Raw genomic sequence first — 144,179 nt, 5'->3', positions numbered from 1 at the left:
TGAGGAACGCGGTGACCAGCCTCCACGACTATCGCTTACATCGACATCCATGGAGATGATGTGTTATGAGGGGTTGGTGTTGAAACATATCAACGACTTGGATCCGCTCCATTTTGCCTCCCGTCGCAACAGGCCCTCAGCAGATCCCATCCCCTTGGCTCTTCGCTCACCCCTGGGACATCTGGACACAAAGATACATACTCCAGGGTGCTCCTTATCGATTACAACTCAACACTCAGTACCGTCATCCCCCCAATGAGCTCCAAGACCTGGGCCTCAACACCCCCTTGTGCAATTGGACCCTGGATTCCCTCACTTGCAAACCCCGCTCAGTTCCGATCGGCAACAACACCTCCACCATCTCCACCAGCACAGGGCTGTGCGCTTCGCCCACTGCTCCCCCCGCTCTACACCTGTGTCTGTGCGGTTAAGCACAGCTCCGATGTCCTGCTCAGGTTGGCTGACGACACCACCGTCACAGGAGGGAGACTGGAAATCTGTCCCAGCGGTGCCACAACAACAACCACCTCTCTCAACGTCAGCACGACCAGGGAGCTGATGAATGACTTCGGGAGGGAACCGGAGGCCCGCATTAGAGGATCAGAGGTGGAGAGGGTCGGGAACTTTAAATTCAGGTAGAAGGTACAGGAGCCTCAGGACCCACTCCACCAGGTTCAGGAACAGTTACTACCCCTCAGCCATTAGGTAGAAGGTACAGGAGCCTCAGGACCCACACCACCAGGTTCAGGGACAGTTATTACCCTTCAACCATCAGGTCCCACACCACCAGGTTCAGGGACAGTTATTACCCCTCAGCCATCAGGTCCCACACCACCAGGTTCAGGGACAGTTACTACCCCTCAGCCATTAGGTAGAAGGTACAGGAGCCTCAGGACTCACACCACCAGGTTCAGGGACAGTTATTACCCTTCAACCATCAGGTCCCACACCACCAGGTTCAGGGACAGTTACCACCCCTCAACCATCCGGTAGAAGGTACAGGAGCCTCAGGACTCACACCACCAGGTTCAGGGACAGTTATTACCCTTCAACCATCAGGTCCCACACCACCAGGTTCAGGGACAGTTATTACCCCTCAGCCATCAGGTCCCACACCACCAGGTTCAGGGACAGTTATCACCCCTCAACCATCAGGTCCCACACCACCAGGTTCAGGGACAGTTATTACCCATCAACCATCAGGTCCCACACCACCAGGTTCAAGGACAGTTATCACCCCTCAGCCATCAGGTCCCACACCACCAGGTTCAGGAACAGTTATCACCCCTCAGCCATCAGGTCCCACACCACCAGGTACAGGAACAGTTACTACCCCTCAACCATCAGGTAGAAGGTACAGGAGCCTCAGGTCCCACACCACCAGGTTCAGGAACAGTTATCACCCCTCAACCATCAGGTAGAAGGTACAGGAGCCTCAGGTCCCACACCACCAGGTTCAGGGACAGTTATCACCCCTCAACCATCAGGTCCCACACCACCAGGTTCAGGGACAGTTATCACCCCTCAACCATCAGGACCCACACCACCAGGTTCAGGGACAGTTATCACCCCTCAGCCATCAGGTCCCACACCACCAGGTTCAGGGACAGTTATTACCCTTCAACCATCAGGTCCCACACCACCAGGTTCAGGAATAGTTATTACCCCTCAACCATCAGGTCCCACACCACCAGGTTCAGGGACAGTTATCACCCCTCAGCCATCAGGTCCCACACCACCAGGTTCAGGAACAGTTATCACCCCTCAGCCATCAGGTCCCACACCACCAGGTTCAGGGACAGTTATCACCCTTCAGCCATCAGGTCCCACACCACCAGGTTCAGGGACAGTTAGCACCCCTCAACCATCAGGTAGAAGGTACAGGAGCCTTAGGTCCCACACCACCAGGTTCAGGGACAGTTAGCACCCCTCAACCATCAGGTAGAAGGTACAGGAGCCTCAGGTCCCACACCACCAGGTTCAGGGACAGTTATCACCCCTCAACCATCAGGTCCCACACCACCAGGTTCAGGGACAGTTATCACCCCTCAACCATCAGGTCCCACACCACCAGGTTCAGGGACAGTTATTACCCCTCAGCCATCAGGTCCCACACCACTAGGTTCAGGAACAGTTATTAACCCTCAACCATCAGGTCCCACACCACCAGGTTCAGGGACAGTTAGCACCCCTCAGCCATCAGGTAGAAGGTACAGGAGCCTCAGGTCCCACACCACCAGGTTCAGGGACAGTTATTACCCCTCAGCCATCAGGTCCCACACCACCAGGTTCAGGGACAGTTATCACCCCTCAGCCATCAGGTCCCACACCACCAGGTTCAGGGACAGTTATTACCCCTCAGCCATCAGGTCCCACACCACCAGGTTCAGGGACAGTTACTACCCCTCAACCATCGGGACCCACACCACCAGGTTCAGGAACTAATCACCCCTCAACCATCAGGTCCCACACCACCAGGTTCAGGGACAGTTATTAACCCTCAACCATCAGGTCCTACACCACCAGGTTCAGGAACAGTTATTACCCCTCAACCATCGGGACCCACACCACCAGGTTCAGGAACTAATCACCCCTCAACCATCAGGTCCCACACCACCAGGTTCAGGGACAGTTAGCACCCCTCAGCCATCAGGTAGAAGGTACAGGAGCCTCAGGTCCCACACCACCAGGTTCAGGGAAAGTTATCACCCCTCAACCATCAGGTAGAAGGTACAGGAGCCTCAGGTCCCACACCACCAGGTTCAGGGACAGTTATCACCCCTCAACCATCAGGTAGAAGGTACAGGAGCCTCAGGTCCCACACCACCAGGTTCAGGGACAGTTATCACCCCTCAACCATCAGGTAGAAGGTACAGGAGCCTCAGGTCCCACACCACCAGGTTCAGGGACAGTTATCACCCCTCAACCATCAGGTCCCACACCACCAGGTTCAGGGACAGTTATCACCCCTCAACCATCAGGTCCCACACCACCAGGTTCAGGGACAGTTATCACCCCTCAGCCATCAGGTCCCACACCACCAGGTTCAGGGACAGTTATTACCCTTCAACCATCAGGTCCCACACCACCAGGTTCAGGAATAGTTATTACCCCTCAACCATCAGGTCCCACACCACCAGGTTCAGGGACAGTTATCACCCCTCAGCCATCAGGTCCCACACCACCAGGTTCAGGAACAGTTATCACCCCTCAGCCATCAGGTCCCACACCACCAGGTTCAGGGACAGTTATCACCCTTCAGCCATCAGGTCCCACACCACCAGGTTCAGGGACAGTTAGCACCCCTCAACCATCAGGTAGAAGGTACAGGAGCCTTAGGTCCCACACCACCAGGTTCAGGGACAGTTAGCACCCCTCAGCCATCAGGTAGAAGGTACAGGAGCCTCAGGTCCCACACCACCAGGTTCAGGGACAGTTATCACCCCTCAACCATCAGGTCCCACACCACCAGGTTCAGGGACAGTTATCACCCCTCAACCATCAGGTCCCACACCACCAGGTTCAGGGACAGTTATCACCCCTCAACCATCAGGTCCCACACCACCAGGTTCAGGGACAGTTATTACCCCTCAGCCATCAGGTCCCACACCACTAGGTTCAGGAACAGTTATTAACCCTCAACCATCAGGTCCCACACCACCAGGTTCAGGGACAGTTAGCACCCCTCAGCCATCAGGTAGAAGGTACAGGAGCCTCAGGTCCCACACCACCAGGTTCAGGGACAGTTATTACCCCTCAGCCATCAGGTCCCACACCACCAGGTTCAGGGACAGTTATCACCCCTCAGCCATCAGGTCCCACACCACCAGGTTCAGGGACAGTTATTACCCTTCAACCATCAGGTCCCACACCACCAGGTTCAGGGACAGTTATCACCCCTCAACCATCAGGTCCCACACCACCAGGTTCAGGGACAGTTATTACCCCTCAGCCATCAGGTCCCACACCACCAGGTTCAGGGACAGTTACTACCCCTCAACCATTGGGACCCACACCACCAGGTTCAGGAACTAATCACCCCTCAACCATCAGGTCCCACACCACCAGGTTCAGGAACAGTTATTAACCCTCAACCATCAGGTCCCACACCACCAGGTTCAGGAACAGTTATTACCCCTCAACCATCGGGACCCACACCACCAGGTTCAGGAACTAATCACCCCTCAACCATCAGGTCCCACACCACCAGGTTCAGGAACAGTTATTAACCCTCAACCATCAGGTCCCACACCACCAGGTTCAGGAACAGTTATTACCCCTCAACCATCAGGTTCCACACCACCAGGTTCAGGGACAGTTATTACCCTTCAACCATCAGGTCCCACACCACCAGGTTCAGGGACAGTTATCACCCCTCAACCATCAGGACCCACACCACCAGGTTCAGGGACAGTTATCACCCCTCAACCATCAGGTAGAAGGTACAGGAGCCTCAGGTCCCACACCACCAGGTTCAGGGACAGTTATCACCCCTCAACCATCAGGTAGAAGGTACAGGAGCCTCAGGTCCCACACCACCAGGTTCAGGGACAGTTATTAACCCTCAACCATCAGGTCCCACACCACCAGGTTCAGGGACAGTTAGCACCCCTCAGCCATCAGGTAGAAGGTACAGGAGCCTCAGGTCCCACACCACCAGGTTCAGGGACAGTTATTACCCCTCAGCCATCAGGTCCCACACCACCAGGTTCAGGGACAGTTATCACCCCTCAGCCATCAGGTCCCACACCACCAGGTTCAGGGACAGTTATTACCCTTCAACCATCAGGTCCCACACCACCAGGTTCAGGGACAGTTATTACCCCTCAACCATCAGGTCCCACACCACCAGGTTCAGGGACAGTTATCACCCCTCAACCATCAGGTCCCACACCACCAGGTTCAGGGACAGTTAGCACCCCTCAACCATCAGGTAGAAGGTACAGGAGCCTCAGGTCCCACACCACCAGGTTCAGGGACAGTTATCACCCCTCAACCATCAGGTCCCACACCACCAGGTTCAGGGACAGTTATCACCCCTCAACCATCAGGTCCCACACCACCAGGTTCAGGGACAGTTATCTCCCCTCAACCATCAGGTCCCACACCACCAGGTTCAGGGACAGTTATTACCCCTCAGCCATCAGGTCCCACACCACCAGGTTCTGGAACAGTTTTTACCCCTCAGCCATCAGGTCCCACACCACCAGGTTCAGGGACAGTTACTACCCCTCAACCATCGGGACCCACACCACCAGGTTCAGAAACTAATCACCCCTCAACCATCAGGTCCCACACCACCAGGTTCAGGAACAGTTATTAACCCTCAACCATCAGGTCCTACACCACCAGGTTCAGGAACAGTTATTACCCCTCAACCATCGGGACCCACACCACCAGGTTCAGGAACTAATCACCCCTCAACCATCAGGTCCCACACCACCAGGTTCAGGGACAGTTAGCACCCCTCAGCCATCAGGTAGAAGGTACAGGAGCCTCAGGTCCCACACCACCAGGTTCAGGGACAGTTATCACCCCTCAACCATCAGGTAGAAGGTACAGGAGCCTCAGGTCCCACACCACCAGGTTCAGGGACAGTTATCACCCCTCATTCATCAGGTAGAAGGTACAGGAGCCTCAGGTCCCACACCACCAGGTTCAGGGACAGTTATCACCCCTCAACCATCAGGTCCCACATCACCAGGTTCAGGGACAGTTATCACCCCCTCAACCATCAGGTCCCACACCACCAGGTTCAGGGACAGTTATTACCCCTCAACCATCAGGTCCCACACCACCATGTTCAGGAACAGTTATTACCCCTCAGCCATCAGGTCCCACACCACCAGGTTCAGGGACAGTTACTACCCCTCAACCATCGGGACCCACACCACCAGGTTCAGGAACTAATCACCCCTCAACCATCAGGTCCCACACCACCAGGTTCAGGAACAGTTATTAACCCTCAACCATCAGGTCCCACACCACCAGGTTCAGGAACAGTTATTACCCCTCAACCATCGGGACCCACACCACCAGGTTCAGGAACTAATCACCCCTCAACCATCAGGTCCCACACCACCAGGTTCAGGAACAGTTATTAACCCTCAACCATCAGGTCCCACACCACCAGGTTCAGGAACAGTTATTACCCCTCAACCATCAGGTCCCACACCACCAGGTTCAGGAACTAATCACCCCTCAACCATCAGGTCCCACACCACCAGGTTCAGGGACAGTTATCACCCCTCAACCATCAGGTCCCACACCACCAGGTTCAGGAACAGTTATTACCCCTCAACCATCAGGTCCCACACCACCAGGTTCAGGAACAGTTATCACCCCTCAACCATCAGGTCCCACACCACCAGGTTCAGGGACAGTTATCACCCCTCAACCATCAGGTCCCACACCACCAGGTTCAGGAACAGTTATTACCCTTCAACAATCAGGTCCTACACCACCAGGTTCAGGAACAGTTATTACCCCTCAACCATCAGGTCCCACACCACCAGGTTCAGGAACAGTTATCACCCCTCAACCATCAGGTCCCACACCACCAGGTTCAGGGACAGTTATCACCCCTCAACCATCAGGTCCCACACCACCAGGTTCAGGAACAGTTATTACCCTTCAACAATCAGGTCCCACACCACCAGGTTCAGGGACAGTTATTACCCCTCAACCATCAGGCTCCTAGGCCAGCGGGACTCAGCAAGCAAAATCTCGCCGGGCCCGAAGGTCTGCTGCCCCTCTGCATTCGGCGGGAGAGAGGCGGCTCTCTTTCCGACGGGCGGAGACAGTGCGGCCTGGGAACAGATTAGCGGGGGTCACTAAGTATCCGGGGCAGGGGAGTTGGTTGGCATGGGAACCGGGCTCGGGCTGAATCCGCAAACAATGCCAGCACTGTGTGGACAGATTACCGGGGGCCGTGAGACATCCGCAGCGTTTAAAAGGCACTTGGACGGGTATATGGACAGAAGAGGATTAAAGGGGTGTGCTCCACACTGCCGGACAAGATCGGCCTCAGTCTGCGTGCGGTTTAGCAACTTGCCAGCACAGTTGGTTCCTTAAGGTTTTTATGGCCAGGGGAGGTAGTGGGGACAAGCTCGCACTACCTATTCAATTCTTCCGATGGCGTGCGCTTCAAATGGCCCTCGACTACCAAATCCAGCTCCTGGCCTTCGCGTGTGGCTCAGGTACTAACCCCTGGTGGAACCGTTTCCGCTGACAGGAGGGGCAAAGGTTACCAGCACCTTAAAACCAGCCGCTTCGGGCAGATGTATGACACCCATCGTCAGCCTCGACCAACGGAGGGCCTCTATCTGGTAGGGCAGCCCCTCGACTGGGGCCGAGGGAGCGGTGTGGCGCCCCATCTGCTCCGCACCTCCAGCCAGTGGATAACTTCACCCGCCCGGAGCTGATTTCATGGCCATGGACTCACTCAGCAGCTCGTTCTCTGAACTATCTGCCCTCTTTTGCACGTTGGGTATTTGCTGGTCCCTTTTCATGATGGTCTGTTACGTTTCTTATTTCCTCTGGGTGCCCATAAGGAAATCATATGACAAACACACTTTGATAATTGAAAGTGTCACGGTAGTGTAGCGGTTAGCAGAAGGCTCGACAGTGCAGGCGAACCGGGTTCAATTCCCGCCCCCGCCTGTAAGGAGCTCGGATCCTCTCTCTGTGAGAGAGTGCTTGGGATTTCTCCGGGTGTTCCGGACCACAACCCCCCCTCCTCCTCTGGACATGCCTGGACACATCCTCCCTCCCCTCACTCACCATGGAGTGTTAGCCTGGACACAGACCCCCTTCCCGGGGGGGGGGGGGGGGAGTCACACACTAAACACATCCAGTTGTTGGCAGAATCTCACATGATGATCCGAGGTGTGGCAGATCTGCTGGTCACAGCAACAACCCTGCACAAGCCCAAAGAATTGATTGTAAGAGGAGGGAACACACACAAGACCTGATTGAGGGACTTTCTAGTTCCTGGGTGTCAGTATCTCTGAGGATCCAACCTGGACCCTGCAAAGAAGGCATGACAGTGGCTATATTTCATTACCCCCGTCACCCAGGACATGCCCTCTTCTCATTGCTACCACCAGGGAGGAGGTACAGTAGCCTGCAGACACACACTCAGCGATTCAGGAACAGCTTCTTCCCCTCTGCCATCAGGGAGGAGGTACAGGAGCCTGAAGACACACACTCAATGATTCAGGAACAGCTTCTTCCCCTCTGCCATCAGGGAGGAGGTACAGGAGCCTGAAGACACACACTCAACGATTCAGGAACAGCTTCTTCCCCTCTGCCATCAGGGAGGAGGTACAGGAGCCTGAAGACACACACTCAACGATTCAGGAACAGCTTCTTCCCCTCTGCCATCAGGGAGGAGGTACAGGAGCCTGAAGACACACACTCAACGATTCAGGAACAGCTTCTTCCCCTCTGCCATCAGGGAGGGGGTACAGGAGCCTGAAGACACACACTCAGTGATTCAGGAACAGCTTCTTCCCCTCTGCCATCGGATTCCTGAACGGACATTGAATCAGTTAACACCTCATTGCTTTTTTGTTTTTATTTTTGCACTAATTATTTGAATTAACCATTTAATGTGTATATTTACTGTAATTCACATTAATTTTCTCTATTATCCTGCATTGTGTTATACCGCAGAGACAACAAATCTGGCGGCATACGCCGATGATTTTAAACCGATTCTGATCACAAACCTTCCGGGGGTTCAGGTAGCCGTCGGGCAGCTGGGGTAACTCTTCACAGCGCCGGCGAAGAATGATCACAGTGCCATATAAATGTTTGTCGGGACCTCTGGTGCCCCAGGTTAGATGCTGATGGTGATGGGGCAGGGATTTCTTCCAACAAGCCTGGTCCAAGTCCCAGACTTTGATTTGAAAATGCTTTGCAAACTCCAAACAGGGAGTTAGCGGGCGGTTTATTAAAAACCGGTTCGTTCCGGGAGGCCAGACAAAGCTGACCTGCCCGAGGGTGGATCCGGTCCAGGTGCTGCATTCTCAGTTGACGAGATTGCCAGAACAACTACATTTTGATAAGAGATTGGTGGCAACAGGAAGACTTCATTCAGTGACAGACTGGGTCCTGATTACAGAGTTAAATGCTTCCCCGCGGGTTGAGCAGTAAATGCAATTTTCTACAACAATGGCTGCACTCTGTAACTTGATTAGTGAAGTTCCTGAAACTTCGGTGTTGTCATGGCTACGGTCCATATCTCCACCTCTAGGCTTTGTCTGCGGTTCCCCGTTACCACAATCCACGTCCCTAGTTACGAGTCGTTAACCCTCTCTGTCCTTTCCCTGCAGCAGAGGGTGGGGTTAATGCGAGGGGGAGGGTTGTACAAGGGTGGGCTAGGTGAGGGGAGGGTTATGTGAGGGTAAGGGCTGTGCAAAGCCCCTCTCCCCTGCTCGGACCACCGATGGCTGGGGCGGTCCTGAGGGTGTGCCACACTGCCCCCAGGGCCCCGGCCGAGGGGCTGAGCTGACAAGATCCACAATCTCCCGCAGATTGAAGCCGATATTGTCCGGCCGTGACTGATTCCCGGTGGGTGCATTCCCTCTCGTCTCTGCTCAATGTGCCAGAGTTAATTATTCCTGGGAAATTGGCACAAACAGAGCTGCGACCTTTAACCCAGATGCTCAATCCTGCAGTTCTGGTGAGAAAGGCGGGTGAACGTTCCAAAGTCCAACTTCTCGATAAATTCAGTCGGAACGTGGCTCAGCAAAATCAGATCTTGTTCATTATCCCGGACATTCTCTGAGAGGCCACTTTATTAGGCACACCAGCTCGTTAATGCAAATATCTAATCAGCCAATCACATGGCAGCAACTAGCCTGCAAAATAGCCAAAATGAGAATTAACCAGAGCTCTCTGCAAAGTACCCAGGACACCTTCAGGGAGTATCCATTATTAAGGACCCCCAGCACCCAGGACATGTCCTTTTCTCACTGTTACCATCAGGGAGGAGGTACAGGAGCATGAAGACACACACTCAACGATTCAGGAACAGCTTCTTCCCCTCTGCCATCAGGGAGGAGGTACAGGAGCCTGAAGACACACACTCAACGATTCAGGAACAGCTTCTTCCCCTCCGCCATCAGGGAGGAGGTACAGGAGCCTGAAGACACACACTCAGCTATTCAGGAACAGCTTCTTCCCCTCTGCCATCGGGGAGGAGGTACAGGAGCCTGAAGACACACACTCAACGATTCAGGAGCAGCTTCTTCCCCTCTGCCATCGGGGAGGGGGTACAGGAGCCTGAAGACACACACTCAGTGATTCAGGAACAGCTTCTTCCCCTCTGCCATCAGGGACGGGGTACAGGAGCCTGAAGACACACACTCAGCGATTCAGGAACAGCTTCTCCCCCTCTGCCATCAGGGAGGAGGTACAGGAGCCTGAAGACACACACTCAATGATTCAGGAACAGCTTCTTCCCCTCTGCCATCAGGGAGGAGGTACAGGAGCCTGAAGACACACACACAATGATTCAGGAACAGCTTCTTCCCCTCTGCCATCAGGGAGGAGGTACAGGAGCCTGAAGACACACACTCAGTGATTCAGGAACAGCTTCTTCCCCTCTGCCATCGGGGAGGGGGTACAGGAGCCTGAAGACACACACTCAACGATTCAGGAACAGCTTCTTCCCCTCTGCCATCAGGGAGGAGGTACAGGAGCCTGAAGACACACACTCAGTGATTCAGGAACAGCTTCTTCCCCTCTGCCATCGGGGAGGGGGTACAGGAGCCTGAAGACATACACTCAACGATTCAGGAACTGCTTCTTCCCCTCTGCCATCAGGGAGGAGGTACAGGAGCCTGAAGACACACACTCAGCGATTCAGGAACAGCTTCTTCCCCTCTGCCATCGGGGAGGGGGTACAGGAGCCTGAAGACACACACTCAGCGATTCAGGAACAGCTTCTTCCCCTCTGCCATCGGGGAGGGGGTACAGGAGCCTGAAGACACACACTCAGCTATTCAGGAACAGCTTCTTCCCCTCTGCCATCGGGGAGGAGGTACAGGAGCCTGAAGACACACACTCAGTGATTCAGGAACAGCTTCTTCCCCTCTGCCATCAGGGAGGAGGTACAGGAGCCTGAAGACACACACTCAGTGATTCAGGAACAGCTTCTTCCCCTCTGCCATCCGATTTCTGAACGGACATTGAACCCACGAACACCACCTCACTTTTTTAATCTATTATTTCTGTTTTTGCACGATTTTTAATCTGTTCATAGAACATAGAATAGTACAGCACATTACAGGCCCTTCGGCCCACAATGTTGTGCTGACCCTCAAACCCTGCCTCCCATATAACCCCCCACCTAAAATTCCTCCATATACCCGTCTCATTTCAATATACACACACTGTAATTGATTTACTTTTTATTTTCTTCTCTTTCTATATTATGTTTTGCATTGAACTGCTGCTGCTAAGTTAACAAATTTCATATCACATGCCGGTGATCATGAACCGGGATCTGATTTCTGATCTTTAGGAGACTCTTGGACAGGCCCAAGGACGATAGACGATACGTGGGAGGGAAGGGTTAGATTGATCTTGGAGCAGGTTAAGAGGTCAGCACCGCATTGTGGGCCGAATGGCCTGCAGTGTACTGTACTGTTCTCTTTTCTGAAGTGCTGTCAGAACCAGGCAAAGCCCCTCTCCCCAGCTCGGACCACCGATGGCTGGGGCGGTTCTGAGGGTGCGCCACACTGCCCCCAGGACCCCAGCCAAGATGCCCCAGACTCCCGCAGATTGAAGCCAATCTTGTCCGGCCGTGGCTGTCACCCGGTGGGCGCACTCCGCAGAATCTCGTCTCTACTCGACAACCAAGAGTTAATAATTTCCGGACGATTGGCACAAAACAGTGAACTTCAACCTGGAGGCTGAATCTGGAGTTCTGCGGAGGAATGCTGATTATAGCGATGAAAGTTCGAGAGTCCAACTGAGGGAATTGAAGTCCTCAATAAATTCAAACCCTTCCAGTCAGAATGAACATAGGTCAGCGGAGTCAGAATCTGGTTCAACATCCTTGTTCTGAAACTCGTTTTACAGCCCAGACTAATCACTGAATCCACCAAGCTCTGCTTTAAATCTACCCAGGAGCTGGTAGGTTCTCCCTGTGCCCACGCGGGCTTCCTCCCAAAGACCCATCCCTTGGCAGGTTAACTGGTCTTTGTAAATTGCTCCATAATTAGGTTCTGATTAGATTGGGGGAAATTGCTGAGCACTGTGATTCCGTTTTCACAGGGCCCGCTCTCCGCCGCACCTCAGCAAGTAAATACGTTTTATCGGATTTCTTCATCTTCCTCTAAATGCCCCCAAGAAGATGAAGCGCAAAGCCGTGCACACATGGTAACATGTACGTTTTTGTGACTCTGCTTTTCTGCGAGTGGGATTATGTGTGACTTGTGCTGTGAGTGACTGTTGGGGTTGTGTTTTGCACTTTGACCCCAGAGAAACGCTGCTTCATTTGGCTGAATAATCTTGAACTTGATTAAACTCCAATATATACGTACCTTTTCGCAACACACTTGCTTTGATTTGAACCTCCAAGGAACCCTGCACTTGTCTCTTTGCACCTCTGGATTCTGGATTTTCCTTCCGTTCAGAAGATAGTCTTATCCCTTCGACCAGAGTGTCGGGCCGTCGGCCAGGAGAAGCCGGACTGGTCCTGGAAGAGCTGACCTGGGTGCAGGCTGTGCTGCCGCCCGCTACTCAGACACCAGTGACCGCCTCGGCCGTTTCCTTTGCGGTCGCAGCAGCCCGCCGGACGCTGAGTGCGCAGGCCCGCTTCCCGTCTTTGGAGGCGGGGCAGCGGCGTTGCTTCAGTTGCGGCGGAGAGCAGGCCTCAAGCCGTGGGCTCGCATCGCGGTGTGGCACCCGGGCTCGGTCGGGGGTCGCCTCTCCCGTCGGTGTTGGATTGGCGGACTCACGGGCTGGACTGCCCATAACCATTCATTAGCGGGACTCGTCTCTCAGGGGCTTGGACTAAGAATGTGTTTTCTACGTTCTTCGCCCCACCCCCCTTTTTCATTATGTTGAATGCGCGTGTACGTTTTTGTACCTTGGCCCCAGAGGGACTCTGTCTCGCTCACCTGTATCCACGTCTGGTTTCTCGTTCGCCTGTATCCGCGTCTGATTTCTCGTTCGCCTGTACCCATGTCTGGGTTCTCGTTCGCCTGTACCCACGTCTGGGCTCTCGTTTGGCCTGTACCCACATCTGGGCTCTCGTTTGGCCTGTACCCACGTCTGGGCTCTCGTTGGCCTGTACCCACAGCTGGGTTCTCGGTCATCTGTACCCATGCCTGGTTCCTCGTTCGACTGTATCCACGGCTGGTTTGAGTGATAATTAAACTCGGTTTGATTTGATGCACTTCCCTATGCTACATTCCATCTGCTCCTGCCCTGAAGGAATCATTCTGCTGAGTGAATATTCTCAGACTGGGTCCAAAACCATAAGATCCATAAGATATAGGAGCAGAAGTAGGCCATTTGGCCCATCAAATCTGCTCCGCCATTCAATCACGGGCTGATCCAATTCTCCCAGTCATCCCCACTCTCCTGCCTTCTCCCCAGACCCTTTGATGCCCCGGCTAATCAAGAACCTATCTATCTCTGCCTTAAATACACCCAATGACTTGGTCACCACAGCCGTTCGTGGGAACAAATTCCACAGATTCACCACCCTCTGACTGAAGTGATTTCACTGCATCTCCGTTCTAAATGGACGTCCTTCAATCCTGAAGTCATGTCCGTTTGTCTTAGACTCTCTTACTATGGGAAATAACTTTGCCATATCTAATCTATTCATATCCAATCTGTTCAGGCCTTTTAACATTCGGAATGTTTCTATGAGACCCCCCCTCATTCTCCTGAACTCCGGGGAATACAGCCCGAGAGATGCCAGTCATTCCCCATACGGTAACCCTTTCATTCCTGGAATCATTCTCGTGAATCTTGTCTGAACCCTCTCCAGTCTCAGTATATCCTTTCTAAAATAAGGAGCCCAAAACTGCACACAACACTCCAAGTGTGATCTCACGAGTGTCTTATAGAACCTCAACATCACATCCCTGCTCTTGTATTCTATACCTCTAGAAGTGAATGCCAACATTGCATTTGCCTTCTTCACAACTGACTCAACCTGGAGGTTAAACTTTGGGGTATCTTGCGCAAGGGCTCCCAAGTATCCTTTGTATCTCTGCATTTTGAATTCTCTCCCCATCTAAATAATAGTCTGCCCGTTTATTTCTTCCACCAAAGTGCATGACCATACACTTTCCAACATTGTATTTCATTTGCCACTTCTTTGCCCATTCCCCTAAACTATCCAAGTCTCTTTGCAGGCTCTCTGTTTCCTCCACACTACCCACTCCTCCATCTTTGTATCATTGGAAAATTTAGCCACAAATCCATTAATTCCATAGTCCAAATCATTGACATACATCGTAAAAAGCAGTGGTCCCAACACTGGCCCCTGTGGAACTCCACTGGTAACCGGCAGCCAGCCAGAATAGGATCCCTTTATTCCCACTCTCTGTTTCTGATGACCAGCCAATGCTTCACCCATGCTGGTAACTCGCCTGTAATTCCATGGGCTCCTATCTTGTTCAGCAGCCTCATGTGTGTCAGCTTGTCAAAGGCCTTCTGAAAATCCAAGTGCACCACGTCCACTGCATCTCCTTTGTCTACCCTGCTTGTAATTTCCTCAAATAATTTCAGATTAGTCAGGCAGGATTTTCCTTTCAGGAAACCATGCTGGCTTTGGCCTATCTTGTCATGTGCCTCCAGGTATTCCAGGTAATCTCATCCCTAACAATGGATTCCAACAACTTCCCAACCACTGATGTCAGGCTGACAGGTCTACAGTTTCCTTTCCGCTGCCAACCTGAGCTGTTGTACTTGGGTTGGCTTTAGGGAGCTTTTTGCACCAGACACAGAGAAAAATCCCATTTCTTCAGTACTGGGGGTGTGTAAATGTGTATTTATTGCTTGCATACTGTATTTAATTCTGTTTATTTTGTAATACGATTGTAACTACATTGTGGGGTGCATCATATTCTGATCCACGTGTAGTCTGAAGTCAACGTTATTGGTAAACAAAGGCGGTGAGTCCCGGTGTTTTTTGTAAATATTGGCAATCTGTGAGTTTAATTCTTGACACACCAAATAAACCCCCTTGCACAAGTGCTAAGCGACTCCAGTTATCTTTTGCTTCAGTTTTAACCCATCAATTGGCCAAGCCAATTTTGGACCCGATCTGTGTCCCTGCATGTTTATCTTCTAGAACCGAGACCAGCCTTCTCAGATGCTTTACTGAAGTCCGTGTAGACGTCCGCTGGGCTATGTCCATCAGTCATCTTAACCACGCAGATTTGGAAGATGCGCCCCTCCCCAGACCACCTATTCCCAATGAGCCTCAATTATTCCTAATAGGTTCCCGTGATGCCGAGCAGCTGGCGTCCCGGACCACATTCCGTTTCCTGGGATGGTTCTGCAGCTGGAGTTTGGACTCACACCTAAGCAGTATTGCCTTCTGCACCACAGCACAGAGACAGGCCCTGCGGCCCACCTCGTCCATCCCGAAACCATCTAAGCTGCCTTCTCCCATTGACCCGCGCGGGGACCACAGCCCTCCACAACCCTTCCATCCATGTACCGATCCAAACTTCTCTCAAACATTGAAATCGAGCTCGCGTTCACCACTTACGCTGGCAGCTCGCTCCACTCTCTCACCACCCTCTGAGTGAGGAAGTTTCCCCTCGTGTTCCCCCTAAACTTTTCACCTTTCACCCTTAACCCATGTCTTCTCATTGTAGTCCTGCCCAACCCCAGTGGAGAAAGTCTGCTTGTATTTATCCTATCTGTACCCCTCAGAATTCTGTACACCTCTATCAAACCTCCTCTTAATCTTCTACATTCCAAGGAATTAAGTCTTAACCAATTCAATCTTTCCTTATAACTCAGCCCTCTAGTCCCGGCAACATCCTTGTAAGTTCTCTCTGTACTCTTTCAACCTTGTTTACATCTTTCCTGCAGGTCGGTGACCCAGACTGCACACAATACTCCACTTGAGGATTCACCAACATCTTATACGCCTTCACCATAACACCCCAACTCCTGGACTCCGTACTTTCATTTCTCAAGCTGGTGGTGCCAAAAGCTCTCTTCAGATGTTAAGGACGCAAGGCGACTCACTAACTAGGGGACAATTACTTCACTAACTTCCAAATATCATCGGTAGTTAGCTTGTAGCCTCCATTGACTTGAATGCTGACTGATCTGCTCTGTTAACATCAGCATTTATGGTTTGTTACCTTCTGCACTCTGGTTGAGCTCCCTAGTTGGGCGATCTTTCATTGATTCCATGATAGATTCTATTCTCACGGTTCAAAGTAATTATCAAAGTATAAATAAATTATACCACCTTGAAAATCGTCTCCTTACAAACAGCCACAAAACAAAGAACCCATAAAAAACAAAACCAACACCCAATGTGCAGAGAGAGAACACACTCACACACACCGTCACACTCTTACACACTCACTCACACACACCATCACACTCTTACACACTCACTCACACACACCATCACACTCTTACACACTCACTCACACACACCGTCACACTCTTACACACTCACTCACACACACCGTCACACTCTTACACACTCACTCACACACACCGTCACACTCTTACACACTCACACACACCGTCACACTCTTACACACTCACTCACACACACCGTCACACTCTTACACACTCACTCACACACACCATCACACTCTTACACACTCACTCACACACACCATCACACTCTTACACACTCACTCACACACACCATCACACTCTTACACACTCACTCACACACACCATCACACTCTTACACACCATCACACTCTTACACACTCACTCACACACACCATCACACTCTTACACACCATCACACTCTTACACACTCACTCACACACACCATCACACTCTTACACACCATCACACTCTTACACACTCACTCACACACACCATCACACTCTTACACACTCACACACACCATCACACTCTTACACACTCACACACACCATCACACTCTTACACACTCACTCACACCATCACACTCTTACACACTCACTCACACCATCACACTCTTACACACTCACTCACACCATCACACTCTTACACACTCACTCACACCATCACACTCTTACACACTCACTCACACACACCATCACACTCTTACACACTCACTCACTCTCAGACACACACTCACTCACTCACACCATCACACTCTTACACACTCACTCACTCTCAGACACACACTCACTCACTCACTCACACCATCACACTCTTACACACTCACTCACTCTCAGACACACACTCACTCACACCATCACACTCTTACACACTCACTCACTCTCACACACACACTCACTCACACCATCACACTCTTACACACTCACTCACTCTCAGACACACACTCACTCACTCACACCATCACACTCTTACACACTCACTCACTCTCACACACACACTCACTCACACTCTCACTCACGCACACTCTCTCACACACACAGTCACACACTCACTCTCTCACACACACACTGTCACACACACACACACTCTCATTCACGCACTCACTCTCTCAAACACACACACACACTCACTCACACACGCACTCTCTCACACACACACTCACTCACTCTCTCACACACTCACGCACTCTCTCACACACACACTCTCACTCACTCTCTCACACACTCACGCACTCTCTCACACACACGCACTCTCACACACACACACGCACTCTCACACACTCACTCACACACGCACTCTCTCACACACACACTCTCACTCACTCTCTCACACACACACTCTCACTCACTCTCACACACACACGCACTCTCTCACACACACACGCACTCTCTCACACAGACACGCACTCTCACACACACACTCACACACACACTCTCACACTCACTCACGCACTCTCTCACACACACACCAGAACAAAATCGAGTCCGCCGCCTCAGTGGAGCAGACAGTCAGCGAGCTCAAAGCCTCACAGCCGCAGAGAGGGGAGGGGAACATGCGTCACAGAGCAGTGATCAAAACCGGACCAACCCTTGCCTCTGGTCCCGACGGTCCACCTGGCCCAGCGCTTAAATTGTCCAAGCACCAATTCATTCCCCGCACGAGGACCCAGGCCCTGCGACCTCAATCTCCCCGAGCAGCCCGGCGGCCAGATGGGCAGACCCCACTCTCGGTTTCGGTGGACGGGCTCCCGAAGCTCATCGACTCCGGCTCGCACGCCCCAACTACTTCTCCTTCAGCTTCCTCTGATGCAAGCCTCGACCCTCGGGTCAGCCTCGCCTCTTTGTTGCTTGTGACGATCATTGTTCGCAGGAAAGAGGAAAGAGGAATGAGGAATTTAGCTCCAATTCTTGCTTTATGAAACACTGGCGTGTTGTCAGCCGACTGCATCAGTGTCAGCTTAAATCTACAGATTTACTGAGTATGCCCACAAGGAAATGAATGTCAGGGTGCAGATGGTGACCTGTGTACTTTGATAATAAAATTTACTTTGAACTTCAATCCTGCAGGTTAGGAATTTGAAAATACATCATTTACCAACGGTCAATATTCATAACTGAGAGTCAATCCTGTATGAAAATGGTATTTCTCATCAACAGTTTGCTGACGGGGGCCTCGTGCACAATTCAATAAAGCGCGGTTGAGGACGGAGTGTGGGGATTTCAGAGTCCGGGAACCGGCGACAGCTCCACCATCAGTCTGACCTTCCATTTGTTTCACATCCACGTACCGAAGAGAGTCTTTTAGATGTCTCTGATCTTAAAGACCATAAGATATAGGAGCAGATTTAGGCCATTCGGCCCATCGAACTGCTCCGCCATTTCATCTTGGCTGATTCATTTCATCTCTCAGCCCCAATCTCCTGCCGTCTCCCTGTATCCCTTCACGCCCTGATCAAAAGAGAATCTATCAAGCTCTTCAATGTACCCAGTCGCTCGGCCTCTACAGCCTCCTGTGGCAATGAATTCCACAACTTAGAGATTCCCCCTTCTCTCCCTTCTAAATGGACATCCCCTCTACTCCAAGGCTATTCCCTCTGGTCCTAGACTCCCCCACCTCCCCCACCACAGGAAATATCCTCTCCACATCCACTCTATCTGTGTCCTCTGGTCCTAGACTCCCCCACCACAGGAAATATCCTCTCCACATCCACTCCATCTGTGTCCTCTGGTCCTAGACTCCCCCAATATAGGAAACATCCTCTCCACATCCACTCTATCTGTGTCCTCTGGTCCTAGACTCCCCCACTACAGGAAACATCCTCCCCACATCCACTCTATCTGTGTCCTCTGGTCCTAGACTCCCCCACTATAGGGAACATCCTCTCCACATCCACTCTATCTGTGTCCTCTGGTCCTAGACTCCCCCACTATAGGAAACATCCTCTCCACATCCACTCTATCTGTCCCCTCTGGTCCTAGACTCCCCCATAGGAAACATCCGCTCCACATCCACTCTATCTGTGTCCTCTGGTCCTAGACTCCCCCACTATAGGAAACATCCTCTCCACATCCACTCTATCTGTGTCCTCTGGTCCTAGACTCCCCCACTATAGGAAACATCCTCTCCACATCCACTCTATCTGTGTCCTCTGGTCCTAGACTCCCCCACTGTAGGAAACATCCTCTCCACATCCACTCTATCTGTGTCCTCTGGGCCTAGACTCCCCCACTACAGGAAACATCCTCTCCACATCCACTCTATCTGTGTCCTCTGGTCCTAGACTCCCCCACTATAGGAAACATCCTCTCCACATCCACTCTATCTGTGTCCTCTGGTCCTAGACTCCCCCACTATAGGAAACATCCTCTCCACATCCACTCTATCTGTGTCCTCTGGTCCTGGACTCCCCCTATACAGGAAACATCCTCTCTACATCCACTCTATCTGTGTCCTCTGGTCCCAGACTCCCCCCACTATAGGAAACATCCTCCCCACATCCACTCTATGTGTGTCCTCTGGTCCTAGACTCCCCCACTATAGGAAACATCCTCTCCACATCCACTCTATCTGTGTCCTCTGGGCCTAGACTCCCCCACTATAGGAAACATCCTCTCCACATCCACTCTATCTGTGTCCTCTGGTCCTAGACTCCCCGACTATAGGAAACATCCTCTCCACATCCACTCTATCTGTGCCCTCTGGTCCTAGACCCCCACTACAGGAAACATCCTCTCCACATCCACTCTATCTGTGCCCTCTGGTCCTAGACTCCCCCACTATAGGAAACATCCTTTCCACATCCAGTCTATCTGTGTCCTCTGGTCCTAGACTCCCCAACTATAGGGAACATCCTCTCCACATCCACTCTATCTGTGTCCTCTGGTCCTAGACTCCCCCACTGTAGGAAACATCCTCTCCACATCCACTCTATCTGTGTCCTCTGGTCCTAGACTCCCCCACTGTAGGAAACATCCTCTCCACATCCACTCTATCTGTGTCCTCTGGTCCTAGACTCCCCCACTATAGGGAACATCCTCTCCACATCCACTCTATCTGTGTCCTCTGGTCCTAGACTCCCCCACTATAGGAAACATCCTCTCCACATCCACTCTATCTGTGTCCTCTGGTCCTAGACTCCCCCACTATAGGAAACATCCACTCCACATCCACTCTATCTGTGTCCTCTGGTCCTAGACTCCCCCACTATAGGAAACGTCCTCTCCACATCCAGTCTATCTGTGTCCTCTGGTCCTAGACTCCCCCACTATAGGAAACGTCCTCTCCACATCCAGTCTATCTGTGTCCTCTGGTCCTAAACTCCCCCACTGTAGGAAACGTCCTCTCCACATCCAGTCTATCTGTGTCCTCTGGTCCTAGACTCCCCCAGTATAGGAAACATCCACTCCACATCCACTCTATATGTGTCCTCTGGTCCTAGACTCCCCCACTATAGGAAACGTCCTCTCCACATCCAGTCTATCTGTGTCCTCTGGTCCTAGACTCCCCCAGTATAGGAAACATCCTCTCCACATCCACTCTATCTGTGTCCTCTGGTCCTGGACTCCCCCAGTATAGGAAACATCCTCTCCAGATCCACTCTATCTGTGTCCTCTGGTCCTGGACTCCCCCACTATAGGAAACATCCTCTCCACATCCACTCTATCTGTGTCCTCTGGTTCTAGACTCCACCAGTATAGGAAACATCCTCTCCAGATCCACTCTATCTGTGTCCTCTGGTCCTGGACTCCCCCACTATAGGAAACATCCTCTCCACATCCACTCTATCTGTGTCCTCTGGTCCTGGACTCCCCCACTATAGGAAACATCCTCTCCATCTTGGCCTTTCAATATTCAAGAGGTTTCACTGAGATTCTCTCCCCCCCCCCCCAACCTTCTCAACTCTCTGAATTCTAGTGAGTACAGACCCAGAGCCATCAAACGCTCTCCATATCGGCCTCCAACAGCGTACCCCAATCAGGAAATGATAAATTGGTTGCCCTCAGAGTCGGAAATTAAAAGCAGAAAGAGAGGAAATTACAGAGCAGAGTTGCTGGAGACTCACTCTGTTGAGCAACCTCCGATTGGCCCCACAGCGCCACCCGCTGGCCGCGACCCTCACTGCACCCTTGCCTTCACATCGTAGACCAGTATAGGCCCTTCGGCCCACTATGTTGTGCTGACTTTTTAAACCTACTCCATGATCAATCTAACCCTCCCCTCCCACGTAGCCCTCCATTTTTTTTTAATCATCCACGTGCCTAAGTGCCTCGTAAAACGTTCCTAATGATTCTGATTCTACCCCCCCCCACCCCACTCCGGGCATGGCGTACCGCACACACCCACCACTCTCTGTGTAAAAACCCCACCTCTGACATCTGCCCCCCCATACTCTCCTCCAATCACCTTAAAATTATATCCTCTCCTGAACCATTACCTCCCTGGTTCAAAGTCTCCGACTGTCCACTCGGTCTGTGCCTCTCATCTTGTACCCCTCTATCAAGTCACCTGTCATCCTCCTTCACTCCCGAGAGAAAAGCCCCAGCTCGCTCAACCTATCCTCACCAGACACGCTCTCCATTCCATCCCGGTCAATCTCCTCTGCACTCTCTCTAAAGCTTCCTCATCCTTCCGATAATGAGGTGACCAGAACCAAACACAGTATTCCAAGTGTGGTCTGACCAGGGTTTTATTAAGCTGTAACATTACCTCACGGCTCTCGAACTCAGTCCCTCAATCCCCTGAAGGCCAGCACAACGCAGACTTTTTGAAGTGCCACAGCATATCAACCTGTGCAGCAACTTTCGAGGGTTCTGTAGACATGGAGCCCAAGACCCCTCTGTTACTCCAAACTGCCAGGAACCCCCCCCCATTTACCCCGTACTTTGCCTTTAACCGAGTACAGCAAGCACCCAGAGGCGCAGCACTCTGTCCACGCTCCACACGGGTCAGAACGCTGGCGCAAGACAGGGAACGACCCTGCCAAGCTGTCGTCATCCCACACCACGAGCCTCCGGAAGAACCTCCGTATCTGGCCAACGGAGCTCTCCAACTACGTCGTACTCCTTCAGGTAGGCCACGATCGCCATGAGGAAACGCTGGAGGTGAGGACCGTCATCAACACAGCTCTTCACTGGAGCTTCAGATGGTGCAGCAAATACGGGAGACCAGACGCAACTTGGCACCATACCGCAGAGGCAGAAATGAGGACCCTGAACGACACCGGGGGGCACAACAGAGAAGATGGCCAAAGGTGGAGATGGAGGTCCTTCATTGCTGGTCTAAGCGGCAAAACAGGAAGTAACTATATAAGCATACAATTACAGCACGGAAACAGGCCCCTCGGCCCTTCTAGACCATGCCGAACACTTATTCTCACCTAGTCCCACTGGCCCATATAACCATATAACGATTACAGCACGGAAACAGGCCATCTCGGCCCTTCTAGTCCATGCCCAATGCTTACTCTCACCTAGTCCCACTGACCCATATAACCATATCACGATTACAGCACGGAAGCAGGCCATCTCGGCCCTTCTAGTCAGTGCCGAACGCTTACTCTCACCTAGTCCCACTGGCCCATATAACCACATAACAATTACAGCATGGAAACAGGCCATCTCGGCCCCTCTAGTCGGTGCCGAACGCTTACTCTCACCTAGTCCCACTGGCCCATATAACAATTACAGCACGGAAACAGGCCATCTCAGACCTTCTAGTCCTTGCTGAACGCTTACTCTCACCTAGTCCCACTGGCCCATATAACCATATAACGATTACACACGGAAACAGGCCAACTCGGCCCTTCTAGTCTGTGCCGAACGCTTACTCTCACCTAATCCCACTGGCCCATATAACCACATAACAATTACAGCACGGAAACAGGCCATCTCGGCCCTTCTAGACCGTGCCGAACGCTTACTCTCACCTCGTCCCACTGGCCCATATAACCACATAACAATTACAGCACGGAAACAGGCCCCTCGGCCCTTCTAGTCCGTGCCGAACGCTTACTCTCACCTAGTCCCACTGGCCCATATAACCATATCACAATTACACACGGAAACAGGCCCCTCGGCCCTTCTAGTCCGTGCCGAACGCTTACTCTCACCTAGTCCCACTGACCCATATAACAATTACAGCATGGAAACAGGCCCCTCGGCCCTTCTAGTCCGTGCCGAACGCTTACTCTCACCTAGTCCCACTGACCCATATAACAATTACAGCACGGAAACAGGCCATCTCGGCCCTTCTAGTCCGTGCCGAACGCTTACTCTCACCTAATCCCACTGGCCCATATAACCACATAACAATTACAGCACGGAAACAGGCCCCTCGGCCCTTCTAGTCCATGCCCAACGCTTACTCTCACCTAGTCCCACTGACCCATATAACAATTACAGCACGGAAACAGGCCCCTCGGCCCTTCTAGTCCATGCCCAACGCTTACTCTCACCTAGTCCCACTGACCGATATAACAATTACAGCACGGAAACAAGCCATCTCGGACCTTCTAGTCCGTGCCGAACGCTTACTCTCACCTCGTCAAACTAACTACTCTGACTTCAAGTCTGATGATCGAAAAGTGTAAAATGAAGTCAACAGGTTAATTGCCCGCTGTGATTCGACCCTCTCAGAAGCCTGGGGAGGGGGGGGGGGAGACTGCTGAACTGAGTGGACCAATTAGCCTCTTGCTCATCCAAAAGAAAAAGACAAAAACTGTACGAAATTGGAGTTGGAAATATTTTAATTATAATTTCAGGTTTTAAAAGTCGTGGAGTCCCTTATTCTCTCCCCCACTGTTTACATAGTTACAACAGAAGGCTTTAAAAGGAAGTAGACGGCGGGGTAGAACTCTCGGGGGGGTTACCTGGAACGAGGACGAGCACTAGGACCCAGGAGAAGCCCACAGAGAAAGCTCCCAGCCCCCACGGGAGGGGTGAGGAAGTGGGGGGTGGGGTAAAAGGGGTGGGGGAAGGGCTTTCAGGCCACTGGGCAAAGCAAGCAAAAAGTGCAGAGCGACAGAGAACATTATTGGAGTTAAGTACACGACGCCTCCAGCTGAGGTGGCGAAGTGGACAAACAGTGATCGAACTCTGTCCCGTTGAACCACTCCTGTGACATTACTCACTCCACACCCCCCACCCCAAACACCAAGCGATCCCCCCCTCTATAAAACAGTGGCATTATTAAAAACACCATGACAAATATCTGTACATCTTTCAGGAAGAACACAGCTGGGCCCAGGCAAGGTGCTCTAACCTCCCCGGCCCAGGGGAGCCAGCGGGGAGGGGAGAGGTAGGGGATGGGAGCTGCTACCTAGGCCAAGCACTAACGCCCCCCTCCCCAAAACCACCCCAAGTGCCCCTCAGCCCTGGGGCATTGGGGTTTTCATAGAGCAGATCCCACATTAACGCATGCCCACTCGCTCGCTTTCTCAGTCCTGTGCGGGAGCAGACTTACTCGCGCGCCCCGGTAGACGCGTGCACGCCTTCACGCACGCACACTTGCGCGAGCAGGGCCGCAGATGTGCACGAACGCCCTGAAGGAAATCTGTTCCCCACACACAAACACACACACACACGCACTCGTCTGCCCGCACATGCCACAGGGCACCACCCCAGCCCTCCAGAAACGGCGCTGGACGAGCAGAGATCATCTCCTCCCCTACAGAAAACTCACACACCCTCCCCACGGCTCAGACACACGCCTCCCCATCACTCGAGAGAAAGGGGGACACCACGAGCCTGTCCAATGGTGGGGAGTTCTTCAACCCCCCCCCATTTCTCCTCCCCATGGAGAGCAGGGAGCGAAACGCCGCAGAGAGCACATGCCCACCCACTGTCATTAGCCGCCCGCCCAGCATCCCGCCCTTCCCTGCCCAGCTCTATCGACCGCCATCCCGGCATACGCACAAGCAGTGACGCGCCCCTCCCAGCGCCAGCCCAGAACCCCCTCCCCCACCCCGGCACACCGTCAGGGTGTTAACACTGTGCAAGAGTTAGCACACTACGGGTCAGGGCAGAAGTTTTTTTAAAAAAAAACTAGGTAAACGATTATCAAGCGAAAAGCTCTTCGCACAGCCCCGGAGGGTCCAACGTTAGCGGAATTCTGTCGGGATGGGAAGGTGGGGAGCAGGGGGGTGGGGGGGGGTGACTGAGTAACGAGCAGAGGCGAACAGCGATGATGCGAAAGGGGCTATCACTGGGAGACCGGCGAAAGGGAGACAGTCCATAAATATGGCGCGGGATTCTCTTCTACACACGCACGCACACACACACACGCGTCTCCTCGAATTCCGGGCTGAGACCGTCCGGTGCTCCCACGCCGACCCACCGGCACCGCCTGTTACAATGTGCCGCCCGCGTCTTCCAGCTCCTGCGAGAAAAACGGAGACCGGTTACGGCGCAGGACGCGGCCCCCCCCTCCCACGGCAGTGGAAACGTCAGCTGTAACGGTTCAGGGCAACCAAGTTCAGAGTTCAATCCCCACCGCTGCCCGTAAGGAGTTTGTAAGCTCTCCCCGTGACCGCGTGGGTTTCCTCCCACAGTCCGAAGACGCACCGGTCAGCAGATGAATCGGTCATTGTCAATCGTTCTGTGCGAGGCCAGGGCTAGACTGGCTGGATCAGCTCCCTAACTCAGGGCTGTCCACGGACCTCTCGGCTAACGGTCGGGGTCCATGTCATGAAAAAAAGGTTGGGGGCCCACCACGCACCGAGGGTTTGTCACAGAACTACAAAAACGAGCCTCAGCCTCTGAGGCAGTGTGCTCTAAATTCCAGCTAGGGTGTTGGGGGAATCCTCCCCCTCAGACCCTCCCAATTTCAACCTATCCTCGTGTCAGGAGGCAGGCTGGGGCAGTCTCCCCCTCTCTGTCCGTGATGCTGAAGTGGGGACGGCAAAATGTCAGCGTAGCCTCCAACCTGACGGCGTGAACTTTGATTTTGCCAACTTCTCTTCTCTCCACATCTTGTTCCCCTCTCCATTCTTACCCCCTCTCCACCCTTTCCCTTCTCCTCACATACCCATCACCCCTTCTTCCCTTTCTCCCATGGTCCACTCTACCCTCCTATTCGATGCCTTCTTCTTCAGCCCTTTACCTCTTTCACCAATCACATCCCAGCTTCTTACTTCACCTGGTCTCACCCATCACCTCCCAGTGTCTCATTTCATCTCCCCTCTCCCCCACCCACCCACCTTCCCCCACACCTGGTCTCACCTATCACCTCCCAGTGTCTCACTTCATCCCCCCTCTCCCCCACCCACCCACCTTCCCCCTCACCTGGTCTCACCCATCACCTCCCAGTGTCTCACTTCATACCCCATCTCCCCCACCCACCCACCTTCCCCCTCACCCGGTCTCACCTATCACCTCCCAGTGTCTCACTTCATCCCCCTCTCCCCCACCCACCCACCTTCCCCCTCACCTGGTCTCACCCATCACCTCCCAGTGTCTCACTTCATCCCCCCTCTCCCCCACCCACCCACCTTCCCCCTCACCTGGTCTCACCCATCACCTCCCAGTGTCTCACTTCATCCCCCCTCTCTCCCACCCACACACCTTCCCCCTCACCCGGTCTCACCCATCACCTCCCAGTGTCTCACTTCATCCCCCCTCTCCCCCACCCATCCACCTTCCCCCTCACCTGGTCTCACCTATCACCTCCCAGTGTCTCACTTCATCCCCCCTCTCCCCCACCCACCCACCTTCCCCCTCACCTGGTCTCACCCATCACCTCCCAGTGTCTCACTTCATCCCCCCCTCTCCCCCTCCCACCCACCTTCCCCCTCACCTGGTCTCACCCATCACCTCCCAGTGTCTCACTTCATCCCCCCTCTCCCCCACCCACCCACCTTCCCCCTCACCTGGTCTCACCCATCACCTCCCAGTGTCTCACTTCATCCCCCCTCTCCCCCACCCACCCACCTTCCCCTTCACCTGGTCTCACCTGTCACCTCCCAGTGTCTCACTTCATCCCCCTCTCCCCCACCCACCCACCTTCCCCTTCACCTGGTCTCACCTATCACCTCCCAGTGTCTCACTTCATCCCCCCTCTCCCCCACCCACCCACCTTCCCCCTCAACTGGTCTCACCCATCACCTCCCAGTGTCTCACTTTATCCCCCCTCTCCCCCACCCACCCACCTTCACCCTCACCTGGTCTCACCCATCACCTCCCAGTGTCTCACTTCATCCCCCCTCTCCCCCAACAACCCACCGTCCCCCTCACCTGGTCTCACCCATCACCTCCCAGTGTCTCACATCATCACCCCCTCCCCCATTCACCCACCTTCCCCCTCACCTGGTCTCACCCATCACCTCCCAGTGTCTCACTTCATCCCCCCTCTCCCCCACCCACCCACCTTCCCCCTCACCCGGTCTCACCCATCAACTCCCAGTGTCTCACTTCATCCCCCCTCTCCCCCACCCACCCACCTTCCCCCTCACCTGGTCTCACCTATCACCTCCCAGTGTCTCACTTCATCCCACTCTCCCCCACCCACCTTCCCCCTCACCTGGTCTCACCCATCACCTCCCAGTGTCTCACTTCATCCCCACTCTCCCCCACCCACCCACCTTCCCCCTCACCTGGTCTCACCTATCACCTCCCAGTGTCTCACTTCATCCCCCCTCTCCCCCACCCACCCACCTTCCCTCTCACCCGGTCTCACCTATCACCTCCCAGTGTGTCACTTCATCCCCCTCTCTCCCATCCACCCACCTTCCCCCTCACCTGATCTCACCCATCACCTCCCAGTGTCTCACTTCTTCCCCCCTCTCCCCCAACAACCCACCGTCCCCCTCACCTGGTCTCACCTATCACCTCCCAGTGTCTCACTTCATCCCCCCCCTCCCCCACCCACCCACTTTCCCCCTCACCTGGTCTCACCTATCACCTCCCAGTGTCTCACTTCATCCCCCCTCTCCCCCATCCACCTTCCCCCTCACCTGGTCTCACCTATCACCTCCCAGTGTCTCACTTCATCCCCCCTCTCCCCCACCCACCCACCTTCCCTCTCACCCGGTCTCACCCATCACCTCCCAGTGTCTCACTTCATCCCCCCTCTCCCCCACCCACCTTCCCCCTCACCTGGTCTCACCCATCACCTCCCAGTGTCTCACTTCATCCCCGCTCTCCCCCACCCACCCACCTTCCCCCTCACCTGGTCTCACCCATCACCTCCCAGTGTCTCACTTCATCCCTCCCTCTCCCCCACCCACCCACCTTCCCCCACACCTGGTCTCACCTATCACCTGCCAGTGTCTCACTTCATCCCCCCCTCTCCCCCACCCACCCACCTTCCCCCTCACCTGGTCTCACCGATCACCTCCCAGTGTCTCACTTCATCCCCCCTCTCCCCCACCCACCCACCTTCCCACTCACCTGGTCTCACCCATCACCTCCCAGTGTCTCACTTCATCCCCCTCCCCCACACCCACCCACCTTCCCACTCACCTGGTCTCACCCATCACCTCCCAGTGTCTCACTTCATCCCCCCCTCTCCCCCACCCACCCACCTTCCCCCTCACCTGGTCTCACCCATCACCTCCCAGTGTCTCACTTCATCCCCCCTCTCCCCCACCCACCCACCTTCCCCCTCACCTGGTCTCACCCATCACCTCCCAGTGTCTCACTTCATCCCCCTCTCCCCCACCCACCCACCTTCCCCCTCACCTGGTCTCATCCATCACCTCCCAGTGTCTCACTTCATCCCACTCTCCCCCACCCACCCACCTTCCCCTCACCTGGTCTCACCCATCACCTCCCAGTGTCTCACTTCATCCCCCCTCTCCCCCACCCACCCACCTTCCCCCTCACCTGGTCTCACCCATCACCTCCCAGTGTCTCACTTCATCCCCCCTCTCCCCCACCCACCCACCTTCCCCTCACCTGGTCTCACCCATCACCTCCCAGTGTCTCACTTCATCCCCCCTCTCCCCCACCCACCCACCTTCCCCCTCACCTGGTCTCACCTATCACCTCCCAGTGTCTCACTTCATCCCCCCTCCCCCACCCTCACACCCACCTTCCCCCTCACCTGGTCTCACCTATTACCTCCCAGTGTCTCACTTCATCCCCCTCCCCCACCCACCCACCTTCCCCCTCACCTGGTCTCACCTATCACCTCCCAGTGTCTCACTTCATCCCCCTCCCCCACCCACCCACCTTCCCCCTCACCTGGTCTCACCTATCACCTCCCAGTGTCTCCATCCCCCCTCTCCTCCAGCCACCCACCTTCCCCCTCACCTGGTCTCACTTATCACCTGCCAGTGTCTCACTTCATCCCCCCCTCTCCCCCACCCACCCACCTTCCCCTCACCTGGTCTCACCGATCACCTCCCAGTGTCTCACTTCATCCCCCCTCTCCCCCACCCACCCACCTTCCCACTCACCTGGTCTCACCCATCACCTCCCAGTGTCTCACTTCATCCCCCCTCTCCCCCACCCACCCGCCTTCCCCCTCACCTGGTCTCACCTATCACCTCCCAGTGTCTCACTTCATCCCCCCTCTCCCCCACCCACCCACCTTCCCCCTCACCTGGTCTCACCCATCACCTCCCAGTGTCTCACTTCATCCCCCCTCTCCCCCACCCACCCACCTTCCCCCTCACCTGGTCTCACCCATCAACTCCCAGTGTCTCACTTCATCCCCCTCTCCCCCACCCACCCACCTTCCCCCTCACCTGGTCTCACCTATCACCTCCCAGTGTCTCACTTCATCCCCCCTCTCCCCCACCCACCCACCTTCCCCCTCACCTGGTCTCACCCATCACCTCCCAGTGTCTCACTTCATCCCCCCCTCTCCCCCACCCACCCACCTTCCCCCTCACTTGGTCTCACCTATCACCTCCTAGTGTCTCACTTCATCCCTCCTCTCCCCCACCCACCTTCCCCTTCACCCGGTCTCACCTATTACCTCCCAGTGTCTCAGTTCATCCTCCCTCTCCCCCACCCACCCACCTGGTCTCACCCATCACCTCCCAGTGTCTCACTTCATCCCCCTCTCCCCCACCCACCCACCTTCCCCCTCACCTGGTCTCAGCTGTCACCTCCCAGTGTCTCACTTCATCCCCCCTCTCCCCCACCCACCCACCTTCCCCCTCACCCGGTCTCACCTATCACCTCCCAGTGTCTCACTTCATCCCCCTCACCCACACCCACCCACCTTCCCCCTCACCTGCCAGTTTGTACTCCTCCCACTTTCCCCCTCCCCCTTCTTCCCCCTTTCTCTACACTCCCGATGAAGGGTCACAGCCTGAAACTTTGGCTGTTCTGTCTCCTCCACAGATACTGCCTGACCTGCCGAGTTTTTCCAGCATTCTGTGTGTGTTGCTGGACATGTAATCATTAAGTTAATACAGCAAGCTGGGGAGAGGGAGAGAGTCTCCCTCTGCTGCAGACACAAAGGGATATGGGATTACCGGCACATAATTCACTGAAAGTGGTGTCAGAGCTGGATGGGGTCGTAAAGAAAGCTATCTGAATTGATTCACTCTGAACTTGCCTCCGCACATGAGGAGGCTGAGCGGAACGGTACGCGACAACGGTAATAGGCTGTTGTCAGTTTTTTGTTTTACCTGATCGGCCTGCTCCGGGACCAGCTGGTTGTACACAGACTCGATGATGCTTCGCCTGGAAGAGCAGGAAGCGAAGGGTTAAATCCAGAAGGGGACAGCGCAAGATTTAACAGGGCTGAGCACTGCCTGCCATCCCCCCCCCCCCCCCCCACCCAACCTTCAAATGTCTTCGGGCACTTAAACACTCCAGCCTCCCCTCCAGAACACTGCTTCAGTAAAGGAGCCGGTGTAATCAAAGGCCCCCCACCCACCACCCCCGTCAGGCAGAAGACGCAAAAGCCCGAAAGCTCGTCCCACCGGGCTCGAGGACAGCTTCTACCCAGACGCGATCGGACTCCCGTCCCCACAATCCACCTCGTCGCGGCCCCTGCGCCCTATCGTCTCCCTGAAGCCCACTTCCTCTGTAACTGTAACGCCCCAGTCTGACCGCTCGACCCTGTTCTACCTCAGCGCACTGTGTACCGATCCGATCCGTATGGGCTGCGGACGGACAAGCCCCTCACGGTGTCTGTGACAGGGTAAAGCAACACCCTTGAAGGTGTGCCGACTGGTTCCATCACATCACGTTGGGACGTCCTTTCCAACGTGCGGGGAGGGGGCGAGAAGCCTCAGGCCAGTATGTCCCTCTCCATCCTCCCCAGGAGGGGCAGCCTCGAGAAGTCGACATCCACCACAGATCCCTGCCACGCAGGCCATGCCATCGTCTCACAGTCCCATCGGGCAGCGGGTACAGGGGCCTCAAGTCCCACACCACCAGGTTCACTTCCCTTCAACCGCTTGGCTTTGCACAAGCCCCCGCCCCCCCGCAGATCAGCCTCCTGCACGACCGGGGACGTGTCTTACCCTCTGAGGGACACTAACCCGGGAGGAACTGCTGCCCGCGGGGTGACCGGCCTTTCTCTGCACCTCTGCCCAGGACTCGGGGGCAACGCAACGTCGTGGGGGGCCCAACAGCAGCAGAGGTAGGGAGATTGGGAGTGAGGGGCCAAGGGGAATGAGGGTGAGGGAGGGGGACAGGGCTGGGAGGAGTGCGAGAGGGGCAGACGAGGGTCGGGGAGGGGTAAAGAGGGTGGGGGGGTCAAGGCACTTGCTTACTTGCTGGTGAGCCCCCCTCCCGGGGGCAGGTTGGAAATATTCTCCATGAGCATGGTGTGCATCACGTCCAGCATTCCCGGCGGCCCCTCCGGCCCAGCGTTGGTCACCAGCTCTGCGGGGAGGGGAAGAGAGAACAGGAGAGAGTACTCGGGAGGCACGTCACGCCACAGGGAATCCCGCGCACCCCTCATCGATCCCCCCCCCCCACCCCTGTCAGACCACGGGAGCCACAATCTGACCTCCCGGGATTGTCACAGTCCACACGTAGACCGGTGAGACGCCACGGCGATGCCAGACTATAAAGGCAGGCCCGCGGGAATTCAGAATAATCCCTCCGCGAGGGCGGTGGGGCTGGGGAGAGCCACCTGGCCCATCGTTCTGGGACAGGGGTGGGGCCTCTTGGCCAGCACGGCTCGATGGGCCGAACGTCCAGCTTCCCTGCTCCGAGACGGTGACGGCCCCTCCCAGGCTTCACCGCAGCCCCCAGCTGGGGGGGTCCACACGAACAGGCCCACCAACGCCCTTTCTCACCACCTCAGATTCCATTCCTCACCCTCAACCCAGCGGCGATGTAATAACCCAGCGAAATGCACACGGTGTCGGGCTGTGGGAAGCAACCGGGGAAGGGGCGATGGGTGGGGGGAGGGGGGATCAGAGAGAGAGAGAGGAGCAAGGGGGGAGGGGGCAGGAGGGGGAAGGGGGATCAGAGAGAGTGAGAGGAGCAGAGGGGGAGGGGGCAGAGGTGAGAGGAGGGGGAAGGGGGGGATCAGAGAGAGTGAGAGGAGCAGAGAGGGGAGGGGGCAGAGGTGAGAGGAGGGGGAAGGGGGGATCAGAGAGAGTGAGAGGAGAGAGGGGAGGGGGCAGAGGTGAGAGGAGGGGGAAGAGGGGGGATCAGAGAGAGTGAGAGGAGCAGAGGGGGAGGGGGGGCAGAGGTGAGAGGAGGGGGAAGGGGGATCAGAGAGAGTGAGAGGAGCAGAGGGGGAGGGGGCAGAGGTGAGAGGAGGGGGAAAGGGGGGGATCAGAGAGAGTGAGAGGAGCAGAGGGGGGAGGGGGCAGAGTGAGAGGAGGGGGAGGGGGCAGAGGCAAGAGGAGGGGGAAGGGGATCAGAGAGAGTGAGAGGAGCAGAGGGGGAGGGGGCAGAGGCGAGAGGAGGGGGGAGGGGGCAGAGGCGAGAGGAGGGGGGAGGGGCAGAGGCGAGAGGAGGGGGAAGGGGGGATCAGAGAGAGTGAGAGGGCAGAGGGGAGGGGCAGAGGTGAGAGGAGGGAAGGGGGATCAGAGAGAGTGAGAGGAGCAGAGGGGAGGGGGCAGAGGCGAGAGGAGGGGGAGGGGCAGAGGCGAGAGGAGGGGGGAGGGGGCAGAGGCGAGAGGAGGGGGAGGGGCAGAGGCGAGGAGGGGGAGGGGGCAGAGGCGAGAGGAGGGGGAAGGGGCAGAGCGGAGAGGAGGGGGAGGGGCAGAGGCGAGAGGAGGGGGAGGGGCAGAGCGGAGAGGAGGGGGAGGGGCAGAGCGGAGAGGAGGGGAGGGCAGAGCGAGAGGAGGGGAGGGCAGAGCGGAGAGGAGGGGAGGGCAGAGCGGAGAGGAGGGGAGGGCAGAGCGAGAGGAGGGGAGGGGCAGAGCGGAGAGAGGAGGAGGGGGAGGGGCAGAGCGGAGAGGAGGGGGAGGGGCAGAGCGGAGAGGAGGGGGGCAGAGCGGAGGGGGGGCAAAGTGAAGGGGATAGCAGAAGGGGGCAGAGCAGAGCGGGGGAGGGGATAGCGGAAGGGGAGCAGAGCGGGGGGCAGGGGAAACGGGGAATTGCATCGGATGATCAACCCCAGGTTTCTGGTTTCTGAGAGACAGCAGCTTGAAAATCTACACCATCCTCTCGCTGGTCCGGGGTCCCGAGGCCAACGGGCACATCTAAACCCACCATTGTCGAGTACCGGGGGGTGAACAGGACAGGACGTCGGGGGAGGGAGGGGGTGTAGAGGGGCCCAGGGGCCTGAGTTCCTGACCTTTGACCCGGGCCTCCAGGGTAGGCGTCCAGCTCGGCTTCCCTCCGCTTGGCCTCCTCCGAGGGTCTGGGTGCATTTTCGAAGCAGACCAGCTCGATGCTCATGTTATCTCGGCTGCCCTGAGGAAAACGAAGCCAAGGCCTGATCAGTCCCCTCTCTCCACAAACCCCCACCACAATGCCCCCTAGCGCCAGGGACGGACAGCGACGGGCTGCCTCAGCTACCGGCGGGGGTTTCCCCAGCATCGCTCAGGATCTATCCTGGGCCAATTAGGATTTGAGGGGATCCGGACTGCCACGAAATCCTGCACGGAGCGTTCTGGGGCAGAGGGGCCACGGCACCCGAAGAAGCTGCAGCCAGCTCCATCAAGGGCACGGGTCTCCCCAGAACCAAGGGCACCCCCGAAAGGAGGCAGTGCCCACACCACCCCAGGACTTGCCCCCTTCTCATTAAGGGATTCCCACAAGAAGTCGCGGAGACGACCCGGTCCGTCACAGGTAAAGCCCACCCAACTTCTGAGCACAGATACATTAAACGTTGTCATGGGAAAGCAGCGTCCATCATCAGGACTCCCCCAGCACCCAGGCCGTGCTCTCTTCTCTCTGCTGCCATCAGGAAGGAGGTACAGGAGCCTCAGGACTCGCACCACCAGGTTCAGGAACAGTTATTACCCCTCAACCATCAGGTCCCACACCACCAGGTTCAGGAACAGTTATTACCCCTCAACCATCAGGCCCACACCACCAGGTTCAGGAACAGTTACTACCCCTCAACCGTCAAGTAGAAGGTACAGGAGCCTCAGGACTCACACAACCAGGTTCAGGAACAGTTATTACCCCTCAACCATCAGGTAGAAGGGACAGGAGCCTCAGGACTCGCACCATCAGGTTCAGGAACAGTTATTACCCCTCAACCATCAGGTAGAAGGTACAGGAGCCTCAGGACTCACACCACCAGGTTCAGGAACAGTTACTACCCCTCAACCATCAGGTAGAAGGGACAGGAGCCTCAGGACTCACACCACCAGGTTCAGGAACAGTTATTACCCCTCAACCATCAGGTAGAAGGGACAGGAGCCTCAGGACTCGCACCACCAGGTTCAGGAACAGTTATTACCCCTCAACCATCAGGTAGAAGGTACAGGAGCCTCAGGACTCACACCACCAGGTTCAGGAACAGTTACTACCCCTCAACCATCAGGTAGAAGGTACAGGAGCCTCAGGACCCGCACCACCAAGTTCAGGAACAGTTATCACCCCTCAACCATCAGGCCCACACTACCAGGTTCAGGAACAGTTATTACCCCTCAACCATCAGGTCCCACACCACCAGGTTCAGGAACAGTTATTACCCCTCAACCATCAGACTCCTGAACCAGAGAGGGTAACTCCACTCACCCCAACACTGAACTGTTCCCACAACCTATGAACTCACTGACAAGGACTCTTCGTCTCATGTCCTCGATATTTATTGCCTATTTATTCATGGTTATTATTTGTATCTGCAGTTTGTTCTCTTTGCCACCCAAGCTGGGCTGTCTTTCATCAATCCTGTTACTGTTCTATAGATTTGTTGAGTATGCCCGCAGGAAGATGAATCTACACGCACTCTGATAACTTCGAGCTTGAACCACCATTAGGGAGGAGGTACTGGAGTCTGGAGACACACACTCAGCGATTCAGGAACAGCTTCTTCCCCTCTGCCATCAGGGAGGGGGTACAGGAGCCTGAAGACACACACTCAGTGATTCAGGAACAGCTTCTTCCCCTCTGCCATCAGGGAGGGGATACAGGAGCCTGAAGACACACACTCAGTGATTCAGGAACAGCTTCTTCCCCTCTGCCATCAGGGAGGAGGTACAGGAGTCTGAAGACACACACTCAGTGATTCAGGAACAGCTTCTTCTCCTCTGCCATCAGGGAGGGGGTACAGGAGCCTGAAGACACACACTCAGTGATTCAGGAACAGCTTCTTCCCCTCTGCCATCAGGGAGGAGGTACAGGAGTCTGAAGACACACACTCAACGATTCAGGAACAGCTTCTTCCCCTCTGCCATCAGGGAGGAGGTACAGGAGCCTGAAGACACACACTCAGTGATTCAGGAACAGCTTCTTCCCCTCTGCCATCAGGGAGGAGGTACAGGAGTCTGAAGACACACACTCAGTGATTCAGGAACAGCTTCTTCCCCTCTGCCATCAGGGAGGGGGTACAGGAGCCTGAAGACACACACTCAGTGATTCAGGAACAGCTTCTTCCCCTCTGCCATCAGGGAGGAGGTACAGGAGTCTGAAGACACACACTCAGTGATTCAGGAACAGCTTCTTCCCCTCTGCCATCAGGGAGGGGGTACAGGAGTCTGAAGACACACACTCAACGATTCAGGAACAGCTTCTTCCCCTCTGCCATCAGGGAGGAGGTACAGGAGCCTGAAGACACACACTCAACGATTCAGGAACAGCTTCTTCCCCTCTGCCATCAGGGAGGGGGTACAGGTGTCTGAAGACACACACTCAGCGATTCAGGAACAGCTTCTTCCCCTCTGCCATCAGGGAGGGGGTACTGGTGTCTGAAGACACACACTCAGCGATTCAGGAACAGCTTCTTCCCCTCTGCCATCAGGGAGGGGGTACAGGAGCCTGAAGACACACACTCAGCGATTCAGGAACAGCTTCTTCCCCTCTGCCATCAGGGAGGAGGTACAGGAGCCTGAAGACACACACACTCAGCGATTCAGGAACAGCTTCTTCCCCTCTGCCATCAGGGAGGAGGTACAGGAGCCTGAAGACACACACTCAACGATTCAGGAACAGCTTCTTCCCCTCTGCCATCAGGGAGGAGGTACAGGAGCCTGAAGACACACACACTCAGCGATTCAGGAACAGCTTCTTCCCCTCTGCCATCAGGGAGGAGGTACAGGAGTCTGAAGACACACACTCAACGATTCAGGAACAGCTTCTTCCCCTCTGCCATCAGGGAGGAGGTACAGGAGCCTGAAGACACACACTCAACGATTCAGGAACAGCTTCTTCCCCTCTGCCATCAGGGAGGGGGTACAGGAGTCTGAAGACACACACTCAACGATTCAGGAACAGCTTCTTCCCCTCTGCCATCAGGGAGGGGGTACAGGTGTCTGAAGACACACACTCAGCGATTCAGGAACAGCTTCTTCCCCTCTGCCATCAGGGAGGGGGTACAGGTGTCTGAAGACACACACTCAGCGATTCAGGAACAGCTTCTTCCCCTCTGCCATCAGGGAGGGGGTACAGGAGCCTGAAGACACACACTCAGCGATTCAGGAACAGCTTCTTCCCCTCTGCCATCAGGGAGGAGGTACAGGAGCCTGAAGACACACACACTCAGCGATTCAGGAACAGCTTCTTCCCCTCTGCCATCAGGGAGGAGGTACAGGTGTCTGAAGACACACACTCAACGATTCAGGAACAGCTTCTTCCCCTCTGCCATCAGGGAGGAGGTACAGGAGCCTGAAGACACACACACTCAGCGATTCAGGCACAGCTTCTTCCCCTCTGCCATCAGGGAGGAGGTACAGGAGTCTGAAGACACACACTCAACGATTCAGGAACAGCTTCTTCCCCTCTGCCATCAGGGAGGAGGTACAGGAGCCTGAAGACACACACTCAGTGATTCAGGAACAGCTTCTTCCCCTCTGCCATCAGGGAGGGGGTGCAGGAGCCTGAAGACACACACTCAACGATTCAGGAACAGCTTCTTCCCCTCTGCCATCAGGGAGGAGGTACAGGAGCCTGAAGACCCACACTCAACGATTCAGGAACAGCTTCTTCCCCTCTGCCATCAGGGAGGAGGTACAGGAGCCTGAAGACACACACTCAACGATTCAGGAACAGCTTCTTCCCCTCTGCCATCAGGGAGGAGGTACAGGAGCCTGAAGACCCACACTCAACGATTCAGGAACAGCTTCTTCCCCTCTGCCATCAGGGAGGAGGTACAGGTGTCTGAAGACACACACTCAATGTTTCCAAAACGGCTCCTACCGCCGGATTTCTGTACGGGCACTGAACCCATGCCACTATCTCACTGTTTGGGCTCTGCGGCAATAACTTAGGGCACATTGCACCGTAGTGCTGTTGCAAAGCAACGAGTCTCACAAGCTGGCGTACCGTGCACGAGTCTGCGGCACCAACTTGTGTCCAGGGAGCCCGAGACAAAGGGCTGCCACAGTAAAAACGCAAATTTCACGACACTTGTGAGTGATGATAAACCTGATTCTGATCTGGGTCTCTACTGCGGACTGAGAGTGGGAAGGGGGCAGGGAGAGGGGAATCATGGTCGGGGAGCGGGGAGGGAGCAGGAAGCACCAGAGAGACATTCTGTAATGATCAATAAACCGATTGTTCAGAATCAAATGACCTTGCCCGGTGTCTCATGGCTGGGTGTGTCTGCACCCGCCCCTGGCACTCCTTCTCTCCCCACAGCGCTCCACCCCCACCACTCCCAATATCCTTTGTTCCCGCCAGATTTACATCCTCGCTCTCTGCTCCACGTCGACAAATTCAGGGCTGTGCAAAAGTCTTCGGCACCCCAGCTATACGGACGTGCCTGACGTCAGTGATGATTAACCTAATTCTGGTCAACGCACACAGAAAACTGGAGGACCTCAGCCAGTCGGGGGGCACCCACAGAGAGGAATAAACAGCCGGAGGCCGGGACCCTGCTCCAGGACCTCCGATACCGATCTGTTTGTTCACTGCGGCAATGCCGCGCAAAGGCAAAACTTTCACTACAGAATAGTGAAGTATGAAAGCAGAATCATGAGGCTTCCTTTGGAGTATTGTGTGCAGTCTGGGTCGCCAACCTGCAGGAAAGATGTCAACAAGTTTGAAAGAGTACAGAGATATGGTCTGCCTCAGGAATTGCTGCTGCAGTTCTACACTGCAGTCATTGAGTCTGTCCTGTGCACCTCCATCACTGTGTGGTTTGGAGCCGCCACCAAGCAGGATAGAACCAGACTACAGCGCACAGTGAGGACTGCCGAGCGCATCATTGGAGCCTCCCTGCCCTCTATTGTGGACCTGTACTCTTCCAGGTTGAAGAAGAGGGCGGGGAACATCATAAAGGGCTCCTTCCATCCTGCGCACGGACTGTTTGAACTCCTTCTGTCTGGTAGGCGCTTCAGATCCCTCCAGACTAAGACTAATAGGTACTGGAGAAGTTTTTTCCCTACTGCGGTCACTTTGCTGAACAGTTAACTGCCGGTTAACTGTCGGCTAACTATTACTTGGATTGCACTACCTGTATGTGTAATCTATATTTTCATTTATATTTATCATTATTATTGTTATGAGCAGAGAGACAACATCTGCCGGAAGTAAATTCCTTGTATGTGCACAGGTACTTCGAGATTAAAGTCTGATTCTGATTCTGAGAGAATTTACAAGGAAGCTGCCGGGTCTGGAGGACCCGAGTTACAGGGAAAGATCGAATAGGTGCGGACTTTATTCCCTGGAATGTAAAAGACAGAGGAGATTTGATAGAGGAAGACAAAATTATGAGGGGCATAGATGGGGTAAATGCAAGCAGGCCATTTCCACTGAGGTTGGGTGGGATGACAACTAGAGGTCACGGGTTAAGGGTGAAAGGTGAGAAGTTTAAGGGGGATTAAGAGGGGAAACTTCTTCACTCAGAGGATGGGGAGAGTGTGGAACTCAAGGGCTGCATGTGAGCTTCGATTTCAATGTTTGGATGGGTCCAGGGACGGCAGGGCTGCGGTCCTGGTGCTGGTCGATGGGAGTAGGCAGGTGAAATGGTTCAGCACAGATTAGATGGGCTGAAGGGCAGGCAGGGCCTGTTTCTGTGCTGTACTTTTCTCTGACCATTCAGAACTCTGAAGGGAGTTGCCAGAGCATGACACAAAATGCTGGAGGAACTCAGCAGGCCAGGAAGAACCTTTGGAAATGAATGAACAGTCAACGTTTCGGGCCAAGACCCTTCGTCAGGGCTGGAAAGGAAGGGGGGAAAGATGCTGGAATACGGAGGCAGGGGGGGAGGAAAGCTGGAAGGTGATAGGTGGAGTCAGGTGGGTTTGGGAGAGGATGAAGCAAGAAGCTGGGAGGTGATAGGTGGAGTCAGGTGGGTTTGGGAGGGGATGAAGCAAGAAGCTGGGAGGTGATAGGTGGAGTCAGGTGGGTTTGGGAGAGGATGAAGCAAGAAGCTGGGAGGTGATAGGTGGAGTCAGGTGGGTTTGGGAGGGGATGAAGCAAGAAGCTGGGAGGTGATAGGTGGAGTCAGGTGGGTTTGGGAGAGGGGATGAAGCAAGAAGCTGGGAGGTGATAGGTGGAGTCAGGTGGGTTTGGGAGGGGATGAAGCAAGAAGTTGGGAGGTGATAGGTGGAGTCAGGTGGGTTCAGGAGAGGATGAAGCAAGAAGCTGGGAGGTGATAGGTGGAGTCAGGTGGGTTTGGGAGAGGGGATGAAGCAAGAAGCTGGGAGGTGATAGGTGGAGTCAGGTGGGTTTGGGAGGGGATGAAGCAAGAAGCTGGGAGGTGATAGGTGGAGTCAGGTGGGTTTGGGAGGGGATGAAACAAGAAGTTGGGAGGTGATAGGTGGAGTCAGGTGGGTTCAGGAGAGGATGAAGCAAGAAGTTGGGAGGTGATAGGTGGAGTCAGGTGGGTCTGGGAGGGGATGAAGCAAGAAGTTGGGAGGTGATAGGTGGAGTCAGGTGGGTTTGGGAGGGGATGAAGCAAGAAGGTGGGAGGTGATAGGTGGAGTCAGGTGTGTTTGGGAGAGGATGAAGCAAGAAGCTGGGAGGTGATAGGTGGAGTCAGGTGGGTTTGGGAGGGGATGAAGCAAGAAGCTGGGAGGTGACAGGTGGAGTCAGGTGGGTTTGGGAGGGGATGAAGCAAGAAGCTGGGAGGTGATAGGTGGAGTCAGGTGGGTTTGGGAGGGGATGAAGCAAGAAGCTGGGAGGTGATAGGTGGAGTCAGGTGGGTTTGGGAGAGGGGATGAAGCAAGAAGCTGGGAGGTGATAGGTGGAGTCAGGTGGGTTTGGGAGGGGATGAAGCAAGAAGCTGGGAGGTGATAGGTGGAGTCAGGTGGGTTTGGGAGAGGATGAAGCAAGAAGCTGGGAGGTGATAGGTGGAGTCAGGTGGGTTTGGGAGGGGGGGATGAAGCAAGAAGCTGGGAGGTGATAGGTGGAGTCAGGTGGGTTTGGGAGAGGATGAAGCAAGAAGCTGGGAGGTGATAGGTGGAGTCAGGTGGGTTTGGGAGGGGGGATGAAGCAAGAAGCTGGGAGGTGATAGGTGGAGTCAGATGGGTTTGGGAGAGGATGAAGCAAGAAGCTGGGAGATAGGTGGAAGAGGTAAAGAGCTGAAGAAGGAAGGATCTGATAGGAGGGGAGAGTGGACTGTGGGAGAAAGGGAAGGAGGAGGGGCACCAGAGGAAGTTGATTGGCCGGTGAGGGGAAGAGGTGGGAAAACAGAGCGCACAGAGATTCTGGACAAACCCCTCGACCCGACTCGAATTAGTGAGCAAGTCTCATGAGTGTAGGAAATGAGTAAACAGTTGATGCTTCGGGCCGCAGGTAGCCAATTATTTCAACATTTTGTGGGTGTTGCTCAACCTGCAGAACTTGTGGTGTTCAGAACGTCACGTTCAAGCAGGACGCGCTGCGGAGGTTTTCGTCAGACCACACTCGAGACTCTGAGACCTTTTATCTGAGAACCGATGGGTAGGCCTTGGAGACTGTCCAGAGAATGAGCCCGGGAATGAAACAGTTAACACGCTTCGGTGGATCTCGGCCTTCACTCACTGGAGATTAGAGAATTCTCACTGAAACCTATCAAGTAGTGAAGTAGTCCAGGACCAGAGAACACAGATAGAGTGGATGTGGAGAGGATGTTTCCTATAGTGGGGGAGTCTAGGACCAGAGGGCACAGATAGAGTGGATGTGGAGAGGATGTTTCCTATAGTGGGGGAGTCTAGGGCCAGAGGACACAGATAGAGTGGATGTGGAGAGGATGTTTCCTATAGTGGGGGAGTCCAGGACCAGAGAACACAGATAGAGTGGATGTGGAGAGGATGTATCCTATAGTGGGGGAGTCTAGGACCAGAGGACACAGATAGAGTGGATGTGGAGAGGATGTTTCCTATAGTGGGGGAGTCTAGGACCAGAGGACACAGATAGAGTGGATGTGGGGAGGATGTTTCCTATAGTCGGGGAGTCTAGGACCAGAGGACACAGATAGAGTGGATGTGGAGAGGATGTTTCCTATAGTCAGGGAGTCTAGGACCAGAGGACACAGATAGAGTGGATGTGGGGAGGATGTTTCCTATAGTCGGGGAGTCTAGGACCAGAGGACACAGATAGAGTGGATGTGGAGAGGATGTTTCCTATAGTGGGGGAGTCTAGGACCAGAGGACACAGATAGAGTGGATGTGGAGAGGATGTTTCCTATAGTGGGGGAGTCTAGGACCAGAGGACACAGATAGAGTGGATGTGGAGAGGATGTTTCCTATAGTGGGGGAGTCTAGGACCAGAGGACACAGATAGAGTGGGTGTGGAGAGGATGTTTCCTATAGTGGGGGAGTCTAGGACAAGAGTGTAGGACCACAGATAGGATGTAGGAGATGAGGGGTGAACTAATAGAGGTGTATAGAACCATGAGGGACACAGATTGGGTGTAGGAGACCCAGGGGTGACCTTACAGAGGTGTGTAGATTCATGAGGGACACGGATAGGGTGTAGGAGACCCAGGGGTGACCTTACAGAGGTGTGTAGATTCATGAGGGACACGGATAGGGTGTAGGAGGTGAGGGGTGATGTTATAGAGGTGTGTAGAACTATGAGGGACACAGATTGTGTGTAGGACACTCGGGTGAACGTACAGAGGTGTATACAACCATGAGGGACACAGATAGGGTGTAGGAGACTGAGGGGTGACCTTATAGAGGTGTATAGAACCATGAGGGACACAGATAGGGTGTATGAGATGAGGGGTGACCTTATAGAGGTGTGTCAAACCATGTGGGACACAGATAGGGTGTAGGAGACTGAGGGGTGAGCTTACAGAGTGTGTAGAACTATGAGGGACACAGCTAGGTTGTAGGAGATGAGGGGTGACCTTATAGAGGTGTGTAGTACCAAGAGGGACACAGAGAGGGTGTAGGAGATTGAGGGCTGAGCTTATAGAGGTGTGTACAACCATGAGGGTCACAGATAGGGTGTAGGAGACTGAGGGCTGAGCTTATAGAGGTGTGTAGAACCATGAGGGACACGGATAGGGTGTAGGAGACTGAGGGGTGACATTATGGAGGTGTGTAGAACCATGAGGGACACAGATAGGGTGTAGGAGACAGAGTGGTGAGCTTATAGAGGTGTGTAGAACCATGAGGGTTACAGATAGGGTGTAGGAGATGATGGGTGATCTTACAGAGGTGTGTAGAACGATGAGGAACACAGATAGTGTGTAGTAGACTGAGGGATGACCTTATAGAGGTTTGCAGAACCATGAGGGACAGAAATAGGGTGCAGGAGTCTGAGGTGTGAGCTTATAGAGGTGTGTAAAACCATGAGGGACACAGATAGTGTGTAGTAGACTGAGGTGTGAGCTTATAGATGTGTGTAGAACCATGAGGGACACAGATAGTGTGTAGGACGGGGGTCGGCAACCTGCGGCTCCCGAGCCATTTGTGGCTCTTTCACCTCTGTGCTGCGGCTCCCTGTGGCTTTGGGAAATAATTGGTCAGTATTTAATTAAAATGTATTTTATGTTAGTTTGTTAGCTTTTGAAATGTAATTCTAAATTTGAAGATTATGGTGATCTTGTACAATCTAAGTGTGGCGACACATTTCCTGGCACATCCGAAACGGCTCACAATTAGCCAGCATTCCGGCTAAGGGAGATAGCCTACGGGGGTTTGTGAGTACGCGTCTTTTGCAGCATCTGCGTCCATGGGGGCTGGGTTGAGGGAGGCTTAAAAGCAAGGCTGTTTAGTTCGAATAAAGTTATTCGACTGCAGTTTACTGACTGCGTGAGCACACCGCTACAACGTGTTTTTATCGCTATTAATATACGTCACCACTGCCAATACCTGACACCCGTCAGTGCGCGATTTCTTTAATTTTTCGATCCAAGGTAAGCCAACTATGGAGAATTCTAAAAAAAAGAAAAGTGACTGAAGAAAACAGAACGTTTAATGATACGTGGACAGATTCATTTGCTTTCACTGTTGACGAGACTGGTTTACCGGTATGCTTAATATGCAATGAGAAACTAGCAAACAACAAAAAGTCAAATGTCGCAAGGCATTTCCAGAATAAACACGCAGCCTTTGCTCAAAAATATCCGGATGGAGATGAGAGAAAAAAAGCCGTTTCGGAACTGATGCGGAAGGTTGATCTGAGCAAAAATCATTTCAAGCAATGGATGAAGTCTGGAAAATCAACGACATACGCTAGTTATATTGCCGCTCAGGAAATAGTCAGGCACGGGAAGCAGTTTACAGATGGTGAATATATAAAAGAATCTTTCATTAAGATTTCAGAACATCTATTCACGGACTTTAAAAACAAGAGTGAAATTGTGCAGAAAATCAGGGATTTGCCCCTCTCTGCAAAGACTGTCAAAGACAGAACCATAAAAATGGCAGAAGACATCACAAGACAGCAAATTAAAGACATCAATTCAGCTGTGGCCTACTCGATTGCCTGTGACGAGTCTAAAGACAAAGGTGATATTGAACAAATAGCGTTGTTCTGCCGGTATGTAAACTCTGCCGGGCCACAGGAAGAACTGATTGAGTTGATACCTCTAAAAGACCAAACACGGGGGGAGGACATCTGTGAGGCTGTCTTGAATTGTTTAAGAGCCAAAGGAATAAAGACCACCCATCTGGTGTCAGTAGCTACTGATGGGGCACCGAATATGACGGGAACGCACAAGGGATTTGTGGCTTTACTGCAGAAGTCGCTGGACAGAAAGCTGCTGACTTTTCACTGCATCTTGCATCAAGAGGCACTGTGCGCTCAAACATTTCCTCCGGAATGCACAGAAGTAATGGATGTTGTCATTCAGATTGTCAATAAAATAATGGCAAAAAGTTTAAATCACCGTCAATTCCGTTTGTTACTGGACGAGCTGGAAAGCGCATATTCTGATCTCCTGCTGCACAACAAAGTCCGGTGGCTGTCCAAAGGGGAGGTGCTGAAACGCTTTGTCGCGTGTCTGGAAGAAGTGAAAACTTTCCTGGGCAGCAAAGGGCTCAACTTTCCTGAGCTGGAACAGCCAGAGTGGCTGGAAAAGCTACACTTCATGGTAGACATGACAGCGCACCTGAACACGCTGAACACAGATCTTCAACGGGGTAAGGACGTACAGCCCTGCACATGTTGGAGGATGTTTTGGCATTCGAGCGCAAGTTGACGTTGCTTGCCAGAGATTTACAGAAAGGCACATTGTCTCACTTCCCCAATTTGAGAGAGTTCAAACAAGGTCACGACATGATAAATTCGGAGTATTTACATTCTGCAATCATCGCAATGCAAACATCGTTTGGGAAACTCTTCTGTGAGTTCAGAGAGGAAAAAAACACATTATCCTTCCCGGTCACTCCCCTAAGCATCGATCCATCCCTACTAAATACGACTGCATTGTCAGGTGTGAGTCAACCTGAACAAGTATGATAAATATTTTAATTGCCTATTATTTTACGTATATTCATATGTTTTCATTGTTCAGTGAAATAGTCCTTTTATTTTTCAGGTTGACAGCTGGCTGACGTTATTTTTGGTTTGCTGCTGGCGGCAAATTTAAGTTTGGCGTTTTTCATAAATACAAGAAGGACTCAAATAGACGTTGAGTATTTTACTTAAAAGTAACCTTCAACCCAACGTCTTTTTTTTCATTTTTTCAAAATGTTTTTGTTGCATGCAGAAATGTAATTTCATTTTCTCTGCAGGAGTTCATCAATTTCATAAATGCAGCACATTATAGTTTGTTTATACATAGCATAAAGGCAAAACAAAACGTTGTATGCAGTGTTATTTCATTTTAAATGTCAAGCGGGTTTTGCGGCCCCCAGTGTTTTCTTTTCTGTGGGAAACGGGTCCAAGTGGCTCTTTCAGTGGTAAAGGTTGCTGACCCCTGGTGTAGGAGATCAGGGATGACCTTATAGAGGTGTGTAGAGCCATGAGGGACACAGATAGTGTGTAGGAGATGAGGGGTGACCTTATAGAGGTGTGTAGTACCATGAGGGACACAGATAGTGTGTAGGAGATGAGGGGTGACCTTATAGAGGTGTGTAGTACCATGAGGGACAAGACAGGGTGTAGGTGACCGAGGGGTGACCTCAGAGAGGTGTCCAGAACCATGAGGGAAACAGATAGGGTGTAGGAGACTGAGGGGTGTCCTTATAGAGGTGGGTAGAACTATGAGGGACACAGATTGTGTGTAGGAGACTGAGGGGTGACCTTATAGAGGTGTGTGGAACCATGAGGGACAAGACAGGGTGTAGGTGACCGAGGGGTGACCTCAGAGAGGTGTTCAGAACCATGAGAGACACAGATAGGGTGTAGGATACTGAGGAGTGACCTTATAGAGGAGTGTGGAACGATGAGGGACACAAATAGTGTGTAGGGGATGAGGGGTGAACTTATAGAGGTGTGTAGATCCATGAGGGACACATTGTGTGTAGGAGACTGAGGGGTGAGCTTACAGAGTGTGTAGAACAATGAGGGACACAGCTAGGGTGTAGGAGATGAGGGGTGACCTTATAGAGGTGTGTAGAACCATGAGGGACACAGATAGGGTGCAGGAGACTGAGGGGTGACCTTATAGAGGTGTGTAGAACCAAGAGGGACACAGATAGGGTGTAGGAGACTGAGGGCTGAGCTTATAGAGGTGTGTAGAACCAAGAGGGACACAGAGAGGGTGTAGGAGATCAGGGGTGACCTTATAGAGGTATGTAGAATGATGAGGGACACAGAATTGGTGTAGGGCGCTGAAGGGTGACCTTATAGAGGTGTGTAGAACCATGAGGGACACAGATAGGGTGTAGAAGATGAGGGGTGACCTTATAGAGGTGTGTCAAACCATGTGGGACACAGATAGGGTGTAGGAGACTGAAGTGTGAGCTTATAATGTGTCTAGAACGATGAGGGTTACAGATAGGGTGTAGGAGACTGAGGGGTGACCTCTTGGAGGTGTGTAGAACTATGAGGGACACAGGTAGGGTGTAGGAGACCCAGGGGTGAACTTACAGAGGTGTGTAGAACTATGAGGTACACAGATAGGGTGTAGGAGACTGAGGGGTGTCCGTATAGAGGTGTATAGAACCATGAGGGACACAGATAGGGTGTAGGAGACTGAGGGGTTAACTTACAGAGGTGTGTAGAACCATGAGAGACACAGATAGGGATGTAGGTGATGAGAGGTGACCTTATAGAGGTGTATAGAACCATGAGGGACACAGATAGGTGTAGGAGATGAGGGGTGAGCTTACAGAGTGTGTAGAACAATGAGGGACACAGCTAGGGTGTAGGAGATGAGGGGTGACCTTATAGAGGTGTGTAGTACCAAGAGGGACACAGATAGGGTGTAGTAGACTGAGGGATGACCTTATAGGGGTTTGCAGAACCATGAGGGACAGAAATAGGGTGCAGGAGACTGAGGTGTGAGCTTATAGAGGTGTGTAAAACCATGAGGGACACAGATAGTGTGTAGTAGACTGAGGTGTGAGCTTATAGAGGTGTGTGGAACCATGAGGGACACAGATAGTGTGTAGGAGATCAGGGATGACCTTATAGAGGTGTGTACAACCATGAGGGACACAGACAGGGTGTAGGAGACTGAGGGGTGACCTTATAGAGGTGTGTAGACCCATGAGGGACACAGACAGGATCTAGGTGACTGAGCGGTGAACTTATAGAGGTGTGTAGAGCCATGAGGGACAAGACAGGGTGTAGGTGACCGAGGGGTGACCTCAGAGAGGTGTTCAGAACCATGAGGGAAACAGATAGGGTGTAGGTGACCGAGGGGTGACCTTATAGAGGTGTGTAGAACTATGAGGGACACAGATTGTGTGTAGGAGACTGAGGGGTGACCTTATAGAGGTGTGTACAACCATGAGGGACACAGATAGGGTGTAGGAGATTGAGGGGTGTCCTTATAGCGGTGTGTACAACCATGAGGGACACAGATAGGGTGTAGGAGACTGAGGGGTGACCTTATAGAGGTGTGTAGAACAATGAGGGACACAGCTAGGGTGTCGGAGATGAGGGGTGACCTTATAGAGGTGTGTAGAACTATGAGGGACACAGATAGGGTGTAGGAGACTGAGGGGTGACCTTATAGCGGTGTGTAGAACCATGAGGGACACAGATAGGGTGTAGGAGACTGAGGTGTGAGGTTATAGATGTGTGTAGAACCATGAGGGACACAGATAGTGTGTAGGACACTCGGGTGAACTTACAGAGGTGTATACAACCATGAGGGACACAGATAGGGTGTAGGAGATGAGGGGTGACCTTATAGAGGTGTGTAGAACCATGAGGGACACAGATAGGGTGTAGGAGACTGAGGTGTGAGCTTATAGAGATGTGTAGAACTATGAGGGACACAGATTGTGTGTTGGACACGGGTGAACTTACAGAGGTGTGTAAAACCATGAGGGACACAGATAGGGTGTAGGAGACTGAGGGGAGACCATATAGAGGTGTTTAGAACCATCAGGGACAGAGATTGGGTGTAGGATACTGAGGGGTGACCGTATAGAGGTGTGTAGACCCATGAGGGACACAGATAGTGTGTAGGAGATGAGGTGTGAGCTTACAGATGTGTGTAGAACCATGAGGGACACAGAGAGGGTGTAGGAGACTGAGGAGTGACATTATATTGGTTTTTAGAACCATGAGGTACACAGATACGGTGTAGTAGACTGAGGGATGACCTTATAGTGGTTTGTAGAACCATGAGACACAGAAATAGGGTGCAGGAGTCTGAGGTGTGAGCTTACAGAGGTGTGTAAAACCATGAGGGACACAGATAGTGTGTAGTAGACTGAGGGGTGACCTTATAGAGGTGTGTATAACCATGTGGGACACAGATAGTGTGTAGGAGACTGAGGGGTGACCTTATAGAGGTGTGTAGAACTATGAGGGACACAGATAGGGTGCAGGGGACTGAGGGCTGAGCTCATAGAGGTTTGTAGAACCATGAGGGACACAGATAGGGTGTAGGAGACTGAGGGGTGACGTTATAGAGGTGTGTAGAACCATGAGGGACACAGATAGTGTGCAGAAGATGAGGGGTGACCTTATAGAGTGTAGAACCAGGAGGGAGACAGATAGGGTGCAGGAGACTGAGGGGTGACCTTATAGAGGTGGGTAGAACAATAAGGGACACAGACAAGTTGTAGGAGACTGAGGGGTGACATAGAGGTGTGTGCAACCATGAGGGAAACATCTAGGGTGTAGGATACTGAGGTGTGAGCTTATAGGGGTGTGTAGAACCATGAGGGACACAGATTGTGTATAGGAGACTGAGGGGTGAACTTACAGAGGTGTGTCAAAACATGTGGGACACAGATAGGGTGTAGGACACTGAGGTGTGAGCTTATAGAGGTGTGTAGAAACAGGAGGGAGACAGATAGGGTGCAGGAGACTGAGGGGTGACCTTATAGAGGTGTGTAGAGCCATGAGGGACAAGACAGGTTGTAGGAGTCCGAGGGGTGACCTCAGAGAGGTGTTCAGAACCATGAGGGACACAGATAGGGTGTAGGATACTGAGGAGTGACCTTATAGAGGTGGGTAGAACAATAAGGGACACAGACAAGTTGTAGGAGACTGAGGGGTGACATTGAGGTGTGTGCAACCATGAGGGAAACATCTAGGGTGTAGGACACTGAGGTGTGAGCTTATAGAGGTGTGTAGAACCATGAGGGACACAGATAGGGTGTAGGAGACTGAGGGGTGACCTTATATTGGTTTGTAGAACCATGAGGTACACAGATAGGGTGCAGGGTACTGAGGGCTGAGCTTATAGAGGTGTATGCAACCATGTGGGACACAGACAGGGTGTAGGAGATGCGGGGTGACATTATGGAGGTGTGTAGAACTATGAGGGACACAGATTGTGTGTAGGAGACTGAGGGGTGAACTTACAGAGGTGTATACAACCATGAGGGACACAGATAGGGTGTAGGAGACTGAGGGGAGACCATATAGAGGTGTTTAGAACCATCAGGGACACAGATTGGGTGTAGGAGACTGAGGGGTGACCGTATAGAGGTTTGTAGAACCATGAGGGACACAGATAGTGTGTAGGGGATGAGGGGTGAACTTATAGAGGTGTGTGGATCCATGAGGGACACATTGTGTGTAGGAGACTGAGGGGTCAGCTTACAGAGTGTGTAGAACAATGAGGGACAAAGCTAGGGTGTAGGAGATGAGGGGTGACCTTATAGAGGTGTGTACAACCATGAGGGACACAGATAGGGTGTAGGAGACTGAGTGGTGACCTTATAGAGGTGTGTAGAACGATGAGGAACACAGATAGTGTGTAGTAGACTGAGGGATGACCTTATAGTGGTTTGTAGAACCATGAGACACAGAAATAGGGTGCAGGAGACTGAGGTGTGAGTTTATATTGGTTTGTAGAACAATGAGGTACACAGATAGGGTGCAGGGTATTGAGGGCTGAGCTTATAGAGGTGTATGCAACCATGTGGGACACAGGCAGGGTGTAGGAGACAGAGGTGTGAGTTTATAGAGGTGTGTAGAACCATGAGGGACACAGATAGGGTGTAGGAGACTGAGGGGTGACCTTATAGAGGTGTGTAGAACCATGAGGGACACAGATAGGGTGTAGAAGATGAGGGGTGACCTTATAGAGGTGTGTCAAACCATGTGGGACACAGATAGGGTGTAGGAGACTGAAGTGTGAGCTTATAATGTGTCTAGAACGATGAGGGTTACAGATAGGGTGTAGGAGACTGAGGGGTGACCTCTTGGAGGTGTGTAGAACCATGAGGGACACAGGTAGGGTGTAGGAGACCCAGGGGTGAACTTACAGAGGTGTGTAGAACAATGAGGTACACAGATAGGGTGTAGGAGACTGAGGGGTGTCCGTATAGAGGTGTATAGAACCATGAGGGACACAGATAGTGTGTAGGAGATGAGGGGTGACCTTATAGAGGTGTGTAGTACCATGAGGGACACAGATAGTGTGTAGGAGATGAGGGGTGACCTTATAGAGGTGTGTAGTACCAAGAGGGACACAGATAGGGTGTAGGAGACTGAGGGGTGACATTATATTGGTTTGTAGAACCATGAGGTACACAGATACGGTGTAGTAGACTGAGGGATGACCTTATAGGGGTTTGCAGAACCATGAGGGACAGAAATAGGGTGCAGGAGACTGAGGTGTGAGCTTATAGAGGTGTGTAAAACCATGAGGGACACAGATAGTGTGTAGTAGACTGAGGTGTGAGCTTATAGATGTGTGTAGAACCATGAGGGACACAGATAGTGTGTAGGAGATCAGGGGTGACCTTATAGAGGTGTGTAAAACCATGAGGGACACAGATAGTGTGTAGTAGACTGAGGTGTGAGCTTATAGAGGTGTGTAGAACCATGAGGGACACAGACAGGGTGTAGGAGACTGAGGGGTGACCTTATAGAGGTGTGTAGACCCATGAGGGACACAGACAGGGTCTAGGTGACTGAGCGGTGAACTTATAGAGGTGTGTACAACCATGAGGGACACAGATAGGGTGTAGGAGACTGAGGGGTGACCTTATAGAGGTGTGTAGAGCCATGAGGGACAAGACAGGGTGTAGGTGACCGAGAGGTGACCTCAGAGAGGTGTTCAGAACCATGAGGGAAACAGATAGGGTGTAGGTGACCGAGGGGTGACCTTATAGAGGTGTGTAGAACTATGAGGGACACAGATTGTGTGTAGGAGACTGAGGGGTGACCTTATAGAGGTGTGTGGAACCATGAGGGACAAGACAGGGTGTAGGTGACCGAGGGGTGACCTCAGAGAGGTGTTCAGAACCATGAGGGACACAGATAGGGTGTAGGAGACTGAGGGCTCACCTTATAGAATTGTGTAGAACTATGAGGGACACAGATAGGGTGTAGGAGACTGAGGGGTGACCTCTTGGAGGTGTGTAGAACCATGAGGGACACAGGTAGGGTGTAGGAGACCCAGGGGTGAACTTACAGAGGTGTGTAGAACTATGAGGTACACAGATAGGGTGTAGGAGACTGAGGGGTGTCCGTATAGAGGTGTATAGAACCATGAGGGACACAGATAGTGTGTAGGAGATGAGGGGTGACCTTATAGAGGTGTGTAGTACCATGAGGGACACAGATAGTGTGTAGGAGATGAGGGGTGACCTTATAGAGGTGTGTAGTACCATGAGGGACACAGATAGTGTGTAGGAGATGAGGGGTGACCTTATAGAGGTGTGTAGTACCAAGAGGGACACAGATAGGGTGTAGGAGACTGAGGGGTGACATTATATTGGTTTGTAGAACCATGAGGTACACAGATACGGTGTAGTAGACTGAGGGATGACCTTATAGGGGTTTGCAGAACCATGAGGGACAGAAATAGGGTGCAGGAGACTGAGGTGTGAGCTTATAGATGTGTGTAGAACCATGAGGGATACAGATTGTGTGTAGGAGATCAGGGATGACCTTATAGAGGTGTGTACAACCATGAGGGACACAGACAGGGTGTAGGAGACTGAGGGGTGACCTTATAGAGGTGTGTAGACCCATGAGGGACACAGACAGGATCTAGGTGACTGAGCGGTGAACTTATAGAGGTGTGTAGACCCATGAGGGACAAGACAGGGTGTAGTTGACCGAGGGGTGACCTCAGAGAGGTGTTCAGAACCATGAGGGAAACAGATAGGGTGTAGGTGACCGAGGGGTGACCTTATAGAGGTGTGTAGAACTATGAGGGACACAGATTGTGTGTAGGAGACTGAGGGGTGACCTTATAGAGGTGTGTGGAACCATGAGGGACAAGACAGGGTGTAGGTGACCGAGGGGTGACCTCAGAGAGGTGTTCAGAACCATGAGGGACACAGATAGGGTGTAGGAGACTGAGGGCTCACCTTATAGAATTGTGTAGAACTATGAGGGACACAGATAGGGTGTAGGAGACTGAGGGGTGACTTTATAGAGGTGTGTAGATCCATGAGGGACACATTGTGTGTAGGAGACTGAGGGGTGAGCTTACAGAGTGTGGAGAACTATGAGGGACACAGCTAGGGTGTAGGAGATGAGGGGTGACCTTATAGAGGTGTGTAGTACCAAGAGGGACACAGAGAGGGTGTAGGAGATTGAGGGGTGTCCTTATAGCGGTGTGTACAACCATGAGGGACACAGATAGGGTGTAGGAGACTGAGGGGTGACCTTATAGAGGTGTGTAGAACAATGAGGGACACAGCTAGGGTGTAGGAGATGAGGGGTGACCTTATAGAGGTGTTCAGAACCATGAGGGACACAGATAGGGTGTAGGAGACTGAGGGGTGACCTTATAGAGGTGTGTAGAACCATGAGGGACACAGATAGGGTGTAGGAGACTGAGGTGTGAGGTTATAGAGGTGTGTAGAACTATGAGGGACACAGATTGTGTGTAGGACACGGGTGAACTTACAGAGGTGTGTAAAACCATGAGGGACACAGATAGGGTGTAGGAGACTGAGGGGAGACCTTATAGAGGTGTTTAGAACCATCAGGGACAGAGATTGGGTGTAGGATACTGAGGGGTGACCGTATAGAGGTGTGTAGACCCATGAGGGACACAGATAGTGTGTAGGAGATGAGGTGTGAGCTTACAGATGTGTGTAGAACCATGAGGGACACAGAGAGGGTGTAGGAGACTGAGGAGTGACATTATATTGGTTTTTAGAACCATGAGGTACACAGATACGGTGTAGTAGACTGAGGGATGACCTTATAGTGGTTTGTAGAACCATGAGACACAGAAATAGGGTGCAGGAGTCTGAGGTGTGAGCTTACAGAGGTGTGTAAAACCATGAGGGACACAGATAGTGTGTAGTAGACTGAGGGGTGACCTTATAGAGGTGTGTATAACCATGTGGGACACAGATAGTGTGTAGGAGACTGAGGGGTGACCTTATAGAGGTGTGTAGAACTATGAGGGACACAGATAGGGTGCAGGGGACTGAGGGCTGAGCTCATAGAGGTTTGTAGAACCATGAGGGACACAGATAGGGTGTAGGAGACTGAGGGGTGACGTTATAGAGGTGTGTAGAACCATGAGGGACACAGATAGTGTGCAGAAGATGAGGGGTGACCTTATAGAGTGTAGAACCAGGAGGGAGACAGATAGGGTGCAGGAGACTGAGGGGTGACCTTATAGAGGTGGGTAGAACAATAAGGGACACAGACAAGTTGTAGGAGACTGAGGGGTGACATAGAGGTGTGTGCAACCATGAGGGAAACATCTAGGGTGTAGGATACTGAGGTGTGAGCTTATAGGGGTGTGTAGAACCATGAGGGACACAGATTGTGTATAGGAGACTGAGGGGTGAACTTACAGAGGTGTGTCAAAACATGTGGGACACAGATAGGGTGTAGGACACTGAGGTGTGAGCTTATAGAGGTGTGTAGAAACAGGAGGGAGACAGATAGGGTGCAGGAGACTGAGGGGTGACCTTATAGAGGTGTGTAGAGCCATGAGGGACAAGACAGGTTGTAGGAGTCCGAGGGGTGACCTCAGAGAGGTGTTCAGAACCATGAGGGACACAGATAGGGTGTAGGATACTGAGGAGTGACCTTATAGAGGTGGGTAGAACAATAAGGGACACAGACAAGTTGTAGGAGACTGAGGGGTGACATTGAGGTGTGTGCAACCATGAGGGAAACATCTAGGGTGTAGGACACTGAGGTGTGAGCTTATAGAGGTGTGTAGAACCATGAGGGACACAGATAGGGTGTAGGAGACTGAGGGGTGACCTTATATTGGTTTGTAGAACCATGAGGTACACAGATAGGGTGCAGGGTACTGAGGGCTGAGCTTATAGAGGTGTATGCAACCATGTGGGACACAGACAGGGTGTAGGAGATGCGGGGTGACATTATGGAGGTGTGTAGAACTATGAGGGACACAGATTGTGTGTAGGAGACTGAGGGGTGAACTTACAGAGGTGTATACAACCATGAGGGACACAGATAGGGTGTAGGAGACTGAGGGGAGACCATATAGAGGTGTTTAGAACCATCAGGGACACAGATTGGGTGTAGGAGACTGAGGGGTGACCGTATAGAGGTTTGTAGAACCATGAGGGACACAGATAGGGTGTAGGAGACAGAGTGGTGAGCTTATAGAGGTGTGTAGAACCATGAGGGACACAGATAGTGTGTAGGGGATGAGGGGTGAACTTATAGAGGTGTGTGGATCCATGAGGGACACATTGTGTGTAGGAGACTGAGGGGTCAGCTTACAGAGTGTGTAGAACAATGAGGGACAAAGCTAGGGTGTAGGAGATGAGGGGTGACCTTATAGAGGTGTGTACAACCATGAGGGACACAGATAGGGTGTAGGAGACTGAGTGGTGACCTTATAGAGGTGTGTAGAACGATGAGGAACACAGATAGTGTGTAGTAGACTGAGGGATGACCTTATAGTGGTTTGTAGAACCATGAGACACAGAAATAGGGTGCAGGAGACTGAGGTGTGAGCTTATAGAGGTGTGTAGAACCATGAGGGACACAGATAGTGTGTAGGAGATAGAGTGGTGAGCTTATAGAGATCTGTAGAACTATGAGGGACACAGATAGGGTGCAGGAGTCTGAGGTGTGAGCTTACAGAGGTGTGTGGAACCATGAGGGACACAGATAGGGTGTAGGACACTGAGGTGTGAGCTTATATTGGTTTGTAGAACAATGAGGTACACAGATAGGGTGCAGGGTATTGAGGGCTGAGCTTATAGAGGTGTATGCAACCATGTGGGACACAGGCAGGGTGTAGGAGACAGAGGTGTGAGTTTATAGAGGTGTGTAGAACCATGAGGGACACAGATAGGGTGTAGGAGACTGAGGGGTGACCTTATAGAGGTGTGTAGAACCATGAGGGACACAGATAGGGTGTAGAAGATGAGGGGTGACCTTATAGAGGTGTGTCAAACCATGTGGGACACAGATAGGGTGTAGGAGACTGAAGTGTGAGCTTATAATGTGTCTAGAACGATGAGGGTTACAGATAGGGTGTAGGAGACTGAGGGGTGACCTCTTGGAGGTGTGTAGAACCATGAGGGACACAGGTAGGGTGTAGGAGACCCAGGGGTGAACTTACAGAGGTGTGTAGAACAATGAGGTACACAGATAGGGTGTAGGAGACTGAGGGGTGTCCGTATAGAGGTGTATAGAACCATGAGGGACACAGATAGTGTGTAGGAGATGAGGGGTGACCTTATAGAGGTGTGTAGTACCAAGAGGGACACAGATAGGGTGTAGGAGACTGAGGGGTGACATTATATTGGTTTGTAGAACCATGAGGTACACAGATACGGTGTAGTAGACTGAGGGATGACCTTATAGGGGTTTGCAGAACCATGAGGGACAGAAATAGGGTGCAGGAGACTGAGGTGTGAGCTTATAGAGGTGTGTAAAACCATGAGGGACACAGATAGTGTGTAGTAGACTGAGGTGTGAGCTTATAGATGTGTGTAGAACCATGAGGGACACAGATAGTGTGTAGGAGATCAGGGGTGACCTTATAGAGGTGTGTAAAACCATGAGGGACACAGATAGTGTGTAGTAGACTGAGGTGTGAGCTTATAGATGTGTGTAGAACCATGAGGGACACAGACAGGGTGTAGGAGACTGAGGGGTGACCTTATAGAGGTGTGTAGAACTATGAGGGACACAGAGAGGGTGTAGGAGACTGAGCGGTGACCTTATAGAGGTGTGTAGAGCCATGAGGGACAAGACAGGGTGTAGGTGACCGAGGGGTGACCTCAGAGAGGTGTTCAGAACCATGAGGGAAACAGATAGGGTGTAGGTGACCGAGGGGTGACCTTATAGAGGTGTGTAGAACTATGAGGGACACAGATTGTGTGTAGGAGACTGAGGGGTGACCTTATAGAGGTGTGTGGAACCATGAGGGACAAGACAGGGTGTAGGTGACCGAGGGGTGACCTCAGAGAGGTGTTCAGAACCATGAGGGACACAGATAGGGTGTAGGAGACTGAGGGCTCACCTTATAGAATTGTGTAGAACTATGAGGGACACAGATAGGGTGTAGGAGACTGAGGGGTGACCTCTTGGAGGTGTGTAGAACCATGAGGGACACAGGTAGGGTGTAGGAGACCCAGGGGTGAACTTACAGAGGTGTGTAGAACTATGAGGTACACAGATAGGGTGTAGGAGACTGAGGGGTGTCCGTATAGAGGTGTATAGAACCATGAGGGACACAGATAGTGTGTAGGAGATGAGGGGTGACCTTATAGAGGTGTGTAGTACCATGAGGGACACAGATAGTGTGTAGGAGATGAGGGGTGACCTTATAGAGGTGTGTAGTACCATGAGGGACACAGATAGTGTGTAGGAGATGAGGGGTGACCTTATAGAGGTGTGTAGTACCAAGAGGGACACAGATAGGGTGTAGGAGACTGAGGGGTGACATTATATTGGTTTGTAGAACCATGAGGTACACAGATACGGTGTAGTAGACTGAGGGATGACCTTATAGGGGTTTGCAGAACCATGAGGGACAGAAATAGGGTGCAGGAGACTGAGGTGTGAGCTTATAGATGTGTGTAGAACCATGAGGGATACAGATTGTGTGTAGGAGATCAGGGATGACCTTATAGAGGTGTGTACAACCATGAGGGACACAGACAGGGTGTAGGAGACTGAGGGGTGACCTTATAGAGGTGTGTAGACCCATGAGGGACACAGACAGGATCTAGGTGACTGAGCGGTGAACTTATAGAGGTGTGTAGACCCATGAGGGACAAGACAGGGTGTAGTTGACCGAGGGGTGACCTCAGAGAGGTGTTCAGAACCATGAGGGAAACAGATAGGGTGTAGGTGACCGAGGGGTGACCTTATAGAGGTGTGTAGAACTATGAGGGACACAGATTGTGTGTAGGAGACTGAGGGGTGACCTTATAGAGGTGTGTGGAACCATGAGGGACAAGACAGGGTGTAGGTGACCGAGGGGTGACCTCAGAGAGGTGTTCAGAACCATGAGGGACACAGATAGGGTGTAGGAGACTGAGGGCTCACCTTATAGAATTGTGTAGAACTATGAGGGACACAGATAGGGTGTAGGAGACTGAGGGGTGACTTTATAGAGGTGTGTAGATCCATGAGGGACACATTGTGTGTAGGAGACTGAGGGGTGAGCTTACAGAGTGTGGAGAACTATGAGGGACACAGCTAGGGTGTAGGAGATGAGGGGTGACCTTATAGAGGTGTGTAGTACCAAGAGGGACACAGAGAGGGTGTAGGAGATTGAGGGGTGTCCTTATAGCGGTGTGTACAACCATGAGGGACACAGATAGGGTGTAGGAGACTGAGGGGTGACCTTATAGAGGTGTGTAGAACAATGAGGGACACAGCTAGGGTGTAGGAGATGAGGGGTGACCTTATAGAGGTGTTCAGAACCATGAGGGACACAGATAGGGTGTAGGAGACTGAGGGGTGACCTTATAGAGGTGTGTAGAACCATGAGGGACACAGATAGGGTGTAGGAGACTGAGGTGTGAGGTTATAGAGGTGTGTAGAACTATGAGGGACACAGATTGTGTGTAGGACACGGGTGAACTTACAGAGGTGTGTAAAACCATGAGGGACACAGATAGGGTGTAGGAGACTGAGGGGAGACCTTATAGAGGTGTTTAGAACCATCAGGGACAGAGATTGGGTGTAGGATACTGAGGGGTGACCGTATAGAGGTGTGTAGACCCATGAGGGACACAGATAGTGTGTAGGAGATGAGGTGTGAGCTTACAGATGTGTGTAGAACCATGAGGGACACAGAGAGGGTGTAGGAGACTGAGGAGTGACATTATATTGGTTTTTAGAACCATGAGGTACACAGATACGGTGTAGTAGACTGAGGGATGACCTTATAGTGGTTTGTAGAACCATGAGACACAGAAATAGGGTGCAGGAGTCTGAGGTGTGAACTTATAGAGGTGTGTAAAACCATGAGGGACACAGATAGTGTATAGGAGACTGAGGGGTGAACTTACAGAGGTGTGTACAACCATGAGGGACACAGATTGTGTGTAGGAGACTGAGGGGTGAACTTACAGAGGTGTATACAACCATGAGGGACACAGATAGGGTGTAGGAGACTGAGGGGAGACCATATAGAGGTGTTTAGAACCATGAGGGACACAGATAGGGTGTAGGACACTGAGGTGTGAGCTTATAGAGGTGTGTAGAACCATGAGGGACACAGATAGGGTGTAGAAGATGAGGGGTGACCTTATAGAGGTGTGTCAAAACATGTGGGACACAGATAGGGTGTAGGAGACTGAAGTGTGAGCTTATAATGTGTCTAGAACGATGAGGGTTACAGATAGGGTGTAGGAGACTGAGGTGTGAGTTTATAGAGGTGTGTAGAACCATGAGGGACACAGATAGTGTGTAGGAGATGAGGGGTGACCTTATAGAGGTGTGTAGTACCAAGAGGGACACAGAGAGGGTGTAGGAGATTGAGGGGTGTCCTTATAGAGGTGTGTAGAACCATGAGGGACACAGATTGTGTGTAGGACACTCGGGTGAACTTACAGAGGTGTGTAGAACCATGAGGGATACAGATGGGGTGTACGAGACTGAGGGGCGACCTTTTATTGGTTTGTAGAACCATGAGGTACAGAGATAGGGTGTAGGAGACTGAGGGGTGACATTATGGAGGTGTATACAACCATGAGGGACACAGATAGGGTGTAGGAGACTGAGAGGAGACCATAGAGAGGTGTTTAGAACCATGAGGGACACAGATAGGGTGTAGGAGACTGAGGGGTGACCGTATAGTGGTGTGTAGAACCATGAGGGATACAGATTGTGTGTAGGAGATCAGGGGTGACCTTATAGAGGTGTGTAGTACCATGAGGGACACAGATAGGATGTAGGAGACTGAGGGGTGACCTTATAGCGGTGTATAGAACCATGAGGGACACAGATAGTGTGCAGAAGATGAGGGGTGATCTTATAGAGATTTGTAGAACCATGAGGGACACAGATAGGGTGTAGGAGATGAGGGGTGACCTTATAGAGGAGTGTAGAAACAGGAGGGAGACAGATAGGGTGCAGGAGACTGAGGGGTGACCTTATAGAGGTGTGTAGAGCCATGAGGGACAAGACAGGTTGTAGGAGTCCGAGGGGTGACCTCAGAGAGGTGTTCAGAACCATGAGGGACACAGATAGGGTGTAGGATACTGAGGAGTGACCTTATAGAGGTGGGTAGAACAATAAGGGACACAGACAAGTTGTAGGAGACTGAGGGGTGACATTGAGGTGTGTGCAACCATGAGGGAAACATCTAGGGTGTAGGACACTGAGGTGTGAGCTTATAGAGGTGTGTAGAACCATGAGGGACACAGATAGGGTGTAGGAGACTGAGGGGTGACCTTATATTGGTTTGTAGAACCATGAGGTACACAGATAGGGTGCAGGGTACTGAGGGCTGAGCTTATAGAGGTGTATGCAACCATGTGGGACACAGACAGGGTGTAGGAGATGCGGGGTGACATTATGGAGGTGTGTAGAACTATGAGGGACACAGATTGTGTGTAGGAGACTGAGGGGTGAACTTACAGAGGTGTATACAACCATGAGGGACACAGATAGGGTGTAGGAGACTGAGGGGAGACCATATAGAGGTGTTTAGAACCATCAGGGACACAGATTGGGTGTAGGAGACTGAGGGGTGACCGTATAGAGGTTTGTAGAACCATGAGGGACACAGATAGGGTGTAGGAGACAGAGTGGTGAGCTTATAGAGGTGTGTAGAACCATGAGGGACACAGATAGTGTGTAGGGGATGAGGGGTGAACTTATAGAGGTGTGTGGATCCATGAGGGACACATTGTGTGTAGGAGACTGAGGGGTGAGCTTACAGAGTGTGTAGAACAATGAGGGACAAAGCTAGGGTGTAGGAGATGAGGGGTGACCTTATAGAGGTGTGTACAACCATGAGGGACACAGATAGGGTGTAGGAGACTGAGGGGTGACCTTATAGAGGTGTGTAGAACGATGAGGAACACAGATAGTGTGTAGTAGACTGAGGGATGACCTTATAGTGGTTTGTAGAACCATGAGACACAGAAATAGGGTGCAGGAGACTGAGGTGTGAGCTTATAGAGGTGTGTAAAACCATGAGGGACACAGATAGTGTGTAGTAGACTGAGGGATGACCTTATAGTGGTTTGTAGAACCATGAGTCACAGAAATAGGGTGCAGGAGACTGAGGTGTGAGCTTATAGAGGTGTGTAGAACCATGAGGGACACAGATAGTGTGTAGGAGATAGAGTGGTGAGCTTATAGAGATCTGTAGAACTATGAGGGACACAGATAGGGTGCAGGAGTCTGAGGTGTGAGCTTACAGAGGTGTGTGGAACCATGAGGGACACAGATAGGGTGTAGGACACTGAGGTGTGAGCTTATATTGGTTTGTAGAACAATGAGGTACACAGATAGGGTGCAGGGTATTGAGGGCTGAGCTTATAGAGGTGTATGCAACCATGTGGGACACAGGCAGGGTGTAGGAGACAGAGGTGTGAGTTTATAGAGGTGTGTAGAACCATGAGGGACACAGATAGGGTGTAGGAGACTGAGGGGTGACCTTATAGAGGTGTGTAGAACCATGAGGGACACAGATAGGGTGTAGAAGATGAGGGGTGACCTTATAGAGGTGTGTCAAACCATGTGGGACACAGATAGGGTGTAGGAGACTGAAGTGTGAGCTTATAATGTGTCTAGAACGATGAGGGTTACAGATAGGGTGTAGGAGACTGAGGGGTGACCTCTTGGAGGTGTGTAGAACCATGAGGGACACAGGTAGGGTGTAGGAGACCCAGGGGTGAACTTACAGAGGTGTGTAGAACTATGAGGTACACAGATAGGGTGTAGGAGACTGAGGGGTGTCCGTATAGAGGTGTATAGAACCATGAGGGACACAGATAGTGTGTAGGAGATGAGGGGTGACCTTATAGAGGTGTGTAGTACCATGAGGGACACAGATAGTGTGTAGGAGATGAGGGGTGACCTTATAGAGGTGTGTAGTACCAAGAGGGACACAGATAGGGTGTAGGAGACTGAGGGGTGACATTATATTGGTTTGTAGAACCATGAGGTACACAGATACGGTGTAGTAGACTGAGGGATGACCTTATAGGGGTTTGCAGAACCAAGAGGGACAGAAATAGGGTGCAGGAGACTGAGGTGTGAGCTTATAGAGGTGTGTAAAACCATGAGGGACACAGATAGTGTGTAGTAGACTGAGGTGTGAGCTTATAGATGTGTGTAGAACCATGAGGGACACAGATAGTGTGTAGGAGATCAGGGATGACCTTATAGAGGTGTGTAGAACCATGAGGGACACAGATAGTGTGTAGGAGATCAGGGATGACCTTATAGAGGTGTGTACAACCATGAGGGACACAGACAGGGTGTAGGAGACTGAGGGGTGACCTTATAGAGGTGTGTAGACCCATGAGGGACACAGACAGGATCTAGGTGACTGAGCGGTGAACTTATAGAGGTGTGTAGAGCCATGAGGGACAAGACAGGGTGTAGGTGACCGAGGGGTGACCTCAGAGAGGTGTTCAGAACCATGAGGGAAACAGATAGGGTGTAGGTGACCGAGGGGTGACCTTATAGAGGTGTGTAGAACTATGAGGGACACAGATTGTGTGTAGGAGACTGAGGGGTGACCTTATAGAATTGTGTAGAACTATGAGGGACACAGATTGTGTGTAGGAGACTGAGGGGTGACCTTATAGAGGTGTGTGGAACCATGAGGGACAAGACAGGGTGTAGGTGACCGAGGGGTGACCTCAGAGAGGTGTTCAGAACCATGAGGGACACAGATAGGGTGTAGGAGACTGAGGGCTCACCTTATAGAATTGTGTAGAACTATGAGGGACACAGATAGGGTGTAGGAGACTGAGGGGTGACCTCTTGGAGGTGTGTAGAACCATGAGGGACACAGGTAGGGTGTAGGAGACCCAGGGGTGAACTTACAGAGGTGTGTAGAACTATGAGGTACACAGATAGGGTGTAGGAGACTGAGGGGTGTCCGTATAGAGGTGTATAGAACCATGAGGGACACAGATAGTGTGTAGGAGATGAGGGGTGACCTTATAGAGGTGTGTAGTACCATGAGGGACACAGATAGTGTGTAGGAGATGAGGGGTGACCTTATAGAGGTGTGTAGTACCAAGAGGGACACAGATAGGGTGTAGGAGACTGAGGGGTGACATTATATTGGTTTGTAGAACCATGAGGTACACAGATACGGTGTAGTAGACTGAGGGATGACCTTATAGGGGTTTGCAGAACCATGAGACACAGAAATAGGGTGCAGGAGACTGAGGTGTGAACTTATAGAGGTGTGTAAAACCATGAGGGACACAGATAGTGTGTAGTAGACTGAGGTGTGAGCTTATAGATGTGTGTAGAACCATGAGGGACACAGATAGTGTGTAGGAGATCAGGGATGACCTTATAGAGGTGTGTACAACCATGAGGGACACAGACAGGGTGTAGGAGACTGAGGGGTGACCTTATAGAGGTGTGTACAACCATGAGGGACACAGACAGGGTGTAGGAGACTGAGGGGTGACCTTATAGAGGTGTGTAGACCCATGAGGGACACAGACAGGATCTAGGTGACTGAGCGGTGAACTTATAGAGGTGTGTAGAGCCATGAGGGACAAGACAGGGTGTAGGTGACCGAGGGGTGACCTCAGAGAGGTGTTCAGAACCATGAGGGAAACAGATAGGGTGTAGGTAACCGAGGGGTGACCTCAGAGAGGTGTTCAGAACCATGAGGGACACAGATAGGGTGTAGGAGACTGAGGGCTCACCTTATAGAATTGTGTAGAACTATGAGGGACACAGATAGGGTGTAGGAGACTGAGGGGTGACTTTATAGAGGTGTGTAGATCCATGAGGGACACATTGTGTGTAGGAGACTGAGGGGTGAGCTTACAGAGTGTGGAGAACTATGAGGGACACAGCTAGGGTGTAGGAGATGAGGGGTGACCTTATAGAGGTGTGTAGTACCAAGAGGGACACAGAGAGGGTGTAGGAGATTGAGGGGTGTCCTTATAGCGGTGTGTACAACCATGAGGGACACAGATAGGGTGTAGGAGACTGAGGGGTGACCTTATAGAGGTGTGTAGAACAATGAGGGACACAGCTAGGGTGTAGGAGATGAGGGGTGACCTTATAGAGGTGTTCAGAACCATGAGGGACACAGATAGGGTGTAGGAGACTGAGGGGTGACCTTATAGAGGTGTGTAGTACCAAGAGGGACACAGAGAGGGTGTAGGAGACTGAGGGGTGTCCTTATAGCGGTGTGTAGAACCATGAGGGACACAGATAGGGTGTAGGAGACTGAGGTGTGAGGTTATAGAGGTGTGTAGAACTATGAGGGACACAGATTGTGTGTAGGACACGGGTGAACTTACAGAGGTGTGTAAAACCATGAGGGACACAGATAGGGTGTAGGAGACTGAGGGGAGACCTTATAGAGGTGTTTAGAACCATCAGGGACAGAGATTGGGTGTAGGATACTGAGGGGTGACCGTATAGAGGTGTGTAGACCCATGAGGGACACAGATAGTGTGTAGGAGATGAGGTGTGAGCTTACAGATGTGTGTAGAACCATGAGGGACACAGAGAGGGTGTAGGAGACTGAGGAGTGACATTATATTGGTTTTTAGAACCATGAGGTACACAGATACGGTGTAGTAGACTGATGGATGACCTTATAGTGGTTTGTAGAACCATGAGACACAGAAATAGGGTGCAGGAGTCTGAGGTGTGAACTTATAGAGGTGTGTAAAACCATGAGGGACACAGATAGTGTGGAGTAGACTGAGGGGTGACCTTATAGAGGTGTGTAGAACCATGTGGGACACAGATAGTGTGTAGGAGACTGTGGGGTGACCTTATAGAGGTGTGTAGAACTATGAGGGACACAGATAGGGTGCAGGGGACTGAGGGCTGAGCTCATAGAGGTTTGTAGAACCATGAGGGACACAGATAGGGTGTAGGAGACTGAGGGGTGACGTTATAGAGGTGTGTAGAACCATGAGGGACACAGATAGTGTGCAGAAGATGAGGGGTGACCTTATAGAGTGTAGAACCAGGAGGGAGACAGATAGGGTGCAGGAGACTGAGGGGTGACCTTATAGAGGTGGGTAGAACAATAAGGGACACAGACAAGTTGTAGGAGACTGAGGGGTGACATAGAGGTGTGTGCAACCATGAGGGAAACATCCAGGGTGTAGGATACTGAGGTGTGAGCTTATAGGGGTGTGTAGAACCATGAGGGACACAGATAGTGTATAGGAGACTGAGGGGTGAACTTACAGAGGTCTATACAACCATGAGGGACACAGAGAGGGTGTAGGAGACTGAGGGGTGTCCTTATAGCGGTGTGTAGAACCATGAGGGACACAGATAGGGTGTAGGAGACTGAGGTGTGAGGTTATAGAGGTGTGTAAAACCATGAGGGACACAGATAGGGTGTAGGAGACTGAGGGGAGACCATATAGAGGTGTTTAGAACCATCAGGGACACAGATAGGGTGTAGGAGACTGAGGGGAGACCATATAGAGGTGTTTAGAACCATCAGGGACAGAGATTGGGTGTAGGATACTGAGGGGTGACCGTATAGAGGTGTGTAGACCCATGAGGGACACAGATAGTGTGTAGGAGATGAGGTGTGAGCTTACAGATGTGTGTAGAACCATGAGGGACACAGAGAGGGTGTAGGAGACTGAGGAGTGACATTATATTGGTTTTTAGAACCATGAGGTACACAGATACGGTGTAGTAGACTGAGGGATGACCTTATAGTGGTTTGTAGAACCATGAGACACAGAAATAGGGTGCAGGAGTCTGAGGTGTGAGCTTACAGAGGTGTGTAAAACCATGAGGGACACAGATAGTGTGTAGGAGATGAGGGGTGACCTTATAGAGGTGTGTAGAACTATGAGGGACACAGATAGGGTGCAGGGGACTGAGGGCTGAGCTCATAGAGGTTTGTAGAACCATGAGGGACACAGATAGGGTGTAGGAGACTGAGGGGTGACGTTATAGAGGTGTGTAGAACCATGAGGGACACAGATAGTGTGCAGAAGATGAGGGGTGACCTTATAGAGTGTAGAACCAGGAGGGAGACAGATAGGGTGCAGGAGACTGAGGGGTGACCTTATAGAGGTGGGTAGAACAATAAGGGACACAGACAAGTTGTAGGAGACTGAGGGGTGACATAGAGGTGTGTGCAACCATGAGGGAAACATCTAGGGTATAGGATACTGAGGTGTGAGCTTATAGGGGTGTGTAGAACCATGAGGGACACAGATAGTGTATAGGAGACTGAGGGGTGAACTTATAGAGGTGTGTCAAAACATGTGGGACACAGATAGGGTGTAGGAGACTGAAGTGTGAGCTTATAATGTGTCTAGAACGATGAGGGTTACAGATAGGGTGTAGGAGACTGAGGTGTGAGTTTATAGAGGTGTGTAGAACCATGAGGGACACAGATAGTGTGTAGGAGATGAGGGGTGACCTTATAGAGGTGTGTAGTACCAAGAGGGACACAGAGAGGGTGTAGGAGATTGAGGGGTGTCCTTATAGAGGTGTGTACAACCATGAGGGACACAGATAGGGTGTAGGAGACTGAGGTGTGAGGTTATAGAGGTGTGTAGAACCATGAGGGACACAGATTGTGTGTAGGACACTCGGGTGAACTTACAGAGGTGTGTAGAACCATGAGGGATACAGATGGGGTGTACGAGACTGAGGGGCGACCTTTTATTGGTTTGTAGAACCATGAGGTACAGAGATAGGGTGTAGGAGACTGAGGGGTGACATTATGGAGGTGTATACAACCATGAGGGACACAGATAGGGTGTAGGAGACTGAGGGGAGACCATAGAGAGGTGTTTAGAACCATGAGGGACACAGATAGGGTGTAGGAGACTGAGGGGTGACCGTATAGTGGTGTGTAGAACCATGAGGGATACAGATTGTGTGTAGGAGATCAGGGGTGACCTTATAGAGGTGTGTAGAACCATGAGGGACACAGATAGGTGTAGGAGACTGAGGGGTGACCTTATAGCGGTGTATAGAACCATGAGGGACACAGATAGTGTGCAGAAGATGAGGGGTGATCTTATAGAGATTTGTAGAACCATGAGGGACACAGATAGGGTGTAGGAGATGAGGGGTGACCTTATAGAGGAGTGTAGAAACAGGAGGGAGACAGATAGGGTGCAGGAGACTGAGGGGTGACCTTATAGAGGTGTGTAGAGCCATGAGGGACAAGACAGGTTGTAGGAGTCCGAGGGGTGACCTCAGAGAGGTGTTCAGAACCATGAGGGACACAGATAGGGTGTAGGATACTGAGGAGTGACCTTATAGAGGTGGGTAGAACAATAAGGGACACAGACAAGTTGTAGGAGACTGAGGGGTGACATTGAGGTGTGTGCAACCATGAGGGAAACATCTAGGGTGTAGGACACTGAGGTGTGAGCTTATAGAGGTGTGTAGAACCATGAGGGACACAGATAGGGTGTAGGAGATGAGGGGTGACCTTATATTGGTTTGTAGAACCATGAGGTACACAGATAGGGTGCAGGGTACTGAAGGCTGAGCTTATAGAGGTGTATGCAACCATGAGGGACACAGAGAGGGTGTAGGAGACTGAGGGGTGTCCTTATAGCGGTGTGTAGAACCATGAGGGACACAGATAGGGTGTAGGAGACTGAGGTGTGAACTTACAGAGGTGTATACAACCATGAGGGACACAGATAGGGTGTAGGAGACTGAGGGGAGACCATATAGAGGTGTTTAGAACCATCAGGGACACAGATTGGGTGTAGGAGACTGAGGGGTGACCGTATAGAGGTTTGTAGAACCATGAGGGACACAGATAGTGTGTAGGGGATGAGGGGTGAACTTATAGAGGTGTGTAGAACCATGAGGGACACAGATAGGGTGCAGGGGACTGAGGGCTGAGCTTATAGAGGTGTGTACAACCATGAGGGACACAGATTGTGTGTAGGACACTCCGGTGAACTTATAGAGGTGTGTAAAACAATGAGGGACACAGATAGGGTGTAGGAGACTGAGGGGAGTCCATATAGAGGTGTTTAGAACCATCAGGGACACAGATAGGGTGTAGGAGATGAGGGGTGACCTTATAGAGGTGTTTAGAACCATCAGGGACACAGATAGGGTGTAGGAGATGAGGGGTGACCTTATAGAGGTGTTTAGAACCATCAGGGACACAGAGAGGGTGTAGGAGACTGAGGTGTGAGCTTATAGAGGTGTGTAGAACTATGAGGGACACAGATTGTGTGTAGGACACGGGTGAACTTACAGAGGTGTGTAAAACCATGAGGGACACAGATAGGGTGTAGGAGACTGAGGGGAGACCATATAGAGGTGTTTAGAACCATCAGGGACAGAGATTGGGTGTAGGATACTGAGGGGTGACCGTATAGAGGTGTGTAGACCCATGAGGGACACAGATAGTGTGTAGGAGATGAGGTGTGAGCTTACAGATGTGTGTAGAACCATGAGGGACACAGAGAGGGTGTAGGAGACTGAGGAGTGACATTATATTGGTTTTTAGAACCATGAGGTACACAGATACGGTGTAGTAGACTGAGGGATGACCTTATAGTGGTTTGTAGAACCATGAGGGACAGAAATAGGGTGCAGGAGTCTGAGGTGTGAACTTATAGAGGTGTGTAAAACCATGAGGGACACAGATAGTGTGGAGTAGACTGAGGGGTGACCTTATAGAGGTGTGTAGAACCATGTGGGACACAGATAGTGTGTAGGAGACTGTGGGGTGACCTTATAGAGGTGTGTAGAACTATGAGGGACACAGATAGGGTGCAGGGGACTGAGGGCTGAGCTCATAGAGGTTTGTAGAACCATGAGGGACACAGATAGGGTGTAGGAGACTGAGGGGTGACGTTATAGAGGTGTGTAGAACCATGAGGGACACAGATAGTGTGCAGAAGATGAGGGGTGACCTTATAGAGTGTAGAACCAGGAGGGAGACAGATAGGGTGCAGGAGACTGAGGGGTGACCTTATAGAGGTGGGTAGAACAATAAGGGACACAGACAAGTTGTAGGAGACTGAGGGGTGACATAGAGGTGTGTGCAACCATGAGGGAAACATCTAGGGTGTAGGATACTGAGGTGTGAGCTTATAGGGGTGTGTAGAACCATGAGGGACACAGATAGTGTATAGGAGACTGAGGGGTGAACTTACAGAGGTGTATACAACCATGAGGGACACAGAGAGGGTGTAGGAGACTGAGGGGTGTCCTTATAGCGGTGTGTAGAACCATGAGGGACACAGATAGGGTGTAGGAGACTGAGGTGTGAGGTTATAGAGGTGTGTAAAACCATGAGGGACACAGATAGGGTGTAGGAGACTGAGGGGAGACCATATAGAGGTGTTTAGAACCATCAGGGACAGAGATTGGGTGTAGGATACTGAGGGGTGACCGTATAGAGGTGTGTAGACCCATGAGGGACACAGATAGTGTGTAGGAGATGAGGTGTGAGCTTACAGATGTGTGTAGAACCATGAGGGACACAGAGAGGGTGTAGGAGACTGAGGAGTGACATTATATTGGTTTTTAGAACCATGAGGTACACAGATACGGTGTAGTAGACTGAGGGATGACCTTATAGTGGTTTGTAGAACCATGAGACACAGAAATAGGGTGCAGGAGTCTGAGGTGTGAGCTTACAGAGGTGTGTAAAACCATGAGGGACACAGATAGTGTGTAGTAGACTGATGGGTGACCTTATAGAGGTGTGTAGAACCATGTGGGACACAGATAGTGTGTAGGAGACTGAGGGGTGACCTTATAGAGGTGTGTAGAACTATGAGGGACACAGATAGGGTGCAGGGGACTGAGGGCTGAGCTCATAGAGGTTTGTAGAACCATGAGGGACACAGATAGGGTGTAGGAGACTGAGGGGTGACGTTATAGAGGTGTGTAGAACCATGAGGGACACAGATAGTGTGCAGAAGATGAGGGGTGACCTTATAGAGTGTAGAACCAGGAGGGAGACAGATAGGGTGCAGGAGACTGAGGGGTGACCTTATAGAGGTGGGTAGAACAATAAGGGACACAGACAAGTTGTAGGAGACTGAGGGGTGACATAGAGGTGTGTGCAACCATGAGGGAAACATCTAGGGTGTAGGATACTGAGGTGTGAGCTTATAGGGGTGTGTAGAACCATGAGGGACACAGATAGTGTATAGGAGACTGAGGGGTGAACTTACAGAGGTGTATACAACCATGAGGGACACAGAGAGGGTGTAGGAGACTGAGGGGTGTCCTTATAGCGGTGTGTAGAACCATGAGGGACACAGATAGGGTGTAGGAGACTGAGGGGAGACCATATAGAGGTGTTTAGAACCATCAGGGACAGAGATTGGGTGTAGGATACTGAGGGGTGACCGTATAGAGGTGTGTAGACCCATGAGGGACACAGATAGTGTGTAGGAGATGAGGTGTGAGCTTACAGATGTGTGTAGAACCATGAGGGACACAGAGAGGGTGTAGGAGACTGAGGAGTGACATTATATTGGTTTTTAGAACCATGAGGTACACAGATACGGTGTAGTAGACTGAGGGATGACCTTATAGTGGTTTGTAGAACCATGAGACACAGAAATAGGGTGCAGGAGTCTGAGGTGTGAGCTTACAGAGGTGTGTAAAACCATGAGGGACACAGATAGTGTGTAGTAGACTGAGGGGTGACCTTATAGAGGTGTGTAGAACCATGTGGGACACAGATAGTGTGTAGGAGACTGAGGGGTGACCTTATAGAGGTGTGTAGAACTATGAGGGACACAGATAGGGTGCAGGGGACTGAGGGCTGAGCTCATAGAGGTTTGTAGAACCATGAGGGACACAGATAGGGTGTAGGAGACTGAGGGGTGACGTTATAGAGGTGTGTAGAACCATGAGGGACACAGATAGTGTGCAGAAGATGAGGGGTGACCTTATAGAGTGTAGAACCAGGAGGGAGACAGATAGGGTGCAGGAGACTGAGGGGTGACCTTATAGAGGTGGGTAGAACAATAAGGGACACAGACAAGTTGTAGGAGACTGAGGGGTGACATAGAGGTGTGTGCAACCATGAGGGAAACATCTAGGGTGTAGGATACTGAGGTGTGAGCTTATAGGGGTGTGTAGAACCATGAGGGACACAGATAGTGTATAGGAGACTGAGGGGTGACCTTATAGAGGTGTGTCAAAACATGTGGGACACAGATAGGGTGTAGGAGACTGAAGTGTGAGCTTATAATGTGTCTAGAACGATGAGGGTTACAGATAGGGTGTAGGAGACTGAGGTGTGAGTTTATAGAGGTGTGTAGAACCATGAGGGACACAGATAGTGTGTAGGAGATGAGGGGTGACCTTATAGAGGTGTGTAGTACCAAGAGGGACACAGAGAGGGTGTAGGAGATTGAGGGGTGTCCTTATAGAGGTGTGTACAACCATGAGGGACACAGATAGGGTGTAGGAGACTGAGGTGTGAGGTTATAGAGGTGTGTAGAACCATGAGGGACACAGATTGTGTGTAGGACACTCGGGTGAACTTACAGAGGTGTGTAGAACCATGAGGGATACAGATGGGGTGTACGAGACTGAGGGGCGACCTTTTATTGGTTTGTAGAACCATGAGGTACAGAGATAGGGTGTAGGAGACTGAGGGGTGACATTATGGAGGTGTATACAACCATGAGGGACACAGATAGGGTGTAGGAGACTGAGGGGAGACCATAGAGAGGTGTGTAGAACCATGAGGGACACAGATAGGGTGCAGAAGATGAGGGGTGATCTTATAGAGATTTGTAGAACCATGAGGGACACAGATAGTGTGCAGAAGATGAGGGGTGATCTTATAGAGATTTGTAGAACCATGAGGGACACAGATAGGGTGTAGGAGATGAGGGGTGACCTTATAGAGGAGTGTAGAAACAGGAGGGAGACAGATAGGGTGCAGGAGACTGAGGGGTGACCTTATAGAGGTGTGTAGAGCCATGAGGGACAAGACAGGTTGTAGGAGTCCGAGGGGTGACCTCAGAGAGGTGTTCAGAACCATGGGGGACACAGATAGGGTGTAGGATACTGAGGAGTGACCTTATAGAGGTGGGTAGAACAATAAGGGACACAGACAAGTTGTAGGAGACTGAGGGGTGACATTGAGGTGTGTGCAACCATGAGGGAAACATCTAGGGTGTAGGACACTGAGGGGTGACCTTATAGAGGTGTGTAGAACCATGAGGGACACAGATAGGGTGTAGGAGATGAGGGGTGACCTTATATTGGTTTGTAGAACCATGAGGTACACAGATACGGTGTAGTAGACTGAGGGATGACCTTATAGGGGTTTGTAGAACCATGAGGGACAGAAATAGGGTGCAGGAGTCTGAGGTGTGAACTTATAGAGGTGTGTAAAACCATGAGGGACACAGATAGTGTGTAGTAGACTGAGGGGTGACCTTATAGAGGTGTGTAGAACTATGAGGGACACAGATAGGGTGTAGGAGATCAGGGGTGACCTTATAGAGGTATGTACAACCAGGAGGGAGACAGATAGGGTGCAGGAGACTGAGGGGTGACCTTATAGAGGTGTGTAGACCCATGAGGGACACAGACAGGGTCTAGGTGACTGAGCGGTGAACTTATAGAGGTGTGTAGAGCCATGAGGGACAAGACAGGGTGTAGGAGATGCGGGGTGACATTATGGAGGTGTGTAGAATTATGAGGGACACAGATTGTGTGTAGGAGACTGAGGGGTGAACTTACAGAGGTGTATACAACCATGAGGGACACAGATAGGGTGCAGGGTACTGAGGGCTGAGCTTATAGAGGTGTGTAGAACCATGAGGGACAGAGATAGGGTGTAGAAGATGAGGGGTGACCTTATAGAGGTGTGTCAAAACATGTGGGACACAGATAGGGTGTAGGAGACTGAGGGGTGACCTTATAGAGGTGTGTAGAACCATGAGGGACACAGATAGGGTGTAGGAGACTGAGGGGTGACCTTATAGAGGTGTGTAGACCCATGAGGGACACAGACAGGGTCTAGGTGACTGAGCGGTGAACTTATAGAGGTGTGTAGAGCGATGAGGGACAAGACAGGGTGTAGGTAACCGAGGGGTGACCTCAGAGAGGTGTTCAGAACCATGAGGGACACAGATAGGGTGTAGGAGATGAGGGGTGACCTTATAGAGGTGTGTAGAACAATAAGGGACACAGACAAGTTGTAGGAGACTGAGGGGTGACATTGAGGTGTGTGCAACCATGAGGGAAACATCTAGGGTGTAGGACACTGAGGTGTGAGCTTATAGGGGTGTGTAGAACCATGAGGGACACAGATAGGGTGTAGGAGACTGAGGGGAGACCATATAGAGGTGTTTAGAACCATCAGGGACACAGATTGGGTGTAGGAGACTGAGGGGTGACCATATAGAGGTGTTTAGAACCATGAGGGACACAGATAGGGTGTAGGAGACTGAGGGGAGACCATATAGAGGTGTTTAGAACCATCAGGGACACAGATAGTGTGTAGCATACTGAGGGGTGACCTTATAGAGGTGTGTGGAATGATGAGGGACACAGAAAGGGTGTAGAAGATGAGGGGTGAACTTATAGAGGTGTGTAGAACCATGAGGGACACAGATAGGGTGTAGGAGACTGAGGGGTGACCTTATAGAGGTGTGTAGAACTATGAGGGACACAGATAGTGTGTAGGAGATTGAGGGGTGACCTTATAGAGGTGTGTAGAACCATGAGGGACACGGATAGGGTGTCGGAGATGAGGGGTGACCTTACAGAGGTGTGGAACTATTGAGGGATACAGATAGTGTGAAGGAGATGAGGGGTGACCTTATAGAGGTGTGTATAACCATGTGGGACATAGATAGTGTGTAGGAGACTGAGGGGTGAGCTTACAGAGTGTGTAGAACAATGAGGGACACAGCTAGGGTGTATGAGATGAGGGGTGAACTTATAGAGGTGTGTAGAACCAAGAGGGACACAGAGAGGGTGTAGGAGATCAGGGGTGACCTTATAGAGGTATGTAGAACGATGAGGGACACAGATAGGGTGTAGGAGACTGAGGGGTGACCTTACAGAGGTGTGGAACTATTGAGGGATACAGATAGTGTGAAGGAGATGAGGGGTGACCTTATAGAGGTGTGTATAACCATGTGGGACACAGATAGTGTGTAGCAGACTGAGGGGTGACCTTATAGAGGTGTGTGGAACGATGAATGACACAGATAGGGTGTAGGAGACTGAGGGCTGAGCTTATAGAGGTGTGTAGAACCATGAGGGACACAGATAGGGTGTAGGGGATGAGGGGTGACCTTATAGAGGTGTGTGGAACGATGAGGGACACAGATAGTGTGTAGGGGATGAGGGGTGAACTTATAGAGGTGTGTGGATCCATGAGGGACACATTGTGTGTAGGAGACTGAGGGGTGAGCTTACAGAGTGTGTAGAACAATGAGGGACACAGCTAGGGTGTATGAGATGAGGGGTGAACTTATAGAGGTGTGTAGAACCAAGAGGGACACAGAGAGGGTGTAGGAGATCAGGGCTGACCTTATAGAGGTATGTAGAACGATGAGGGACACAGATAGGGTGTAGAAGATGAGAGGTCAACTTATAGAGGTGTTTAGAACCATGAGAGACACAGATAGGGTGTAGGAGACTGAGGGGTGACCTTATAGAGGTGTGTAGAACCATGAGGGACACAGATAGTGTGTAGGAGATAGAGTGGTGAGCTTATAGAGATCTGTAGAACTATGAGGGACACAGATAGGGTGCAGGAGTCTGAGGTGTGAGCTTACAGAGGTGTGTAGAACCATGAGGGACACAGATAGTGTGTAGGAGACTGAGGTGTGAGCTTATAGAGGTGTGTAGAACCATGAGGGTTACAGATAGGGTGTAGGAGACTGAGGGGTGACTTTATGGAGGTGTGTAGAAACATGAGGGACACAGATAGTTTGTAGGAGATTGAGGGGTGACCTTATAGAGATGTGTAGAACCATGAGGGACACGGATAGGGTGTCGGAGATGAGGGGTGACCTTGTAGAGGTGTGTAGAACTATGCGGGACACAGATTGTGAGTAGGAGACTGAGGAGTCAACTTACAGAGGTGTGTAGAACCATGAGTGACACAGATGGGGTGTACGAGATGAGTGTTGACCTTGTTGAGGTGTGTAGAACCATGAGGGACACAGATAGGGTGTAGGAGACTGAGGGGTGACCTTATAGAGGTTTGTAGAAACATGAACGACGAAGGGTTTAGGAGACTGAGGGGTGACCTTAAAGAGGAGTTTAGAACTATGAGGGACACAGATAGGGTTTAGAAGATGCGGGGTGACATTATAGAGGTGTGTGGAACGATGAGGGACACAGATAGGGTGTAGGAGACTGAGGGGTGAACTTACAGAGGTGTATAGAACCATGAGGAACACAGATAGTGTGTAGCAGACTGAGAGGTGACCTTATAGAGGTGTGTGGAACGATGAGGGAAACAGATAGGGTGCAGGGGATGAGGGGTGAACTTATAGAGGTGTGTAGATCCATGAGGGACACATTGTGTGTAGGAGACTGAGGGGTGAGCTTACAGAGTGTGTAGAACAATGAGGGACACAGATAGGGTGTAGAAGATGAGGGGTGAACTTATAGAGGTGTGTAGAACCATGAGAGACACAGATAGGGTGTAGGAGATCAGGGGTGACTTTATAGAGGTATGTAGAACGATGAGGGACACAGATAGGGTGTAGGAGACTGAGGGGTGACCTTACAGAGGTGTGGAACTATTGAGGGATACAGATAGTGTGAAGGAGATGAGGGCTGAGCTGATAGAGGTGTGTACAACCATGAGGGACACAGATAGTGTGTAGGAGACTAAGGGGTGACCTTATATTGGTTTGTCGAACCATGAGGGACACAGATAGTGTGTAGGAGATCAGGGGTGACCTTATAGAGGTATGTCGAACGATGAGGGACACAGATATGGTGTAGGACACTGAAGGGTGACATTATACAGGTGCGTAGAACCATGAGGGACACAGATAGGGTGTAGAAGATGAGGGGTGAACTTATAGAGGTGTGTAGAACCATGAGGGACACAGATAGGGTGTAGGAGATGAGGGGTGACCTTATAGAGGTCTGTAGAACCAAGAGGGAAACAGATAGGGTGTAGGAGATAGAGTGGTGAGCTTATAGAGATCTGTAGAACTATGAGGGACACAGATAGGGTGCAGGAGTCTGAGGTGTGAGCTTACAGAGGTGTGTAGAACCATGAGGGACACAGATAGTGTGTAGGAGACTGAGGGGTGACTTTATGGAGGTGTGTAGAAACATGAGGGACACAGATTGTGAGTAGGAGACTGAGGAGTCAACTTACAGAGGTGTGTAGAACCATGAGTGACACAGATGGGGTGTACGAGATGAGTGTTGACCTTGTTGAGGTGTGTAGAACCATGAGGGACACAGATAGGGTGTAGGAGACTGAGGGGTGACCTTATAGAGGTTTGTAGAAACATGAACGACGAAGGGTTTAGGAGACTGAGGGGTGACCTTAAAGAGGAGTTTAGAACCATGAGGGACACAGATAGGGTTTAGGAGATGCGGGGTGACATTATAGAGGTGTGTGGAACGATGAGGGACACAGATAGGGTGTAGGGGATGAGGGGTGACCTTATAGAGGTGTGTAGAACCATGAGGGACACGGATAGGGTGTCGGAGATGAGGGGTGACCTTGTAGAGGTGTGTAGAACTATGCGGGACACAGATTGTGAGTAGGAGACTGAGGAGTCTACTTACAGAGGTGTGTAGAACCATGAGTGACACAGATGGGGTGTACGAGATGAGTGTTGACCTTGTAAGAGGTGTGTAGAACCATGAGGGACACAGATAGGGTGTAGGAGACTGAGGGGTGACCTTAAAGAGGAGTTTAGAACCATGAGGGACACAGATAGGGTTTAGGAGATGCGGGGTGACATTATAGAGGTGTGTAGAACGATGAGGGACACAGATAGGGTGTAGGGGATGAGGGGTGAACTTATAGAGGTGTGTAGATTCATGAGGAACACATTGTGTGTAGGAGACTGAGGGGTGAGCTTACAGAGTGTGTAGAACAATGAGGGACACAGAGAGGGTGTAGGAGATGAGGGGTGACCTTATAGAGGTATGTAGAACGATGAGGGACACAGATAGGGTGTAGAAGATGAGGGGTGAACTTATAGAGGTGTGTAGAACGATGAGGGACACAGATAGGGTGTAGAAGATGAGGGGTGACCGTATAGAGGTGTGTAGAACGATGAGGGACACAGATAGTGTGTAGGAGACTGAGGGGTGAGCTTACAGAGGTGTGTACAAGCATGAGGGACACAGAGAGGGTGTAGGAGATTGAGGGGTGACCTTATAGAGGTGTGTAGAACTATGAGGGACACAGATAGGGTGTAGGAGACTTAGGGGTGAGCTTACAGATGTGTGTACAAGCATGAGGGACACAGATACGGTGTAGGAGACTTAGGGGTGAGCTTACAGATGTGTACAAGCATGAGGGACACAGATAGGGTTTAGCAGACTGAGGGATGACCTTATAGAGGTTTGTAGAAACATGAGGGACACAGATACAATGTCTGCACAGAATGTTTTCCCCTGGTTTAGAGAATCAGAAAATAAAGGGTACAGGTTTGAAGTGAGAGGGGAGAGATTTAATAGGAACCCAAGGGGCGACTATTCCACCCAGAGGGTTGAAAGGCCAAAATAAATCAAGTCAAGTCACGTGTACTGTCATTTGGACCATAACTGCTAGTATAGTAGACAGACAGACAGACATACTTCTTTGATCCCGAAGGAAATTGGATTTCGTTACAGCTTCACCAACCAAGAATAGAGTAGAAATATAGCGATATAAAACCATAAATAATTAAAGAATAATAAGTTAATCGTGCCAAGTGGAAATAAGTCCAGGACCAGCCTATTGGCACGGGGTGTCTGACACTCCGAGGGCCGAGTTGTAAAGTTTGATGGCCACAGGTAGGAATGACTTCCTATGACGCTCAGTGTTGCATCTCGGTGGAATGAACACAGCCCACAGTGAAAACGACAACGTTTTTCAGGACCATGGTGTTACACGACACAGTACAGAGATAGACTGAACTACGTAAAAACAACACAGAGAAAGCTACACTGGACTACAGACCTACCCAGGACTGCATAAAGTGCACAAAAACACCTCAGGCATTACAATAAATAATAAGCAGGACAATAGGGCAGTAAGGTGTCAGCCCAGGCTCTGGGTATTGAGGAGTCTGATAGCTTGGGGGAAGAAAATGTTACATGGTCTGGTCGTGAGAGCCCGAATGCTTCGGAGCCTTTTCCCAGACGGCAGGAGGGAGAAGAGTTTGTGTGATTTTACATATTTGTCACCATATACAACACGGAGATTCATTTTCCTGCAGGAATACTCAACCAATCTATTGTTACGATAACAGGATCAATGAACGATCAACCAGAGGGAAGACAACAAGCTGTGCAAACGCAAATATAAATAAATATCAATAAATAACGAGAGCGTGAGATAAAGAGTCCTTAAAGTGAGATCACTGGTTGTGGGAGCATCTCAATGGATGGGCAAGTGAGTGTCGTTACCCCCTTTTGTTCAGGAGCCTGATGGTTGAGGGGTAATAACTGTTCCTGAACCTGGTGGTGTGGGACCTGAGGCTCCTGTACCTTCTACCTGATGGCTGAGGGGTAATAACTGTTCCTGAACCTGGTGGTGTGAGTCCTGAGGCTCCTGTACCTTCTACCTGATGGTTGAGGGGTAATAACTGTTCCTGAACCTGGTGGTGTGGGACCTGAGGCTCCTGTACCTTCTACCTGATGGTTGAGGGGTAATAACTGTTCCTGAACCTGGTGGTGCGAGTCCCGAGGCTCCTGTACCTTATACCTGATGGCAGCAGTGAGAAGAGAGCCTGGCCTGGTGTCCCTGACGATGGATGCTGCTTTCCTGTGTCAATGCTCCATGTTGGTGTGCTCAGTGGTGGGGAGGGCTTTACCCGGGATGGACTCGGCCGAATCCACGACTTTGTGTCGGGTTTTCCATTTAAGGGCGTTGGTGTTTCCGTACCAGGGCGTGACGCAGCCAGTCTCTGCACCCTCCCCTGCTCGTCTATCGTGGCGCGTGGCCAAGTGGTTAAGGCGTTGGACTAGTGACCTGAAGGTGGTGAGTTCGAGCCCCAGCCGAGGCAGCGTGTTGTGACCTTGAGCAAGGCACTTAACCACACATTGGCCCTGTCCACCCAGCTGAGAATGGGTCCTGGCAAAATGCTGGGGGTTAACCCGGTGATAGTGGCACTATCTATGGCACTACCCTGGAGGGGGGTTCTCGTACTCTCAGTCGCTTCACGCCACGGAAACTGGCATCAGCACCAGCCCGATGAGTCGATCAGGCTTGAGACAGACTTTTAACTAACGAATTTTGTCAAAGTTTCATACGTGAAACTGCCAGAGGAAGTGGTTGAGACCAATACGACATTTGATAAGCATTAAAAACCGGTGACTATTTGGACAGGTACATGGATAGGAGAAGTTTAGAGCAGGAGTTCCCGAACTTTTCTTTATGCCACGGACCAAAACCATGAACCGAGGGGTCTGCCGACCCCGGTTGAGAGGGACACGGGTCAGGAGCAGTGAAAGGTGTAGTTTCGCACCAATGACCCACAGAGGGGGTATACACTGGGGGGGGGGGGGCAGCCCACAAGTGTGGCCGCGGTTCCGGCGCCAGTGACGCACACCCCTTGGAATGTGGGAGGAAACCGGAGCCCCCGGAGGGAACCCTACGCGGTCCCGGGGAGAGCGTGTAAGCTGCTCCCAGGCAGCGGTGGGGATCGAACCCCGGGCCGCCCGCGGAGACCCACTCCTCACCTTGTACAGGCAGGTGTCGGCCACCATGTTACAGATGAGCTCCAGGTCCTCGGTGATCTCGAGCCGGGACCGGACGAAGGCGCACAGCTCCTCGTTGGTCATGACGTCCCAGATGCCGTCGCAGGCCAGCACGGCGAACTCGTCCTGCGGCGAGCGCTCGATCACCATCACCTCCGGCTCGGGCGACACCAGCTGCTCGGTGGGGCCCTTGCCGTCCACGCACTTGTAGTCGTAGTCGCCCAGGGCGCGGGAGACGGCCAGCGAGCCGTTGACGCGCTGCACCATGACGCTGCCCCCGGCCCGCTGGATGCGCTCCCTCTCGCGGGGGTTGCAGGGCTTGTGATCCTCGGTGCAGAAGTGCACGGAGCTGCCCCGCTGGAGCACGCCCCGCGAGTCCCCGCAGTTGATGAGGTAGACGTGCGTGGGCGAGACCAGCAAGGCCACGGCCGTGGAGCCGCTGCGGTCCATGTCGTTGTCGGCCAGCGCCGAGTCGCTCCGCATCCGCTCGTCGATGTTCAGGAAGCCGTTCCGGATGGCGCGGCGCACGGTCTCCACGGCCGCCGGCGTGTCCAGACGCCCTTCCAGCAGCCCTGGGGGGGGGGGGGGGAAGATCAGCGGAGTTCTCGTCACTGGGGGAGTCAGCTGCTTATCGCTCATCCGCCCTGCCCGTTACACGCGTTTTCCATTTAAAGTTCAGAAACTTATTTGTGGAAATATTTCGGTTCGCGCTCCGGAGGAACATGATCTCGTTTGCTTGTATATGCGTACGGTGAGGGGGCCGAGGCCCTTGAGGGGAGAGAGCAGAGACCCAGGGAGGAGGGAGGCGAAAAGCAACCTCGCCCAACGCCCTCGCGGGTCCACTCGGGGAGATCTGACCAGCGCAGGGGTCTGCTGTTTAACGGCAGGTGGGCTGGGGGGCTCGAGGCAGGGGGAGTCTGAGATCGCAGGAGGCGTTTTGGAGGGTCGAGGGGAGCGGACGGGAGGCGGGAGGGGAGAGGGACGAGGGGAGCGAACGGGAGGGGAGAGGGACAAGGGGAGCGGGACGACGGGAGCGGACGGGAGGGGAGAGGGACGAGGGGAGCGAACGGGAGGGGAGAGGGACGAGGAGAGCGAACGGGAGGGGAGAGGGACGAGGGGAGAGAGATGAGGGGAGCGGATGGGAGGGGAGCGGGACGAGGGGAGCGGGACGAGGGGAGCGGGACGAGGGGAGCGGGACGAGGGGAGAGCAGGGCCACGGGGGGGGGGGGGGGGGGGAGGGTGGTCACCATCTCCCACCTGTGAACTCTCGGCTGCCGGTGATGTGGTGCAGGAGGTGCTGGGCACAGTAGCGGGCCACGCCCGAGCCCGCGTGCCCGTCGTAGATAGCAAAGAAGGACCAGTTCTTCAGCCGGTCCCCCAGCTCGGGCATGGCCGAGTGGGCGTCCTCCATGTCCACGCGCCAGCCCTGCATACTGCACAGTCCATAGCGCAGCCCGTTCCCCTCCCCGTGCTCGTTCAGCTTATCCGTCTTCGGGCGGTCCAGGAAGGCCCCCATCGCGGTCCCACCTGCAGTGTGGCACAGGAGAGAAGGGACATTCAGCAATACCAGTACCCCCTGTAAGCACCGACACCCTTCCTGGGGCCCCCTGGAACTCTCCCTGGGACCCCTGTAAGCACCGAAATGCTCCCAGGCCCCCCCCCCATAAGCATCAACATGCTCCCTGGAAGTACCAGAACTCTCCCTGGGACACCCCGAGTTCCCCTCTGAACCTCCCACGTAACACCAGCGGTGTTCTGCGGGAGTCGGAGTTGGGGCCGCTTCTTTTCACGTTATACGTCAATGATTTGGATGACGGAGTTGATGGCTTTTTGGCCAAGCATGCGGACGATACAGAGGTAGGCGGAGGGGCAGGTGGCGTCGAGGGCAAAGAGGGTCTGCAGAAAGACTTGGAGAAACTGGGGGCACGAGCGAAGAAGTAGCAAGTGGAAAAGAGTGCACGGTCAGTCATGCACTTTGGTAGAAGGAGTAAAAGCAGAGACCGTTTTCTAAATGGGAGTCTCAGGTACAAGGGATTTGGGAGTGCTCGAGCAGGATTCCCTGAAGGTGGAGTCGGTGGTGAGGAAGGCAAGCTGGCATTATAAAAAGCAAGGGTGGGACACTGAGGCTTTATAAAGCGTTGGTCAGACCCCACTTGGGAGCATTGTGAACCGTGCTGAGAAAGGAGAGGGCCCAGAGGAGGCCCACAGTAATGAAAGGGTTAACCTGTGAGGAGCGTCTGACGGCTTTGGACTTTGTGGGGGAGAGAGAAGAATCTCACTGAAACCTAACGAACATTGAAAGGTCCGGACAGAGCAGACGTAGAGGATATGCTTGTCCGGGTGGGTTAGTCTCGGATCAGCGGACGCAGAGTGGAGCAGCACCTTCATTATGCCAAGGAGCTTTCAACCAAGAGTCTGTGGAGCCCAGGAAGAGAGGGATGTCCCTTTAGTACACACCAGGAGTTACATTCCCTCTTTTTTTTTACACCTCGACCAGCAGGAATTTCTTATTTTTAAACAAACACAACTGGGCAAACCACCAGAACTTCAGAACTTTTTTGTAATATGCGTACTTTGGATACTGAGAATGAAGGTTGAAAAGTCACGCACTTCTGATTTTATTAATTAAGGGGTATAATGAAATACCCTCCGAGAGGACCACAACCTTGTCGTAGGGTTTGCGTGCCTCAGTGACCCGGGGGCGACGTTGGCTGGAGTCGGGGCTTTGGCTCTAGGTGGGGTCACCCATACCAAACAGGGTCGAAGGGCAGAGGTCAGACTGAGAGTGGTCCAGGTTCAGCGCTATCGACCGTGACCGGTCAAACAAAACTGTCACAGAAACAGCAACGGAGAATCCTTCTACATCGGACTGTGACGGTATTCCTGAGTCTCCACCCGGGACTAACAGTAGAGATGCCCAACTGCCCACCTGCCTGTCATTTCAATACAATGTGTATCTTTGGACATTAAGCTGCCAGCTGTAATCATTGATTCAGTGATGCCCACACCATACCTGCCAATCTGTAACTGTGCTGAAAGTTCATCTCCTGGACTCTGTATACTGCACACATCCAAATATTAACACCTTCGGCCCTACATTCACTCTTTTCGATTTTGTCCACCGATTATGCTGCAACTGATCCTGTTGACTGCAACATCAGCAGCCTCTCCTTGCTACTGGTCTCACTACACATTACCTCTGTTTGTAAACCAACTACCTCATCCTCAACCCTGTCACTCCAGTTCCCAGTGTCTTGTAAAGACACTGCCCGGAAGACGACAATGGGAAACCACTTCTGTGGAAAAATATTGCCAGCAACAATCATGGCGATGGAAAGACCGTGATCGCCCACGTCACATAATGATGATGTCATATGGCACTGCATGTAATGATGACATCACATGGCATCACACATTGGTAATGACCAATCACTACTGTGTTCGGTAAAAAATTTATGGCGTGGTATCTTATGCAAAACCGTTACAAAATCCAATAATTCAACCACAGGTGATCAGGAGCAACCTCAAGGGTCTGTGACCTAAAACACTGACCCAGTTTCCCTCTGCACAGATGCTGCCTCACCCAGTTTTAGTTGCGACTTCCACTCTGTGTTGTCTGGTTTTATTTCGGACTAACGGCATCTGCAGGTTTTTGTTTGAGACAGAACCAAGCTTAGTATCACAGGCATGTCATGAAATCTGTCAACTTTGCAACAGCAGCAGATTGCAATACATAACAGTACAGAAAATAACTGAATTAAAGTGTGTACACACAGACACATACATTTTCAAAATAGTTAAATTAAGTAATGCAAAAATAGAAATAAAAAAAGCAGTGAGGTAGTGTTCACGGGTTCAATGTCCATTCAGAAATCTGATGGCAGAGAGGAAGAAGCTGTTCCTGAATCACTGAGTGTGTGTCTTCAGGCTCCTGTACCTCCTCCTTGATGGCAGAGGGGAAGAAGCCGTTCCTGAATCTCTGGGTGTGTGTCTTCAGGCTCCTGTACCTCCTCCCTGATGGCAGAGGGGAAGAAGCCGTTCCTGAATCGTTGAGAGTGTGTCTTCAGGCTCCTGTACCTCCTCCTTGATGGCAGAGGGGAAGAAGCCGTTCCTGAATCGTTGAGTGTGTGTCTTCAGGCTCCTGTACCTCCTCCCTGATGGCAGAGGGAAAGAAGCTGTTCCTGAATCGTTGAGAGTGTGTCTTCAGGCTCCTGTACCCCCTCCCTGATGGCAGAGGGGAAGAAGCTGTTCCTGAATCGTTGAGTGTGTGTCTTCAGGCTCCTGTACCTCCTCCCTGATGGCAGAGGGGAAGAAGCTGTTCCTGAATCGTTGAGTGTGTGTCTTCAGGCTCCTGTCCCTCCTCCCTGATGGCAGAGGGGAAGAAGCTGTTCCTGAATTATTGAGTGTGTGTCTTCAGGCTCCTGTACCTCCTCCCTGATGGCAGAGGGAAAGAAGCTGTTCCTGAATCCTTGAGTGTGTGTCTTCAGGCTCCTGTACCCCCTCCCTGATGGCAGAGGGGAAGAAGCTGTTCCTGAATCACTGAGTGTGTGTCGTCAGGCTCCTGTACCTCCTCCCTGATGGCAGAGGGGAAGAAGCTGTTCCTGAATCACTGAGTGTGTGTCTTCAGGCTCCTGTACCCCCTCCCTGATGGCAGAGGGGAAGAAGCTGTTCCTGAATCGTTCAGTGTCAAATCAAGTCGTCACTTTTGTTGTCATTTCGACCATAACTGCTGGTACAGTACACAGTAAAAATGAGACAATGTTTTTTCAGGACTATGGTGTGACATGACACAGTACAAAAACTAGACTGAAGTAGACTAGAGTGTGTGTCTTCAGGCTCCTGTACCTCCTCCCTCAGGAGGACACAAAGCTGGGTGGCAGTGTGAAATGTCAGGAGGATGTTATGAGAATGCAGGGTGACTTGGACAGGTTGGGTGAGTGGGCAAATGTATGGCAGATGCAGTTTAATGTGGATAAATGTGAGGTTATCCACTTTGGTGGCAAGAACAGGAAGGCAGATTACTATCTGAATGGAGTCAAGTTAGAAAAAGGGGAAGTACAACGAGATCTAGGTGTTCTTGTACATCAGTCAATGAAAGCAAGCATGCAGGTACAGCAGGCAGTGAAGAAAGCTAATGGCATGCTGGCCTTTATAACAAGAGGAATTGAGTATAGAAGTAAAAAGGTCCTTCTGCAGCTGTACAGGGCCCTGGTGAGACCCCACCTGGAGTATTGTGTGCAGTTTTGGTCTCCAAATTTGAGGAAGGACATTCTTGCAATTGAGGGAGAGCAGTGTAGGTTCACAAGGTTAATTCCCGGAATGGCGGGACTGTCATATGTTGAAAGATTGGAGCGACTGGGCTTGTATATACTGGAATTTAGAAGGATGAGAGGGGATCTGATTGAAACATATAAGGTTATTAATGGATTGGACACGCTGGAGGCAGGAAGCATGTTCCCGCTGATGGGTGAGTCCAGAACTAGAGGCCACAGTTTAAGAATAAGGGGTAGGCCATTTAGAACAGAGATGCGGAAAAACTTTTTCACCCAGAGAGTGGTGGATATGTGGAATGCTCTGCCCCAGAAGGCAGTGGAGGCCAAGTCTCTGGATGCATTCAAGAGAGAGTTAGATAGAGCTCTTATAGATAGTGGGGTCAAGGGATATGGGGAGAGGGCAGGAACGGGATACTGATTGTGTATGATCAGCCATGATCACAGTGAATGGCGGTGCTGGCTAGGAGGGCTGAATGGTCTACCCCTGCACCTGCTGTCTATTGTCCTCCCTGATGGTAGCAATGAGAAGAGGGCACGACCTGGTGATGGGGGTCCCTAATGACGGATGCTCCTGGAAGATGTCCTGGATACTACGGAGGCCGGTGCCCATGATGGAGCTGACTGAGTTTACAACTCTCTGAAGCTTATTTCGACCCTGTGCAGTGTCCCACCCCACTCCACCCCCCATACTAGACGGTGATGCAGCCTGTCAGAATGATCTCCACGGTACATCTATAGAAATTCGCGAGTCTTTGGTGACAAACCAAATCTCCTCAAACTCCCGATGAAATAAGGCCACGGTCATGCCTTTGACATCAATATGCTGGACCGGGTTAGCTCCTGAAAGATCTCGACACCCAGGAACATGAAGCTGCTCACTCTCTCCGCTTCTGGTCCCTCTGCGAGGATTGGTGTGTGTTCCCAGTGGGCGAAGCACGCATCCCTGAGGTGTGCCAGTGTTGATGGTCAGCAAGGTGGAGGTGTTATTACCAATCGGCGCAGATGGCCGACTTCAGGTTTTCGATCTTTGCCATGTGCTCCGGATATCTGCCCAGCAACAGGCCACTCGGCCCATTCCATCCATACTGGCCATCAAGAACTCCACCTGCTCAAGTCCTCTTTCCCAGCTCTTGGTCCGTGACTGTCCGTGCTTCCAATGCACAGGATCAGAAATAAGCCGCAGTGGGTCGCAGGCTCTTTCACGGTCCCAACCCTCCATCCAGGCCTCAATAAGACAGCATCCATCACCCGGGACATGCCCTCTACGCATTGCTACCATCAGGGAGGAGGTACCTGACGACACACACTCAATGATTCAGGAACAGCTTCTTCCCCTCCGCCATCAGGGAGGGGGTACAGGAGCCTGAAGACACACACTCAATGATTCAGGAACAGCTTCTTCCCCTCTGCCATCAGGGAGGAGGTACAGGAGCCTGAAGACACACACTCAGCGATTCAGGAACAGCTTCTTCCCCTCTGCCATCAGGGAGGAGGTACAGGAGCCTGAAGACACACACTCAACGATTCAGGAACAGCTTCTTCCCCTCTGCCATCAGGGAGGAGGTACAGGAGCCTGAAGACACACACTCAGCGATTCAGGAACAGCTTCTTCCCCTCTGCCATCAGGGAGGAGGTACAGGAGCCTGAAGACACACACTCAACGATTCAGGAACAGCTTCTTCCCCTCTGCCATCAGGGAGGGGGTACAGGAGCCTGAAGACACACACTCAACGATTCAGGAACAGCTTCTTCCCCTCTGCCATCAGGGAGGGGGTACAGGAGCCTGAAGACACACAGTCAGTGATTCAGGAACAGCTTCTTCCCCTCTTCCATCAGGGAGGAGGGACAGGAGCCTGAAGACACACACTCAACGATTCAGGAACAGCTTCTTCCCTTCCATCAGGGAGGAGGGACAGGAGCCTGAAGACACACACTCACAAACGGGGACATGAGGTAGTGGTACAGAGAAGTGACAGGAGGCCCCTGCCCTCGGGTGATCGTTCGATGGTCAGAGAGGGGCAAACAAAATAAACAACATTGCACACTGTAACATCGGAACAGCGAGCTGCTGCCCCCCCACCCCCGCCGGCTGTGGCAGGAGCGATATCTCCCCCCCACCCCACCCATTCTTGTTAGTGGCTCTGCACCTGTACTCACTGGAATTCTGAAGAATGAGGGGTGACCTCATTGAAATCGATCGAATGGTGAAAGGCTTCGATAGAGTGGATGTGGAGAGGATTCTTCCTATAGTGGGGGAGTCTAGGACCAGAGGACACAGATAGAGTGGATGTGGAGAGGTTGTTTCCTATAGTGGGGGAGTCTAGGACCAAAGGACACAGATAGAGTGGATGAGGAGAGGATGTTTCCTATAGTGGGGGAGTCTAGGACCAGAGGACACAGATAGAGTGGATGAGGAGAGGATGTTTCCTATAGTGGGGGAGACTAGGACCAGAAGACACAGATGGAGTGGATGTGGAGAGGATGTTTCCTGTAGTGGGGGAGTCTAGGACCAGAGGACACAGATAGAGTGGATGAGGAGAGGATGTTTCCTATAGTGGGGGAGTCTAGGACCAGAGGACACAGATAGAGTGGATGTGGAGAGGATGTTTCCTATAGTGGGGGAGTCTAGGACCAGAGGACACAGATAGAGTGGATGTGGAGAGGATGTTTCCTATAGAGGGGGAGTCTAGGACCAGAGGACACAGATAGAGTGGATGTGGAGAGGGTGTTTCCTATAGTGGGGGAGTCTAGGACCAGAGGACACAGATAGAGTGGATGTGGAGAGGATGTTTCCTATAGTGGGGGGGTCTAGGACCAGAGGACACAGATAGAGTGGATGTGGAGAGGCTGTTTCCTGTAGTGGGGGGGTCTAGGACCAGAGGACACAGATAGAGTGGATGTGGAGAGGATGTTTCCTATAGTGGGGGGGTCTAGGACCAGAGGACACAGATAGAGTGGATGTGGAGAGGCTGTTTCCTATAGTGGGGGGGTCTAGGACCAGAGGACACAGATAGAGTGGATGTGGAGAGGATGTTTCCTAAAGTGGGGGAGTTTAGGACCAGAGGACACAGATAGAGTGGATGTGAAGAGGATGTTTCCTGTCATGGGTGAGTCTAGGACCAGAGGACACAGATAAAGTGGATGTGGAGAGGATGTTCCCTATAGTGGGGGAATCTAGGACCAGAGGACACAGATAGAGTGGATGTGAAGAGGATGTTTCCTGTCGTGGGGGAGTCTAGGACCAGAGGACACAGATAGAGTGGATGTGGAGAGGCTGTTTCCTATAGTGGGGGAGTCTAGGACCAGAGGACACAGATCGAGTGGATGTGGAGAGGATGTTTCCTATAGTTGGGGAGTCTAGGATCAGAGGACACAGCCTCAGAATAGAGGGGTGTCCTTTTACAACGGAGTTGAGGAGGAATTCCTTTAGCCAGAGGGTGGTGAATCTGTGGAATTCGTTGCTACATGCAGTTGTAGAGGACGAGTCGTTAGGTATACTTAAAGCAGAGGGTGATAGATTCTTGACTGGTCGGGGCATCAAGAAGGCAGGAGACTGGGGGCTGGGTGGGAAAATGGATCAGCCGTGATGAAAAGGTGGAGCAGACTCGATGGGCTGAATGGCCTAAATCTGCTCCTCCTTCTGATGGTCTTACAGTGAGAGTTGTCAAAGTGTTTTGGATGGACTGTGGTGTCTGGGGGCTTTGCTACTGCTGGGTGGGTGGTGGCGTTGGTGCTTTCTGCTCGAACAAGCTGGGGAAATAGAGGGCAGAGGGCTGATGCTTTGCTGTTACTTGTACGTGGGGGAGGAGGAGGGGCTTTCTGACGTTCCCCTGTCATTCTTTCCTCGGTTTTTTTTCCTCTTTGTTTCGTGGAAGTCTGTGAAGACCAAGAATTCCAGGTTGTATACTGTCCTCTTTCAAGTTGCCCACAGGGTTAGCCCATCTTCGCAGATCCTCCTTCTCCCAGGATGAGGCCTTTCAACCTCTGCTCGTCTTTCGCAGCTCTGGGTTTTAATGGGATGTGGCTTCCAGCTCCAGCGGCCAACCCGGGATTGCGATTGTCTGTGCCTCCACCGGGATTTTGTCCAAAGGCTTATTCCTTTCATCCCAGGATGCGTCCACTCGAGCTTGGGACAGCTCAAACGCCATCCGTAAACCTACTGACAATACATCACTGCCGGCAGAGTCTCAGGACCAGAGGGCGTACGGGAGCGCGATCTCCCAGCTCGCTGAGTGGTGCCACACTAATACAGCACTGCCGGCAGAGTCTCAGGACCAGAGGGCGTACGGGAGCGCGATCTCCCAGCTCGCTGAGTGGTGCCACACTAATACAGCACTGCCGGCAGAGTCTCAGGACCAGAGGGCGTACGGGAGCGCGATCTCCCAGCTCGCTGAGTGGTGCCACACTAATACAGCACTGCCGGCAGAGTCTCAGGACCAGAGGGCGTACGGGAGCGCGATCTCCCAGCTCGCTGAGTGGTGCCACACTAATACAGCACTGCCGGCAGAGTCTCAGGACCAGAGGGCGTACGGGAGCGCGATCTCCCAGCTCGCTGAGTGGTGCCACATTAATACAGCACTGCCGGCAGAGTCTCAGGACCAGAGGGCGTACGGGAGCGCGATCTCCCAGCTCGCTGAGTGGTGCCACACTAATACAGCACTGCCGGCAGAGTCTCAGGACCAGAGGGCGTACGGGAGCGAGATCTCCCAGCTCGCTGAGCGGTGCCACACTAATACAGCACTGCCGGCAGAGTCTCAGGACCAGAGGGCGTACGGGAGCGAGATCTCCCAGCTCGCTGAGCGGTGCCACACTAATACAGCACTGCCGGCAGAGTCTCAGGACCAGAGGGCGTACGGGAGCGAGATCTCCCAGCTCGCTGAGTGGTGCCACACCAACGACCCGGCACTCAGCGTCAGTGAGACCGAAGAGCTGATGGTGGGCTTCAGGAAGGGTGAGACGAGGGAGCACACGCCAGTCCTCACCGAGGGATCAGAGGTGGAGAGAGTGAGCAGCTTCAAGTTCCTGGGTGTCAAGATCTCTGAGGACCTGACCTGGTCCCAACATATCGATGCAGTTATAAAGAAACACACAGAAACTTCTCCAGATGTACCATGGGGAGCATTCAGACTGGCTGCATCACCGTCTGTGGGGGGTGGGAGCTACTGTACAGGGTTAAAATAAACTGCAGAGAGTTGTAAACTCAGTCAGCTCCATCACGGGCACCAGACTCCGTAGTACCCAGGACATCTTCAAGCAGCAATGCCTCAAAAAGGCAGTGTCCACCATTAAGGACCCCCATCACCCAGGACATGCCCTCTTCTCATTGCTACCATCAGGGAAGGGGTACAGGAGCCTGAAGACACACACTCAGTGATTCAGGAACAGCTTCTTCCCCTCTGCCATCAGGGAGGAGGTACAGGAGCCTGAAGACACACACTCAGTGATTCAGGAACAGCTTCTTCCCCTCTGCCGTCAGGGAGGAGGTACAGGAGCCTGAAGACACACACTCAGTGATTCAGGAACAGCTTCTTCCTCTCTGCCATCAGGGAGGAGGTACAGGAGCCTGAAGACACACACTCAACGATTCAGGAACAGCTTCTTCCCCTCTGCCATCAGGGAGGAGATACAGGAGCCTGAAGACACACACTCAACGATTCAGGAACAGCTTCTTCCCCTCTGCCATCAGGGAGGAGGTACAGGAGCCTGAAGACACACACTCAACGATTCAGGAACAGCTTCTTCCCCTCTGCCATCAGGGAGGAGGTACAGGAGCCTGAAGACACACACTCAACGATTCAGGAACAGCTTCTTTCCCTCTGCCATCAGGGAGGAGGTACAGGAGCCTGAAGACACACACTCAGTGATTCAGGAACAGCTTCTTCCCCTCTGCCATCAGGGAGGAGATACAGGAGCCTGAAGACACACACTCAGTGATTCAGGAACAGCTTCTTCCCCTCTGCCATCCGATTTCTGAACGGATGTTGAACCCACGAACACTACCTTTTTCCTCTACTTAATTTAATGATTTAATATAGACACTTACTATAATTAATCTTTTTTTCTCTATTATTACGTACTGCTGTGCAAAGTTAACAACCTTCACGACACACGCCGGTGATACGAAACCGAATTCTGACTCTTCCAAATTTCCCGCTCAGAGACTCCCATCCTCACGTCCAAGCATTGTCTCCGAGCCCCCCTCTTCACAGAATTCCACCTGCACCCCCCCCAACCACCCTGAACCTCCAGCCTCACTTCCTGAGGGGTTCGAAACGCTCACGAGATCAGTGATATTGGATCGGGATTCGGGTCCCATTTAATACCAGAGAGTGTATACAGTATACACCCCCAAATTCTTACTCTTCACAGACACCCACCAAACAAGAAATCGCCCGGAGTGAATGATGGGACAGCGCAGCCGTTGTTTGAATCAGTGACCAACACGGTCTGCGGCTGTGCCGGGGGGGGGGCAGTCCACAAGCGTCACCGCCCCTCGCCTCCTCCCTGCTCCAGCAACGGTTTAGGCCCCAATGATACCTCGTTCCAGGAGTTAGGGGACAGAGACAGCAGTGTGACGGGCAGACGCTCCCGTGTGCCTCTGGGTAGGGGCGACGGGGTAGCGCACTGGCTAACCCAAGTCTTCCCAGGGCCAGCGGTCCGGGTTCGATTCCCGCCGCTGCCCGTGAGGACCCTGCACGGTCTCTCCCCCCCCCCCCCCCCACCCCGTGACCGGGTGGGTTTCCTCCTGCTGCTCCTGTTTCCTCCCACAGTCCCCAGACGTCCGGGTCAGGGTTAGTCAGCCGTGGAGATGCGCAGGGGGAGACTTGCGGGCTGCCCTCAGCACATCCCGCCAACTCTTACAGGTCTTTGACACAAAAAGGAGCACATTTCACTGCAGATTACGTGTGACAAAGCTAATTTTTAAAACAGGCACATCATAGGTACATACACACACTCCCTCCGTCTCTCTCTCTCTCTCTCAAACAGACACACAGGGGTGAAATTACAGGTTTCCCGGCCCAGCCGTCACTAACGCAGGGCAGCCGGAGAGGAGACCCCCCCCCCCCCCCCCAACTTTCCTCCTCCTGGGCCAGATACTCAACGGGGAGGATTTTTGTCTCTCTCCCCCCACCCCCCAGAGTTACCCTTTGACATCAGATACCATGGTCGATTCTCGAGGAGAGGGAAAGGAGGGGAGTGGGCAAGAGAGAGGAAGATCCATTTCCTCCAACCGGCGCTAAACCAGCCGGTGGAAACCGGAATGGGACTGGGGGTGGGGGTGGGCGGGTGAAGTCTCTTAATAATCGCTCCCACCAGCGATTACTGCGATTAAACGGTCTCTGGCAGCTGGGCCAGAAGGGAACAGCATCTAGAAAAATCTACCGAAGCTGGGAGAGGGGGAGGGAGATGCCCATGAAAGCAGGTACAGAGCCAAGCTGGTCTTCGGGGAGCCCAGAACTACAAGAACTCCCTCTCCCGCAACCTCCTTTCAAAATCCTCCGTCTACTCACCCTCTGCTCCTCTGCTCCGGATTACACTGGTGTAGCCTCGCTCCTAGGAACAGCCATTTCCAATCCTAAAAAATCCCTGTACACTCGTTTTAATGCTTCAAAAAAAATAATTAAAACCCCTCTTTTCGCCCTCCCCAGGGACTCGGCGGCTCCGCAAATAACAGGCTTACGGGCTACGAAATATATTTATAATTCAATTCACACAGGGAGATTTAAAAAGGGAATTTTAAATTGCTTGGGGGGAAAAAAAATTGCAACAAGATTAAGGAAGTGGGTGGGAATTGGGCGGTTAGCAAAAACAACCGTCTCCCCTCCCCTTTTCCTTTTGCCTCCCCTCCTTCCTGAAGTGAACGCAAGCGCCCGTTCAGCCCAGGCCCTCAACTGGAGGGGGGCAATTGCGCGAAAAAAAAACCGAAATGAAAACGAAGAGGTGGGGTGGGCGGGGGGTAAGAAGCCGTGAGAGAAAGTACGGAGGGGGGGGGGGGAGAGCGCGAGGTACCCGGATCTGCTGGAATGACATCACCGCCGGCCAATGGCGAGCGGCCACGTCACGCGATATTGACATGCTACATTGTATCCGGGGAAATCCGAGCAGGATTCCGGATCGGCCGCGCTCCCGCCTTGCGCCGCGTCCCTTTGGAGGTATCTAATCTTTGGGAGGGGAGTTTAACCCTTCCAACTTCACCTTTCATTCCAGTGGGAAGGGGGGCGGGAGGGTCAGGCATCGGGAAGAGCCGCAGACCCAACCGGCTCCATTTCCCTGTGTAATTGGGGAATTTTCTGTGGGACTCCGGATCCAGCATTAAAAAAGACACAACTGGCCAAAAAAAAATGTGTAAAATAACGAGGAGATTCGTATTGAATAAAGATTAAAAAAAACACTCGCAAATTTCTACAGATGTGCCGTGGAGAGCATTCTGACGGGCTAAATCACCGCCTGGTGTGGGGGGGGGGGTGGTGGAAAGACGGTGCACAGAATCGAGGTGAGTTGCAGGGAGGGGTTGTAAATTCAGCTCCATCATGGGCACTCGCCTCCGTAGTATGCCTTCGGCGAGGAGACGACGCCAGGCACAATTGTAGAGGGTGAAGACGTGACCGCTGAGCTGATTCACTGTGCTACGTGCATGATGTGGGAGGTCAGGGACACTGATGGTGCCCCCGGCTGTTACAGCTGTGGAAAGTGTGTCCAGGTTCAGATTTTGAAGGAGCATGTTGCAGCAGTGAAGAAAGAACTGGATGACCTCAGGTTTATCCGCGAAAACGAGGGTTTTCTGGACAGGACCTACAGTGAGGTTGTTACACCGAGGATACCGGAAGAGAGAAAGGGGGCGCCGATGAGGAAGGAAAGGATGCTTGAAGTACAGGAGACCCCAGGGGATGTACCTCTCGTAAACAGGTTCACCCTCTTGGAAGCTGTCAGGACAGAAGATACTGCCAGTCCGAGAGGCGGACAGGTCTGCGAGCCCAAAATTGGTGCAGAAGCAGAGCCGAGGAGTCAGACATCAGGAACAGCCGCGGTAGTAGGGGACTCCATAGTAAGAGGAACGGAAAGGGGTTTCTGCGGCAACAGGCGAGATTTAAGGATGGTGTGTTGCCTCCCTGGTGCCAGGATCCAGGACATCACGGACCGATTGCAGGGAATCCTCAAGGGTGAAGGTGAACAGCCGGAAGTGGTAGTGGATGTCGGCCCAAATGACATCGGGAAGAAGAGGAAGGACATTCTGCAGCGGGACTTCAGAGTACTTGGAAGAAGGCTGAAAAGCAGGACTTCCAGGGTGGTTATCTCTGGTTTGCTTCCAGTTCCTCGTGCTGGAGAGGGCAGGAGCAGGGAGATAATGGATCTGAATGAGTGGCTGAGGAACTGGTGCAGGAAGCAAGGATTTACATTCTTGGACCACTGGGATCTGTTTTAGGGTGGGGATCAATTGTACAAAAGGGACGGGTTGCACCTTAATAGGTGGGGGAACCAGCATTCTGGCAGACAGGTTTGCCACTGCAACACGGATGTGTTTAAACAATAGACAATAGGTGCAGAAGTGGACCATTCGGCCCTTTGAGCCTGCACCGCCATTTTGAGATCATGGCTGATCAATTACTATCAATACCCGGTTCCTGCCTTGTCCCCATATCCCTTGATTCCCCTATCCATAAGATACCTATCTAGCTCCTTCTTGAAAGCATCCAGAGAATTGGCCTCCACTACCTTCCGAGGCAGTGCGTTCCAGACCTCCACAACTCTCTGGGAGAAGAAGTTTTTCCTTAACTCTGTCCTAAATGACCTACCCCTCATTCTCAAACCATGCCCTCTGGCACTGGACTCTCCCAGCATCTGGAACATATTTCCTGCCTCTATCTTGTCCAATCCCTTAATAATCTTATATGTTGCAATCAGATCCCCTCTCAGTCTTCTTAATTCCAGTGGGTACAAGCCCAGTCTCTCTAACCTCTCTGCGTAAGACAGTCCGGACATCCCAGGAATTTAGCCAGGGGGCGGTGAATCTGTGGGAGTCAGTGCCACACTCAGCTGCAAGTACGATGTTGTGGGAATAACTGAGACATGGCTGCAAGCGGACAGGGCCTGGGAAATGAATATTCAAGCTATACATCTTATCGAACAGACAGACTGACTGGCACAGGGGGTGGGGTGGCTCTGTTGGTGAGGGATGTGAAATGTCAGGAGGATGTTATGAGAATGCAGGGTGACTTGGACAGGTTGGGTGAGTGGGCAAATGTATGGCAGATGCAGTTTAATGTGGATAAATGTGAGGTTATCCACTTTGGTGGCAAGAACAGGAAGGCAGATTACTATCTAAATGGTGTCAAGTTAGGAAAAGGGGAAGTACAACGAGATCTAGGTGTTCTTGTATATCAGTCAATGAAAGCAAGCATGCAGGTACAGCAGGCAGTGAAGAAAGCTAATGGCATGCTGGCCTTTATAACAAGAGGAGTTGAGTATAGGAGTAAAGAGGTCCTTCTGCAGCTGTACTGGGCCCTGGTGAGACCCCACCTGGAGTATTGTGTGCAGTTTTGGTCTCCAAATTTGAGGAAGGACATTTTTGCTATCGAGGGAGAGCAGTGTAGGTTCACAAGGTTAATTCCCGGAATGGCGGGACTGTCATATGTTGAAAGATTGGAGCGACTGGGCTTGTATACACTGGAATTTAGAAGGATGAGAGGGGATCTGATTGAAACATATAAGATTATTAAGGGATTGGACACACTGGAGGCAGGAAGCATGTTCCCACTGATGGGTGAGTCCAGAACTAGAGGCCACAGTTTAAGAATAAGGGGTAGGCCATTTAGAACAGAGATGCGGAAAAACTTTTTCACCCAGAGAGTGGTGGATCTGTGGAATGCTCTGCCCCAGAAGGCAGTGGAGGCCAAGTCTCTGGATGCATTCAAGAGAGAGTTAGATAGAGCTCTTATAGATAGCGGGGTCAAGGGATATGGGGAGAGGGCAGGAACGGGGTACTGATTGTGTATGATCAGCCATGATCACAGTGAATGGCGGTGCTGGCTAGAAGGGCTGAAGGGCCTGCTCCTGCACCTATTGTCTATTGTCTATTGTATCCGGGACATCTTCGAGGAGCGATACCTCAGAAAGACAACATCCATCATTACGGACCCCCCTCACCCAGGACATGCCCTCTTCTCAATGCTACCATCAGGGAGGAGGCACAGGAGCCTGAAGACACACTCTCAGCGATTCAGGAACAGCTTCTTCCCCTCTGCCATCAGGGAGAAGGCACAGGAGCCTGAAGACACACACTCAACGATTCAGAAACAGCTTCTTCCCCTCTGCCATCAGGGAGGAGGTACAGGAGCCTGAAGACACACACTCAGCGATTCAGGAACAGCTTCTTCCCCTCTGCCATCAGGGAGGAGGTACAGGAGCCTGAAGACACACACTCAGTGATTCAGGAACAGCTTCTTCCCCTCCGCCATCAGGGAGGAGGTACAGGAGCCAGAAGACACACACTCAACGATTCAGGAACAGCTTCTTCCCCTCTGCCATCAGGGAGGAGGTACAGGAGCCTGAAGACACACACTCAACGATTCAGGAACAGCTTCTTCCCCTCTGCCATCAGGGAGGAGGTACAGGAGCCTGAAGACACACACTCAACGATTCAGGAACAGCTTCTTCCCCTCTGCCATCAGGGAGGAGGTACAGGAGCCTGAAGACACACACTCAGCGATTCAGGAACAGCTTCTTCCCCTCTGCCATCAGGGAGGAGGTACAGGGGCCTGAAGACACACACTCAGCGATTCAGGAACAGCTTCTTCCCCTCTGCCATCAGGGAGGAGGTACAGGGGCCTGAAGACACACACTCAGCGATTCAGGAACAGCTTCTTCCCCTCTGCCATCAGGGAGGAGGTACAGGAACCTGAAGACACACACTCAGCGATTCAGGAACAGCTTCTTCCCCTCTGCCATCAGGGAGGGGGTACAGGAGCCTGAAGACACACACTCGGCGATTCAGGAACAGCTTCTTCCCCTCTGCCATCAGGGAGGAGGTACAGGAGCCTGAAGACACACACTCAGCGATTCAGGAACAGCTTCTTCCCCTCTGCCATCAGGGAGGGGGTACAGGAGCCTGAAGACACACACTCGGCGATTCAGGAACAGCTTCTTCCCCTCTGCCATCAGGGAGGAGGTACAGGAGCCTGAAGACACACACTCAACGATTCAGGAACAGCTTCTTCCCCTCTGCCATCAGGGAGGAGGTACAGGAGCCTGAAGACACACACTCAACGATTCAGGAACAGCTTCTTCCCCTCTGCCATCAGGGAGGAGGTACAGGAGCCTGAAGACACACACTCAGCGATTCAGGAACAGCTTCTTCCCCTCTGCCATCAGGGAGGAGGTACAGGAGCCTGAAGACACACACTCAGCGATTCAGGAACAGCTTCTTCCCCTCTGCCATCAGGGAGGGGGTACAGGAGCCTGAAGACACACACTCGGCGATTCAGGAACAGCTTCTTCCCCTCTGCCATCAGGGAGGGGGTACAGGAGCCTGAAGACCCACACTCAGCGATTCAGGAACAGCTTCTTCCCCTCTGCCATCAGGGAGGAGGTACAGGAGCCTGAAGACACACACTCAACGATTCAGGAACAGCTTCTTCCCCTCTGCCATCAGGGAGGAGGTACAGGAGCCTGAAGACACACACTCAACGATTCAGGAACAGCTTCTTCCCCTCTGCCATCAGGGAGGAGGTACAGGAGCCTGAAGACACACACTCAGTGATTCAGGAACAGCTTCTTCCCCTCTGCCATCAGGGAGGAGGTACAGGAGCCTGAAGACACACACTCAACGATTCAGGAACAGCTTCTTCCCCTCTGCCATCAGGGAGGAGGTACAGGAGCCTGAAGACACACACTCAACGATTCAGGAACAGCTTCTTCCCCTCTGCCATCAGGGAGGAGGTACAGGAGCCTGAAGACACACACTCAACGATTCAGGAACAGCTTCTTCCCCTCTGCCATCAGGGAGGAGGTACAGGAGCCTGAAGACACACACTCAGTGATTCAGGAACAGCTTCTTCCCCTCTGCCATCAGATTCCTGAATGGACATTGAACCCATGAACACTTACTCACTCTATTTCTGCACTCCTTCTTTAATTTAACTATTTTATATTCACAAGAGTTCACAGTTGTTTTCCTATTATTAATGGCAGTGACAGTAAAGTTGATTCTGTCCACCGAGAGGAGCACGGCCTTGTCGGAGGGTTTGGAAGTTTTCCTGCCTCAATGACCCGGAGAGCCGTGTTGGCTGGAGTCCTGGTGGGGTCACCCATGCCAAACAGGGTCAAAGGTTAGAGGTCAGACAAAGAGCGATCCACCGGTCCTCCAGGTTCAGGGCTAACGACCCTGACTGTTACAGAAACAGCCATGGAGAATCCTTCTACATCGGAGTGTGACGGGATTCCTGAGTCTCCACCCGGGACTTGGCGAAAACCGAGAGGAAGCTACCGACCCGATGGAGGAAGCCCCGAACACCGCCCGAGATGGAGGATCTTCACCGGTACGTATGGAAATGTAGACAGACCGATCGTATGTACAGGAGTGTACATGCGCCCATCGTATGTACGGAAATGTACAAGGACCAATGGTACGTAGGGAATATACATAGATCGTGTGTACGGGAATGTACAAGGACTGATCGTACGTACAGAAATGTACGCGGACCGATGGTACATATGGGGATGTACACAGACTAACAGTATGTACAGAAATGTCACAGACTGATTGTATAGAAAGGTACATGGCCTGACCGTACACGGACCAACCTGACACACGGAAACGTACGTGGATCGATCGTATGTACAGGAATGTACGCAGACAGATTGTACGTGCAGGAATGTACATGGACCGATTGCACATAAATGTACACGGACTGACCATATGTACAGGAATGTACACGTACTGATCAAACGTACAAAAACTTCCTGTTGCTATCGCAGATGCGTGACAGCTCGCTGGTGGTTCGTAAGCAAAGGGTTTTATTAAAAAATATGTTATTAATTGCAGTTTTTCTGAAGTAATTTGTGGTGGTCAATCTCCGCAAAGAAGGAAGAGGTGAGCATCCGGCTGATGGGCTGTAAAACGGACGGGCTTGGATTCGGAGCTGCGCTGTTTCGGGGTGGGGTGGGGGGCAGAAGAAGTTCCGAAGCCCATCCGTCTGGCCCGGGTGCTCCAAGCACCCGCAGCAAAGTCTACGTCTGAAGCTCATTGCCAGGCAGCAGGTTCTAGGTCCTGAGGCTTTGGGCTTCCTCCGAGCTGCCCCACGATTCGAAACTGAGGATCCCGTTTCGTTCGGAATGCCGGCTTCTGGTGTTTACCAGATCGGGTTTTGTTTCTTTTCTCTCTGGGCACTGGGGTCGGTCTTATTTTTTCAGGTTCCTTGCCTGTAAGCAGGCAAATCTCAAGGTTGGGTAATTCACACATTCACTGATCGTAAATGGACTTTGAACCTGGAAAGTGGTGGAGTGATGTGTTTCTAGTGGTGAGGGGGGTGAGGGAGGTGGGGAGGGTTAATGGGTGGACAAGAGTTACACAAAAAATCCCAGAGGAACTTGGCAAAATCTATCAACAGGGATAAATAGATGATGTTTAGAGCTGAGGCACTTGATCAGGACTAACGTCGACTCTTTATTCCTCTCCAGATACGCTGCCTGACCTGCTGAGTTCCTCCAGCATTTTGGTTAACCTATCTGTGTCCTCTGGTCCGAGACTCCCCCACCATAGGAAACATCCTCTCCACATCCACTCTATCTGTGTCCTCTGGTCCGAGACTCCCCCACCATAGGAAACATCCTCTCCACATCCACTCTATCTGTGTCCTCTGGTCCGAGACTCCCCCACTACAGGAAACATCCTCTTCACATCCACTCTATCTGTGTCCTCTGGTCCTAGACTCCCCCACTATAGGAAACATCCTCTCCACATCCACTCTATCTGTGTCCTCTGGTCCTAGACTCCCCCACTATAGGAAACATCCTCTCCACATCCACTCTATCTGTGTCCTCTGGTCCTAGACTCCCCCAGTATAGGAAACATCCTCTCCACATCCACTCTATCTGTGTCCTCTGGTCCTAGACTCCCCCACTATAGGAAACATCCTCTCCACATCCACTCTATCTGTGTCCTCTGGTCCTAGACTCCCCCAGTATAGGAAACATCCTCTCCACATCCACTCTATCTGTGTCCTCTGGTCCTAGACTCCCCCACTATAGGAAACATCCTCTCCACATCCACTCTATCTGTGTCCTCTGGTCCGAGACTCCCCCACTATAGGAAACATCCTCTCCACATCCACTCTATCTGTGTCCTCTGGTCCTAGACTCCCCCACTATAGGAAACATCCTCTCCACATCCACTCTATCTGTGTCCTCTGGTCCTAGACTCCCCCACTATAGGAAACATCCACTCCACATCCACTCTATCTGTGTCCTCTGGTCCGAGACTCCCCCACTATAGGAAACATCCTCTCCACATCCACTCTATCTGTGTCCTCTGGTCCGAGACTCCCCCACTATAGGAAACATCCTCTCCACATCCACTCTATCTGTGTCCTCTGGTCCTAGACTCCCCCACTATAGGAAACATCCTCTCCACATCCACTGTATCGAGGCCTTAGATTTCAATAGATTTCAAAGAGATCACCTCTCATTGAGCCAGTGAGTCCAGGCCCAGAACCATCAAACACTCCCATGCATTAACTCTTTCATTCAGGGGAACCTCCTCTGGACTCTCTCCAATGGTAGCACTGTGGCGGCTCATTTCCTAGCGTATGCGAACCGACTCACAATTAGATAGCCTACGGGGGTTTGCGAGCACAGAGCTTTGGAGCCTCTTCGCCATGGGGGGCCGGTTGACAGAGGCTTAAAAGTGAGGCTGAAGTTTTCGAATAAAGTTTTTCCTTCGACTGCAGTTACCGACTCCGTGTCGTAATTTTAGCGCTGTTTGTAGCACACCGCTACAATTGGTGACCCCGACGGTCCAAACGATTTTTGGACCAGAAATGACCGACGCCGCCTCTGTTCATGCGGTTTCGTTGACACTGCCGGGTTTCTGGACACAGCGCCCGGACCTATGGTTCCAGCAAGCCGAAGCCCAATTCCACGTTCGCCGGATCACCTCAGAAGACACCCGCTACTACTACGTGGTGGGCTCCCTCGACCAGGACACAGCGGCCCAGGTCGCGGAGTTCGTACAGTCGCCCCCGGCAGACGGCAAGTACACGGAATTCAAAGCCCTGCTCCTCAGGACTTTCGGACTCTCACGGCACGAGCGGGCTGCCCGTTTACTGCACCTGGATGGCTTGGGCGACAGACCTCCATCGGCTTTAATGAACGAGATGTTGTCTCTGGCCGAGGGACACACAGGCCTCATGTTTGAGCAGGCATTCCTGGAGCAGCTGCCCGAGGACATACGCCTGCTGCTGTCCGACGCGGATTTCAGTGACCCCCGGAAGGTGGCAGCCCGGGCGGACTTGCTGTGGAACGCCAAAAAGGTGAGCGGGGCGTCCATCGCACAGATCTCCCAGCCACGCTCCCGGCAGCAAACCAGTCCAGGCCCGGCCGCAGAGCCCACTAACCCCCGGCCCAATGACCACTGGTGCTTCTACCACCAGCGGTGGGGCGCAGAAGCCCGCCGTTGCCGCCCGCCCTGCAAGTTCCCGGGAAACGCCAGGGCCAGCCGCCGCTGATGGCTACGGCGGCTGGCCATCGGGATAGCCTCCTGTATGTGTGGGATAGCAGGTCGGGACGCCGCTTTTTGGTCGATACTGGGGCTGAGGTCAGCGTTTTACCTCCGACAAGTTACGACACTCGCAGCAGGGCACCGGGGCCCCCCCTGAGGGCCGTGAATGGCAGCACAGTAAGGACCTATGGCACCCGTCAGGTGCAGCTACAGTTCGGCCCCAGCCAGTTCACGTGGGACTTCACACTGGCCGCCATAGCCCAACCGCTTCTGGGTGCGGATTTTTTGCGAGCTCACAGCCTGCTGGTTGACCTGCCCAGGAAGAGACTGGTACACGCCGAGACCTTTCAGACGTTCTCCCTGGGCGCGGCCCAGTTGCCAGCCCCTCACCTCGGCTCCATCATGCTGTCCGACAACGACTTCACCAGGGTCCTGGCGGAGTTCCCATCGGTTCTGGCACCGCAGTTCACAGCAGCCATGCCCAGGCACGGCGTACAGCACCACATCCCGACACAGGGACCACCCCTCCATGCCCGTGCTCGGCGGCTTCCCCCGGACAAGCTCCGACTGGCGAAGGAGGAGTTCCAGAGAATGGAGGAATTGGGGATCATCCGGCGGTCCGACAGCCCCTGGGCTTCCCCCCTGCACATGGTGCCCAAAGCGACGGGGGGCTGGAGACCGTGCGGCGACTACCGCAGGCTGAACGAGGCTACCACACCGGACCGCTACCCTGTGCCGCACATTCAGGACTTTGCGGCAAACCTGCACGGCGCCCGGATCTTCTCCAAGGTCGACCTTGTCCGAGGGTACCATCAAATCCCGATGCATCCTGACGACGTCCCCAAGACGGCTCTCATCACCCCGTTTGGCCTCTTCGAGTTCCTCCGCATGCCGTTCGGCCTGAAGAATGCCGCACAGACGTTCCAGCGGTTAATGGACGCGGTGGGACGGGACCTGGACTTCGCGTTCATCTATTTGGATGACATCCTCATAGCCAGCGGCAGTCGTCAGGAGCATCTGTCCCACCTCCGTCAACTCTGCGCCCGACTGAGTGAGTACGGTCTTACAATCAACCCTGCCAAATGCCAGTTCGGACTTGATACCATTGACTTCCTGGGCCACAGGATTACTAAAGACGGGGCAACCCCTCTGCCCGCTAAGGTAGATGCGGTCCGCCACTTCCCCCGACCCACCACGGTCAAAGGCCTTCAGGAATTCGTAGGTATGGTCAATTTCTACCGCCGCTTCCTCCCTTCAGCTGCCCGGATCATGCGCCCCCTGTTCGCCCTGATGTCGGGTCCGAGCAAGGACATTACCTGGGACGAGGAGTCCGCCGCCGCTTTCGTTCAAACGAAGGAAGCTTTGGCTGACGCCGCAATGCTAGTACATCCCAGAATGGACACCCCTACCGCCCTCACAGTGGACGCATCAAACACGGCAGTCGGTGGGGTGCTGGAGCAGCTCATCGCAGGTCGCTGGCAACCCCTGGCGTTTTTCAGCAAACACCTGCGGCCACCCGAGCTCAAGTACAGTGCTTTTGACCGGGAACTGTTGGCGCTCTACCTGGCAATCCGGCATTTCAGGTACTTCCTAGAAGGTCGGCCCTTCACCGCGTTCACGGACCACAAACCGCTTACCTTTGCGTTTACGAAAGCATCCGACCCCTGGTCATCCCGCCAGCAACGCCACCTGTCCTACATCTCTGAATACACAACGGATGTCCGGCACGTCTCGGGTAAGGACAATGTCGTGGCGGATGCGCTCTCTCGCCCTACCGTTCATGCCCTTTCCCAAGGGGTAGACTTTGAGGCACTGGCAGAGGCACAGCAGGTAGATGAGGAGATTCCGAGTTACAGGACTGCAGTCTCTGGTTTGCAGCTCCAGGACCTCCCCGTGGGCCCAGGTGAGAGGACCCTACTCTGTGACGTCGCCACCAACCAGCCCCGTCCGGTCGTCCCCGCAGCCTGGCGGCGACGTGTTTTCGACTCCATTCATAACTTGGCGCATCCCTCCATCCGGACAACTGTCCGGATGGTTTCCAGCAGGTTCGTTTGGCACGGACTCCGCAAACAGGTCAGTGAATGGGCCAGGACGTGCATGCACTGCCAGACGGCCAAGGTTCAGCGGCACACCAAAGCCCCACCACAGCAGTTCCATCCCGCCCACCGGCGTTTCGACCACATTCATGTGGATATCGTGGGCCCCCTGCCAGTGTCGCGCGGAGCGCGTTACCTCCTGACTATCGTGGACCGGTTCACAAGATGGCCAGAGGCGGTCCCGCTCACCGACACCACCTCCGAATCTTGCGCCCGAGCCCTGCTCGCCACCTGGATATCTCGCTTTGGTTACCGGCCCACATTACCTCCGACAGAGGCGCCCAGTTCACCTCCAGCCTGTGGTCAGCTATGGCCAGCCTTTTGGGGACTCAGCTGCACCACACAACTGCCTACCACCCACAGTCGAACGGGCTAGTGGAGCGTTTCCACCGTCACCTGAAGTCGGCCCTCATGGCCCGCCTGCGAGGAGCCAACTGGGCGGACGAGCTTCCCTGGGTCCTTCTCGGCATCCGCACAGCGCCCAAGGACGACCTGCACGCCTCGTCGGCCGAGTTGGTATACGGCGCGCCCCTGGCCGTCCCCGGGGAGTTCCTACCAGCCCCGAGGGGGCAAGAGGAAGAACCCGCTGCAGTCCTGGGCAGACTTCGCGAGAAGCTCGGTAACCTGGCCCCCATACCCACTTCACAGCATGGGCGGCACCCGACCTGCGTACCCAAAGACCTACGGAACTGTAAGTTTGTGTTTGTACGAAGGGGCGGGCATCGGCCACCGCTGCAGCGGCCATACGAGGGGCCGTTTACGGTGCTCCGGAACAACGGGTCCACGTTCGTGCTGGACGTTGGGGGGAAGGAGGAGGTTTTCACGGTGGACCGCCTCAAGCCGGCCCATGTGGACCTGGCGCAACCGGCCGAGTTTCCGGCGCCTCGGCGCAGAGGCCGACCTCCCAAGCAGGTTCTGGCCCAGGCTGTGGACATTGGGGGGTGTATCGCCGGTTCTGGGGGGGGGTTATGTGGCGGCTCATTTCCTAGCGTATGCGAACCGACTCACAATTAGATAGCCTACGGGGGTTTGCGAGCACAGAGCTTTGGAGCCTCTTCGCCATGGGGGGCCGGTTGACAGAGGCTTAAAAGTGAGGCTGAAGTTTTCGAATAAAGTTTTTCCTTCGACTGCAGTTACCGACTCCGTGTCGTAATTTTAGCGCTGTTTGTAGCACACCGCTACAGCACACCCTTTCTTCGACAAGGGCCTCCCTCCCACTGTTTGTGACGTTTACCGGGAGTGTTCTACACGTAGGGCCCAAAGTATTGTTCAGGATCCCGGCCACCGGTCCCACAATCTCTCTGACCCACGACCGTCAGGGAGGAGGGACAGGAGCACCAGGACTGGGACTGTCAGGCTGGGTAGCAGCTTCCTCCCCCAGGCTGTGAGACTGACGAATACAGTGCCTCCACCGAGGTCTCGTCACCAGGACAGCGAGCTGCTTCCTGTTAACCTCTGCTGTGCACTGCATGCACTTTGAATTATATTTTATAAACTTATTTGTGGTACTATTTTGCTTCATGGGCTGTGTGCGCTGTGTGCGTTGTGGGCACACCGTGGTCCGGAGGAACGTTGTTGCATTCGGCTGTACGCGGGTACAGTCGGATGCCAACTAAGTTGAACAAAACCTGCTCACGATACTCCAGGTGTGGTCAGACCAACGCCTTATGATCCCTTCACATTTCTTCCTTATATTACCCTCGGGCTCGTCCAGGGGAAAACAATTCTGGCCCCGCCAAACTGAGAGACCTCGTTTGTGTGGATGTAGCGTGATGTGTTGCCCGGTTACAAACCCGACCATAAATTATCGGACAGTACGCAGTATTCAATTAAACGATTGAACTTTATACATCTTAATCTGGATGGAGGGTAAGTAAAGAAAATAGAAAGTAAAAGGGCCCATTTTAAGAGGAAGGTCAAAAGTGAAGGTTGGAACTCACTGATACGGCCATTCATCAACCACTGACCTCCTCCGGACCCTCGCTCCCAGTCCACTCCGTCCCCAGCTCTCTCTGCACACATCTCCCTCCTCCTCCTCTCGCCGGCCTCCTCCGAGTGTCACTGACCTCCTCCGGACCCTCGCTCCCAGTCCACTCCGTCCCCAGCTCACTCCGCACACATCTCCCTCCTCCTCCTCTCGCCGGCCTCCTCCGAGTGTCACTGACCTCCTCCGGACCCTCGCTCCCAGTCCACTCCGTCCACAGCTCACTCCGCACACATCTCCCTCCTCCTCCTCTCGCCGACCTCCTCCGGACCCTCGCTCCCAGTCCACTCCGTCCCCAGCTCACTCCGCACACATCTCCCTCCTCCTCCTCTCGCCGGCCTCCTCCGAGTCTCGCCGACCTCCTCCGGGCCCTCGCTCCCAGTCCACTCCGTCCCCAGCTCTCTCTGCACACATCTCCCTCCTCCTCCTCTCGCCGGCGTCCTCCGAGTGTCACTGACCTCCTCCGGACCCTCGCTCCCAGTCCACTCCGTCCCCAGCTCTCTCCGCACACATCTCCCTCCTCCTCCTCTCGCCGGCCTCCTCCGAGTGTCGCCGACCTCCTCCGGACCCTCGCTCCCAGTCCACTCCGTCCCCAGCTCTCTCCGCACACATCTCCCTCCTCCTCCTCTCGCCGGCCTCCTCCGAGTGTCGCCGACCTCCTCCGGACCCTCGCTCCCAGTCCACTCCGTCCCCAGCTCTCTCCGCACACATCTCCCTCCTCCTCCTGTCGCCGGCCTCCTCCGAGTGTCGCCGACCTCCTCCGGACCCTCGCTCCCAGTCCACTCCGTCCCCAGCTCTCTCCGCACACATCTCCCTCCTCCTCCTCTCGCCGGCCTCCTCCGAGTGTCACTGACCTCCTCCGGACCCTCGCTCCCAGTCCACTCCGTCCCCAGCTCTCTCCGCACACATCTCCCTCCTCCTCCTCTCGCCGGCCTCCTCCGAGTGTCACTGACCTCCTCCGGACCCTCGTTCCCAGTCCACTCCGTCCCCAGCTCTCTCCGCACACATCTCCCTCCTCCTCCTCTCGCCGGCCTCCTCCGAGTGTCACTGACCTCCTCCGGGCCCTCGCTCCCAGTCCACTCCGTCCCCAGCTCTCTCCGCACACATCTCCCTCCTCCTCCTCTCGCCGGCCTCCTCCGAGTGTCACTGACCTCCTCCGGACCCTCGCTCCCAGTCCACTCCGTCCCCAGCTCTCTCCGCACACATCTCCCTCCTCCTCCTCTCGCCGGCCTCCTCCGAGTGTCACTGACCTCCTCCGGACCCTCGCTCCCAGTCCACTCCGTCCCCAGCTCTGTCCGCACACATCTCCCTCCTCCTCCTCTCGCCGGCCTCCTCCGAGTGTCGCCGACCTCCTCCGGACCCTCGCTCCCAGTCCACTCCGTCCCCAGCTCTCTCCGCACACATCTCCCTCCTCCTCCTCCTCTCCCCGGCCTCCTCCGAGTGTCGCCGACCTCCTCCGGACCCTCGCTCCCAGTCCACTCCGTCCCCAGCTCACTCCGCACACATCTCCCTCCTCCTCCTCTCGCCGGCCTCCTCCGAGTGTCACTGACCTCCTCCGGACCCTCGCTCCCAGTCCACTCCGTCCCCAGCTCTCTCCGCACACATCTCCCTCCTCCTCCTCTCGCCGGCCTCCTCCGAGTGTCACTGACCTCCTCCGGACCCTCGCTCCCAGTCCACTCCGTCCCCAGCTCTCTCCGCACACATCTCCCTCCTCCTGTCGCCGGCCTCCTCCGAGTGTCACTGACCTCCTCCGGACCCTCGCTCCCAGTCCACTCCGTCCCCAGCTCTCTCCGCACACATCTCCCTCCTCCTCCTCTCGCCGGCCTCCTCCGAGTGTCGCCGACCTCCTCCGGACCCTCGCTCCCAGTCCACTCCGTCCCCAGCTCACTCCGCACACATCTCCCTCCTCCTCCTCTCGCCGGCCTCCTCCGAGTGTCACTGACCTCCTCCGGACCCTCGCTCCCAGTCCACTCCGTCCCCAGCTCTCTCCGCACACATCTCCCTCCTCCTCCTCTCCCCGGCCTCCTCCGAGTGTCGCCGACCTCCTCCGGACCCTCGCTCCCAGTCCACTCCGTCCCCAGCTCTCTCCGCACACATCTCCCTCCTCCTCCTCTCGCCGGCCTCCTCCGAGTCTCGCCGACCTCCTCCGGACCCTCGCTCCCAGTCCACTCCGTCCCCAGCTCTGTCCGCACACATCTCCCTCCTCCTCCTCTCGCCGGCCTCCTCCGAGTGTCACTGACCTCCTCCGGACCCTCGCTCCCAGTCCACTCCGTCCCCAGCTCTCTCCGCACACATCTCCCTCCTTCTCCTCTCGCCGGCCTCCTCCGAGTGTCACTGACCTCCTCCGGACCCTCGCTCCCAGTCCACTCCGTCCCCAGCTCTCTCCGCACACATCTCCCTCCTCCTCCTCTCGCCGGCCTCCTCCGAGTGTCACTGACCTCCTCCGGACCCTCGCTCCCAGTCCACTCCGTCCCCAGCTCTCTCCGCACACATCTCCCTCCTCCTGTCGCCGGCCTCCTCCGAGTGTCACTGACCTCCTCCGGACCCTCGCTCCCAGTCCACTCCGTCCCCAGCTCTCTCCGCACACATCTCCCTCCTCCTCCTCTCCCCGGCCTCCTCCGAGTGTCACTGACCTCCTCCGGACCCTCGCTCCCAGTCCACTCCGTCCCCAGCTCACTCCGCACACATCTCCCTCCTCCTCCTCTCGCCGGCCTCCTCCGAGTGTCACTGACCTCCTCCGGACCCTCGCTCCCAGTCCACTCCGTCCCCAGCTCACTCCGCACACATCTCCCTCCTCCTCCTCTCGCCGGCCTCCTCCGAGTGTCGCCGACCTCCTCCGGACCCTCGCTCCCAGTCCACTCCGTCCCCAGCTCTCTCCGCACACATCTCCCTCCTCCTCCTCTCGCCGGCCTCCTCCGAGTGTCACTGACCTCCTCCGGACCCTCGCTCCCAGTCCACTCCGTCCCCAGCTCTCTCCGCACACATCTCCCTCCTCCTCCTCTCGCCGGCCTCCTCCGAGTGTCGCCGACCTCCTCCGGACCCTCGTTCCCAGTCCACTCCGTCCCCAGCTCTCTCCGCACACATCTCCCTCCTCCTCCTCTCCCCGGCCTCCTCCGAGTGTCGCCGACCTCCTCCGGACCCTCGCTCCCAGTCCACTCCGTCCCCAGCTCCCTCCGCACACATCTCCCTCCTCCTCCTCTCGCCGGCCTCCTCCGAGTGTCACTGACCTCCTCCGGACCCTCGCTCCCAGTCCACTCCGTCCCCAGCTCTCTCCGCACACATCTCCCTCCTCCTGTCGCCGGCCTCCTCCGAGTGTCACTGACCTCCTCCGGACCCTCGCTCCCAGTCCACTCCGTCCCCAGCTCTCTCCGCACACATCTCCCTCCTCCTCCTCTCGCCGGCCTCCTCCGAGTGTCGCCGACCTCCTCCGGACCCTCGCTCCCAGTCCACTCCGTCCCCAGCTCACTCCGCACACATCTCCCTCCTCCTCCTCTCGCCGGCCTCCTCCGAGTGTCACTGACCTCCTCCGGACCCTCGCTCCCAGTCCACTCCGTCCCCAGCTCACTCCACACACATCTCCCTCCTCCTCCTCTCGCCGGCCTCCTCCTCTCGCTGGCCAAAGACCGCAAAAATTGATGAAGGTCAATACACTGTACGCCTTCTTAACCACAGAGTCAACCTGCACAGCTGCTTTGGACCCCAAGATCTCGCTGATCCTCCACACTGCCAAGAGTCTTACCATTAATACTATATTCTGCCATCATATTTGACCTACCAAAATGAACCACCTCACATTTATCTGGGTTGAACTCCATCTGCCACTTATCAGACCAGTTTTGCATCCTATCAATGTCCCACTATAACCTCTGACAGCCCTCCACACTATCCACAACACCCCCAACCTCTGTGTCACCAGCAAACTTACTAACCCATCCTCCACTTCCTCATCCAGGTCATTTATAAAAATCACGAAGAGTAAGGGTCCCAGAACAGATCCCTGAGGCACACCACTGGTGACTGACCTCCATGCAGAATATGACCCGTCTACAACCACTCTTTGCCTTCTGTGGGCAAGCCAGTTCTGGATCCACAAAGCAATGTCCCCTTGGATCCCATGCTTCCTTGCTTTCTCAATAAGCCTTGCATGGGGTACCTTATCAAATGCCTTGCTGAAATCCATATGCACTACATCTACTGCTCTTCCTTCATCAATGTGTTTAGTCACATCCTCAAAAAATTCTATCAGGCTCGTAAGGCACAACCTGCCCCGGACAAAGCCATGCTGACTATTCCTGACCATATTATCCCTCTCCAAATGTTCATAATCCTGCCTCTCAGGATCTTCTCCATCAACTTACCAATCACTGAAATAAGACTCACTGGTCTATAATTTCCTGGGCTATCTCTACTCCCTTTCTTGAATAAGGGAACAACATCCGCAACCCTCCAATCCTCTGGAACTTCTCCCGTCCCCATTGATGATGCAAAGATCATCGCCAGAGGCTCAGAAATCTCCTCCCTCGCCTCCCACAGTAGCCTGGGGTACATCTCATCCGGTCCCGGTGACTTCTCCAACTTGGTGCTTTCCAAAGCTCCAGCACATCCTCTTCCTTAAAGTCTATGCACTCAAGTTTTTCAATCCGCTGTAAATTATCCTTGCAATCGACAAGGTCCATTTCCGTAGTGAATATTGAAGCAAAGTATTCATTCAGTATCTCTGCTATCTCCTCCGGTTCCATACACACTTTTCCCACTGTCACACTTGATTGGTCCTATTCTCTCCTCATGTCTTATCCTCTTGCTCTTCACATACTTGTAGAATGCCTTGGGGATTTCCTTAATCCTGCCCGCCAAGACCTTCTCAAGGCCCCTTCTGGCTCTCCTAATTTCATTCATAAGCTCCTTCCTGCTTGCCTTATAATCTTCTAGATCTCTGTCATTACCTAGTTTTTTTAACTTCTTGTAAGCTTTTTTTCTCGACTAGATTTACAACAGCCTTTGTACACCACGGTTCCTGTACCCTACCATCCTTTCCCTGTCTCATCGGAACGTACCAATGCAGAACCCCACGCAAATATCCCCTGAACATTTGCCACATTTCTGCCGTACATTTCCTTGAGAACATCTGTTTCCAATTTATGCTTCCAAGTTCCTGCCTGATAGCCTCATATTTCCCGTTACTCCAATTAAACGTTTCCCTAACTTGTCTGTTCCTATCCCTCTCCGGTGCTACGGTAAAGGAGATAGAATTGTGATCACTATCTCCAAAATGCTCTCCCAGTGAGAGACCTGGCACCTGACAGGTTCATTTCCCAATAGCAGATGAAGTACAGCTTATCTACATATTGTGTCAAGAAACCTTCCTGAACACACCTAACAAACTCCACCCCATCTAAACCCCTCACTCTAGGGAGATGCTGGTCAATATTGGGGAAATTAAAATCTCCCATCACGACAACCTTCTAAACTCATATTCGAAGAGTCACTGTTTATTCTGTTCCGTACCTTCCAAAATTTAAAATTAATGCACTTTAGTGGGTTATTCATGTGTGATTCACCTGTAGATTTTATCCCTATCTTCAAAAGTTATCATGTATAATGCGTGTCATGTGTACAACTGTGCTTTACACCCTGGTTCGGAGAAACATCTCATTTCTCTATACATTACATGGTTGTACAAGTTATGTGCATGTATTTTGTTAAATAACACCAAACGTGATTTGATACCGTAGACCAGGGGTTCCCAACCTGGGGTCCATGGCATAAAGAAAGTTGAGAATCCCCACCTTTAACTCGTAAGAAAAACACCACGGTGCGTAAGATTCAAAGTTCCAATCTGAGACCCCCTCCTCCAGAACTCACTTACCAGGCTACAGATGTTACCTGGGCCGCTGGGCACCGTTCCATACCGCGCAGTGACTGCAATGCTCCCGCGCAGGATGCCTTCGTCACCGCGCCGCTGGGATTTTCTTCTATACGACGTTTTCTCGAAGTGGCAGCGTAAGAATCTCCTGCTCGGAGGGACGCAGCTGAAAAAAAATCTGGGGGAAACATTGCCGCTGAGTTCCTACAGCAGTGCTATTTCCAACCCTCCCTTCCTACCCCCGAAAAAATCAGTAAAATTATCATCGACTCCAACCCACCCTCTGTACCCCCAACAAAGTCTGTAAAATTATCATCGACTCCAACCCACCCTCCCTACCCCAACAAAGTCTGTAAAATTATCATCGTCTCCAATCCACCCTCCCTACCCCAACAAAGTCTGTAAAATTATCATCTACTCCAACCCACCCTCCCTACCCCAACAAAGTCTGTAAAATTATCATCTACTCCAACCCACCCTCCGTACCCCAACAAAGTCTGTAAAATTATCATCGACTCCAACCCACCCTCCGTACCCCCAACAAAGTCTGTAAAATTATCATCGACTCCAACCCACCCTCCGTACCCCCAACAAAGTCTGTAAAATTATCATCGACTCCAACCCACCCTCCCTCCCCCCGACACAGTAAAATTATCATCGACTCCAACCCACCCTCCCTACCCCCGACACAGTAAAATTATCATCGACTCCAACCCACCCTCCCTACCCCCGAAAAAGTCAGTAATATTATCATCGACTCCAACCCACCCTCCCTCCCCCCGACACAGTAAAATTATCATCGACTCCAACCCACCCTCCCTACCCCCGACACAGTAAAATTATCATCGACTCCAACCCACCCTCCCTACCCCCGACACAGTAAAATTATCATCGACTCCAACCCACCCTCCCTACCCCCAACAAAGTCTGTAAAATTATCATCGACTCCAACCCACCCTCCCTCCCCCCGACACAGTAAAATTATCATCGACTCCAACCCACCCTCCCTACCCCCGACACAGTAAAATTATCATCGACTCCAACCCACCCTCCCTACCCCCTACACAGTAAAATTATCATCGACTCCAACCCACCCTCCCTACCCTCGAAAAAGTCAGCAGAATTAACACTGACTTCATCCTTCCCTCCCTACCCCTGAAAATGTCAGTAAAATTATCATCGAGGACTCTATCCTCCCGAAAAAGTCAGTAGAATTACCATTGTCTCTCTGTCTCCCCCCAACCTCCTCCAAAAAAGTCAGTGAAATTAGCATTCATTCATTCTCTCTCCCTCTCTCTAATTCTATTTCTCTCTCTCTCTCTCCCTCCTTCCCTTCCCCTGTTATTGGGTATGGAGTAAAAAGAGAGGGGTGGAAGGGAGAAAGAAAGGAGGACAGAAATGGAGGGAGGTGAAAAGGAGGGGAAGTAAGAGAGGAGAGAGAAGGGTGGGCAGAGAGAGTGAGAGTTGGATATTTAGAACGAGGAGAGAGAGGGAATGGGGAGAAAGGGCAAAGGTTCGGGGAAAGGGAGAAAAAGGGAGGCAGATAGAGAGACTGTCGAGGGCTGAGAGAAGGTAAGGGAGGGCGAGAAAAGGGCATGATGGACAGAAAGTAAAGGAGAGACCAGAGTGAGAAATGGGTGTATAGAGAGAAGGAGGGGGGAGAGAGAATGGGGGCAGAAATTGGGTGAGAGAATAGGGGAGGGATGTGGAAGGAAAGAGAAAGAGACAGGGAGAGGAGAGGGACAACGGGAGGGAGAAAGTGTGGGGGGGACAGAAGATCAGAGGAAAAGGAAGAGAAAGTGACAGAGGTGGGGGGGGGGAGAAGAAGGTCAAGTCAAGTCACTTTTATTGTCATTTCGACCATAACTGGTACAGTACATAGCAAAAATGAGACATTTTTCAGGACCATGGTGTTACATGACAGTACAAAAACTGGACGGAACTACGTAAAACAACACACAGAAAAAAACTACACTAAACTACAGAACTACACAGGACTGCATAAAGAGCACAAAACAGTGCAGGCATTACAATCAATAATAAGCAGGACAAGAGGGCAGTAAGGGGTCAGTCCAGGCTCTGGGTATTGAGGAGTCTGATGGCTTGGGGGAAGAAGCTGTTAGATAGTCTGGTCGTGAGAGCCCGAATGCTTCGGAGACTTTTCCCAGACGGCAGGAGGGAGAAGAGTTTGTGTGAGGGGTGCGTGGGGTCCTTCATAATGCTGTTTGCTCTGCGGATGCAGCGTGTAGTGTAAATGTCCGTGATGGTGGGAAGAGAGACCCCGATGATCTTCTCAGCTGACCTCACTATCCGCTGCAGGGTCTTGCGATCCGAGACGGTGCAATTTCCGAACCAGGCAGTGATGCAGCTGCTCAGGATGCTATCAATACAACCCCTGTAGAACGTGATGAGGATGGTGGGTGGGAGATGGACATTCCTCAACCTTCGCCGAAAGTAGAGACGCTGTTGGGCTTTCTTTGCTATGGAGCTGGTGTTGAGGGACCAGGTGAGATTCTCCGCCAGGTGAACACCAAGAAATTTGGTACTCTTTACGATCTCTACCGAGGAACCGTCGATGTTCAGCGGGGAGTTCAGGAGGAGAGTGGAAAGGGGGAGAGAGAAAGAGGGAAGAGGTGGTAAGAGAGAGAGGGAGGTGAAAAGAAAGTGGGAGAGAGAGGGAGACGGGAGGATGGAGAGAGAACGATAGTGAGAGGGAGAGAGGGAAGAGTGAAGGGAGAGAGAAAGAGTGGGGAGAGAAGGGGAAGAGTGAGGGAGGGGAGAGGTGAGAAGCGAGGGAGGGGTGGGAGTAGGGAATGCTAAGCTGTGCGTGTTGATGTGGTTAATTGTTGTCACTCGGAGTTAGTGTCAGTGCTGGGGAGGTGGGGGTGGTTGTGATGCCACGGTGGAGAAGTGCAGAGCTAAGGGCTGTTGGGGAGTGGGGTATTAAGGGGGACTGAAGGGTGTTGGGGAGTGGGGTATTGAGGAGGGAATGAGGGATGATGGGGAGTAGGGTATTCAGGGGTGTTGGGGAGTGGGGTATTGAGGAGGGTCAGGGGGTGATGGAGAGTGGGGTGTTAAGGAGGATGTTGGGGAGTGCGGCATTGAGGATAGGGGGTGTTGGGGAGTGGGTATTGAGGAGGGAAAGAGGGATGATGGGGAGTGGGGTATTCAGGGGTATTGAGGAGTGTCAGGAGTGATGGGGTGGGGTATTGAGGGGTGTTGGGGAGTGGGGTATTGAGGAGGATCAGGGGCTGTTGGGTTGGGGTATTGAGGAGGGTCAGGGGGTGATGGAGAGTGGGGTGTTAAGGAGGATGTTGGGGAGTGGGGTATTGAGGATAGGGGGTGTTGGGGAGTGGGGTATTGAGGAGTGTCAGGGGGTGTTGGGGAGTGGGGTATTGAGGAGGATCGGGGGTGTTGGGGAGTGGGGTATTGAGGAGTGTTGGGGAGTGGGGTATTGAGGATCGGGGGTGTTGGGGAGTGGGGTATTGAGGATAGGGGGTGTTGGGGAGTGGGGTATTGAGGATAGGGGGTGTTGGGGAGTGGGGTATTGAGGATCAGGGGTGTTGGTGAGTGGGGTATTGAGGAGTGTTGGGGAGTGGGGTATTGAGGAGGATCGGGGGTGTTGGGGAGTGGAGCATTGAGGAGTGTTGGGGAGTGGGGTATTGAGGAGTGTCACGGGGTGATGGAGAGTGGAGCATTGAGGAGTGTTGGGGAGTGGGGTATTGAGGAGTGTCACGGGGTGATGGAGAGTGGAGCATTGAGGAGTGTCAGGGGGTGATGGGGAGTGGGGCATTGAGGAGGATTGGGGGTGTTGGGGAGTGGGGTATTGAGGAGCGTCAGGGGGTGATGGAGAGTAGGGCATTGAGGAGTGTTGGGGAGTGGGGTATTGAGGATAGGGAGTGATGGAGAGTGGGGCATTGAGGAGTGTTGGGGAGTGGGGTATTGAGGAGGATCGGGGGTGTTGGGGAGTGGGGTGTTGAGGAGTGTCAGGGGGTGATGGGGCATTGAGGAGTGTTGGTGAGTGGGGTATTGAGGAGTGTCAGGGGGTGATGGAGAGTGGGGCATTGAGGGGTGTTGGGGAGTGGGGTATTGAGGAGGATCGGGGGTGTTGGGGAGTGGGGTGTTGAGGAGTGTCAGGGGGTGATGGGGCATTGAGGAGTGTTGGTGAGTGGGGTATTGAGGAGTGTCAGGAGTGATGGGGTGGGGTATTGAGGGGTGTTGGGGAGTGGGGTATTGAGGAGGATCAGGGGCTGTTGGGTTGGGGTATTGAGGAGGGTCAGGGGGTGATGGAGAGTGGGGTGTTAAGGAGGATGTTGGGGAGTGGGGTATTGAGGATAGGGGGTGTTGGGGAGTGGGGTATTGAGGAGTGTCAGGGGGTGTTGGGGAGTGGGGTATTGAGGAGGATCGGGGGTGTTGGGGAGTGGGGTATTGAGGAGTGTTGGGGAGTGGGGTATTGAGGATCGGGGGTGTTGGGGAGTGGGGTATTGAGGATAGGGGGTGTTGGGGAGTGGGGTATTGAGGATAGGGGGTGTTGGGGAGTGGGGTATTGAGGATCAGGGGTGTTGGTGAGTGGGGTATTGAGGAGTGTTGGGGAGTGGGGTATTGAGGAGGATCGGGGGTGTTGGGGAGTGGAGCATTGAGGAGTGTTGGGGAGTGGGGTATTGAGGAGTGTCACGGGGTGATGGAGAGTGGAGCATTGAGGAGTGTTGGGGAGTGGGGTATTGAGGAGTGTCACGGGGTGATGGAGAGTGGAGCATTGAGGAGTGTCAGGGGGTGATGGGGAGTGGGGCATTGAGGAGGATTGGGGGTGTTGGGGAGTGGGGTATTGAGGAGCGTCAGGGGGTGATGGAGAGTAGGGCATTGAGGAGTGTTGGGGAGTGGGGTATTGAGGATAGGGAGTGATGGAGAGTGGGGCATTGAGGAGTGTTGGGGAGTGGGGTATTGAGGAGGATCGGGGGTGTTGGGGAGTGGGGTGTTGAGGAGTGTCAGGGGGTGATGGGGCATTGAGGAGTGTTGGTGAGTGGGGTATTGAGGAGTGTCAGGGGGTGATGGAGAGTGGGGCATTGAGGAGTGTTGGTGAGTGGGTTATTGAGGAGATCGGGGGTGTTGGGGTGGGGTATTGAGGAGTGTCAGGGGGTGATGGGGCATTGAGGAGTGTTGGTGAGTGGGGTATTGAGGATCGGGGGTGTTGGGGAGTGGGGTATTGAGGAGGATCGGGGATGTTGGGGAGTGGGGTATTGAGGATCGGGGGTGTTGGGGAATGGGGTATTGAGGATCGGGGGTGTTGGGGAGTGGTGTATTGAGGATCGGGGGTGTTGGGGAGTGGGGCATTGAGAATCGGGGGTGTTGGGGAGTGGGGTATTGAGGATCGGGGGTGTTGGGGAGTGGGGTATTGAGGATCGGGGGTGTTGGGGAGTGGGGTATTGAGGATCGGGGGTGTTGGGGAGTGGGGCATTGAGGAGTGTTGGGGAGTGGGGTATTGAGGAGGTTCGGGGGTGTTGGAGAGTGCGATATTGAGGAGTGTCAGGGGTGATGGAGAGTGGGGCATTGAGGAGTGTTGGGGAGTGGGTGTGGGTACGCACCGAGAGGGGAGCAGAGGGTTGTGGGCTGCACCCACAGGTTTACATCGAGGCAGTCTGGCGCTCAAACCCCTGGGACAGTGCAGTGTCCGCGGGCCCCGCACCGTGCCGGACAGCAGCGGCTGGGGCAGCGAGGCTGACGAGGTTATTGATCTGAGCTGCCGTGAGATGCCAGACCAGTCAATACGCAATGACACAACCCTGGCTAAATATGGACTGGCAGAGACTCCAGGACCTCTCAGACAGCACATGGGAAGCTAGGTTCGGTTTCGATTCGTCAGCAACCTCCCCTCCCCGCACTGACTCCGAGACTGCAGAGACCAGCAGCGTTCTCACTGCGGCATCCACCCACCGAGGGAAGGCACCCACGATCACGGATTGGCGCACAATCCCCGCCAGTGTCCTGAAGGAGATTCTACCTCCACCCCCTCATTCCCCACAGACCCGGGGACGATAGTCCCCGTCTGCCCGGCCTCTCCTCGTTTCAATCACACTGTCCGGTCCCAGTAACATCCACCCGAATCGACAGTGCGTCCTCTCGGTTTACGGAGAACTCTAAATGTGTCTCCAGGTTCCCCCTGGGTGCACCGGGTTCTCCCACTACAGGAAACAGCCTCTCCACAACCACTCTGTCTGCGTCCTCTGGTCCTAGACTCCCCACTGTAGGTAACATCATCTCCACATCCACTCTATCTGTGTCCTCTGGTCCTAGACTCCCCCACTACAGGAAACATCCTCTCCACATCCACTCTATCTGTGTCCTCTGGTCCTAGACTCCCCCACTATAGGAAACATCCTCTCCACATCCACTCTATCTGTGTCCTCTGGTCCTAGACTCCCCCAGTATAGGAAACATCCTCTCCACATCCACTCTATCTGTGTCCTCTGGTCCTAGACTCCCCCAGTATAGGAAACATCCTCTCCACATCCACTCTATCTGTGTCCTCTGGTCCTAGACTCCCCCACTATAGGAAACATCCTCTCCACATCCACTCTATCTGTGTCCTCTGGTCCTAGACTCCACACTATAGGAAACATCCTCTCCACATCCACTCTATCTGTGTCCTCTGGTCCTAGACTCCCCCACTATAGGAAATATCCTCTCCACATCCACTCTATCTGTGTCCTCTAGTCCTAGACTCCCCCACGATAGGAAACATCCCTTCCACATCCACTCTATCTGTGTCCACGTCCTAGACTCCCCCACCATAGGAAACATCCTCTCCACATCCACTCCATCTGTGTCCTCTGGTCCTAGACTCCCCCACTATAGGAAACATCCTCTCCACATCCACTCTATCTGTGTCCTCTTGTCCTAGACTCCCCCACTATAGGGAACATCCTCTCCACATCCACTCTATCTGTGTCCTCTTGTCCTAGACTCCCCCACTACAGGAAACATCCACTCCACATCCACTCTATCTGTGCCCTCTGGTCCTAGACTCCCCACTATAGGAAACATCCTCTCCACATCCACTCTATCTGTGTCCTCTGGTCCTAGACTCCCCCACTATAGGAAACATCCTCTCCACATCCACTCTATCTGTGTCCTCTGGTCCTAGACTCCCCCACTATAGGAAACATCCTCTCCACATCCACTCTGTCAGTGTCCTCTGGTCCTGGACTCCACACTATAGGAAACATCCTCTCCACATCCACTCTGTCAGTGTCCACTGGTCCTGGACTCCACACTATAGGAAACATCCTCTCCACATCCACTCCATCTGTGTCCTCTGGTCCTAGACTCCCCCACTGTAGGGAACAACATCTGCACATCCACTCTATCTGTGTCCTCTGGTCCTAGACTCCACACTATAGGAAACATCCTCTCCACATCCACTCCATCTGTGTCCTCTGGTCCTAGACTCCCCCACCATAGGAAACATCCTCTCCACATCCACTCTATCTGTGTCCTCTGGTCCTAGACTCCCCCACTATAGGAAACATCCTCTCCACATCCACTCTATCTGTGCCCTCTGGTCCCAGACACCCCCAATATAGGAATCATCCTCTCTACATCTACTCTATCTGTGCCCTCCGGTCCTAGACCACGCCACTATAGGAAACATCCTCTCCACATCCACTCTATCTGTGCCCTCTGGTCCTAGACTCCCCCACTACAGGAAACATCCTCTCCACATCCACTCTATCTCTAACCTCTGGTCCTAGACTCCCTCACTATAGGAAACATCCTCTCTACATCCACTCTATCTGTGCCCTCTGGTCCTAGACTCCCCCACTATAGGAATCATCCTCTCCACATCCAATCCATCTGTGTTCTCTCGTCCTAGACTCCCCCACTGTAGGAAACATCCTCTCCACATCCACTCTATCTGTGTCCTCTGGTCCCAGACACCCTCAATATAGGAATCATCCTCTCCACATCCACTCTATCTGTGTCCTGTGGTCCTAGACTCCCCCACTGTAGGAAGCAACCTCTCCACATCGACTCTATCTGTGTCCTCTGGTCCTAGACTCCCCCACTGTAGGAAACATCCTCTCTACATCCACTCTGTCTGTGTCCTCTGGTCCTAGACTAACCCACTGTAGGAAACATCCTCTCCACATCCACTCTATCTGTGTCCTCTGGTCCCAGACACCCCCAATATAAGAAACATCCTCTCCATATCCACTCTTTCTGTGTCCTGTGGTCCTGGACTCCCCCACTGTAGGAAACATCCTCTCCACATCCACTCTATCTGTGTCCTCTGGTCCTAGACTCCCCCACTATAGGAAACATCCTCTCCACATCCACTCTATCTGTGTCCTCTGGTCCTAGACTCCCCCACCATGGGAAACATCCTCTCCACATCCACTCTATCTGTGTCCTCTGGTCCTAGACTCCCCCACTACAGGAAACATCCTCTCCACATCCACTCTATCTGTGTCCTCTGGTCCTAGACTCCCCCACTACAGGAAACATCCTCTCCACATCCACTCTATCTGTGTCCTCTAGTCCTAGACTCCCCCACTATAGGAAACATCCTCTCCACATCCACTCTATCTGTGTCCTCTAGTCCTAGACTCCCCCACTACAGGAAACATCCTCTCCACATCCACTCTATCTGTGCCCTCTGGTCCTAGACTGCCCACTATAGGAAACATCCTCTCCACATCCACTCTATCTGTGTCCTCTGGTCCTAGACTCCCCGACTATAAGAAACATCCTCTCCACATCCACTCTATCTGTGTCCTCTGGTCCTATCTCCCCGACTATAGGAAACATCCTCTCCACACCCACTCTATCTGTGTCCTCTGGTCCTAGACTCCCCCACTATAGGAAACATCCTCTCCACATCCACTCTATCTGTGTGCTCTGGTCCTAGACTCCCCCTCCACAGGAAACATTCTCTCCACATCCACTCTATCTGTGACCTCTAATCCTAGACTCCCCCACTATAGGAAACATCCTCTCCACATCCACTCTAACTGTTTCCTCTGGTCCTAGACTCCCCGACTATAAGAAACATCCTCTCCACATCCACTCTATCTGCGTCCTCTGGTCCTAGACTCCCCCACTATAGGAAACATCCTCTCCACATCCACTCTATCTGTGTCCTCTGGTCCTAGACTCCCCCCACTACAGGAAACATCCTCTCCACATCCACTCTATCTGTGTCCTCTAGTCCTAGACCCCCATTTTGGGAAACTTCCTCTCCACATCCACTCTATCTGTGCCCTCTGGTCCTAGACTCCCCCACTACAGGAAACATCCTCTCCACATCCACTCTATCTCTAACCTCTGGTCCTAGACTCCCTCACTATAGGAAACATCCTCTCTACATCCACTCTATCTGTGCCCTCTGGTCCTAGACTCCCCCACTATAGGAATCATCCTCTCCACATCCAATCCATCTGTGTTCTCTCGTCCTAGACTCCCCCACTATAGGAAACATCCTCTCCACATCCACTCTGTCAGTGTCCTCTGGTCCTAGACTCCCCCACTGTAGGAAACATCCTCTCCACATCCACTCTATCTGTGTCCTCTGGTCCCAGACACCCCCAATATAAGAAACATCCTCTCCATATCCACTCTTTCTGTGTCCTGTGGTCCTGGACTCCCCCACTGTAGGAAACATCCTCTCCACATCCACTCTATCTGTGTCCTCTGGTCCTAGACTCCCCCACTGTAGGAAACATCCTCTCCACATCCACTCTATCTGTGTCCTCTGGTCCCAGACACCCCCAATATAAGAAACATCCTCTCCATATCCACTCTTTCTGTGTCCTGTGGTCCTGGACTCCCCCACTGTAGGAAACATCCTCTCCACATCCACTCTATCTGTGTCCTCTGGTCCTAGACTCCCCCACTATAGGAAACATCCTCTCCACATCCACTCTATCCGTGTCCTCTGGTCCTAGACTCCCCCACTACAGGAAACATCCTCTCCACATCCACTCTATCTGTGCCCTCTGGTCCAAGACCCCCCCACGATAGGAAACATCCTCTCCACATCCACTCTTTCTGTGTCCTCTGGTCCTAGACTCCCCCACTATAGGAAACATCCTCTCCACATCCACTCTATCTGTGTCCTCTGATCCTAGACTCCCCCACTATAGGAAACATCCTCTCCACATCCACTCTATCTGTGTCCTCTGGTCCTAGACTCCCCCACTATAGGAAACATCCTCTCCACATCCACTCTATCTGTGTCCTCTGGTCCTAGACTCCCCGACTATAAGAAACATCCTCTCCACATCCACTCTATCTGTGTCCTCTGGTCCTATCTCCCCGACTATAGGAAACATCCTCTCCACACCCACTCTATCTGTGTCCTCTGGTCCTAGACTCCCCCACTATAGGAAACATCCTCTCCACATCCACTCTATCTGTGTGCTCTGGTCCTAGACTCCCCCTCCACAGGAAACATTCTCTCCACATCCACTCTATCTGTGACCTCTAATCCTAGACTCCCCCACTATAGGAAACATCCTCTCCACATCCACTCTAACTGTTTCCTCTGGTCCTAGACTCCCCGACTATAAGAAACATCCTCTCCACATCCACTCTATCTGCGTCCTCTGGTCCTAGACTCCCCCACTATAGGAAACATCCTCTCCACATCCACTCTATCTGTGTCCTCTGGTCCTAGACTCCCCCCACTACAGGAAACATCCTCTCCACATCCACTCTATCTGTGTCCTCTAGTCCTAGACCCCCATTTTGGGAAACTTCCTCTCCACATCCACTCTATCTGTGCCCTCTGGTCCTAGACTCCCCCACTACAGGAAACATCCTCTCCACATCCACTCTATCTCTAACCTCTGGTCCTAGACTCCCTCACTATAGGAAACATCCTCTCTACATCCACTCTATCTGTGCCCTCTGGTCCTAGACTCCCCCACTATAGGAATCATCCTCTCCACATCCAATCCATCTGTGTTCTCTCGTCCTAGACTCCCCCACTATAGGAAACATCCTCTCCACATCCACTCTGTCAGTGTCCTCTGGTCCTAGACTCCCCCACTGTAGGAAACATCCTCTCCACATCCACTCTATCTGTGTCCTCTGGTCCCAGACACCCCCAATATAAGAAACATCCTCTCCATATCCACTCTTTCTGTGTCCTGTGGTCCTGGACTCCCCCACTGTAGGAAACATCCTCTCCACATCCACTCTATCTGTGTCCTCTGGTCCTAGACTCCCCCACTATAGGAAACATCCTCTCCACATCCACTCTATCTGTGTCCTCTGGTCCTAGACTCCCCCAGTATAGGAAACATCCTCTCCACATCCACTCTATCTGTGTCCTCTGGTCCTAGACTCCCCCAGTATAGGAAACATCCTCTCCACATCCACTCTATCTGTGTCCTCTGGTCCTAGACTCCCCCACTATAGGAAACATCCTCTCCACATCCACTCTATCTGTGTCCTCTGGTCCTAGACTCCACACTATAGGAAACATCCTCTCCACATCCACTCTATCTGTGTCCTCTGGTCCTAGACTCCCCCACTATAGGAAATATCCTCTCCACATCCACTCTATCTGTGTCCTCTAGTCCTAGACTCCCCCACGATAGGAAACATCCCTTCCACATCCACTCTATCTGTGTCCACGTCCTAGACTCCCCCACCATAGGAAACATCCTCTCCACATCCACTCCATCTGTGTCCTCTGGTCCTAGACTCCCCCACTATAGGAAACATCCTCTCCACATCCACTCTATCTGTGTCCTCTTGTCCTAGACTCCCCCACTATAGGGAACATCCTCTCCACATCCACTCTATCTGTGTCCTCTTGTCCTAGACTCCCCCACTACAGGAAACATCCACTCCACATCCACTCTATCTGTGCCCTCTGGTCCTAGACTCCCCACTATAGGAAACATCCTCTCCACATCCACTCTATCTGTGTCCTCTGGTCCTAGACTCCCCCACTATAGGAAACATCCTCTCCACATCCACTCTATCTGTGTCCTCTGGTCCTAGACTCCCCCACTATAGGAAACATCCTCTCCACATCCACTCTGTCAGTGTCCTCTGGTCCTGGACTCCACACTATAGGAAACATCCTCTCCACATCCACTCTGTCAGTGTCCACTGGTCCTGGACTCCACACTATAGGAAACATCCTCTCCACATCCACTCCATCTGTGTCCTCTGGTCCTAGACTCCCCCACTGTAGGGAACAACATCTGCACATCCACTCTATCTGTGTCCTCTGGTCCTAGACTCCACACTATAGGAAACATCCTCTCCACATCCACTCCATCTGTGTCCTCTGGTCCTAGACTCCCCCACCATAGGAAACATCCTCTCCACATCCACTCTATCTGTGTCCTCTGGTCCTAGACTCCCCCACTATAGGAAACATCCTCTCCACATCCACTCTATCTGTGCCCTCTGGTCCCAGACACCCCCAATATAGGAATCATCCTCTCTACATCTACTCTATCTGTGCCCTCCGGTCCTAGACCACGCCACTATAGGAAACATCCTCTCCACATCCACTCTATCTGTGCCCTCTGGTCCTAGACTCCCCCACTACAGGAAACATCCTCTCCACATCCACTCTATCTCTAACCTCTGGTCCTAGACTCCCTCACTATAGGAAACATCCTCTCTACATCCACTCTATCTGTGCCCTCTGGTCCTAGACTCCCCCACTATAGGAATCATCCTCTCCACATCCAATCCATCTGTGTTCTCTCGTCCTAGACTCCCCCACTGTAGGAAACATCCTCTCCACATCCACTCTATCTGTGTCCTCTGGTCCCAGACACCCTCAATATAGGAATCATCCTCTCCACATCCACTCTATCTGCGTCCTCTGGTCCTAGACTCCCCCACTATAGGAAACATCCTCTCCACATCCACTCTATCTGTGTCCTCTGGTCCTAAACTCCCCCCACTACAGGAAACATCCTCTCCACATCCACTCTATCTGTGTCCTCTAGTCCTAGACCCCCATTTTGGGAAACTTCCTCTCCACATCCACTCTATCTGTGCCCTCTGGTCCTAGACTCCCCCACTACAGGAAACATCCTCTCCACATCCACTCTATCTCTAACCTCTGGTCCTAGACTCCCTCACTATAGGAAACATCCTCTCTACATCCACTCTATCTGTGCCCTCTGGTCCTAGACTCCCCCACTATAGGAATCATCCTCTCCACATCCAATCCATCTGTGTTCTCTCGTCCTAGACTCCCCCACTATAGGAAACATCCTCTCCACATCCACTCTGTCAGTGTCCTCTGGTCCTAGACTCCCCCACTGTAGGAAACATCCTCTCCACATCCACTCTATCTGTGTCCTCTGGTCCCAGACACCCCCAATATAAGAAACATCCTCTCCATATCCACTCTTTCTGTGTCCTGTGGTCCTGGACTCCCCCACTGTAGGAAACATCCTCTCCACATCCACTCTATCTGTGTCCTCTGGTCCTAGACTCCCCCACTATAGGAAACATCCTCTCCACATCCACTCTATCTGTGTCCTCTGGTCCTAGACTCCCCCAGTATAGGAAACATCCTCTCCACATCCACTCTATCTGTGTCCTCTGGTCCTAGACTCCCCCAGTATAGGAAACATCCTCTCCACATCCACTCTATCTGTGTCCTCTGGTCCTAGACTCCCCCACTATAGGAAACATCCTCTCCACATCCACTCTATCTGTGTCCTCTGGTCCTAGACTCCACACTATAGGAAACATCCTCTCCACATCCACTCTATCTGTGTCCTCTGGTCCTAGACTCCCCCACTATAGGAAATATCCTCTCCACATCCACTCTATCTGTGTCCTCTAGTCCTAGACTCCCCCACGATAGGAAACATCCCTTCCACATCCACTCTATCTGTGTCCACGTCCTAGACTCCCCCACCATAGGAAACATCCTCTCCACATCCACTCCATCTGTGTCCTCTGGTCCTAGACTCCCCCACTATAGGAAACATCCTCTCCACATCCACTCTATCTGTGTCCTCTTGTCCTAGACTCCCCCACTATAGGGAACATCCTCTCCACATCCACTCTATCTGTGTCCTCTTGTCCTAGACTCCCCCACTACAGGAAACATCCACTCCACATCCACTCTATCTGTGCCCTCTGGTCCTAGACTCCCCACTATAGGAAACATCCTCTCCACATCCACTCTATCTGTGTCCTCTGGTCCTAGACTCCCCCACTATAGGAAACATCCTCTCCACATCCACTCTATCTGTGTCCTCTGGTCCTAGACTCCCCCACTATAGGAAACATCCTCTCCACATCCACTCTGTCAGTGTCCTCTGGTCCTGGACTCCACACTATAGGAAACATCCTCTCCACATCCACTCTGTCAGTGTCCACTGGTCCTGGACTCCACACTATAGGAAACATCCTCTCCACATCCACTCCATCTGTGTCCTCTGGTCCTAGACTCCCCCACTGTAGGGAACAACATCTGCACATCCACTCTATCTGTGTCCTCTGGTCCTAGACTCCACACTATAGGAAACATCCTCTCCACATCCACTCCATCTGTGTCCTCTGGTCCTAGACTCCCCCACCATAGGAAACATCCTCTCCACATCCACTCTATCTGTGTCCTCTGGTCCTAGACTCCCCCACTATAGGAAACATCCTCTCCACATCCACTCTATCTGTGCCCTCTGGTCCCAGACACCCCCAATATAGGAATCATCCTCTCTACATCTACTCTATCTGTGCCCTCCGGTCCTAGACCACGCCACTATAGGAAACATCCTCTCCACATCCACTCTATCTGTGCCCTCTGGTCCTAGACTCCCCCACTACAGGAAACATCCTCTCCACATCCACTCTATCTCTAACCTCTGGTCCTAGACTCCCTCACTATAGGAAACATCCTCTCTACATCCACTCTATCTGTGCCCTCTGGTCCTAGACTCCCCCACTATAGGAATCATCCTCTCCACATCCAATCCATCTGTGTTCTCTCGTCCTAGACTCCCCCACTGTAGGAAACATCCTCTCCACATCCACTCTATCTGTGTCCTCTGGTCCCAGACACCCTCAATATAGGAATCATCCTCTCCACATCCACTCTATCTGTGTCCTGTGGTCCTAGACTCCCCCACTGTAGGAAGCAACCTCTCCACATCGACTCTATCTGTGTCCTCTGGTCCTAGACTCCCCCACTGTAGGAAACATCCTCTCTACATCCACTCTGTCTGTGTCCTCTGGTCCTAGACTAACCCACTGTAGGAAACATCCTCTCCACATCCACTCTATCTGTGTCCTCTGGTCCCAGACACCCCCAATATAAGAAACATCCTCTCCATATCCACTCTTTCTGTGTCCTGTGGTCCTGGACTCCCCCACTGTAGGAAACATCCTCTCCACATCCACTCTATCTGTGTCCTCTGGTCCTAGACTCCCCCACTATAGGAAACATCCTCTCCACATCCACTCTATCTGTGTCCTCTGGTCCTAGACTCCCCCACCATGGGAAACATCCTCTCCACATCCACTCTATCTGTGTCCTCTGGTCCTAGACTCCCCCACTACAGGAAACATCCTCTCCACATCCACTCTATCTGTGTCCTCTGGTCCTAGACTCCCCCACTACAGGAAACATCCTCTCCACATCCACTCTATCTGTGTCCTCTAGTCCTAGACTCCCCCACTATAGGAAACATCCTCTCCACATCCACTCTATCTGTGTCCTCTAGTCCTAGACTCCCCCACTACAGGAAACATCCTCTCCACATCCACTCTATCTGTGCCCTCTGGTCCTAGACTGCCCACTATAGGAAACATCCTCTCCACATCCACTCTATCTGTGTCCTCTGGTCCTAGACTCCCCGACTATAAGAAACATCCTCTCCACATCCACTCTATCTGTGTCCTCTGGTCCTATCTCCCCGACTATAGGAAACATCCTCTCCACACCCACTCTATCTGTGTCCTCTGGTCCTAGACTCCCCCACTATAGGAAACATCCTCTCCACATCCACTCTATCTGTGTGCTCTGGTCCTAGACTCCCCCTCCACAGGAAACATTCTCTCCACATCCACTCTATCTGTGACCTCTAATCCTAGACTCCCCCACTATAGGAAACATCCTCTCCACATCCACTCTAACTGTTTCCTCTGGTCCTAGACTCCCCGACTATAAGAAACATCCTCTCCACATCCACTCTATCTGCGTCCTCTGGTCCTAGACTCCCCCACTATAGGAAACATCCTCTCCACATCCACTCTATCTGTGTCCTCTGGTCCTAGACTCCCCCCACTACAGGAAACATCCTCTCCACATCCACTCTATCTGTGTCCTCTAGTCCTAGACCCCCATTTTGGGAAACTTCCTCTCCACATCCACTCTATCTGTGCCCTCTGGTCCTAGACTCCCCCACTACAGGAAACATCCTCTCCACATCCACTCTATCTCTAACCTCTGGTCCTAGACTCCCTCACTATAGGAAACATCCTCTCTACATCCACTCTATCTGTGCCCTCTGGTCCTAGACTCCCCCACTATAGGAATCATCCTCTCCACATCCAATCCATCTGTGTTCTCTCGTCCTAGACTCCCCCACTATAGGAAACATCCTCTCCACATCCACTCTGTCAGTGTCCTCTGGTCCTAGACTCCCCCACTGTAGGAAACATCCTCTCCACATCCACTCTATCTGTGTCCTCTGGTCCCAGACACCCCCAATATAAGAAACATCCTCTCCATATCCACTCTTTCTGTGTCCTGTGGTCCTGGACTCCCCCACTGTAGGAAACATCCTCTCCACATCCACTCTATCTGTGTCCTCTGGTCCTAGACTCCCCCACTGTAGGAAACATCCTCTCCACATCCACTCTATCTGTGTCCTCTGGTCCCAGACACCCCCAATATAAGAAACATCCTCTCCATATCCACTCTTTCTGTGTCCTGTGGTCCTGGACTCCCCCACTGTAGGAAACATCCTCTCCACATCCACTCTATCTGTGTCCTCTGGTCCTAGACTCCCCCACTATAGGAAACATCCTCTCCACATCCACTCTATCCGTGTCCTCTGGTCCTAGACTCCCCCACTACAGGAAACATCCTCTCCACATCCACTCTATCTGTGCCCTCTGGTCCAAGACCCCCCCACGATAGGAAACATCCTCTCCACATCCACTCTTTCTGTGTCCTCTGGTCCTAGACTCCCCCACTATAGGAAACATCCTCTCCACATCCACTCTATCTGTGTCCTCTGATCCTAGACTCCCCCACTATAGGAAACATCCTCTCCACATCCACTCTATCTGTGTCCTCTGGTCCTAGACTCCCCCACTATAGGAAACATCCTCTCCACATCCACTCTATCTGTGTCCTCTGGTCCTAGACTCCCCGACTATAAGAAACATCCTCTCCACATCCACTCTATCTGTGTCCTCTGGTCCTATCTCCCCGACTATAGGAAACATCCTCTCCACACCCACTCTATCTGTGTCCTCTGGTCCTAGACTCCCCCACTATAGGAAACATCCTCTCCACATCCACTCTATCTGTGTGCTCTGGTCCTAGACTCCCCCTCCACAGGAAACATTCTCTCCACATCCACTCTATCTGTGACCTCTAATCCTAGACTCCCCCACTATAGGAAACATCCTCTCCACATCCACTCTAACTGTTTCCTCTGGTCCTAGACTCCCCGACTATAAGAAACATCCTCTCCACATCCACTCTATCTGCGTCCTCTGGTCCTAGACTCCCCCACTATAGGAAACATCCTCTCCACATCCACTCTATCTGTGTCCTCTGGTCCTAGACTCCCCCCACTACAGGAAACATCCTCTCCACATCCACTCTATCTGTGTCCTCTAGTCCTAGACCCCCATTTTGGGAAACTTCCTCTCCACATCCACTCTATCTGTGCCCTCTGGTCCTAGACTCCCCCACTACAGGAAACATCCTCTCCACATCCACTCTATCTCTAACCTCTGGTCCTAGACTCCCTCACTATAGGAAACATCCTCTCTACATCCACTCTATCTGTGCCCTCTGGTCCTAGACTCCCCCACTATAGGAATCATCCTCTCCACATCCAATCCATCTGTGTTCTCTCGTCCTAGACTCCCCCACTATAGGAAACATCCTCTCCACATCCACTCTGTCAGTGTCCTCTGGTCCTAGACTCCCCCACTGTAGGAAACATCCTCTCCACATCCACTCTATCTGTGTCCTCTGGTCCCAGACACCCCCAATATAAGAAACATCCTCTCCATATCCACTCTTTCTGTGTCCTGTGGTCCTGGACTCCCCCACTGTAGGAAACATCCTCTCCACATCCACTCTATCTGTGTCCTCTGGTCCTAGACTCCCCCACTGTAGGAAACATCCTCTCCACATCCACTCTATCTGTGTCCTCTGGTCCCAGACACCCCCAATATAAGAAACATCCTCTCCATATCCACTCTTTCTGTGTCCTGTGGTCCTGGACTCCCCCACTGTAGGAAACATCCTCTCCACATCCACTCTATCTGTGTCCTCTGGTCCTAGACTCCCCCACTATAGGAAACATCCTCTCCACATCCACTCTATCCGTGTCCTCTGGTCCTAGACTCCCCCACTACAGGAAACATCCTCTCCACATCCACTCTATCTGTGCCCTCTGGTCCAAGACCCCCCCACGATAGGAAACATCCTCTCCACATCCACTCTTTCTGTGTCCTCTGGTCCTAGACTCCCCCACTATAGGAAACATCCTCTCCACATCCACTCTATCTGTGTCCTCTGGTCCTAGACTCCCCCACTATAGGAAACATCCTCTCCACATCCACTCTATCTGTGTCCTCTGGTCCTAGACTCCCCCACTATAGGAAACATCCTCTCCACATCCACTCTATCTGTGTCCTCTGGTCCTAGACTCCCCCCACTACAGGAAACATCCTCTCCACATCCACTCTCTGTGTCCTCTAGTCCTAGACCCCCATTTTGGGAAACTTCCTCTCCACATCCACTCTATCTGTGCCCTCTGGTCCTAGACTCCCCCACTACAGGAAACATCCTCTCCACATCCACTCTATCTCTAACCTCTGGTCCTAGACTCCCTCACTATAGGAAACATCCTCTCTACATCCACTCTATCTGTGCCCTCTGGTCCTAGACTCCCCCACTATAGGAATCATCCTCTCCACATCCAATCCATCTGTGTTCTCTCGTCCTAGACTCCCCCACTATAGGAAACATCCTCTCCACATCCACTCTGTCAGTGTCCTCTGGTCCTAGACTCCCCCACTGTAGGAAACATCCTCTCCACATCCACTCTATCTGTGTCCTCTGGTCCCAGACACCCCCAATATAAGAAACATCCTCTCCATATCCACTCTTTCTGTGTCCTGTGGTCCTGGACTCCCCCACTGTAGGAAACATCCTCTCCACATCCACTCTATCTGTGTCCTCTGGTCCTAGACTCCCCCACTGTAGGAAACATCCTCTCCACATCCACTCTATCTGTGTCCTCTGGTCCCAGACACCCCCAATATAAGAAACATCCTCTCCATATCCACTCTTTCTGTGTCCTGTGGTCCTGGACTCCCCCACTGTAGGAAACATCCTCTCCACATCCACTCTATCTGTGTCCTCTGGTCCTAGACTCCCCCACTATAGGAAACATCCTCTCCACATCCACTCTATCCGTGTCCTCTGGTCCTAGACTCCCCCACTACAGGAAACATCCTCTCCACATCCACTCTATCTGTGCCCTCTGGTCCAAGACCCCCCCACGATAGGAAACATCCTCTCCACATCCACTCTTTCTGTGTCCTCTGGTCCTAGACTCCCCCACTATAGGAAACATCCTCTCCACATCCACTCTATCTGTGTCCTCTGGTCCTAGACTCCCCCACTATAGGAAACATCCTCTCCACATCCACTCTATCTGTGTCCTCTGGTCCTAGACTCCCCCACTATAGGAAACATCCTCTCCACATCCACTCTATCTGTGTCCTCTGGTCCTAGACTCCCCCACTATAGGAAACATCCTCTCCACATCCACTCTATCTGTGTCCTCTGGTCCTAGACTCCCCCACCGTAGGAAACATCCTCTCCACATCCACTCTATCTGTGTCCTCTGGTCCTAGACTCCCCCATCTGCGCCTTTCCCAATATTCAGTAGGTTTCAGTGACATCCCCTGATTGTTCTGAGTACAGGCCCAGAGCCAAATGTTAACCCTTTCATTGCTGGGATCAATGACGCACACCTCCTCAGGACACTCTCCAATGCCAGCAGACAGATACGGGGCCTCAAACGGCTCAGCTCAGCAGGGATTTAAAGGAATCAGGTGGTTTTCGGAGAAAATAATTGCATTTTTGTGTTATTAGGGGTTAAGGAACTGCTGTGATGTGTCAGCAGATGCACTGTCGGTAACGTGAGAACAGCAAATGACAAACGCAGGAGATTCTGCAGGTGCTGGAAATCCAGAGCCACACACACACAACGCTGGAGGGTGTCGGCGGGTCAGGCAGCGCCTGTGGAGAGGAATAAGCCTGGGCGCGGGGGTTCTCATGCAGCTTCGGGCCCCAGTAAGCTGACCCCGATTCGGATCTTTCCCAGCCACGCCGTTCCTTGGCGCAGCATTCAATGCAACCCTCGGGGCGTCCCAGTTCAGAGTTCAACTCCGGCGCCTCGGGTCAGGGGTTATTAGCTTCTCCCTGTGAACCGCGACGTCCCGGTTCGAGTCATAGGGAAGAACCGCACAGAAACAGGCCCTTCAGCCCATCTTGCCCGTGCTGAGCCAATCAAACTGCCCACTCCCCTCGGCCTGCTCCGGGACCCTCCCATCCGCGTACCTGTCCGGGAACTGGTCCTTGTGCATTGTGCTACGACCAATTGGGCTGGGGTTGACCCGATGGGTCGCTGCCCTGCTTCACGCTGAGTCTCAAAATAAGCGAAATATGGATTACCTTGCAGAACAAAAGGAAAATCGATTTGTCTCGGGAAGCTGTGACTCAGCATCACAGAAATGTGCAGGATTTCAGAGATGACAAGGCAGTTCACTGTCATCGGAGCCCTAAATGGGTGACAGGTTCAAGGTGTAGCCGAGACACCGAAGTGGGAGGTTGTTTGGTGCCCCGGGGGTGAGGAGGGGGGAACGGCTCAGAAAGGGAAGGGGCGCTGACGTAGGGAGCATTGAAGTGGGGGGGGGGGGAGAGACAAACACACGCACAAGGGGAGGGGGTAATGATTGGTAAGGGTCGGGAGGGGGGAGGAATGGGGAGCGAGCTGGAAGGGGTGAAGGTGGGGTGTGAGGCAGGGGAAGGAAATGAAGGTGAAGTGGCCAAATCAGTTGGTGTGGGAGGGTTGATAGATCAAGAGATCTAAGGGTAAGGTAAGGGAAGCAGTAAGGGGAGGGCTGAGGGGAAGAGGAGAGGGGGCAAATTGGGAGAGTGAATGAGGGAGGGAGAGAGGAGCAGAGAGGGGAGAGGGAAAGAGGGCGTGAGAGAGAGAGGAGACAAAAGGAGAGTGAGGGGAGGGGGAATGAGAGGAGGAAAGTGGGAGGTTTGGGAAGAGGGAGTAGAGAGGGGAGAGTGGGAGAGAGGGGAGGGTAGAGAGTGGGAGAGAGGGGAGGGTAGAAGGGGAGAGTGGGAGAGAAGGGAGGGTAGAGAGGGAGAGTGGGATAGAGGGGAGGGTAAAGGGGAGGGAGAGAGGGGAGGGTAGGGGGGAGTGGAAGAGAGAGGGGAGAGTGGGAGAGAGGGGAGGGTAGAGGGTAGAGAGTGGGAGAGAGGGGAGGGTAGGGGGGAGTGGAAGAGAGAGGGGAGAGTGGGAGAGAGGGGAGGGTAGAGGGTAGAGAGTGGGAGAGAGGGGAGGGTAGGGGAGTGGAAGAGAGGGTAGGGGAGTGGAAGAGAGAGGGGGAGAGTGGGAGAGAGGGGAGGGTAGAGAGTGGGAGGGTAGAGGGGGAGTGGAAGAGAGGGGGAGAGTGGGAGAGAGGGGAGGGTAGAGGGGGAGAGTGGGAGAGAGGTGAGGGGGAGGGTAGAGAGTGGGAGTGAGGAGAGGGTAGAGGGGGAGTGGAAGAGAGGGGAGGGTAGAGGGGGAGTGGAAGAGAGAGGTGGAGATTGGGAGAGAGGGGAGGGTAGAGGGTAGAGAGTGGGAGAGAGGGAGGGTAGAGGGGGAGTGGAAGAGAGGGGGAGAGTGGGGCAGAAGCAAGAGGGAGGGAGGCAGCCGAGGGGACACGATGTGGGAAATGTCATATCAGGAGTCCAGGATGAATCGGGGGTCAGGGGTAACGAGGTGAGGACACTGTGAGATGGAGAGGGATGAGCGTGGGAGAGGGGGCAAGAGAGGGCATTCAAGAGTGGGAAGGAGAAGGTCAGCGAAAGAATTAGCAAGCCGACCAAAGGTGGGGGAATGTTTTACCCAGAAAAATGCCCCCCCCCCCAACTTTCCCAGTCAATTGGCGACTCTGGACTTGCCCAACGGCAGTGTCACGCCACGTACAGATTGGACATGTCGCGGTTTAACTGTGTGTAACTTCCTCTCGGAGGAAGACTTGCAGAGGAAAAACACCAACAGACAGCCCAGCGTATCTCCGATCTCCAGTAACATTTCATCACATCAGTCCCTCTCAACCGCGGCGGTGTCAACTTAACAGAGCAACGCGCACAGAACGTTGGCAGCCTCTCTGGAAAGGAATAAACGGTCGACATTTCAGGCCGAGATTGCTTTGTAAACTCAGTCAGCTCCATCACGGGCACCAGACTCCGTAGTATCCAGGACATCTTGAAGGAACGATGCCGCAAAAAGGCAGCGTCCATCATTAAGGTCCCCCACCACCCAGGACATGCACTCTTCTCATTGCTACCATCAGGGAGGAGGTACAGGAGCCTGAAGACACACACTCAGTGATTCAGGAACAGCTTCTTCCCCTCTGCCATCAGGGAGGAGGTACAGGAGCCTGAAGACACACACTCAACGATTCAGGAAAAGCTTCTTCCCCTCTGCCATCAGGGAGGAGGTACAGGAGCCTGAAGACACACACTCAGTGATTCAGGAACAGCTTCTTCCCCTCTGCCATCAGGGAGGAGGTACAGGAGCCTGAAGACACACACTCAGCGATTCAGGAACAGCTTCTTCCCCTCTGCCATCAGGGAGGAGGTACAGGAGCCTGAAGACACACACTCAGTGATTCAGGAACAGCTTCTTCCCCTCTGCCGTCAGGGAGGAGGTACAGGAGCCTGAAGACACACACTCAGCGATTCAGGAACAGCTTCTTCCCCTCTGCCATCAGGGAGGAGGTACAGGAGCCTGAAGACACACACTCAGCGATTCAGGAACAGCTTCTCCCCCTCTGCCATCAGATTCCTAAACGGACATTGAACCCGTAGTTTTTCACTGATTCTGTTGTATTTCTCCGTTCCACTGTGAATCCCCACAAGAAAATTATCAGGGTATTTGGCCCATCGATTCTCTTCATTTTCTCTCTCAGCCTCAATTTCCTGCCTTGTCCCAGTATTCCGTCATTCCCTGACCGGTGAAGAATCTATCAAACTCTGCCTGAAATAGACCCAATGACCCGGCCTCCACAGGCACCCGTGGCAACAATTTCCACAGATTCACCAGCCTCTGGCTAAAGAAATTCCTCTGAAGGATGTTCTTCTATTCTGAGGCTGTGCCTTCTGGTCCTAGACTCCCCCACTACAGGAAACAGCCTCTACACATCCACTCTATCTGTGTCCTCTGGTCCTAGACTCCCCCACTATAGGAAACATCCTCTCCACATCCACTCTATTTGTGCCCTCTGGTCCTAGACTCCCCCACTACAGGAAACATCCTCTCCACATCCACTCTATCTGTGCCCTCTGGTCCTAGACTCCCCCACTACAGGAAACATCCTCTCCACATCCACTCTATCTGTGCCCTCTGGTCCTAGACTCCCCCACTATAGGAAACATCCTCTCCACATCCACTCTATCGGTGTCCTCTGGTCCTAGACTCCCCCACTACAGGAAACATCCTCTCCACATCCACTCTATCTGTGTCCTCTGGTCCTAGACTCCCCCACTATAGGAAACATCCCCTCCACATCCACTCTATCTGTGTCCTCTGGTCCTAGACTCCCCCACTATAGGAAACATCCTCTCCACATCCACTCTATCTGTGTCCTCTGGTGTTAGACTCCCCCACTACAGGAAACATCCTCTCCACATCCACTCTATCTGTGTCCTCTGGTCCTAGACTCCCCCACTATAGGAAACATCCACTCTATCTGTGTCCTCTGGTCCTAGACTCCCCCACTACAGGAAACATCCACTCTATCTGTGTCCTCTGGTCCTAGACTCCCCCACTATAGGAAACATCCCCTCCACATCCACTCTATCTGTGTCCTCTGGTCCTAGACTCCACTATAGGAAACATCCTCTCCACATCCACTCTATCTGTGTCCTCTGGTGTTAGACTCCCCCACTACAGGAAACATCCTCTCCACATCCACTCTATCTGTGTCCTCTGGTCCTAGACTCCCCCACTATAGGAAACATCCACTCTATCTGTGTCCTCTGGTCCTAGACTCCCCCACTATAGGAAACATCCACTCTATCTGTGTCCTCTGGTCCTAGACTCCCCCACTATAGGAAACATCCACTCTATCTGTGTCCTCTGGTCCTAGACTCCCCCACTATAGGAAACATCCACTCTATCTGTGTCCTCCGGTCCTAGACTCCCCTATAGGAAACATCCTCTCCACATCCACTCTATCAGGGCTTTTCACCACTGAATTGGCTTCAATGAGATCCGCCCACATTCTTCTGAACTCCAGCGAGTACAGGCCCAGGGCCATCAAACACTCTTCATATGAGAAGCCGTTCAAACCTGGAATCATTTTCATGAAATTCTTCCTTTGAACCCTCTCCAATGTCTGCACATCCTTTCTTAGATAGTACTCCAATTAATTCCTTCTACCAACGTGCATGACCATAGAGTTCCCGACACTGTATTCCATCTGCCACTTCTTTGCCCATTCCCCTAGTTTGTCAAAGTCCTCCTGTAGCATCTCTACTTCCTCAAAACTACCTGCCCCTCCACCTACCTTCATATTGTCTGCAAACTTTGCAACAAAGCCATCAATTCCATCGTCCAGCTCATTGACATATAATGTAAAACGAATCAGTGCCAACACAGACCACTGCAGAACACCACGAGTCTCCGGCAGCCAATCAGAAAAGGCTCCCTTTATCCCCACTCTTTGCCTCCTGCCAATCAGCCACTGCTTTATCCGTGGTGGACTCTTTCCAGTAATACCATAGGCTCCTAGTTTGTTCAGCAAACTCGTGTGTGGCACCATGTCAAAGGCCTTCTGAAAAACCAAGAACACAACATCAACCGATTCTCCTTTGTCTGTCCTGCTTGTTATTTCTTCAAAGAAGTCCAAAAGATTTGTCAAGCAAGATTTTCCCCTGAGGAGACCGTGCTGACTGCGGCCTATTTTATCAGGTGCCTCAAAGTACCCTGAGACCTCATCACTAATAATCGACCCCATCTTCCCAACACTGAGGTCAGACTAACTGGCCTGTAGTTCCCTTTCTTCTGTCTCTATCCCTTCTTGAACCGTGGAGTGACTTTTCCGATTTTCCCGTCTTCCGGAACCATTCCAGAATCTAGTGATTCTTGTAAGATCATTACTAATATCTCCACTACTGTCTCTTCAGCCACCCCTTTCAGAACCCAGGGTTGTACACCACCTGGTCCGGGTGACTTATCTACCTTCAGACCTTACAGTTTCCCAAGAACTTTCTCCCTCGTTACGGTAACTTCACACACTTCTGCCCGCTCGCACACGCAACCTTCCGCAGTGAAGTTTGAACTCTTCCCTGTGACCGCGTGGGGCTCCTCCTGGGTCTCCGGTTCACTCCCACGGTCCGAAGGCGTACGGGTTAGAAGGTAGATTGGTCTCATGTGCTCTGCAGGCTCGTTGGGACGAAAGGGCCTGTCACCGCGCTGGTTCTCGATATTAATTTTTTTTTAAAAAATAAACTCGACATAATGAAAAAAAAGTGAGGAACCACTTGTAAAAGAAAGTTTGCATACTCTGTAAACTGCTAGTGGAGGGCGAGGATATCTCTACTCGAAGTTTAAGTGAGCTTATCTCAATGAAACGGTGTCTCCGTAATCACTTATAGCTTTCTGGCTGGATTGTGCACCCACAGTTATCTCGTTCCACAACTTAGCATTGTCCCTTATCCCTCAGGGTAAGTCCTTGTACTCCTCCCCCAGCCTCACATTCTGGCGTCGTCCCCCTCCCTTCCCATTCCTCGCGGCGAGAAACATCGACTGCCTATTCCTCTCCGCAGGCTTTGCCTGACCCGATGGGTCCATCGGGAACCTCGATACGTTGATCCGTCTTCCTGCCGAAATTTCCCTGAGTGGCAATGCCGTGGACTGGTCGCGGGCGAAGTGGACTCAGCCCACAGCAGGCTCACAAGAACGATCCTGGGGATGAAACGTGCGAAGAGAGTTTGGTGGCTCCGGGTCCGTACTCGCTGGAGTTCAGAAGAATCAGGGGAGATGTCATTGCAAACTATTGAATATTGAAAGGCCTTGATAGAGTGGATGTGGAGAGGATGTTTCCTAGAGTGGGGGAGTCTAGGATTAGAGGTCACAAATAGAGTGGATGTGGAGAGGATGTTTCTTATAGTCGGGGAGTCTAGGACCAGAGGACACAGATAGAGTGGAGTGGAGAGGGTGTTTCCTACAGTGGGGGAGTCTAGGACCAGAGGACACAGATAGAGTGGGTGTGGAGAGGATGTTTCCTATAGTGGGGGAGTCTAGGACCAGAGGACACAGATAGAGTGGATGTGGAAAGGATGTTTCCTATAGTGGGTGAGTCTAGGACCAGAGGACACAGATAGAGTGGATGTGGAGAGGATGTTTCCTATAGTGGGGGAGTCTAGGACCAGAGGACACAGATAGAGTGGATGTGGAGAGGATGTTTCCTATAGTGAGGGAGTCTAGGACCAGAGGACATAGATAGAGTGGGTGTGGAGAGGATGTTTCCTATAGTCGGGGAGATAGGATCAGAGGACACAGATAGAGTGGATGTGGAGAGGATGTTTGCTATAGTGGGGGAGTCTAGGACCAGAGGACACAGATAGAGTGGATGTGGAGAGGATGTTTCTTATAGTCGGGGAGTCTCGGACCAGAGGACACAGATAGAGTGGATGTGGAGAGGATGTTTCCTATAGTGGGGGAGTCTAGGTCCAGAGGACACAGATAGAGTGAATGTGGAGAGGATGTTTCCTATGGTGGTGGAGTCTAGGACCAGAGGACACAGATAGAGTGGATGTGGAGAGGATGTTTCTTATAGTCGGGGAGTCTAGGACCAGAGGACACAGATAGAGTGGATGTGGAGAGGATGTTTCCTATAGTCGGGGAGATAGGACCAGAGGACACAGATGGAGTGGATGTGGAGAGGATGTTTCCTATCGTGGGGGAGTCTAGAACCAGAGGACACAGATGGAGTGGATGTGGAGAGGATGTTTCCTGTATAGGGGGAGTCTAGGACCAGAGGACACAGATAGAGTGGGTGTGGAGAGGATGTTTCCTATAGTGGGGGAGTCTAGAACCAGAGGATACAGATAGAGTGGGTGTGGAGAGGATGTTTCCTATAGTGGGGGAGTCTAGGACCAGAGGACACAGACAGAATGAATGTGGAGAGGATGTTTCCTATGGTGGGGGAGTCTAGGACCAGAGGACACAGAGAGAGTGGATGTGGAGAGGAAGTTTCCCAAAATGGGGGTCTAGGACTAGAGGACACAGATAGAGTGGATGTGGAGAGGATGTTTCCTGTAGTGGGGGGAGTCTAGGACCAGAGGACACAGATAGAGTGGATGTGGAGAGGATGTTTCCTATAGTGGGGGAGTCTAGGACCAGAGGACGCAGATAGAGTGGATGTGGAGAGGATGTTTCTTATAGTCGGGGAGTCTAGGACCAGAGGAAACAGTTAGAGTGGATGTGGAGAGGATGTTTCCTATAGTGGGGGAGTCTAGGATTAGAGGTCACAGATAGAGTGGATGTGGAGAGAATGTTTCCTGTGGAGGGGGAGTCTAGGACCAGAGCACACAGATAGAGTGGATGTGGAGAGGATGTTTCCTATAGTGGGGGAGTCTAGGACCAGAGGACACAGATAGAGTGGGTGTGGAGAGGATGTTTCCTATAGTCGGGGAGATAGGACCAGAGGACACAGATAGAGTGGATGTGGAGAGGATGTTTGCTATAGTGGGGGAGTCTAGGACCAGAGAACACAGATAGAGTGGATGTGGAGAGGATGTTTCTTATAGTCGGGGAGTCTAGGACCAGAGGACACAGATAGAGTGGATGTGGAGAGGATGTTTCCTATAGTGGGCAGTCTAGGACCAGAGGGCACAGATAGAGTGGATGTGGAGAGGATGTTTCCTGTAGTGGGGGAGTCTAGGACCAGAGGACGCAGATAGAGTGGATGTGGAGAGGATGTTTCCTGTAGTGGGGGAGTCTAGGACCAGAGGACGCAGATAGAGTGGATGTGGAGAGGATGTTTCCTATAGTGGGGGAGTCTAGGACCAGAGGACGCAGATACAGTGGATGTGGAGAGGATGTTTCCTATAGTGGGGGAGTCTAGGACCGGAGGACGCTGATAGAGTGGATGTGGAGAGGATGTTTCCTGTAGTGGGGGAGTCTAGGACCAGAGGACACAGATAGAGTGGATGTTTCCTGTAGTGGGGGAGTCTAGGACCAGAGGACACAGATAGAGTGGATGTTTCCTATAGTGGGGGAGTCTAGGACCAGAGGACACAGATAGAGTGGATGTGGAGAGGATGTTTCCTGTAGTGGGGGAGTCTAACACCAGAGGACACAGATAGAGTGGATGTGGAGAGGATGTTTCCTATAGTGGGGGAGTCTAGGACCAGAGGACACAGATAGAGTGGATGTGGAGGGGATGTTTCCTATAGTGGGGGAGTCTAGGACCGGAGGACGCTGATAGAGTGGATGTGGAGAGGATGTTTCCTGTAGTGGGGGAGTCTAGGACCAGAGGACACAGATGGAGTGGATGTGGAGAGGATGTTTCCTATAGTGGGGGAGTCTTGGACCAGAGGACACAGATAGAGTGGGTGTGGAGAGGATGTTTCCTGTAGTGGGGGAGATAGGACCAGAGGACACAGATAGAGTGGGTGTGAAGAGGATGTTTCCTATAGTGGGGGAGTCTAGGACCAGAGGACACAGATGGAGTGGATGTGGAGAGGATGTTTCCTGTATAGGGGGAGTCTAGGACCAGAGGACACAGATAGAGTGGGTGTGGAGAGGATGTTTCCTATAGTGGGGGAGTCTAGAACCAGAGGATACAGATAGAGTGGGTGTGGAGAGGATGTTTCCTATAGTGGGGGAGTCTAGGACCAGAGGACACAGACAGAATGAATGTGGAGAGGATGTTTCCTATGGTGGGGGAGTCTAGGACCAGAGGACGCAGATAGAGTGGATGTGGAGAGGATGTTTCTTATAGTCGGGGAGTCTAGGACCAGAGGAAACAGTTAGAGTGGATGTGGAGAGGATGTTTCCTATAGTGGGGGAGTCTAGGATTAGCGGTCACAGATAGAGTGGATGTGGAGAGGATGTTTCCTATAGTGGGGGAGTCTAGGACCAGAGGACACAGATAGAGTGGATGTGGAGAGGATGTTTCCTATAGTGGGGGAGTCCGGGACCAGAGGACGCAGATAGAGTGGATGTGGAGAGGATGTTTCTTATAGTTGGGGAGTCTAGGACCAGAGGACACAGATAGAGTGGATGTGGAGAGGATGTTTCCTATAGTGGGGCAGTCTAGGACCAGAGGGCACAGATAGAGTGAATGTGGAGAGGATGTTTCCTATGGTGGTGGAGTCTAGGACCAGAGGACACAGATAGAGTGGATGTGGAGAGGATGTTTCCTGTAGTGGGGGAGTCTAGGACCAGAGGACGCAGATAGAGTGGATGTGGAGAGGATGTTTCCTGTAGTGGGGGAGTCTAGGACCAGAGGACGCAGATAGAGTGGATGTGGAGAGGATGTTTCTTATATTGGGGAGTCTAGGACCAGAGGACACAGATAGAGTGGATGTGGAGAGGTTGTTTCCTATAGTGGGGCAGTCTAGGACCAGAGGGCACAGATAGAGTGAATGTGGAGAGGATGTTTCCTATGGTGGTGGTGTCTAGGACCAGAGGACACAGATAGAGTGGATGTGGAGAGGATGTTTCCTGTAGTGGGGGAGTCTAGGACCAGAGGACGCAGATAGAGTGGATGTGGAGAGGATGTTTCCTGTAGTGGGGGAGTCTAGGACCAGAGGACGCAGATATAGTGGATGTGGAGAGGATGTTTCCTATAGTGGAGGAGTCTAGGACCAGAGGACGCAGATACAGTGGATGTGGAGAGGATGTTTCCTATAGTGGGGGAGTCTAGGACCAGAGGACGCTGATAGAGTGGATGTGGAGAGGATGTTTCCTGTAGTGGGGGAGTCTAGGACCTGAGGACACAGATGGAGTGGATGTGGAGAGGATGTTTCCTATAGTGGGGGAGTCTTGGACCAGAGGACACAGATAGAGTGGGTGTGGAGATGATGTTTCCTGTAGTGGGGGAGATAGGACCAGAGGACACAGATAGAGAGGATGTGGAGAGGATGTTTCCTATAGTGGGGGAGTCTAGGACCAGAGGACACAGATAGAGTGGATGTGGAGAGGATGTTTCCTGTAGTGGGGGAGTCTAGGACCAGAGGACACAGACAGAATGGATGTGGAGAGGATGTTTCCTGTAGTGGGGGAGTCTAGGACCAGAGGACACAGACAGAATGGATGTGGAGAGGATGTTTCCTGTATTGGGGGAGTCTAGGACCAGAGTCTAGGACCTCCCCTCCTCTGCAATCCTCACCGTCTCCGTAAAGCAGCCAGACCCACCCGGACCTTCTCTCTCCTCCCCTCTCCCGCCGGGTAAAGCCCGAAGGCTCGTCCCACCAGGCCCAGGGACAGATTGTTCAGGCTGTTGACTTCAGGAGGGCTCGGAGCGAGCACTCCCCGCTGAACATCGACAGTTCCTCGGTCGAGATCGTAAACACCACCTGGCGGAGAATCTCACCTGGCCCCTCAACACCAGCTCCATAGCAAAGAAAGCCCAGCAGCGTCTCTACTTTCTGCGACGGCTGAGAAAAGTCCATCTCCCACCCCACCCCCCATCCTCATCACGTTCTACAGGGGTTGTATTGAGAGCATCCTGAGCAGCTGCATCACTGCCTGGTTCAGAAATTGCACCATCTCGGATCGCAAGACCCTGCAGCGGATAGTGAGGTCAGCTGAGAAGATCATCGGGGTCTCTCTTCCTGCCATCACGGACATTTACACTGCCCGCTGCATCCGAAAAGGAAATATCATTATGAAGGACCCCATCTCTTCTCCCTCCTGCTGTCTGGGAAAAGGCTCCGAAGCATTCGGGCTCTCACGACCAGACTATGTAACAGCTTCTTCCCCCAAGCCATCAGACTCCTCAATACCCAGAGTCTGGACTGACACCTTACTGCCCTCTTGTCCTGTTTATTATTGATTGTAATGCCTGCACTGTTTTGTGCACTTTATGCAGTCCTGGGTAGGTCTGTAGTCCAGTGTAGCTTTCTCTGTGTTGTTTTTTACGTAGTTCAGTCTATTTCTGTACTGTGTCATGTAACAGCATGATCCTGAAAAACGTTGTCTCGTTTTTACAGTGTACTGTACCGGCAGTTATGGTCGAAATGACAATAAAAGTGACTTGACTTGCCTTCTCCCCGCTGTGTTCAGACTCCT

At 52.7% G+C, this 144,179-nt stretch overlaps 1 protein-coding gene and 1 pseudogene across 1 annotated transcript; one reads left to right on the top strand and one right to left on the bottom strand.

Annotated features, from left to right (window-relative positions):
* Positions 1-255: 255 nt before the first annotated feature.
* LOC132383715 (mucin-2-like) lies at positions 256-6,338 on the top strand. The gene is made up of 4 exons (XM_059954904.1): positions 256-615; positions 1,659-1,878; positions 1,949-2,384; positions 3,045-6,338. Exons 1-4 carry the CDS (start codon positions 256-258, stop codon positions 3,298-3,300), a joined length of 1,272 nt encoding a protein of 423 aa, XP_059810887.1. The 3' UTR covers positions 3,301-6,338.
* A 19,446-nt stretch (positions 6,339-25,784) lies between these two features.
* On the bottom strand, positions 25,785-93,694 carry LOC132384079 (protein phosphatase 1B-like; annotated as a pseudogene).
* Positions 93,695-144,179: the final 50,485 nt, after the last annotated feature.

This window comes from Hypanus sabinus, chromosome 31 (genome assembly GCF_030144855.1).
Source record: "Hypanus sabinus isolate sHypSab1 chromosome 31, sHypSab1.hap1, whole genome shotgun sequence".
Classification (NCBI taxonomy): Eukaryota; Metazoa; Chordata; class Chondrichthyes; order Myliobatiformes; family Dasyatidae; genus Hypanus; species Hypanus sabinus.
This window is presented reverse-complemented; position numbering and strand designations above follow the sequence as displayed.

Bases quoted from the DNA above. Each gene is read 5' to 3' on its own strand.
- LOC132383715 (XM_059954904.1), top strand. From the start codon at position 256: ATGAGCTCCAAGACCTGGGCCTCAACACCCCCTTGTGCAATTGGACCC. The intron at 616-1,658 runs GTCGGGAACTTT...GTTCAGGAATAG, and splicing joins GAGGATCAGAGGTGGAGAGG to TTATTACCCCTCAACCATCA. The intron at 1,879-1,948 runs GTACAGGAGCCT...ATCAGGTAGAAG, and splicing joins CCTCAACCATCAGGTAGAAG to GTACAGGAGCCTCAGGTCCC.